Here is a 128,635-nt window from a genome sequence, read left to right on the forward strand (position 1 = left end):
GGGTCACAGTCTCTAATCCAATGCAGAGATATGCCGCCCAGAAGTGAGTGAAGGTTTAAAGGAGAAAACCACAATTACTTCATTTCTGTAGAGTTTCCAGCTCCACAAGAACGGCCTCACTCCCCTGCACACAGTGAAAGTGGATTCACAGAAGGCAGAGCAGGCAGGCAATCATTTCCCAACACTTGCCCAAGTCAGGGATTTAGAATGGGGGCCTAGCACAAAGTGGAGGTTTCCTTAGCCATCACAATATACCTATTCCTTCATTTCCTTCCTTTTTAGCCGAACCATTTTCGCAGGTCTATAGTGATAGCACATTGTGAGGTATATTTATTAATTTATTATCATTATTGGTTTGGTTTGGTTTTTTTGTTTTTGTTTTTGGCGTGCAGTCTAGGCTAGCCTGGAGCTCACCATCCTCCTGCCTCAGCTTCCCAAGCCCTGGGAATACAGGTGTGTGTCAGGCCCTGGCTTGCAATGCTTGGTTGCCTGGCACTGAGCTGTGACTTTTCCAGTTCTCCGCGCACTTTATCCGCAGGTCTTTCCTCAGGTGTCTAAGTCTCCGTCCTCTCCGCTGTGACAGGTCCCCAAGTCTGTCCTACTGAAGGACGTGCACGGAGTGACACTTGCTTTGACTGCCACTTAGCTAGATAAGAAACCCCTAGGGCATCAGAGCTGCAGTCCCTTGGCTGTGTCTGTGTGGGAGCTTCCAGAGAGAACCGAGGGGTGCAGCCTCGGCTCAGCCATGGGGGTGGGGGCCTGGACCAAATGAAAAGGGAGAAAGAAGCCAACTGAGCGCCACCATTGCCCTTTCTCTGCTTTCCGTTCTGTTGAGACAGGAGCCAATGGCCTTCTGCACCCACGCCTTCCCTACCAAGGTGGCTGCATGCCCTGAGCCACAGGCATTGCTTCTTGTGAGGTATTTCACTATAGCATAAGAGAGTAGCTAACACAGAAAACTAGTATGGGAATGGGGTCTCTACTGTGGCTTCCTGACCTCATGGCATTGCTAATCCCACTGGTCGAGGTAAGACCACTACCACAGTTTAAAGCTAAATTTGAAGCAAGCTTTAATAAAACACTGGTCAGGGGGGATGGGCTCTGGTCAGGTCCATACCTGAGTTTCCAGGAAATGGCCCAAGTCACATTTTGCAGGGGTTAAGAAGGCAAAAACATAATTCACCGCATTTCTCATGAGGTTCAATCAGAGGCAAGGACACATCACGACTTATTTCCCCTTCCCCCCATCCCGCCCTCATGTAATCAAGCACATCCGGTGCAGACGGGCCAAACGGACTTTTTAGGGGAGTGAAAAACATGTGACTTGTTATCTCCCATAAACGACGGCCTCCAGCATTTCAGGAATTTTCTGTCCTTGGGCGAGGAGCTGCAGAGAGGAGGCATTTTTGCTTCATGGATCTCTTAGGCATAGTCATTAAAACTTAAAATGTAACTTCGGCTCTCACAGTAGGTAGGTATGCTTGCTCCATGGAGAACTGTTTCGTGGAGGACTGTACAAGAGTTTGGAGCTGTGAGCTCGGAAAGCCCCGGAGTGCTGTAAGCAGGGGTAAATGGGCCCTTCTAGTGGGGTTCAGGTCTAGAGAGAATGCCAGTTGAAATGCAGGCAGTAGAGGCTGTGCTCCTGAGACTTTGGAGGGAACAAAGCCTCTGTAGGAAGTAGGTTAGAGGCCTTTCTTATTTTTCTCTGCCATAGGATCTGGCTGTGTTCCAGCCCACGTCCTAAAAATCTGAGGCTGGATTCAAAAGTAATGGACCAAAATGTTGGATAAAGGAAATTTCAAAACGGCGTACTGTTTGCTACAGTTACTACTCGGAGTTCTCAGCCGTGCTTATGCGTGGGGTGGGGAGAGCAGAGCAGGAAGAAGGGAGAAATGCTCACTTGCGGCTTGGTGAGGAGAGGTGTGGGTCAGTTCCAAGTGCAGACAAAGGTTGTGTGGACAGGCGGACATTTGATAAAGAGATTAGCGTGACGACAGAGAACTTGCCTTCTGCCCCAGGATAATAGCCCCCATGTATTTGAATTCTTGTTCATTAGGGAGTGGGGCTACTTGAAATTAGGAAGTATGTCCTTGTTGGAATAGGTATTGTCTTGCTGACTCTGGTTAAGAGCAGGACCGCTCTTCCAGAGGACCCAGGTTCGATTCCCAGCACCCACATCAGGCAGCTCACAGCCACCAGGATCTCACATTTCTGGCCTCTTTGGCATCTTCATGCCACATGCTCACACATACATAGTTAAAAATAAAAAAATTTAAAACCCAAAACAGCTGAGCTTGCTGATTACTGACATTCCTTCATAGAACAAGAGGGTAAGGAAGGCCATTGGACCCTCACCTGAGTGTTCAACCAGTTGTACACAGTTCTTTCCTAACTGCGTGTAGTCTCGATGTCTTAGGGAGAAGCTTAAATATATAGGCTGGGGAAGAGGAGAGAGAGGGAGTTTCACCTTTGTAGCTGTGGTGAGGTTGTTGTACATAGTGGGTGAAGAGTTGCCAGTATAGCTGCTGTTTGGCCATGCACACTCCTGTCTGTAACCCTCCACCTAAACTGTCATCAATGCAGTAAACTCACTGCTTCCCCAGGGTGAACTCCGGTGAAATCAAGCATTGGTTTGTACTTGGGACCTTATGAGGAGGAGAGATAATACCCACCCTTGCCCCAAGGAGAAAGTTCTCACAACATCAGCAAATTTATTTCGTAATGTTCCTGTGTCTTGTGCTATTAAAAATGAAAGAAAACCACTAAGTAAAAGATGATGTTAAAAGTATGCAAAAGTGAAAATATTCTAGTAAAGAAAAATTTACATAAAGATTGAGATGGGTAGATGTTTTAACGGGATGGTACATAAGGTGTGTAAAAGATAAGGCTTTATGTATATGATATTAAAATTTCTGAGGTCAAAGGTAAAAACACTGAAAGCAAACTGTGTTAAATCAGTAGAGTTGATTTTGTTGTTTGTTTTGTTTTTGAGACAGGGTTTCTCTGTGTAACCCTGGCTGCCCTGGAACTCACTGTAGACCAGGCTGGCCTCAAACTCACAGAGATCCACCTGCCTCTGCCTCCTGGGTTCAAAGGCGTGTGCTGTTATACCCTGCTCTGGAATTGGTCTTCATGGCTGAGAGCTGGGGATGCTCCCTGGTGTATCTCTGTATGATTGTGTTCCATTCTGCTCTGATATAAATATGCTGGTTTTTGAAAGAACAAGAAATCAACAGAGTTCCTGGCTACTCTTTATACAAGGACTGGCTTAAAGAACAAAATTGTATAACTAATCAAGTTTTATTTAAAAGTAAATTAGGCTTTTATTCAAGCTTTATGTAAATAATGCACAGTAATTAAAAATACCAGACTGGTAGAATTGACCTTCTGTGTCTTCAGTAACCATATTGGAGGCCTCTATGGGTATGGCCAGAGGTATTCTTTTAATGTCCACTAAGTTCCAGGGGACTGTGGGGGCATCTCCGGAAGTGTCCTATAACTGTGAGGAGGCACCTGTTCTCTTGTTCTGAGAGGCCATGGAGACTTCCTCCAGTGAACTATAACCTGTGCACGGTATACAAACAGGAGCATCAAGACAGAGGGAAATTTTCCTCAATGCTTCCAAGAAGCACGGGCTTCTCCTCACATAGATGGAAAAACTGGGGAAAGGAAGGTTAGCGCAGCAGAGGGTCCTCTCAAGTCCAAGTGACCCCAGAACAGATTCTCAGAGGACTTGACAGTGTGTATTAGTTACTGTTCTGTTGCTGTGATAAGACACCATAACCAAGGCCACGTACAGATAGGAGAATTTACTTGGGGCTTACGGTTTCAGAGGGAGAGGAGCTGTCACCATCATGGTGGGAAAACATGGCAGCAGGCAGGCCTTGGCCGTGTGTCTCTTGACAGCAATAGAACAATAACCAGGACACTCTTGGTTCATAATGAACACTCGATTAACTTGTCTATCAAGACATACTTTATGTTGATATTCACCTGTGCTAGCAATTAAAGGTTCAATTCACAACAACTCCTGAGTATTCCTCCCTTAGGACCCCCACCTCAGGAGGTTTCACTTTTCTGTGAGAAATCTGTCCAAGCAAAGCAGAATGACGGGTTGATGATGAGGTTGGTTCAGGCAGCTGGGACAGTAAGGGTCTCTCGGGGGAGGAGCTGCTGCAGAGGAAGTGCTGGGTGACAGAGGCAAAGGGGAGTCAGAGCTGCGCTGGAGTGGGTTGTTCAAGGGAAACGTCTAAAGACTTTATAGGGAAAGAAGGCATGATGCGTGAGATTGTTAGTTTCATGGGGAAAACCATGTGTTAGGTGATATAGCACAGCATAGACTGAGGACCATACAAAACAGAACATAGCCCTGGGGAGACGCTTGGAGGGTAAAGTGTTTGCCCTGTGTGAGCTCCCGTGTTCTGGTCTCCAGAACCCATGGGAAAACTGGGGGAGAGGGGGCTGGCCTGCCTGTGAGCCCAGCACGTAGGAAATGGAGACGGAATCCCTGGAGTGGGCTGGTTTGTCATCATCAGTGCAAGAGCAAGCTCCAGCTCCAGCTCCAGCTCCAGCTAGAGATCCTGTCTCCATATATAGGGTGAAGAGTGAACAGGGAAGAGACCCAGGGTCAGTCTGGGCCTTACATGTATGTACACACACGTGCTTAAACACACACACATATACACACCGCACTCATGTGCTTGAACATGCACACTACACACACATATATACACACACATACCACACATATGCTTGATATGCACACATACACACACCACATGTGCACACGTGCCCAAAAAAGTCCAAAACATTGACTGACATACCATCCCTTGGGTTCCCTGTGGTAATCCTTAGGTTTCGATGGTTGTAAGGGGGAAATGTTTGACATCTCGGGATTCATGTTGGGATCACTGGCACAGACTAGTGACTACAACGTCCTGGGGTCTACTTCAGACCTTCTGCATGCAGAAAGTGGCAGTGGCTGAGGACTCGACCCCCTCCTCCACGACAGTGCTCTGAGGACAGGCTCAGCATTTTATTTCTTGGTGCTTCAAGAGCTTGTTTAGGAACAGCACAGTGACAACAAGCAACAGTCGTGAGATGCTACTCAGTAGATCTCACTAGTCTCGGTGTGGCCTTGGAGAGTGGGGGCCAAGCGAGCAGAGTGAGGCCAGGCTCCTCAGGGAGGGCTCAGAACATAGAGGAGGGGCTTTGGGGCGAGCCTTCAGATCCAGATGTCAGAACTGCAGTCACCCCCTGGGTACCGAAGCTCATGAGCCAGTGCTGGACCAAGGGGCTCCTTCCCGAAGTCCACCAGAAAGTTGGGGTTCAACTTGAGCCCTCCATTTACAGTGTCTACATCAATTTGCAGCATCACGGAGCCTTCCCTGGAAGAGGAGGAAAGGGTGAGAGGTGACATCTGACCAGCACCCCCACCCCAAGATTTGGTGAGGATAAATGGGCTCCTGGGATGGGCAGGGCCCACATGGGCCGTCTGTCTGGTAGGGCACAGGTGGAGTTCCTGAGTTGTCTTCAGAGCCCACACGATCCTTCTGGAGGCCTGGTGGAGAGGTGATCCTGGACACTGCTGCTCACCTGATGAGGTCGGGGTAAAACTGCTTGTCCCAGGCGCTGTACAGCGACGAGGTGACGTAAAGACGCTTCCCATCCAAGCTGAGCTGGATCATCTGAGGGCCTCCAGGAATGTGTTTTCCCTTGGGGAAACAAGAGGTCAGGCTCCAAGTGACACACAGATTGACTACGGGGTTGGCACACCGCCTGGGTCCCAAGAGCATCGCCCCAGATTCTCCTTGAGCATGGGTCTGAGGGGCCAGTGAGGCCAGGGCGATGTTCTCACCTTGACCACTAGGGGCTCCGGCTGACACTTTAACTCTTGGTCCTCCAGCACCTCCACAGGGCCTCCTTTAACAATGCTGCCCCCAAGGAAGATCTGGGTTCAGGGGTACAGAGGACAAAGGGGGACAACAGTGAGAGATACAGTGACGATTAATGTCCATTATCAACCTCACTGGGTGTGGGAATCAGCGAGGACACACGCGCCCTGGAGTGTCTGTCTGTGGGGCATTTCAGAGAGTTTTAATCAGGAGGAAAGATGCACCCTGAGCAGCAGGGGGTCGGATTCCAGAGCAAATGGAAAGGGGAAGACAAGCTGAGTCCCAGCATCCAACTCTCTGCCTCCTGTGACCGCACAGGTAATGTGACCAGCTGCCTCCCGCTTTGCCGCCACACCTTCTGACTACGATGGACTCTGTCCCTGCTCAAAGTGTGAGCTGGGATAAACCTTTCCTCCTTTATGTCTGTGGGGTATTTCGTCACAGAAGGGTAACTCATACAGGTGTGGACATTACAGAAGAGCTGTTCTCCTTGATTAGAATCGTGTGTGTGTGTGTGTGTGTGTGTGTGTGATAGCATGTCTCTGTGTGTGTGTGTGTGTGTGTGTGTGTGAGAGAGAGAGAGAGAGAGAGAGAGAGAGAGAGAGAGAGAGAGAGAGAGAGAGAGAGAGAGAGAGAGAGATAGCATCTCACCATGGAACTCTGGCTGGCCTGAAACTCACGATGTAGACCAGGCTGGCCTCGAACTCACATCCACTTCCCTCTGTCTCAAAGGTGTGCTCCTCCACACCCGGCTAGCATCCCTTTACTTTCAGACTCATTCCCTGTGCTCAGCCAGGACTCCACAGTCCTGAGCCTGTACCTTGGCTCACATTTTTGCTTTTCCTGCTCCTCCCTTATCAGCCCGGAGAACCTTCCCCTCCTCTCCACCTTGCCCAGACTCCTCCACCAGTGCCCCTACCTGCCCAGCAAGGCGGGGCTTCTGTGGGTTAGAGATGTCGTACTGTCGAATGTCCCCGTGCAGCCAGTTGCTGAAGTAGAGGAAGCGGTCATCCAGGGACAGCAGGATGTCGGTGATCAAACCTAAGGCGTGGGTTGAGGGCTTTAAGGAGTCTCCCCAGGCAAGGACCCCACCTGCTGACCCCACCCTCTCCCGGAACTCACCTGGCATTTCGGGCAGCAGCCAGCCCTTCACTTTCTTGGAGGGCACCTGGATCACCTTCTCCACGGACCAGGTGCCTCCCTACATTGGGGAAGGGAAGCAGGAAGTGGGCTGAGAACTGGGGACAGGGAGGGAGCAGACACTGGGCCTTGTGGCTAGGGTCTCCTTCCCTGCAAGCCGCTAAGGCAAGGAGCATGACTCCTTCACCATGGCCCCGCCATTGCTTGTCAGAGTGGCTCATAGAGATGCTCACTATATGCATTTTTTTGTTCTGCTTTTTGAGACAGTTCCATGTTCACGCTGGCCTCAACTCCTGTTCCCCCGGCCTCCACTTTCCAAGTGCTGGGGTCACGTGTGTGCCACAGGACCACCTTAGGTTTTGAATGAATGTATCCGTATGGCCACTTGTGCTTTAAGAGTCCCCACCAAAAGTCATGATGAGATGTAGTTACCATTGTGAGGAATTAAGAGGGGGACCTTGACTGGGTTTTTGAGACAGTGGTCTCACTGTGTAGAAGAGGCTGGCCTTGAACCTGCAGTCTTCCTGCCACCACATCCCAAGTGCTGGAGCTACAGGTGTGAGCCATTCTGACTGGCTAGGTGGGACCTTTTAGTATTGTTTGTTTTATACGTCTGAGTGTTTTGCCTACACGTATGTCTGTGTACCACACGTGTTCCTGGTGCCTTCGGAGGCCAGAAAGGAATTCATGTCCCCTGAAACTGGAGTTACAGGGAGTTGTGAGCCGCCACGTGGATGCTGGGAATTTAACCCAGGTCTTCTGGAAGAATGGCGAATGCTCTAAACTGTCGAGCCGTCTCTTTGGCCTCTGATTATTTCATGAGAGGGTTTCATGTGGCCTTGACTGTCCTGGAACTTGTTACGTAGACTAGGCTAGACTAGGCTGGCTGCCGCTTCAGAGATCTGTCTGCCTATGCCTCTGCCTCCCAAGTGCTTTAGATAACGGCCTGTGCCACCACCTGGGGACAAGTGGGACCTTGAAGTGATTAAGTCAGAGCTCTCACCTATGAGAGTATTATGGTTATCTTGAAAATGAGTTCATTTATAAAGCCCATTTGTCTCTTGCACAGGGCTCTCTCATTCCCTGCCACAAGGAAACCTTTCCCAGAAGCCATTCCTCAACCCTGGAAGGCATAACTGCAGTCTTATGGGCTATCTATTTCTTAACACTGTCCTGCCTGGGATCTCAGTTGCTCAGTTATAGCAACAGAAAACAGACTTAGACAAGGTGGAGATTAGTCTGGCCCAGAGAGAAGCAAGGCCAGCCACGTACCAGCGTTTCTTTCTGGGAAGCCTTAGGCTGGTGGGAACAACAAGTGTGGATGCTGAAGCCTGGGAGGAGGTCCTGAGGAGACTCGTGTGTGTGTGTGTGTGTGTGTGTGTGTGTGTGTGTGTGTGTGTGTGTGTGTGTGTGTGTTGGGGGGTGTCTGGGAAGAGGTCCTGAGGAGACTCTTGTGTGTGTGTGTGTGGGGGGGTGTTGTCTGGGAGGAGGTCCTGAGGAGACAGTTGCGGGAGGCGCAGAGTCTCAGTCTTACCTCATTCTTGTAGAAGCGCTGGATGTTGGAGCTGAGGGTGCAACCAACAAAGCCCTGGGCCGCATCTGGGTCATGCAGGAAGCGGACCTCCAGGGGAATGAGCCCATCCTTCATTTTTAGGGTCTGGATAACCTCACGACGCTGCCAGTCCCACACATATAAGTGGCTCCCATACAACCCTGAGATGGGAGGGAACAGGGACCAGAGGCTGGGCTCAGTCAGGATGCAAGGGCACAGGCGGAGGCAGGGCACTGACTAGGATGAGAGCTGGAAACGGGCACCGAGGACGCTTGAGCCAGGTGGGCACTCCGCACCTGGCATGACTTAGCCTGTTAGGAGTTGGTCCTGGTGCAGGGTAGAGACCTGAAATCTGGTGGGGGGTGGATGAGCCAATGCTCCTTGCCAGACGAAAGGTTATTCTCACCAGCCTCCACGTGAGCAGGGTTGAAGCCATCTTTGAAGACGTTGGGAGCTGCCCACTCAGAGCTGATCATGACGTTGTGTCGTGGTTGGTACCAGAAGTCATAACCCATAGGAGCAGCCCCTCCAGGCTTCTCCCACGTGCCTTTCACCTCAAAGGTCTCCCCGTCAAGCAGCATAAAACTCCCTGAGCAGGGAAGAAAGGGAGAAAACGGACTTAGGTAGAAGCGGTGAGCCATTGCTGTCTTTCCCACCCAGCTGGTCAGATCCTTGAGTTCAGATGCCCGCGTGTCTGTTTCAGAGATGGCTGGTGTGATGTAGGGCCCCTTACTCTGTGCCCTCCCTCTTAGCAACGTTTACTTCTCTTAGAACTCCGGGGAAATGTCCTCCCACTGAACAGAGAGCTCTGGGACTTGGCCCCTTAAGCATCATTTGCCCAGGCTGCCACAGCTCCCCTGGTATTCTCCCCACAGGCTAAGCTTCCTTGTGCAGGTAAGAATCCCAGGCAGCCACAGGTGGAGCTCCAGTCACGGAAGCCAGCTGTCCTTATGGGTTCAATGCTTTTTCTCCCTCCCTTCCTCCTCTCCTATTCTCTCTTCTCTCTTTTGTGACACGGGGTTACTCTATGGAGCCATGGTTGTCCTAGAACTCACTCTGTAGACCAGACTGACCTCAAACTCACAGAGATCCTCCTGCCTCTGCATTCCAAGTGCTGGGTTCAAAGGTGTACATCACTGTGTTCAGAAAAATGTTTCTAAAAGTTCACACACACACTCATCAATCAAGGACTGTGAAGTTTGCTCATGAATTCACAAAGGCAGACATTACATGATAGACTTGCTAGGTTTATGTGTGTGTTCATATCTTCAAGGCTGACTCCTGACTATGCCTTCTAGCAAACTTGGCAGTCACAGCTCATCTTGTGTGAGTGTCTGTGTGTTGTGACTGTAAGTGTGTGCATGTGTGATTGTACTGGGGTTTGAACCTGAGACTTCAATGGTAGGCAAGTGCATTATCACTGGGGTGTGTCTCCAGCTTCTTATTTGTATTTTGAGACAAGGTCTTGCTAAGATTCCCAGGCAGACCTTGAACTTGTGATCTTTCTGCCACAGCCTAAAGTACCTGGAATTACCTCCTGCACCAGCAGACCCAGCTGAGCCTCGTCCCTGTAGGAATAGTTGAGACAACTGAAGTCACTTGCTGACGTTTCAGAATCTGGGTGGGACTCAGCCAGCCAGTTCTCCCTAGCCCTTCACTCCATAGCTCCCCGGGCTTTGGACCTGCTCCTACACAGCCCAATATTTCCCACCTCTTATCTGCTGAGTCCTTGCCAAGTCCACAGTGCCAGCAGGTACCTTTAGCATTACCCTGGGGATCCCCCAAGGTGCTGATCATCACCTCTCCGCTGGCCAGGCAGTGGCTGGTGTGCAGATTGCCCACGTTGCACTTGGAGTGGATTTCACTGGGTTCAATGACCTAGAGAAGGTGGGGAGTGGGGTCTGACTTTACAGAGCCAGGAGTCTCCACCCCCTCCTCCCATTCTCCCTGCTTTGTCTGTGGACCCTGTCTTCTTTTCCTCTTCCTGCGGGAGGACAGCAGGGATTCAGTCTGGTAACTCAGAGAGCAGCAACAGAAAGGCAGGGAAACCATCACTAAATCCTCAGTCAGAGCATCAACCTTCCCCATCTCTCTCTTTTTTTTTCCAAAGATTTATTTATTTATTATGTATACAACATTCTGCCTTGATGTATGCCCACACGCCAGAGGAGGGCGCCAGATCTCAGTACAGATGGTTGTGAGCCAGCATGTGGTTGCTGGGAATTGAACTCGGGACCTCTGGAAGAGCAGCCAGTGCTCTTAATCTCTGAGCTATCTCTCCAGCCCCCCCCCCCATCTTTCTTGAAGGCACTCCCAGCACCTGGGGTCCCTCCCATGCCAGGGCTGCCTCTGCATCCTCAGCAGCCAGCTGTGAGCATCTGGTGCAAGGGCGTGTCCAATGTAGTGTTGACAGGAAGGCCTGGAATTCCTGCCTGAGGAAGCCATAATCTCCTAGCTGGGTGGGGGAAGACGAGTCTCTCCTCCCCCTCAAGAAGAAGCCTCGTCTTCTAACACCCAGACCACACTGCTGGACGGTGCCTGCCCAGCAGGCTCAGGTAACTTCTGAGGTCTCCCCTTTCTGCTGCTGAGCCAGACCCTGTATAAGAGCTGGAGGCAGCTGGTCCAGAGACTGTTGGGCCAGCAGGTGCAAGGGTCTCCAGCCACAAGCACGGAGGACTTGCCTTGTGCAACTTAGGGGCGCGAGGGTCAGAGCCCACGTCCACCACGTAGACGCGGGAGGAGATGAGACTTGGTAGCATGAGCTTGGTGCGCGCCTTGGTGCTGTCCCCAAAGCAGCTACTGCAAGTGTTCCATCCCGAGTGGTGCAGCTCATCCTTCAGGTAGGGCATGGGCAGCCTGTGGATGACCTGGGTGAAGAGGGGCAGGAAGGGCTGCTTACCCAGGCCGGGCCTCTCTAGACTCCTTTTGGGCTTGGAGCCCAGCACAGGCCGGGTTCCAGCTCAGCACCCTGGGCAGTGAAGAGCTTCCAATGCCATTCATTCCAGGGGTGACAAAGAAGGGTGGAGTTAGGGAACCAGAGCTGTGCTGGTAGTCTTAGGGGAGCCAGCGACCAAACCTCACCTCACCTGACTATAATGGGGAGACTTTGGGTCAACATCCACAGTGGCCAAATAATCTGGGGCCTCAATGCCTGTGTTTCGGTAAATACAGGGCACATAGATAATCTCCTCCCGGGGTCCTGGGGAGTAGAGAGTGGGTTATGGTAATGAGCTGGGCAGAGGCAGCCCAGGTGAGCTAGAGGGCTAAGGCTAGACCTGAAGTCCTCAACTCTACCATGGGGTCGGCAGAGGATGCTGGCTTGCAGATGTACAGTTACCTTTCATGGCCTCGCCAGGGGTAGGGTAGCCTGGGCCACACTTTCCGCATTTTGTGGCTGTGGAAACAATGGGAGTGTGTTAGCTGGAGCCGCTCTGGAGCGTGCAGTCTCCCTCTCTCCAGCTGTGACGCACACCTGGCAGCCTCACCACGTTGGCCTTTCCATTCCCACCCCCAGCTCTGATGGGTGTGAAGCTGTGGTGGGAGAGTGAAGTCACATAACTGGAACAGACACTCCAGCAGGGGCGGCAAGCGTTTGGACAGAGGCTGTGTGTCTAAGAGTTATGACATGGACTTCTATTCCATCTCAGCCCACCTGGCTGGTCATAGGAACGTGGACAAATTATCTAACTCAGTTTCAACTTCATCTGTGAAAAGCAGGTAATGAGATGCACACTTGGCTGGGCATTGTGACCACATCTATAGGGGCAAAAGCAGGAGGGACAGGAGTTCAAGACTAGCCTTGATATGCAGCTGAAAACTGACTGGGGAGGCAGAGGCAGGCAGATGTCTTTGAGTTCAAGGCCAGCCTGGTCGACCTAGTTTTGGGACAGCCGGGGATACACAGAGAGACCCTTTCTCAAAACAACACACAAGAAAAACTGATTTAGGGCAGCTCTAGAAGAAATGGCTCAACGGTTAAGTTCCCACCAGGCCACTCACAACCCCCGGAAGTTCAGCTCAGGGAGGCCAGAAGCCTCTACACTGTGGGCGACTTTACACAACAGCAGCCCACAACAGAGAACCAGCTGTGTGTCCTTGGGCACTGGCCTAGCCACCACAGCTAGAGGGAGAGGCCCTCCTGACCCTCCAGTCACCACATTCAGGATTCCAGGCTGAGAGCCTGGGCCAGACCTTGGAGGACTGGAATGGGGAAGGGGCTGATGCAGATGGAAAGAAATCCTGGCATGGAGTTCACAAGAACTGGGCTCTCCCTCCTGCCCTGACCCAGGGCCTCAAGCAGAGGCAGGCGAGGGGTTGGAGAGATGGCTTAGCGGTTAAGGCAATGGCTACTCCTAGAGAACCCAGATTTGAGTCCAGCACCCACGTGGTGCCTAAGAACTGTAACTGCAGCTCCAGGACGTCTGCACCCTCTCTGGCCTCCTCGGGCATATGGCATACATGTGTGTACATCGATGCCAGCCACACATCCAGACACACAAAATCAACACTAAGAAAACAGTCAGAAAGCAGTAAGTCCAGAGCAAAACCTGCTGCTGCCTGGGAGCCCCACGTCTGGAGAGCACAGGAGGTAAGGAGGCAGCGACAGCCCTGCAGAATCTAGAAACCGGGCATCATCTGGAAATTCTTGCCATGTAGCTCAGATTGTCCTCCAAATCACCAAGATCCTTCTGCCTCAGCCTCCTTAGTACTGGGAGAAGGGCATGAGCTACCACCCATGTTTGGGGCAGGTGAAGAGAATCAATAAAAAGCACATTTGAAGCCCAGTACTCCTGAGGCAGAGGCAGAAAGATTTCTCTGAGTTCAAGGTCAGCCTGATCTACACTCAAAACCCACAACACAAACAAAACCCCAACAAAACAACAACAACAACAACAATAATAGGGGAGCTCGTTTGGGGACTGGATAGGTGGCTCAGGGGTTAAGAGCATTTGCTGTTCTTGCAGAGGACCAGGATATGGTTCTTAGCATCCACAGGGCACTCACAACTCTCTGCCACCTGGCCTCCATGGGCACGAGACACGCCTGTGCTGTCCATATATACACATAGGCAAACACTCATAAAAAAACATCTTTAAAAGAGGAAAGACATGGAGGAGGGTTGCCCCGCTATCCCAGGGTTTGGCTCCAGGCTGCTAGGTTGTCTTTCTTTGTAGGGATCCTCCAGTCCTAAGCATCTCCAGCAAGGTCTCTGGCATTCTGAGTTTGGGGAACTCAGGGAAGTTTTCTCTGCCATTGGGAATGGCCAGCTGCAGGGGACCTCAAAGTTCCCTCCCAAACCCTAGCCTCAGCCTGACTGCAGGAGCTCACAGGCTAAAGGATGAGAGCTGTGGGACTTGGGAGGGGCTGAAGCAGGTCCTCAGTGGGCTTGTGTGGCCACCCTGACCTCCCCACGCACTGGTGAAATGGAGCAGCTTGAGAGATCTGGGCTGGGAGTCTGTTCTGTGCCTCCCCAGCAAGAGACAGACCCAGTGTCTGTTTACTAGGGTGACAGATATTGTCACGGAGATGTTGGGGCTCTTCCCAAGAATCCCCACTCCCAGTGGAGTTTCTCAGAAAGACGCTCCCGTGCCCCTATCCCTTACTCTCTACCCCTGCTCCTGTCCACTGCCTCTGTCTCCTGCCCCTGCCCCCCACCCCCGTCTCTGCAGAGGCTGGGCAGGACTCCCAGATGACCACTTCTGCAGTTCCTCCCTGCTCCTTCCTCAGAACTTGGACTGGACTGAGAAGCAGGAATGCCTGAGTTTGAGCTGCGTATGCGCATGCCTGCAGGGTAGAGATGAGAGTCCAGTTCTTTCTTCACTGCCCTCTCCAGTTTTGAGTCATTTCCTGAAGGAAGAAGGACCCTCTAATCTTGGGGTGAACTATCCACGGCTTTGAGAAGCCCCTTTTCTTCTTACCCATGCTGTTGGCTGACACTCTGGTCCTGCAGGAATTGCCAGGAAAGGGCAGAGCTTGCCAGAGACCAGTGCTGGTCTTGGAGGCAGACTGCACAGGGAAGGGGCAAAGGGAGGGAATTTATGCAACCAATTGGGGGAGAGGTGGGGCAAGGGGAGGGACCTGGCTGCCATCCAGGGTAAACTACACAGGGCTGCTGGCCAGGATGCTATCAAGTGACCTGACCGTTCAAGTTACAGTGTGTATGTGGTGTATGAGTGTTGAGTGTGTCTCTGTGTATGTGTGTGTGTACACTTAAATACATCCGTGCAGTTAGTGGGTACCTATGTATGCATTAAGTTTGTGTGCCTGTGTAACATTCTCCTGTGGGTGAATGCATGTACCTTTATGTTGGTGTCTGTGTTGGTGTGAGTTGGTATGTGCCTATCTCTGGATGTGTACATGTTTGTGTGTGTCCATGTGAACAGATACCATGTGAGGGATGTGTTTATATGTCTGCAATCACATGTTCCCGTGCTTTCAAATGCCCATCTATGTGTTTGGCCCTGTTCATGGAGGTACCCAGGGCTGTGGACCTGTTTCTTCCTACTTCTATATCCAAGGTCAGCTTTCTCTTAAGATTTTCCTCTTTGTCCAGACGTCCATGCTCCAAAAGGCACATTCTTGCTCACCCAGACCCCTCGCCCATGTCTTTCCGCAGCAGCTGCCCCACAGAGCCCAGGTGGGAGGGAGAGCATAGCTTTCACTTTTCCCAGAACTGCTCCTGAGCCTTGAGCTTAGCAGTGGGAGAAAGCCCAGTGGCTGTTATAACCACCAATTACCCTCGTAACCTCAGGAGGTGAAAGTGGACTTCCTCCCACCAGTCTGAGGATGGGTTCTCTGGGGGCTGGGTGCAGGGTCAGAAAGAAGTTACCAGATGCTGCTGTCCCCAACTGACCTGTGACAGAAAACACTCTGGGGCACTGCCTGTCATGGAGTGGGTGGGTCCTCTAGCTTGAAGTGTAAGCATCTGCTCAGGTAGTTAAGCCTGCAGCTGTGACGTGCAAGGGACAGGCACCCACCACTGCTTGCTGAGAAACTCTTAATGGCTCCTCAAATCAGCCTTGAGGCCTGACCCTGTAACCCCTTCTGGGACTGCCCTCCATCCTGGAAAGCTGGTGTCTGAAGGACTACAGCAGAGAGGTCCAAGTGGTCTCCACCATGGAACCAGGGGCTCAGTCTCTCTCTCCTCAGCATGAGCTGCCGCTCAGCGAAACCCCTGTCCACACACTTCAGGGAATCTGGTATCTGCAGAGGCCACTTTCATCTTAGAGGAAAGCTGTGGGGTGAGGTGACATTTGGACTCGAGGTCACCAGCGGAGCTAGCTGTAGGGACAGTTAGAAGGGAAGACAGCCTCTGTGGGGAGGGCCAGAGGGGGGATGATGGAGGCCTTGTAAGCCGTCTTTCACTTCTGAAGGAAGAAGCTAAAGCCCAACTGAAAGGCCTGAGAGGAATTTCTCTGGACTAATTCACCTTCTATAGGTATGGGATATAAATCCATGGCATGGAAGGAAAGCGGCAGAGGAAGGAAGCGGGTGGGGTGGGGCAAATAGGCTCGGCGCACCAGTGCGCTGCCATCTGCCCTTCGAGCTGAGGAACTGTTTTAGGAGAAGCTGTCCCAGTCCAGTCGAGGGAAAGGCAGTCAAGGGAGAGAAGCCAACTGCTAAGAACTATCCCGGGACCTTGGGCTTCCACTTGCAGGGCCTACTAATTTTGTTTCTCAGGAACTGAAAAGCTCCCTCCCCTGTCTGGTTGTCCTTCAGTAACCAGAACCAGACTGATTGAGTCTTCACAGCGAACGGTGGTGGCTAGGGGGTGCCCAAAGCTGATCTGTATGCGGCCACCACGCCAATGCCCCGTCCCACAGTATTGTGCGCAGAAGGCCAGGGGATGGGCCAGCATTTGTGTCTGTCTATTCAAACCCAGGCCACGGCAGCTTTGGAGGACGCAGAGGGTGTGCTTTGGCCCTGGGTTGGGAGAACAGGAAGTGGAGGCCCTGACTTGGGGGCACTCTGCGGGAGGTCAGGCTGCTCTTGGTGCACCCCTTCCCACCCACCTTCAGCCAGATTCTTTGGGCCCATTAAACAGGTTTCGAGACCTCTGATGGGAAATGTTGAAAAACAAAACCAAGTTAAACTCAGTGAACGGAAGGGAGAGAATGCTGCTCTCGCCTGGGTGCAGACCTGAAGGCTCGCACACAGGAGGCTGAGCGCTGAGAATCATGAGTTCAGGGTCTGGAGAGGATGGTGGCTGTTCTCACTTGTCAACTTGACTACTTCTGCAGTTAACTAAAGCCCAAAAGTGGAGGGGCACACCTGTGAGGGACTTTTGCTAAATTTGAAGCAGGCAGATTCACTTTTAATCCAGATGTTTGTGGTGGGAAGATTCACCTTTAATCTAGATCTTTTGAGGTGGGAAGACCCCCCACTAATCTGGGCCAAGCTCTTTGCTGAAAGCCCATATATGGATAGGGAAGACGGAGCTTTGGATCTTTGCTTATTCGCTCTCTCTTGGGGCCTAGACTGTGTTAAAATGGAGAAAGCCAGAGGCCAGACCTTCATTGCTGGCTTTTTCCTGAACACAGGTGCGATGTGACAAATTATCTCAAACGTCTGTCACCTTGACGTCCCTGCCATATTTCTTTTCTTTTTTTTTTTTTAAATATTTATTTATTATATATACAACATTCTGTCTGTGTGTATGTCTGTAGGCCAGAAGAGGGCACCAGGCCTTATTACAGATGGTTGTGAGCCACCATGTGGTTGCTGGGAATTGAACTCAGGACCTTTGGAAGAGCAGGCAATGCTCTTAACCACTGAGCCATCTCTCCAGCCCCCTGCCATATTTCTTTATCCTTTTTAAAGATTTATTTTATGTGTATGAATATTTATCTGCATATATTATATGTGGTAGTTTGAAAGAAAATGATCCCCCCCCAAAGGGAGTGGCATTGTTAAGAGGTGTGGCTTCGTTGGAGTAGGTATGGCCTTGGAGGAAGTATGTCGCTGTGGAGGTGGGCTTTGAGGTCTCTTTTGCTCAAACTACACCCAGTGAGACAATCCACTTCCTGTTGCTTATGGATCAAAATGTATTTCTGGTTGTCCTGGAACTTGCTTTTGTAGACCATGCTGGCCTTGAATTCAGAGATCCGCCTGTCTCTGCCTCCCAAATATAGGAATTAAAGGCGTGCACGGTTACACCTAGGCCTCTCTTTCCCTTAAAAAAAATTAACTAGTTAATTAATTAATTTCTGAGGCAGAGTTTCTCAGAAATCTCAGAACTCACCATGTAGACCAGGCTGGCTTTGAACTCAGAGATCTGCTTGCCTCTGCCTGCTAAGTACTGGGGTTTAAGACAAGTGCTACCACCACCCAGCTTGATTGATTTATTTCTATTTCGTGTACATTGGTGTTTTGCCTGCATGTATGTCTGTGTGAAAGTCTTAATCCCCTGGCACTGGAACTACAGATAGTTGTGGGCTTCCATGTGGGCGCCGGGAATTCAATCCGGTCCTCTGCAGGGCAGCCAGCGCTCTTCATCACTGAGCCGTCTTTCCAGACCAACCCTTCCATTCTCAAGCTTCCTTTGTTTGTCGTAACAGGAGAGTAAGTAAGACGCCTTGTAAGAGTGAGGGTCTGATTTTGCTCCCCAGCACTAACAAAAAGCCAGTGTCAAGCTGCACCTTCATACAAAGGTGCACACATACACATGTATGCATACAAAGGCACACACATATGACTACATGTACACATGAACACTCACACGGGCAACAGAATACAGGAAGAAGAAGGAATGATTGGCTTGCATCAGCCCATTTAGTCTTTGCTATAGCGCATAGATAATATGTGCGTTGTCTGTGAGGAATCTAAGGCCCCTGAGAGGGTCAAGGTCACGGGCAGATTGCTGAGCAGGACAGCCACCAGCTTCTCTGACCCTGGGACACACAGTTCTTGCAGCCGGACGTGCTGTCTGTGTTTCCTTTGCTTCATTGGTTTGGGGGGAATGGAAGAGTGGGAGGTGGGAGATCCTGAAAGAATACTAAAACCACACAAGTTTGTTTCTTTCTCTGTCCCAGGACAGACAGCCTGATGCACTGAGAGGGGACAGAAGTGAAGAAGCAGTTGTGTACAGGACTTAGAAAAGAGATTCTCCTCATGGGTGGAGCAGTGAGGCCTGGGGACAGACAGACAGACACACACACACACACACACAGAGAGAGAGAGAGAGAGAGAGAGAGAAACTAGAAGGATTCACAGCCCAGGTGCTAGCTGCTGTCACCTGCAGAGAGGTTGATGACGTCGTCCTTTTGTAAGGAAAAGCACAAATAGAAGTATTAAGGGAAACATAAAAAGAAAGGCAGGATAAGGGCCTCTGTGCTGGCTAGTTTTATGTCAACTTGACACAAGCCAAAGTCACTGGAAAGGAGGGACTTGCCTCCTTAAGACTTTGCTGGGGGCAAGCCTGTAGGGCATTTTCTTAATTAGTGATTGTTGGGGAAGGGCCCTGCCATTGTGGGTGGTGCCATCCCTGGGCAGGGGTCCTGGGTGCTATAAGAAAGCAGGTTGGGCAACCCATGGGCAGCAAGCAAGCAAGTAAGCAGAAATCTTCCGTGCCCAGTGCATCAGCTCCTGCCTTCAGGATCCTGTCTTGTTTGAGTTTCTATCTTGGCTTCCCTGGATGGACTGTAATTCAGGATAGTAAACCAAATAAGCCCTTTTCTCTCCAGCTTGCTTTTGGTCACGGTGTTTCATTACAGCAATAGTAACTGTATCTAAGACAGCGTCAGAGTACCAAGTCTGTAGGGTTGTCTGGTATGTAAGGTCAGCAGAATGCACACCAAGTGTGGCAGAATGTCTGGAGAGGCTTGAGGCAGGCCTGGCGGGACAGGTGACCTTCCCCAGCTAAGCAAATCTTGGGACTCTGTCCCCTTCACTTTTCCTCATATTGGCAGACCGAGTATACACCCTCAGAGGAAGGGGGCAGTAGGACTGAACCTGTTCCCTGATGTGCTCAAGCACAGAAACTCAGTGGAAGACAGCATTTTTTAAGTTTTTATTTATTTATTTTTTGGCTTTACATTGACCTTGTTTTACCGGTTCACTCAGCTGCTCACATTCACCTTGTTTTTTTCTGAACAACAATGAGTTCATACCCCGGTGCTCAGAATAACACATAGGCTCAGAGAAAAGGAATAAAATTTCAAATGCTGCCCTCCTCTAGGTTCCCGTGAAGAGCGGGAAGCCAGAAGCACCAGAGGACACTTTCTCATCTCCAAACACTCAGAAATATCATCCCATCTGGCTATTGCTGGTTCTTAAAACTTACCGTGTCCAGCGTCTTTCCTTGGTTTTAGGGCAGCCTCCTCTGCCCTCTGGGCTGAAGGCTTACCTCTGGGGTAGTAAATCTTCCAGTTCCTAGTAGCGCACCGTGGCTTGGTTTATGGAAGTGTGCTGCACCGAGCAGGGGCTGTGGCCTAATGAGTAAGGATGTGTTGTGGAAAACAGTTGTTGGTGTGGGGAGATCGGCCAATCTGGTGAAACCCTTGTCATGCAAGTGAGGACCTGGTTTTGAATCTCTAGAACTTGGGTGAAGCTAGAAGCAATGACTCGCATCTTCAGTTCCAATGCTTCTGAGGGGAGACGGGAGTGGAGTCAGGGTCCTGAGCTGTTCTGAGGGGAGACGAGAGTGGAGCCGGGATCCTGGGCTGTTCTCAGGGGAGACGGGAGTGGAGCCGGGGTCCTGGGCTGTTCTGAGGGGAGACGGGAGTGGAGCCGGGGTCCTGGGCTGTTCTGAGGGGAGACGGGAGTGGAGCCAGGGTTCTGGGCTGTTCTCAGGGGAGACAGGGCCCTAGGCTGTCCTCAGGAGAGACAGAGTCCTGGGCTGTTCTCAGGGGAGACAGGGCCCTAGGCTGTTCCTCAGGCAGCACCTAGGCACAAGAGACCCTTTCATAGGAGGTAGGTGAGCTTGTCCCTAGATTGTCTTCCATCTTCCAAAAAGGTCCAGGACAAACACCCAAGGTTCACACACGTGAATGTGCATGTGGGCACACACACACACACACACACACACACACATACACACACACACACACACACACACATACACACACACACATACACACACAGACACACACACACACACACACACACATACACACACACATACACACACACACACACACACACCTCATACACAAAAAAGTAAGTAGAAGCAATTATTGTCCAGTATAGCCCTGTGGTGGGTACATTATGTCTGAGGCACTGAGTTTAGTCCCCAGCACAGCACAAAACAGGAGCGAGAAAAGTTGTTTATTGTTGACCATTTCACCTCTACCCACAAATAAAGAGTTGTCACAAATAAGTTTATTTTTCATGTGTCAGTCATAATTTATCACATGACAGAAATCGTCATGAAGCTGTCACCCTGCTTATATTCAGATAACCATATGAAGATTAATCTAGAGCCAGGTGTGGTGACTCAGGCCTGTCTAATCGAGGAACTGGAGAAGAGCAGCAGTCCTGGGTTAGCCTCATCTACAAAGGGGTTTCTTGTTTTGTTTTGTTTTTCAAGACAGGGCTTCACTGTGTAGTTCTGGCTGTCCTGGAACTCACTTTGTAGACAGGCTGGCTTTGAACTCCGAGCTCCACCTGCTTCTGCCTCCCGAGTGCTGGGATTAAAGCCCTGTGCTACCAGTGCCCAGTTTACACAGGGATTTTAAGACTAGCCCAGGCTACGTGAGACCCATCTTAAAAACAAACACACAAAACTCCTCAAACAACTAAGATTAATCAGAAGTGTATTTTGATATAGTAAGTGGAAAAATGTTCACTGTCTCTTTAATTATAGTCCTGCCTTCCTGCCTTTCTTTCTTTTTTCTTTTTTTTCTTTCTTTTTGTTGTTGTTGACTGTAACCATAGCTGAAGATGACCTTAAACTTTTGATTCTCCTGCCTCCACTTCCCGAGTGCTGGGATTATGATTGCGCTCAGATTTACTCGCTGTTGGGATGAAAACCAGGGCTTCCTGCATACCAGGCAAGCATTTCACCACCTGCGCTACACCCAGTGCTACAGACCTCGTTTTAGTGACAGTAAAGCATTGAAGAAATGCCACAGAAAGGACTAAAGATTGCGCTAGGGTCTGATGTGCACTGACAAAAGTGATAAATACCTTAAATGTCTTAGGCAGTGCCACAGAACAAATAGAAACCGCGTGAAGTGGGTTCAGTACCGCATAACTCCACCTTTGACACCGGGCGGTCCTGCTCTTCACTGTCTTGCCATTCAGGAGCTTGGGAAGTCAGTTACCAACTAATCTTACCAAGCTGGAGGCTTTGGATGTCAGAACCTTTTATAAGAAGGCTGGCAATTATCTGGCTGTGCTGGAGAGTGACTGAGCACTTGGGAGGCAGAGGCAGGAGGCGTACTTCAAAATCGCTCTCAGGCACACGGTAAGTCCAGTTTGAGCTACAGAAGACCCCATCTAAAAGCATAAAAGAGTTGGGTCTGGTGGCACAGACCTGCAATAATCTTAGTTATTTGGGTGGCTGAGGCCAAGGGTTCTAAATTCAAGACGAGGCTGGGCTACAGAATGAGGCTATCCTGGGCAACTTAGTAAAACCATGTCTTGAAATAGAAGTGAAAAAGAGGACCAGAGATACAGCCCAGTGGAATACAAGGCTCTAGCCTCTCCGGTACCATCGGAAGAAAAGGAAGAAAGGAGAAGGAGTAGAAGAAGGAAGGAAGGAGGAGAAGGAGAAAGAGAGAAGGAAAGGAGAAGAAAAGAAGAGGAGGAGGAGGAAGAAAAGGAGGAGGAGGAAGAGGAGGAGGAGGAGGAGGAGGAGGAGAAGAAGAAGAAGAAGAAGAAGAAGAAGAAGAAGAAGAAGAAGAAGAAGAAGAAGAAGAAGAAGAAGAAGAAAAGCTGGCAAGATGGCTCCTCAAGCAAAGGTGCTTGCCACCCAAGACTTGAGTTCAATCCCAGAAAAGATGGAAGGAGACACCAAGGCCACACAGTCCCCTCCGATTTTCACATCTGCACCCACACACATATTACACACACACACACACACACACAATACTGAATAGAGACATAAGGTTAACAATCAGAATTCTAACACCGACCTTCTATTCTCAGTCTTAGCACTCAGAGTAGTACCAGGAAGGAAAAGTCAAGTTTAGTGTTTGCTTTTAATTTTTTTATTTGAGCACATTATTTCTTGTGTAAATATTTTGGATTATGTCTCTTCAAGATAAAACTCTTACCTGGGGGTGTAGCTCAGTTAAAAGAGTGTCTGTGTACAGTTCCCAGTAACTCCTCTGGTGTAGTGGGTGCTTACCTGAATTCCTTGAGAGTTCAAGGAGAAGGGTCAGGAGTTCAAGTTCATCCTCTGCTTCCTAGTGAGTTTGAGCTAGCCTCAGCTACAGGAGACACTGGAGAGAAGAATTCTTTTTTTGTTGGCGTGGTGTCTCATGCCTGTAATCTCAATGCTCAATGCTCAGCATGCTGAAGCAGGAGGCTTGCCCACGTGTCCAAGGCCAGCCTTGGCTACACAATGAGAACCTGTCTCAAAAATACAACAAAAAAACCCATTCTTTCACAATCACAATACTGGGATTCTCATCTTTCCGAGACTCCACTGCTCTGCAGAGGTCTTTTTCTCTGGGTGCCTGTTGCATGTGTCCAATAAATGCCTTTCTTTAACTGTTAAAAAAATAAGTAATAAAATAAAATCATTCTCATGTAAACAAATACGTTTTCCCTACTGTGAGGTATTCACTCTATCACTTGGTAAGTCTCCTAAGACCCTGCTTGACTGTTTAAGAGGGCGGGACTAACCCAGAAATCAGTTCTGTGGCTCTACTTCTGGGGGGAGAAAGAGGGCAGGCAGCGGTGCAGTCCAGGAGCAGAAGAGGTGCTTCAGACCGCAGGGACATAAGCCTCAGGTAACCTAGGGTACCCTCCCTCCGACTCTCCTCCCGTGCCAAGCCTGGCTCCAGAAGAGTTGAGACAAAGCCATAAAACAGCTTTTATGCAACAGTCTCTGGCTTCAGAGGCGCACTTGGCTAGCGCCCTCCCAGTCAAGAACACTTGGAGTGAAGAAATCTGTCTCCGGTAATGGTTAAATTAAGCCATCAAACTCCCCAATAAAGCTTCCATCTTGAACATGTTTCCAAGCTTAAAATATCCAAAGGAAAATAAAAGCTCTTCTCTTTGGGGTTGGGGAAACCTGTACTCCTGGAGTCACGTGTATGCTGAGTCACTGTTTTTCTGCTAAGCCTCTGGACAGGCAGGAACAAATCCCCTGCCCTCTGAGGATCCCTGGGCACCCTTGCTCACCTTGGCACGTAGGCACTGCCTGAGAAGAGGGCAGGGATCCCTCTCCCAGTGTTGCAGGAAGACAGGCCTCTACGGACTGTTGGAATCAGACAGAACGCGGGAAGCAAGCCTTGTCACCTGGCCTGGGTTTGTTTGTCCCATCTATCTGGCTACATTCCCATCTGCATGCTACAGCAATGCTGAAGGCATTATCTGAAGTTGACAGGGTGAGACATCGGAGTGCTGGAGAATTGTCTGTATTCTGTCAATCATGTTTTAAATAAACACTGATTGGCCAGGCAGGAAGTATAGGTGGGAAAACCAGACAGGAAGTAGAAATGAGGCAAAGAGAACAGGAGAATTCTGGGAAGGAGGAAGTTGATTCCCCCGACTCCTGCCCAGACCACTGAAGCAGCAGGGTGTGATCTGCTCCACTGAAAAAGGTACTGAGCCACATGGCTAACATAGATCAGGAAAATGGGTTAATCAAGATGTGAGAGTTAGCCAGTGAGAGGCTAGAGCTAATGAGCCAATCAGCTTATAATTTATGGAGACCTATGTGTGATTTTCTTTGGGGCTAAACAGTTGTAGGGTACTGGGCAGGACAGAAACCCCAACAACAAGCAGACCCTGTTCATGCTACATGGGAGCCCCAGACTTCCTGCCCAACTGACCAAGGCTGCCCCAGAAACCAAACTTGTGGGGCTTTTTAATATAATTTTTATCCTTTGAGAATTTTATACATGAATACAAAGCAATATGATTGTAATCACACCCACATTTCCCTTCAACCACCTCCGCGCCATCCATTGTCTACCTTTCAACCCTAAGTCATCGCTTGCTCTTCTTCCTCCTCTTCCTTTTCTGCCTCTAGATAACCCAGCGAGTCTAGTTCCTGCATGTGAGCAAGGTGTGGGCACCCACTGGGGCAGGGGAATCCTACCAGTGGCCACATCCTCAAAGAATACTTTAATCCGGGTTTCAAAAGACTTAAAACGGCTGTTCTGAATAGAGTCGCCAACAAACCTGCTGGGAAAACACCCTCCCAGTTGTCCTCTAATCACTGCACAGGTGCTGTGATACCACATCCACCCTACAATAAATAGATAAATAAATAGTAGATCATTTAAAAGTTAATATTCAAGGTTAGGGGTAGGTGGGGATAGGCATTTCCATTTTACTATGGAGAGCATAAAATGGGGTGGTTTAGAATTGCACACATCTAGCAAATGGGAGTCTGTTTCTGGAAATCTGTAGGGGAACAGGCAAGCTGGGACAGTGGGATCCCTGCAGCAGGGCAGCCAGCGCCAAACCGACAGCCGTATTGCCCCATTGTTACAGCGCCTCGGTAAACGTGCGGTGTGAAGCCACCACGAAGCAGTTTGTGTGCGGATGCCAACGCAGAGGGCAGCGAGGTAATGCAGCAAAGGTGCTCACTTCAGCAGCGCCTATAATAGGTGCCATCCCGGGGATCCCGGCGTTAGCGGTTAGGCACGATCCCGGGGGATCCCGGGGTTAGCATGGACCCCTATGGAAGGGGGACACAATCCGTGAAGTGTTCTGCGTTAGGAAAAGAAATGCAGCTCAGGTGGAGAAGGAAAGAACTAGAGTTCAATTAAAACTATATACAGCTGGACAGTGGCGGTACAGCCTTTAATCCCAGCACGCGGGAGGCAGAAGCTAGAAGATTTCTGAGAGTTCGAGGCCAGCCTGGTCTACAAGAGCTAGTTCCAGGACAGGCACCAAAGCTACAGAGAAACCCTGTCCCGAAAAAACAAAAAACAAAAACAAAACAAAAAAAAAAAAAACGAGTTCCATTTTGGACAGTCAGAGCTATTAGACGGAGAAACTCAGTCTCGAAAAACAACAGCAAAAACCTAAAACAAACAACCCCAAAGCAAGTATATATAAAGTATCTAATAAGATAATTAATTAAATAGCATATGCATTTATGTACTTATAGGAAATAACTTGTAAAAATAAACCTTTTTCATAAATGTATAACTAACAGTAGTCACTTTTTTTGAGTGTCTGTGTTGAGGTATTTCATGCAGCCCAGGCTTGCCTCAAGCTTACTATATACTGAAGATAACCTTGAACCTCTAACCTGCTGCTTCCCCTGCTGGGTGCAGGAAGTGCCTGGTTTGTGTGTGCAGGGGATTTGAACCCAGGGCCTAGTGCATACCAAGCCAGCTCTCTACTAACTGAGCAACCGTCCACTCACACTTTTGTGTCTGTTTCTGAGACAGATTCTCTCATAGGTACACCTGGATGGTCTGGAACTTGAGGCAATCCCCCTGCCTACATCTCTCTAGTGCTGGCATCACAGCCCTCTGCACCACGTCTGGTTTCCAGAGGTTAATTTTGAAAACTTGGAATTTTAGAGATTCTTACTTTTCTTTTTTTTTTTTATTTTTTTTTATTTATTATTTATACAATATTCTGTCTGTGTATATGCCTGCAGGCCAGAAGAGGGCACCAGACCTCATTACAGATGGTTGTGAGCCACCATGTGGTTGCTGGGAATTGAACTCAGGACCTTTGGAAGAGCAGGCAATGCTCTTAACCTCTGAGCCATCTCTCCAGCCCCCTTACTTTTCATATTGTTTATCAATTTAACACTTTTTTTTGATGTGGAGAATTGATGATTATATGCTTCTAAGTTATATATTGAGTTTAAAATATATGCATAATTTAAGACCTAAAATAGTAGCCAGACAGTGGTGGCTCATGCCTTTAATTCCAGCACTCGGGAAGCAGAGGCAGGCGGATCTCTGAGTTCGAGGTCAGCCTGGTCTACAGAGCGAGTTCCAGGACAGGATCCAAAGCTACACAGTCTCAAAAAAAGAAAAAGAGGAAAGAAAAAAAAAAGGAACTGAAATAGTGAAAAAAAATATAATGATGATATTGCCCATTAGATGAACAAAAATTTTGAAGATCAAAACCCAGTAGAGCTGGAGGAATGGCTTGGCAGTTATGAGTGCTAATTGCTCTTAGATTCGGTTGCACGTTTGGTTCCCAGGCAGTTTACAACTGCCTGTAATGCTAGCTCCAGGGGATCAGATGCCTCCGGCCTCTGTGGGCATCTACACACATCTACAAAGGGACACATACAAGCACACATAATTAAAAAAGAAATAAATCTTCAAAACAAACTTCAGCATTGGTGAGAATAGGTGGGAAGGGCACACTCTTCAGGACAGGTGAACAGGTTAATGGGAGCCCAATGGAGATGCTTTCGTCAATGCCCTTCAAAAGGAAAAGTGCCCTGCTGAGCAACGTGGGAATTCCAGCCTCACAGACCTACCTGGACAAGCAGGCAAAACTTAGGAAGTAATAACAGTTACCATTTGTTAAGTAAGCCCTCAGGGACAGAAGGATGAACCACACCCACTCACCCACAGGCTGGCTGACTCTAACTTCTCTAAGCTCTTTATGTGGTCCATCTTAATCGCCAACAATTCCATAAAGCCAGTACTCCCATTAGGTCCAATTTACAAATAAGGAAGAGACCGCTGAAAAGGGGCACATAGCAGAGCCCAGGGTTTGATTCCTGGTTTGGCTTCAGATTCTTGTACCTGTTCTCTACACCACTGGCGCTAAGGCACCCAGTCCCGTTGTACCTCTGACCCTGGGGTCTGCGGAGTCAAATCGTTTGGAGGGCAGGCCGGTGCATTGGGCCCTTTTTTTAAATAGTGTTTGGGGAGAAGCGGAGGTCAGCGTCTCCAGTGTCCTTGCAGCAGGAACAAGCACGCGTTTGCTCTGGGTGGAGAAGCCGTTCACACAGTGGGCTGTGGCTGAGCAGGGAAGGCAGATAGGGGTGAGTCTGGGGCCAGACATTGTCCTGCAGAAGCCCCCCGAGGTCCAAAGCTGCCAAGGTTCCACCAAGAACTTGAGGGGCAGAGGCAGTGACCTCTGAGTGGCACGGGAAAGGCTCTCTGGCTGCTTCCAGAAGTTCAGTCCCATCTGCTGCCTGGGCCGTGACTCAGCAGATCCAGTGTTTAGCAAACCCTGGCCCAGGCAGAAAGTCCAGGGCAGTTGCTCTGGCAACCTGGAGGGTCCAGAGTTCTAGCCCTGTTCTGCAAGGACTAGCTCTTCCCTCGAGAAATAGCCAACCACTAGGGGGCTTCTGGTATCAACAAACCCCAATGATTCATACCTCCTCCCAAACCAGGGATTAACCGATTTACCCAGAGTACACGGAGGGCCAAGGCAGGCTGCAGATCCCTGGTTTGCCCCAGCTTGGCAATAACTTCTTCCGCCCACCGCAAGGGATTGAGGAGTACTCAGGCATGGCAGGTACATAGAACAACATTCCAGCCTTGGAGAGCCGGGAGGGGTAGGGTTCCTCACCGCACAGCACCAGCTCAGAGACCTATTATTTAGAGACAAACCACAGAGCTTTTAGAATTATACTACCTGCGCTTGTGCTCAGGCTTCTCCAGTTACTGGAACGAGCTGGAGCACATGGTTCAACCTGCTTCATCTCTGCAAGACCGACAGAATAACTTGTTTGGAAAATTCAGTGAGAAAACATGCAAAAAAGCACCCAGAACCCCCTGTGTGCTAAATATGCCTGCAGCTGTTGCAGGAGGAAAGCCCTCCTCACCCTATGCCTCCCCTCCCCTCCCCCCTCCCTTACCCCCCCCCCCAATACATACACATTTTTATTTCCCAGACAGGGTCTCATTGTGCAGCTCTGGCTAGCCTGGGCTCAATGTGTAGACCAGGCTGGCCCTGAACTCACAGAGATTCTCATCCACCTGAGTGCTGGGATTAAAGACCTGCATCCTCTGAGATTGTTTACTGGAGACCTGTGTGTGGTCACAGCCCTGAGTCTGTGCTTAGCTTCACTGAGCTTGAGATGCCAATGATGGGGCCAGCGAGCTGGCTCAGCAGTTAAGGCACTGGCTGCTTTTCCAGAGGGCCCAGGTTCAGTTCCCAGTACCACCTGTAACTCCAGTCCCAGGGGTCCAAGTGGCACTGCATGCACATGGTCCGCAGACACACACACACACACACTCAAGACACATACACACAACAAAAAGCCCAGAAGGCTGGTGATACACATTTAGCTCCTTAACCATAACAAAAATGTTATAAAACATACAATTTTAAACAGATTTAATTTTTTTAATTTACATTTTTTTAAAAATTATTTTTGTGTGCATGTGGGGGCCATGTGTGTCTCGTGGTGTGCATGAGGAAGTCACAGGACAACTTTTGGGAGGGGGTTCTCTCTTTCTACTGTGTGGGTTCTGGGGACTGAGCTTGATGTTGCCTTTACCTGCAGAATCATTGTGCCAGCCACGTATATAAAATTTATAATTCAGATATTCACTTTCAAGAATTAGTACCCTTGGCCTACACACACACACATACACATGTGTGCACATGTGATTTGCACACGGTCTCATATATACACATACAGGCACACAATAAACAAAATGTAATTTAAGGTAAATTAAAAGGTATTTTCACACCTAGAAAATCAGTGGTCTTTTCATTAAATTGCAAATAATGAGTAAGCGCCCCTTTACTAAAAAAATAAATAAATAGGGGACTAAAGGGACGGCTCCGGGTTAGGAGTACTTGCAGTTCTTTCTCGTAGAAGACCTGGGTTCAGCTCCCAGAATCCTTCCTGAGTGCTTTATAGCTCACCTGTGATCCCGCTCTAGAGAATCTGGTATCCTCCTCTGGCGGGTGCACACACACACACACACACACACACACACACACACACACACAGACACATAAACAAAAATAAAATAGATACGTTCTCTGAGGGATGGTCTGGGAAGTTAGTGGAGAAGGAAAACCCTCAGGAGGATAAACAGAAGTCTGAGTGTCTTCACTGGGGCTGTGGGCCCTAAGGGCGCCACAGGCAGAGCAAATGCTTCGGCCGGGTACAAAGACTGGGTAGGGCAAGATCGGAGGGGCAGGGAAGAGGGTCTGGGAAGGGCCTCTAAATGGACTCCCGGGAAAACCCAGGCTAAGGAGCCTCTTCCCATCAGCCCTTCTCCCAGAAGTGACTGCTGGTGAGCAGGCCAGGCACAGCCTTTCAAGGATGCCATTCATTTCCTTCCCAAACTTCCACGCCGCTGATACCCTTTACGGCACGGACCACCCCGTATCAAGTCAGACCCAGCCGGGGCTGAAGGTCCGCTTGGCACACAGAAACCACCAAACCAGCTCGCCACCTCTGAAGGGCTGCTTACACTGGCCCTCTTCCAGCAGGGAGGGTTCAGAAATGTGTTCTCTCTACAAGGAATTCAAGGGTTTGGTTTCTTTGCTTGTTTGCTCCGTGCACCTGCCACCGCTACCACCTGCGGGCATCTGGAGAGTTTCACATGCAGCTATGGTGCCCACACTCTGGTCTCATTCAGATGCTGGCTTAGTTTGCTTCTATTGGTGTGGTAAAACCGTCTTACCGAAAGCAGCCTGGGGAGGAAAGGGTTTATTGGCTTGCAGGTTCCAGTCCATCTTCAGGGCAAGTGAAGACAGGAAGTGAAGCAGAGGCCATGGAGGAGGGCTGACTGCTGGCTGCTCAGTCTGCTTTCTTACACCACCCAGGACCACTAGGGCTGAAGGGGTGACACCGCCCACAGTGGGTCCCCCACATCAATCATCCGTCAAGAAAGTGCTGCTCTGATCGCCTGTAGAAGCTCTTTCTCACTTGGGGTTCCTCTTCCCAGATAACTCTAGCTGGTGTCAAGTTGACAAACAAACCAGCCAGGACAGACGTCCAGCGCACAGAGCACGCTGCAAGTGTGGTTCTTCTGTGCTCACAGCGACAGTCAGAGCTATACGCTACATTTCAGAGACAGAATTGAGTCTCAGACAGGCTTTCGTAAGGTGTCCAAAGGCAGTGGCAGGTAAGTGAATAGTGATACCCATTTTTCAAACCCAGCCATTTCGGCTCTGGGATACATCGTAACTATTCTATGAAGATCCATAGGGTGAATTCAAGACTCAGAAGAGGCTGGCCTTGTAGAAACCCGGCTATGGCAAACCTTCCGAGGCTGGAGTGCCTGCCACAGAACACAGGGCTGAACCATGATCCTTCTATCCCTCTGATGAGGCCAGGCCCTCAGATGGAGGAGGGGAGGCTGGAGGGGAGCCTTCTATTGTTACATTTATGACAGCCTGGTTCGTGCTCCATGACTCAGGAGCCTACTGGTTGGTAACTGCCATGGGGAGTTTTCTTGGTCAAGTCATCTGGGAAGAGGGAACCTCAGCTGAGAAAATGCCTTCATCACATGGGCCTGTGGGCATTTTCTTGATAATGGTTGACATGGAAAGGCCCAGATCACTGTGGGCAGCTCCACCCCTGGGCAAGCGATCCTGGGAGGAATAAGTTAGCCAAATGTGAGTCTGGAGAGCAGGTCAGGGAGCAGCATCCCCCATGGTCTCTGCTCGAGTTCCTCTCTCCACCCTCTGGCCCTGCTTGAGCTCCGGCCTTGGCTTCCCTCAGTGCTGGACCATGATCTGACTTGATCCTTCCCAAGCTGCTTCTGGCCATGGTGTTTATCACAGCAATAGAAAGCAGACTAGAACAGCCCTCCAAAAAGACTGGCTTTGTATCAATACCTCAGCGGGACAGCTGCCTGGCTTTGTGAGCTCTTTAAGCCATTGGATTGCCAGGTAGAAAGGGGAACAGATGCTAAATGAAGGGACTTAGACTCTGAGGAAATGGTGTTGCCATTATGTAAAGGGGTCAGGGAGGAGGGCGGATACTGTGCCGGGCAACGCTCAGGGCACTTTGGAGCACTGTGTCCAGTAGTTAAAGTTAACAAAAGCCACAGCAGCAGAGACAAACATCTACACGTGTAGATCCTCCAGGATCCTCCATAGCAAAGAGCCTGGGCCGACTGCAGTCTGGCTGTGGAACAGTGAGGTGGTAACCCCGGCTCAAAGCCGACCGCCCATGCGCTCTGACTGTGTGCCTCTCTCATCGTGATTCCCACATCTGCGCTGTGGGGAAGACAGTAACGCATACCTGACATAGTAATTGTGAGAATTAAATGAGGCCTGTAAAGTCCTTAGAACAGGGCCCGACATGTAACAAACACTATAAATGTGAGCGATTAACAAAGTAAAGGAGGAAGACACAAAAAGGCAGCCATAAATACCATCTTAGCCTCGGGACCTCGTTTAAAACTGAGACCAGCGCACACAAAATTCTGTGCAGAGATGCTTATGAGTTTTATTTGGAACAGGAAAAAACAGGAAAGGAAACAAACGTGGATGCCCTTGAAGCTAATGGATGGTTACACAAGCTGTAGCAATCCACATCACCACGTGTTTGCTACTCAGCAGTAAACAGAACTCTCATGCGCATGCGCACGACAACCTCAGGGAGTCTCCAGAAAACCACGCCCAGTGACAAAAGCCAGTTGTAAAAGGTTACACAGGGAGTGACCACGTACAGAATATTCGGTATGTTTACATGTGGTGGCACATGACTGTTATACAGCACTTGGGAGCTTGAGGCAGGAGGATGATGGTGAGTTTGAAGCCAGTATAGGGCAGGGAATGACGAAAAGAAAAATCTTCTTCTTCATATTGGCGGTATCGATGTCTCCACCCTGGCTGTAGTATTGTACTAGAACTCTGCGGTGTTGCTACTGAGGAAGTGTGAAAAGAGGACCCTGCCGCTATCTTGTTTCTCACAACTAAGGTTATAACAATGAGCAAAGTTTAATTAAAATACGGTTCCCAGGTGTGGTGGCACACGCCTATAATCCTGGCGCCTGGCAGGCAGAGGCAAGCAGATCTCTGGGAGTTTGAGGCTGGCCTGCTCTACATAGTGAGTTCCAGGTCGGCCAGGGCTGCATAGTGAGACCTCGTATCGGGGTGCGGGGGATGAGGGGAGAATAGCTGAGTGGAAAAGTCAATTATGTGTGAGCACTTGATTCAATACTCCCCACTCTGACCCCTTCAGAATGGTGGGGTACAAGTTGAGGGTGTCGCTCAGGTGGCAGACTCCTTGGCTGGCAGGTCCAGAGTCCTGGCTTTGACCCTCAGCACTACCCAAACAGTACGGTGCTGCATGCTTGTGACCTCAGAGCTCTGGAGGCAGAGGCAGGGGGATCTGTAGTGTTCTGTCACACTTTGGTTGCACAATAGAGAAACCAAGCCGAAACTGGCCTGGAAATTTCTTTCCTAGTGGCTAGCTTTTGTAGCCAAAAGTTACTATGCAGGTCCCCCCTGGGGAGAAGACTCATGGGTGGACTCGTCCAGTGGTGAATGTCATAGCCGCAGTACCAGCTGCCTGGCCAGATGTGCCCACAGGCACAATGGTGGTGTGGCTGGTCTGGGTTAACCAGCCGCTCTTTGATTGGATTTGAGGCCTATGCCACAGGAGCAAATTCATGCCTGCATGGCTCACAACCATCTGTAATGAGATCTGGGGCCCTCTTGGGGAAGAGACCTGGTCAGTCATCCTCATCAACTTAGACCACGAAAGCCAACATGGAAGAGTTCAACACAACTGCCATATACGGGCTGCCCATGCATGCTTCAGCATTGCAGGGCACACATTTCATTTCATTCGCTTTAAACCTAGTTAAAAACCCATGGCTGGAGAGGTGCGGGGGCGGGGGATACTGTTGTTTTGCTAAATGGGCATGTCAAATGTCTTCTAAATATTGCTGTTTATGTTCATAGATTAATGCTGCTTTCAGCATTGGTCAGAAAAAATATTTTGCAGTGGGCCGTAGTGAATACAGAAACTCATAACTTCCAAAGTTCTCAGAGTAAGCGGCTGCTGCATGCTCAGCTCTGAATGGAGCTTCTGTGTCAGCCTGTAAGGAAGTAGAGAAGATCATGGAGGAGAAGGACGATGGATGAGCCAGAAGACTGGAGCATGCTGGGAAATGCCGCAGACCTGTTCTGGCTGTCAGAGTGCTAAAGTGGCTCTGTGAGTGGCAGCAAAGCCCTGTGGGAAATGGAGTGTTTTAACTATGCCTGTTTCCTGAAGGCCATTGCTCCTATTGAGAAAGCTTGGGGCAGGACTGGAGAGATGGCTCAGTGTTTAAGAGCTCTGGCTGCTCTTCCAGAAGACGAGGGTTTGCTTCCCAGCACACATGTGACAACTAACCACTGTCTGTGACTGCAACCCAGAGAATGCAACACGCTCTTCTGGCTTTTCTGCATGGGCACACACATGGTGACAGACATGCTGTAGGCAAAAGACACAGAATTTAAAAAGAAAGAAAGCTTGGGGCGGGGGAGTGGGCTGCAGAGATGGCCCAGAGGTTAAGAGCACTCCCTGCTCTTCCAGAGAACCAGAGTTTGGTTGTCTGCACTCCTATCAGGCAGCTCACAGTTGCCTGTAACTGCAGTTCCAGGGGATCACATACCCTCTTCTGGCCTCTCTGGGCATCCACACACATGGCATACACACACACACACACACACACACACACACACACACACACACACACGGCATATGCACACACAGATACACATTGACTTAGTTAGGGTGTCCATTGCTGTGAAGAGACACCATGACCATGGCAACTCTTATAAAGGAAAATATTTGAATGGGGGACTTACAGTTCAGAGTTTCAGTCCATGATCATCATGGTGGAACACGACTGTTTGCAGTCAGACATGGTAATGAAGAAGGAGCCAAGTGTCCTACATCTTGAAGCAACAGGAAGTTAACTGAAGTACTTGGTGTGGCTCGGGCATATATGCGACCTCAAAGCCCACCTGGGGTGACAGACTTCCTTCAACAAGACCACACCTACTCCAGCAAAGCCACACCTCATAATAGTAGCACACCCTATGAGCTTATGGGGACCAGTTACACTCAGACCACCACACACACACACACACACACACATATATACACACACACATACACATATATACACACACATACACATACATACAAAGTAAATCTTTCTTTTCTTAAGAAAAGAATTTGGAGAGCCAGCAAGCCAAGAACACAACATCCTGTTGTTTATAAAGACCATTTTAACTCAAATCTCAAGCTCCTTTAACCTCAGGTAAGGTAGAACTATGGGAAGAGCTGGTGGCTGGAGACTGAGGTGGTTCAGACTGGGCATTGTGAGCCCAGCAGCTGGTTCACAAGGTCACCATGCATGGTGGGCTGGGGAGATTACACAAACCCAAGGCAAACCCATGTTGAACCACCATCCAGAAGAACATTCACTAAATGCCAAGTGTCTGCAGGCAGAGCTGAGCAGGATATGACTGTGGGGTCTTGGTTGTCAGTCTCACAGTATCCGGAATTTACTGACCCAAGCTGAGACATCCAGGCTCATGAACTGAACAACTGCTGGATTCTTGGACCTCCTATTGGTAGACAGCCATTGTTGGATTATCTGGACCACAGCCTGAAAAACAATCTAAAAAATACTATATATACATACATATATATGTATGTGTGTATATTCATATACATATATGTGTGTGTGTCTCTCTCTGTGTGTATTCATTCTATAAGTTCTGTTTCCCTAGAGAACCTGACTCACTAATACAAATTTTGGCACCAGAAGTGGTTCTAGACAATAGAAATATAAGAATGAATCTTTTAAATATCTGGAATAGGATGCCCAATTTGTACCGGCAGTTTCTGAAGCCCTCTAGTTACTGAAGCTTCTCCTAGAAGCTCAGAGAGTCCTGAGACCTATGGTGTGAACTGAATGCCTGTGGTGTGGATACTGAGTGCCTATGGTGTGAACACTGAGTGCCTATGATGTGAACATATCTGTCCCTATGGTGTGAACTGAATGCCTGTGGTGTGGACACTGAACACCTGTGGTGTGGACACTGAGTGCCTATGGTGTGAACACTGAGTGCCTATGATGTGAACATATCTGTCCCTATGGTGTGAACTGAATGCCTATGGTGTGAACTGAATGCCTGTGGTGTGGATACTGAGTGCCTATGGTGTGAACACTGTGTGCCTATGATGTGAACATATCTGTCCCTATGGTGTGAACTGAATGCCTGTGGTGTGGACACCGAATGCCTGTGGTGTGAACATCCAATGCCTGTGGTGTGGACACTGAACACCTGTGGTGTGGACACTGAACACCTGTGGTGTGAACATCCAATGCCTGTTCCTGTGGTGTGAACACCGAATGCCTGTGGTGTGAACATCCAATGCCTATGGTGTGAACACCGAATGTCTGTAGTGTGAACATCCAGTGCCTGTGGTGTGAACATCCAATGCCTGTTCCTGTGGTGTGAACACCGAATGCCTGTGGTGTGAACATCCAATGCCTATGGTGCGAACACCGAATGTCTGTAGTGTGAACATCCAGTGCCTGTGGTGTGAACATCCAATGCCTGTGGTATGAACACTGAATGCCTATGGTGTGAACTATTTTACAAAGCAAAGAAGACAAATGCTGGTCAGTGTCAGAGAACAAGAGAATGTAGTGACTGGCCCTAAATGAGACATATCACACCCTTCCCCCACAAAGCTCAGGGATCCTAGAGGAAGAGGAGGATAAAAGATTGTAAGGCCAGAGGTGATTAATAGCATCATAGAATCAGCATTTTTCAGACACCACAGGGCAGTTGTACGTATGAACTCACAGAGAGTGTGACAGCATTCATAAGACCCACAGACGCTCCAGACAGACAAAATCCAGCATAGAGGGGAAAGGTGGTCATGAAATCTCCCCTCAGCTGAGGAGCTATTGACTTTTGATGCCACTGTCAGAGGGAGCGTCAGTCTTCTTAGGGCTGTGGACCCCTGGTTAGTTGACTTTGTACCAGAGCTGGCACCTTTGCAAGGACTGGGTGAATAACCCAAACTGGATTTGATGGGGAAAGAAAAAGAAAAGAACTCTGAAACTTGGGTAGGAAGGGGCAGGAAGGGGAAGAGGGGTTATTGAGAGAGTTTGGGGGTGGTGAATGGGTTCAAAGTACACTTTATGGAATTCTCAGGGAATTGGTAAAATATCATTTTTCAAAGCATTATAAATAAATTCAAGTAGCTTTTCTAGTGTAAAAGAGAGAGGGAGAGAGAGCAAGCTCTGGGTGTGATGGCAAGCATCTTTAACCCCAGCACTCAGGAGGCAGAGGCAGGCAGGTCTCTGAGAATTTGAGGCTAGCCTGGTCTACAAAGAGATTTACGGGGTAGCTAGGGCTACACAGAGAAGCTCTGTCTCAAAAAACCAAAACCGGGAAAAAAGGAAAAAAAGAGAAGGAAAAGAAATTACATATGAGGACTGGTAAGATGTCCCATGGTTAAAAAAGCACTTCAACATCCCCCACAGCCCATCCACTGAGTGCAGTCCCCAAAACCCCTGAGTCTGTCGAGTTTCCATTGCTGTGAAGAAACACCACAACCAAAAGCAAGCTGAGGAGGAAAGGGTTTATTTGGCTTTCACTTCCACATCATAATCCATCACTGAAGGGAGTCGGGATAGGAAGTCAAACAGAGTAGGAACCTGAAGGCAGGAGCTGATGCAGAGGCCAGGGAGGAGTGCTGCCTACCGCCTTGCTCCTCTTGGTTTGCTCAGCCTGCTTTCTTATAGACTGCAGCACCATCAGCCCAGGGATGGCACCACCCACAGTGGGCCCAGCCTTCCCTCATCATTCACTAATTAAAAAAATGCCCCCAAGGCTTCCCTACAGCCCAATTCTATTGAGGTAAGAGTTATCTCTAATGTCTCTAGCTTGTGTCAAGTTGACATAAAACTAGCTAGCTAGCACACCACATAAGGATGGGAGGAGAGAACCAACTCTACAAAGTTGATCTCTGACCTCCCAGGCATGTGTGCATTCATACATGCATGTATGCACGTGCACACACACACACACACACTCACTAATAGTGAATTAAACTTCTTAAAAATAAGTTATTTATGTGGGCCGGGGTATATAGTTCAGTAATAGGGTACTTGCCTAGCATGTCTTGGGCCTGAATCAATCCTCAGCATTGTAACAAATAAATAAAAAATAAACAGAAATGAGCTGGGCATGGTCACATGCATCTTTAACCCCAGCCCTTGAGAGGCAGAAGCAGGCTGATCTATGTGAGTTCAAGACAAACCTGGTCTACACTGTGAGTTCCATGACAGCCAGAGCTACATAGTGAGACCCTGTCTCAAAACTAAAATTGAATGAATAAATCAATAAATCAAACAAGCAACAAAATAAAACAAAACAGAAGTGACTTATATTCGTGGATAGAAAATGTTTAAAGATTTACTCAATTTTATGCATATGGGCATTTTGCATACATGTATGCCTGTGTACCACCCCTGTGCTAGTATCCTTGGAGGCCAGAAAAGGGTGTCGGAGCCCCTGGAACTGGAGTTACAGACAGTTGCGAGCTGCCGTGTAGAAGCTATGACACAAACCCAGGCCCTCTGGAAGAGCAATCAGTGCTTTTAACCACCGAGCGTCTCTGCGGCCCCATGCACAGAAAATTGTAATACAAAATGTCCCTTTCCCCTCAGTCTAGAGAGCCAGCTGCTGCCCCCACCCCCGCCACGCTCCCCTGCCCAGACTCCCCTGCCCCAGCTTCCCTGCCCTGGCAGGTGTTCCTTCCCGAACATCTGGCAAGCAGTTTCTCTATCCGTGGACATCTCCTCTGATCAGCTCCCTGTATCTGCTTCCACATCAAGTCCTACTCCACCCCACACATCCCTGGCAGTGAGACCCTGTCTTTGTGGCCCTGCCTCCCAACAGTGGCCAGCAGCAGTCTGTCCCCTTTGGACCTTCTGCAAACGATGCTACCGTCTTCCCTGAAGTCTAAGGGGCACACATCATCCTCCGTCTCCTTCAAAACCTTTGTCCCTTCTCTGCAGATGGCAAATGGTGCCAAAATTAAGACTCAGCTTCAGATCAAAGACTATTTGCAGGATGGGGCTTGAAATTCTGAGGCAGTGCCCCGGAAAAAATCTTTCAGGCAAAATCAAAGGCTTCTAAAACTCTTAAACCTGCACCTATTAAAACTCCTTTCTGACATGGCTTTGGGGCTGTTAAACATGCTTGTGGCTTTCCCAGAGTCCAGAATCCGAACCCCAGAACTCACGTTGGTCAGCTCACAGACATCTGTAACCTTGGCTCTCTATTACCCTCTTCCATCCTGTGGTTATCTAAATGCACACGTGCAAACATGCAAACACGCATATACACAAATAAAAATAACACACTATTTTGAAGCTAGGTGCAGGTGTTTTACTTTTGTTAGCCCAGCACTGAGGCAGGAGGATCACTATGAGTTCAAGGCCAGCTTGGGCTACACAATGAGACCTAAGGAGAATCTGCCTCAAAATCAGACCCCTCCCCAAACACCAGGGGCTTTGTAGGAGCCTGATGACATTCATGTTGAGGAGGGACATTATAAAACTGTTAAGGTTAAAAAATGGTAAAATCATAAACACTAGGGGTGAAAACCAGGACTGCAGCTGCGTTTGCAATAACCAAGCTGGTTGTGTACGGCCAGCTAAGGGTTTCTGTGTGTCCCTCCCTGAAGAACTTACAGCACCATTGCCCTTCACATGGACTTGCTTCTCGGGCTCTTATTTGGAGCAGTCTGGACCGAGGGTAAGGACAGCTTCTAACAGGCTTTCACCTGTCCCAAGCTAGGGTCCTCTCCAGATAGCTGGCCCAAGTGTTATTTCTGTTGCTGTTTGATAAAACACCTGGACCAAAAGCAACTTAGATGTGGAAGGGTTCATTTTAGTTTGAAGTTCCAGGATCCAGTCCATCGTAGCAAAGATGTCAAGGCAGCTGAACTCTGAAACAGCTAGCCACATCACCCCATTCAAAGCAGAGGGAAAGGAATGGCGCTTGCGTTTGGCTCACCCTCTCTACTCTTACACAGGCCAAGAACCAAGTCAAAGAAACAATGCCTGCCTTGGCGTGAATGGTTTGGGGATTGACTTGGCTGGGGCAAAGGGAATCCAGAAATGGCAGACATGAATGCAGAAAAGCTGGGGTTGGGTAGGCCCTGAGCGCTGACGGAGACACGGCAGCAGCCAAGACACTCAGTGCGCTTATTCTACACAGCTCTTGTCCGCATGAGGGTTTCTATTGCTGTGAGGAAACACATGACCAAAAGCAAGCTGGGGAGGACAGGGTTTATTTGGCTGACACTTCCACACTGTAGTCCATAATGAAGGAGTCAGGACAGGAAGTCAAGGAGGGCAGAGACCTGAGCTGGGAGCTGATGCAGAGGACTTGGGGTACTACCTTGATCCTCATGACTTGCTCAACTTGCTTTCATATTGAATCCAGGACCACCAGCCCAGGGATGGCACCATTCACAATGGGCTGGGCCCTTCGACATCAATCACTAATTAAGAAAATGCCCTACAGCTGAATCTTATGGAAACATTTTCTCAACTGAGGTTTCCTCCTTGCAATTAATGATAGCTTGGGCCAAGTTGACAGAAAACTCGCCAGCACAGCTGCGTGGGGATCCCTGGGTAAATGAAGTCCTGAGCGAACTTGTCTTGCTGACACAGGTGTGACCACGCCAAAGACTCTGAGGCTTTGGCCCCTGGGAGTGGCAACCCTGGTGAGACTCAGGTCGGGCAAAGCCTTTCCCTGGTGAGACTCAGGTCGGGCAAAGCCTTTCCCTGGTGAGACTCAGGTCGATGGCAATTCTTTCCGCGGTGTGTGTGTGGGGGGGGGGGGTGTCCAAATTCCAGGGCTGAGCAGTGTGTGCAAACACTAAAGCTGCAATGTGCTTTCTGGATGGCCAGCCTGGGACTGCCTAGCTGCGGAGCCCTCCTACGGGAACTCACCACTGCCCCCTGCTGTCGTCAACTGGGTGAAGTTCCAGATTGTTGCGGCAGAGAGTGTGCCTGCCCCACCCGACCTTCGCTTTTATGTATGCGTGTCTGCCCTTCTTTATTTCTTCTCCACACCTAGTCAGGGTCCCAGGAGCCAAACTCGGGGCTTAGTACAGTTGAATGAGGTGGGTCTGTCATATACAGCTTACTGAGATGTCATCAGGAGGAGGACCCTGTGGTTGGTACTTTCTGCACTCAGTGGCAACGTTCACACTCAGAGCAAAGAAAGGCCTTGCCATTTCCCCGAGTTTGTCCTGCGTAAATGCAGCCTGGCCATTCATTCCTGTGTGTTTGCAGGACTGGGCTCATTACACGTTCATGTTTGTGTCAACACCACACATCCACTCAGGATTTCACCAGCTCTCCACAGTGCCACCCACATTCTGAGTGGGGTCTTCCCACCTCCTAGGCATGCCCACGGGCCCACACACTCCAGAGAGACCCTCACTGAGACGCTTCCCAAGAGTATGGCAAGTTGACAGTACGGAACTGGTGGACAGGAAGCTAGCTATGGGGGACTCGGGAAAAACTGCAGCTGCCTCCTAGTGGCTGAGACAGAGCTGGCTCTCGCCATGGTGAAACTGTGTTCACGTGTCAATGCGTGAACAAAAAGAACACAGTCTAATTAATAGCCCAGACCCTACCAGGGTCAAAGACTAGTGTGCCAGTCAGGGTTTCAATGGCTGTGATAAAACATCATGACCGAAAGCAGCTTAGGGATGAAAGGGCTGACTTCAGCTTACACTTCACATCACATTCCATTGCTAAGCGAGGTCTAAGAAGGAACTTAAACAGGGCAGGAACCTAGAGGCCGGAGCTGATACAGAGGCCATGGAGGAGTGTGGCTTACTGGCTTGTTCCCAAACTTGATCAGCCTGTTTTCTTATAGCACCCAGGACCCCCAGCTCAGGGGCAGTACCACCCATAGTGAGCTGGGCCCTCCCCCATCAATTCAGGCCAGAAAATACCTCGTAGCCTTGCCCACAGGCCATTCTGGGGTGGGGGACATTTTCTCAGTTGCGATTTCCTTGTCTCACTGACTGCACCTGTCTCAAGCTGATATAAAAAGTAGCTAGCCCAGCCAGCAGCACCCGTGGGGTCAGCAGTTATCCCAGTCAGCTAACGGCCAGGAGGCTGTCAAGAGCTAATAAAGCCCAAGTCAGAGATGGGCCTGGTGAGGGCTGCCACCACCCACCCAGTCCTGTAGCTGAACAAGGAGTGTGTGAACATTGATCGATCCCCTGGTGGGTCAGGGGACAGGCACAGAGCGTGTGGTCTGATGCTTGAGAATTAACCAATGCCAATAGAAATGACCCCAGAAAAGCCAGGAAATTATCCAGTTCCTGCCGTAAGTTCCCCAATACCCCCTTCACGGAAGCTCCATGATGCCCGCCTCTTGCGGCCTCCAGGGCACTGCTTTCTATGGTCCTGCTTCCCACCATCGACCCTTAAGCTTTCTCAATAATAACAACTCTTTACTAAACCCATTCTTCTTATCTATGAAATTTATTCTCAAGCCAGGCGGTGGTGGCGCACGCCTTTAATCCCAGCACTAGGGAGGCAGAGGCAGGTGTATCTCTGTGAGTTTGAGGCCAGCCTGGTCTACAAGAGCTAGTTCCAGGACAGGAACCAAAAGCTATGGAGAAACCCTGTCTCAAAAAAAAAAAATTCATTCTCGGGGTGGTGCAACGAGGTCCCAGGGCTGTGGGAGTTTTGTGTGGCCATGTGAGTCTGGGCAGCAACCTAGCTCCTAACTCCTGAGTTTCACACATCTGAGAGGAAGAGTCCCTCTCGTTCGCTTTCTTTGTCTTTTTTTTTTTTCACAGGGTCTCGAGAACTGGGTATCTCTGGGTGACTGGAAAACTCTACACTGACCAGACATCCGCCTTCCTCTCTCTCTCCAAATGCTGGATTGAAAGTGAGTGTCTCTACACCTGTCCCTGTGCTTTATGATCTCCTTCTCCTCTCCCTCCTTCTTTTCCTCCTCCTCCCCTCCTCCTTCTTTTCTGTTTGTTTGGTTTTGAAGACAGGGTGACCTCAGGTTCACTAGTAACTGAAGCTGGCTTTGAATTTCTGATAGTCCTGCTTCTACCTCCTGGGTACTGGGATCACTGGTGTGCGCCACCTGGTGGAAGAAGTAAGCATAGGAATAACTTGTCCACCTGGAGCTCCACGTGGCTTGGGCCCAAATGCGGGAAACCTAGGAACCTTATCTGTATGTTTTGTGCACACACACCGTCTCCAAACAATGCAGCAAACAGCCTGTCAGCAACCTGGGGCCCTCACCTACACTGAGCGGCGTACATACTAACCCCATCTCAACAAGGGAACAAGTTTTCCTCCGCAGTCTATTGAACCGTACTGTGGTTGTGTGTGAGCGTAAGGGTGGGAATTTGGCCTAGACTGGTTTAGGACATATGTTTGTTACTTTTTGTTGCTGATAAAACACCATGCCCTAAAGCGACTTATGAGAAAAAGTTTATTTTTTGCTTGTGGTTCTAGAGAGAGTCCCTAACAGCAGATGCGGCATAGCGGCAGGCCCTGCATCAAGAAGCTGAGCGCTTGCATCTTTGGCAACCTGCAGAAAGCAGAGGAGGAGGAAGCTGCAGTGGAATGGGGCTAACGCCCTCAGTGCCTTCCCCGAATCATGCGCTTCTCCCGGCAAGGCTGCACCTCCCCAAACAGTGCCTGGAACTCGGACCCAAGGGTTCCAACCTGAGCCTAAGGGTGACATTTCTCAATGGACCCACCACGGAGTACTGAAAGACCCTACAGACCCCCTCCTCAGAACCCGCAGCTAGCATGCTCCTGGGGGAACGTCCTGTTTGCCTAAGAACATCCCATGTGCTTGAGAGAGCAGGATATCTATGAGATAGGAAGACTGCAGGGCAGGATGTCAATAAGATAGGACATCAACAAAGCAGGTTGACTGCAAAACAGGATATCTATAAGATAGGAACAGGATGACTATTGCCAGACATCCATGCTGAGAGAGGAAACCGTTCATGCCCCCCCCCCGCCTCATTCCGATAACCACGCTTTTGCTTCTGTAAACTTGCTTTTTGCTCTTCCCTATAAAAAGCCCGCCCTCTAGTTGGCAGGTGCGCAAGTCTTCCGAGAGATCTTGCCGCCCGCAGGTACCTGTGTCTACTCAATAAACCTCTTGCGATTTGCATCCCTGCGGTCTCGGCCTGTTCCTTGGCGTTGGGGAGGTCTCCTCCCGAAAAAAGGTCCTCGTCGAGGGTCTTTCAGTACACATACAGGAAGGCCACTGTCCTCGGGATGGACTTGCAGGGAAAACCTTCATTTACTCCCTTATCCCTCTGCATAATCGGGTGTGCGTGCTATTAAAACTCAGATGCACCACGCACAGTGAGCACGCCTGCCAATCAGCATCTGTGCCTGCAGCTTGGAAGAGGACCCAGGTTCAGTTCCTAGCACCTACATGGTGACTCGTGACCACCTATGTAACCCCAGTCCCAGGGGATCTGATATCCTCTTCTGACCTCCAAGGGCACCAGGCATGCGTGTGGTGCACAGACATACATGCAGGTAAAATACTCATAAATGAATCTAAGAAGATAAATAACAAATTCCCAGCAGTCGAAGTCTTCCTCCTCTTGAACTCCTCTTTGTCTGTGACATCGGCTTGTTGCCTTCCGGACAGGACTGAGAACATGGGGTGTTTGTCTTTGTGCGTTCACTTAACATAGTTCTCTCTCTAGCATAGTTCTGCAGCATGAACTTTATTTTAAAGTGATTAAGTAATGGTTCATAATATAGTAATAACAACATGATATTTGTCTTTTGTTCATTTTTGCATCAATAGGCAGCTAGATGTATTTCATATCTTGTTATTTAGCTATTTAAAAACACCTTTATTTTCCGACACTGTCTCATGAAGCCCAGGTTGGCCTAAAGCTATGTGACTAAGGCTAGCCTCGAACAGCTGGTACTCCTGCCTCTACCTCCCAAATGCTGGGATTACAGGGGCGCACTGTCATGTTGGCCATAGAAAACAATGTCCACTTTAGCTGTCCTTGCTTCTTCTCCTTGCTTAACTGCTCTGTCTAGGTGAAATAACATTCAAGCTATTCACTTAAAATTACTCAACACATATTAAATCTATGGAATATAATATAATTATTAAAAATAGATGCGGAGAAATTGCTTAAAATGTGTCTACTGAGAAACATGTATAAAGTGCTATCTTTGTAGAAAGAGTAACTTTCCCATGGATAGCACTGCGTGGGAGGGTAGACGGTCCCACATCAAGTTGCTGCCAGTGACACCAGCTGCTACCATCCTATGGCACACCGTAGCCCCGGCCAGTGAGGCTGGTGGTGTGTGGCGCTGCCAGTGGGGCTGGTGGTGTGCGGCACACCCGTAGTCCCGGCTGGTGGTGTACAATACATCACATCGTAGTCCCGGCCACTGCAGGAGGCTGTGCAAGGTTACGTTCAGCCCAGGCTTCGTGTGCGGTCCACGCTTAGTCAGGGATTCAAAGTGAGGACGTGTCGAAAACAAACAGAAAACAATAGCAAACAAACAAAACCACAAAACAAGTTGTCGCTGGATATTGGGCTAGAGGTTATGTTTTGCTTTTAAACATTTTAATTAATTTGGGGGCCAGAGAGATGGCTCATCAGGTAAAGGTGTCTGCTACTGAGCCTGGCCCCCGAGTTTGGCTCCTGGGACCCATGTGGTGGAAGGAGAGAATGGACTCTTGAAGCTTGTCTGCTGCCTCCACAGGGGGTCATGGGTGCAACCCTTGCTCCAGAACACCACAAAAAATAAATCAAATAATAAAAAGTTTAAAAATTAATGCCGGGCGATGGTGGCGCACGCCTTTAATCCCAGCACTCGGGAGGCAGAGGCAGGCGGATCTCTGTGAGTTCGAGGCCAGCCTGGTCTAGAGAGCTAGTTCCAGGACAGGCTCCAAAGCCACAGAGAAACCCTGTCTCGAAAAACCAAAAAAAAAAAAAAGTTTAAAAATTAATTTTGTTCGCTTGAAATTTACCCATAGTAATGTTCACAAATGGGTACATTTATTTTCTTTGGTATATGTAATTATGTATTTGTAAATTGTAAAGATAAATCACAGGTTTCTGGGACAGTTATTTATTTATATTGTGTGTGTGTGTGTGTGTGTGCGTGCATGAATGAGTGCACACACACCTTATCAGAGGACCCACAGGTGGCAACCGAAGTCCAGGTGTCAGCCCAGCAGGAGGAAAACCCCTGATGAATGAATCTCAGATAGGCAAGGCCCCGAGACCACGACTCCAGAGTGTCTTTTGCTTCTGCTGTGACTTTACATGGTTGTCGCTGCCATCTTTCTCTGGTATCCAGCACGGTGTGAATGGGTATGGGGAGATCCTCACTGCCTGTAATGTGTGTGTTTATCTCATGGAAACATCCTGTTCTAGTGTGGATTATTGGGAAGATGATTTCCTCCTAAGCTGTACTGTCTAATTGATAATAATAATAATGTTTACATAGAGTTTTTATGTCTAGGTCCCATGGACTCTTTTTTTTTTATTAACCCCAGGCTAGCCTAGAACTCACCATGTACCCACTGCGGCCCCAAGTCACAGCAATCCTGCTGCCTCAGCCTCCCAAGATCTGAGCTTATAGGCATGAGCCATCATAGCCGGTTAATCCCAGGCACTGTCGTTTGTTGCCTTCTTTGATTCTCCTATCGTCCCCTCTCATCCCATCATAGGCACACTGGAATCATGGACACACCACTGCCTCTGGCTTTTTACCTAAGTTGGGGGATCCATCCCAGATTGGCCCCTTTACTCACTGAGCCATCTCTCCAGCCCTCTGGTCCCAAGAACTCAGGCTGACTCGTGTTCCTGTCTAAGGCAGAGCCCCAGAGCAGTAAGAAAACTAAAACCCAGAACACGGCCATCAGAGCCAAGCGAAGAAGTCTGGGTAAGAGGGAACTGGACAGGGATGAACTGGTGGGGGCTGGGGAACATAGATAGCAGCAGGAGTCGCTGAGACCCTAGGAAATGATCTTGAGCCATCGTCTTCTAAAAGCTTGAGAAAGCAGCTTTCTTTCAAAAGAAAGAAGCAATGGAAGCCTGTCTAGTTTGTTTCCCATGGGGCCCCCAGCCAGCACATATTGACACAGAGATTTATTATTAATTATGAAAGCTTGGCCTCCAGCTTAGGCTTGTTTTCAATGAGTTCTTATAACTTCTAATTAAACTTATAACTTATAATTCTAATTAACCCATAGTTTTTCATCTATGCCTGGCCACAGGGCTTGTTACCTCATCTCCCTACTGCATACCCTGCTCTTCCTCCCTCTCGCCGACACATCCTGCTGCCTAGATTCCACTTCCTTTTCCTCTCTGTCCCCAGAAATCTGGCCTAATCTTTCCAGCCTAGCTATCAGCTATTCAGCTCTTTACTAAACCAGTCAGAGCAATCCATCTCCGTGCAGTGTACAAGTATCCCACAATGGAAGACTATTTAGAGAAACTCCTACACAAGGCTACTGAGGGCTGGAGAAGTGACTCAGTGGACAGTGTGCTGGCCTGGCGTTTGCACAGCAGCGCCACACACCCTCCCCAGCTGTGGAGGTACCCGGCAGCAAGCACAGCGCTTGGGAGGTGAAGCAGCCGGCCTGCTAGGACTGTAAGAGACCCTGTGTCAGAGAAGGCAAAGGACTGGACTGTGGCTCCGTGGTTAAGAGCACTGGCCTTCCACGGTGGCTCACAACCATCTGTAGCACCCGTTTCCTGGAGCTCCGACACGCTTTCTGGCCTCCTTGGGCAGTACACAGACGTGGTGTACAGACATGCATTCAGACAAACACCAAAATATGTAACACGAAAATAAATAAAATTAAAAATATATATATATATATAATATTAAGACAAAAAAGCTGGTATGGTCACACACACCTTAAATTCCAGCAGTTGGGAGGCAGAGGCAGGCAGATCTCTGTGAGGTTGAGGCCAGCCTGGTCTACAGAGTGAGTTCCAGGACAGCCAGGGCTACATAGTGAAATCGTATCTCAAAAAGTTCTTGATGAATCACATTGAAGACTGCTAGTTCTGTTCTCTCTCTCTCTCTCTCTCTCTCTCTCTCTCTCTCTCTCTCTCACACACACACACACACACACACACACACACACACAAACATACACACACATGATCAATTGCCTTAAAATGATCCATTCATTCAGCCAATGATTTGTTTGGTGCAATTTTCTGCATGTTTTTATTTCAAAACTTGTTTTTTGGTTTTGGTTTTGGAATTTTTAATCCAAAGTCCTGAATGTCTGACTCCAGATGTGGCAGCTGCTAGCAGCTTTTCAAGCCTGAACCTAAGAATTTATTTTTTTTTTTGAGATAAGATCTTACTTTATAACCTAAGCTGGCCCGGAACTCAGAGTGTAGCCTAGGTTGGCCTCAAACTCTTGGCAACCCACCAGCCTCCCCAGTGCTGTGATAACAGGAACGAACCGCTATGCCCAGCCAGGAGCTGTGGCTGAATATATTTTACATGAGGATATTGTTCTGATGATTTGGGTGGCTTTAGCTGCAATCAGAAGTTTCCTCATGAAAGAAAGGCATGGGGGCCTGGTCACAGGGAAGACTGGGGGGGGGCATGGTAGCCATAAGCTGAACGAGATAGCACCAGCAGCCACAAGCTGTAGCAAGGCTTTCTCTATCCTGCCAGCTCCCAAATAACCACACAGAGACTTTTTAATTATGAAAGCTCTGCTCACAGCTTAGCCTTGTTCTTAACTAGCTCTTATAACTTAAATCCACCCATATTTTTGTTAATCTACATTCTACCACGTGACTTTTACCTCTGACCCATTTTGTGCATCTGACTTATTCAGTTTGTCTGGCATCTCCACACTCCAGCGTTGTATCTGCTGAGAAAATCCTACCTAACTATTGGACGTTTAACTTTTATTTAAATCAATCACAGTGAGATATCTTCACACAGTGTAAAGGAATAGTCCACAACAATTAGAAGCTTCAATAAGCAAGGTATAGCCTGTGTCCCATGCACATAAGCTGTAGAGGCTTGAGGATCAGAAGTTCAAGGTCATCCTTGGTGATGTACCTAGTTCTAGTCTAAGGCCAGCCTGATCTCCCGGAGACCTTGTCTAAAATATTCTTTTTAAAGGAATGAATTCTCCAGATCTGTAAAAGGGAACTGGCCTTGTCAGTGTAACTCTGAGAATAAATTGCACACCAGTCAGTCAGTTCTCATGTTCTTCTTAAAAAACAGTTGGATAAAGCACAAAAGTTACATTTTAAAGGATAGAGAGGGGCTCAGTAGGTACAAGCACTTGTTGGACAAATCTGAGAATCAGTTTGGATTCCCAGAACACATGTAAATGCCAAGTGGTGTTTTTAAACTAAATCTCAATCCTGCGGTGTTACCAATAAAGACTCAGGACAGGTGCTGGGGTGGAAAACTGCTAGCTCAGAGAGGGAGAGGAACAACCAGGTGACATTCCTCCTTAGCTGATGTCGTCCTAGATGGGAGAGTTTCTCTTATGCGTTCCCAAGCAAGAGAGACCTGCCAGGCTCCAGTCCCTCCCTGCTCTTTCCTGTGTATCTCTCTAGCCCTCTTCCCACCCCCCTCTTACTCTCTATGACCACTTCCTGTCAACTAGTTGCTGGCTGCGCCAACCCAAAGTTGACCCATTATTTAATTAATGGAATCTCAGGGTTCACAGTGTGATCAAATAACATGAAACAATGGGGGTGTGGCAACTTGTCTGTAATCCTAGCACACAGGAAGCTGAGACAGGGATCCCCAGAGCAATGCAAGGTGGCTAGCTAGATTAGTTGAGTTAGCCAACTCTGGGTTCAAGCGAGAGAGTCTGTCTCAATACGTAAGGTGGGGTTTGGTAAGATAGCCAACATCAGCCTATGGCCTCCACACTCCTGTGCGCGCGCGTGCGCGCACACACACACACACACACACACACACACACACACGCCTCGAAACTAAAGGAACCAAAAGGCTGTGGAAGAAATGAGGACTAAAATTCCAGAAGAGTTCATCTATTCTGGGATGTGCTAAGAATAGGCTGCAGATCAGGCTTAACTGAGGCAGAATGTCTCTGGAGAAAGGAAGTCACCGGAGGTTTGCACGGTTATGTGAGGAGTAGACTAACAGGGTTACCTTTGCCCAGAGAACTTTGGTGAACCCTGGGGATGTTCAGGAGACCTCAGAGTGGCATTGAAAGCTCCAATGGGCATATAGAAGCTCCTCCAGGGGCTGGAGAGATGGCTCAGAGGTTAAGAGCACTGGCTGCTCTTCCAGAGGACTTGAGTTCAATTCCCAGCAACCACATGGTGGTTCACAACCATCTGTACTGAGATCTGGCGCCCTCCTCTGGCGTGCAGGCATACATGGAGGCAGAATGCTGTATACATTCTGCTGTATAAATAAATCTTTAAAAAAAAAAAAAGAAGCTCCTCCAGGTTGGAGTTATTGATAAGGAAATTAAGACTCACTGGGGCAGGGTATCAGCTAATCCGATGGTTTGCCCTTAGTGTGTTTGCCAGATCTCGAGTTTGTGTGGAGGAGTTGGGATCTGTTTTTTTTTTTTTTTTTTTTGGTTTTTCGAGACAGGGTTTCTCTGTGGCTTTGGAGCCTGTCCTGGAACTAGCTCTGTAGACCAGGCTGGTCTCGAACTCACAGAGATCCACCTGCCTCTGCCTCCTGAGTGCTGGGATTAAAGGCGTGTGCCACCATCGCCCGGCTTAGGAGTTGGGATCTGAAGAACTAGCCCCATTTGCTTCAGTTCGGGGGGGGGGGGGTGGCTGTTCATTTTTCAATCAAAAGTTGTGTGAAGCTGGATGGTGGTGGTGCACGCCTTTAATCCCAGCACTCAGGAAGCAAAGGTAGGTGGATCTCTGTGAGTTCAAAGTCAGCCTGGTCTATGAGAGCTAGTTCCAGGACAGGCTCCAAAGCTACAGAGAAACCCTGTCTCTAAAAACAAAAAGCAAGCAAGCAAACAAACAAAAAAGAATAAAACAAAACAAAAGTTGTGAGAAATATGCCCGGAGACTAGGGACGAACAAGACTGAAACAGTCGCTCAGTGCGGTCCTCACAGCTCTAATTCCTGTCTCTGGTGGAGAACATAGCCTGCCCTTCCACGCTATTCACACTATATGGCAAACAATAACAAACCATAAGCCCTGCACAGCGAAAGAGAAACATGATCAAAATGAAAAATTAAAACAAGCAAGAGAAGCCTAGCCATGGCTGATACAGACCCAGATGCTCCTTGGTTTATAATGGGCACATTCTAAAACACCCAGCATTTAATACACACAACCTACTGAGCACCACAGTTCGGGGGTTTGATTTGTTGTTGTTTTAACTGCAGGCTATAGGTGAAGATGTTGACTAGGCGTGTGACCGCCCCACTGTGCAGCCTCACAAGAGTATCTTATCCTGGGATAATATTTAAAGTTCAAAGTTAATTTTTGCACCATTCTGAAGCTGAAACATTGCAGGACAGATTATTTTAGGTGCGACCCATTTGTACTGGAGGTGACACTTAAGAATACAGAGCCAGAGAGACGGCTTGGACTTGCCGCCCAAGCTTGACAAGCCGAGTTAGGTTCCAGAGCGCATATGGTGGAGAGAACAGACACGACATCGCTGTCCTCTGACTTCACGTTTGCCATTCCGCAAGTGCCCCTCACATCCCGATAATACGCACATGGCACAAGTGTACATTAAACAAATACCAAAATCTTAAAATGTATAAAATTGGTAAGGATAGAGAGAAGCAGAACAAAGGTGGAAGGGGAAATTCTGGGATGGAAAATTTTAAGGGGTGCAGGGAGATGGGGAGATTCGGGGAGGGTCTGTCTAAACTAAAGATTATGAAAAGTCATAAGGAAAGCCAAGGCACTGAAAATCAAATACAAAGGAGCTCGAGGGGCTGGGACTTAGCTCCGTCGGTAGAGTGCTTGCCTAGCATTCACGAAGCCCCGGGATGGATCCCCAGCACCCATGTGGTGGCTCACAACCATCTGTAACTCCAGCTAGTGCCCGACTACTTTTGTGCCTTTGTGTGTAGCATAATGAATTTAATTAGGGTTTCTTACAGGAGCCTGGAGGTTCCTTGGAGGTTCATGGGCACATTACCATAGTCACAGCACTGGGAGGGAATTTTTTCCTCCCCCAGTGTCTGAGTTACTTTTATTTCTTGTTTTTTATTTCTTTTTTTTCTATTTATTTATTTTTCTGTTTCTTTGTTTTTCTTCTTTTTTTTCCTTTCAAAACAGTGTTTCTCTCGCTTTGCAGACCAGGTTGGCCTTGAACTCACAGAGATCCACTTGCTGAGTTAATATTCTATCGCTGTGAAGAGACACATAGTCAAGGCAACTTATAACAGTATGTTTTTTTTTTTTTTGGTTCTCACGGTTCCAGATTTTTATTATTGCTGTTTCTTTGTTTTTTGAGACAGGGTTTCTCTGTGTAACCACTCTGGCTGTCCTGTAACTTGGTCTGTAGACCTGGCTGGTTTTGAACTCACAGAGATCCACCTGCCTCTGTCTCCTGATTGCTGGGATTAAACGCATGTGACACAACCGCCTGGCAGAGTCTATGATCATCAGGTTGAGGAACATGGCAGCAGGCACTGGAGCAGTAGCTGAGAGTTCACATTTATTTGATCCTAACACCTCCCAACTAAAACTCTTTAAAGAAAAAAAATGAGGTGAGGTAATGTAGTTTTATCCCCCCCCCCCCTTTTAATATAGGGTCTCTCAGTTGCTCGAGTTAGCCTGGATTCAGAATGTAATCCAGAAAGGTCTACTGGAGGCAATCCTTCTGGCCCACCCCTCTGAGTGCTAGGATCATGTGATGAACTGGTTTGCTCACGCAATCTCTCCTTCCCTCTGTCCCTCCCCACTTCACCCCCCTACCCCGCTAAATTATGCCCCACAAAAGTGCCTGGTGCCCTGGAGGCCCGGAGCGAGTTTCAGATCAGTAGAAACTAGAGTTACAGACGGTTTTGCGCCATCACGTGGTGGCTGAGATTGGAATCCAAGAGCCGTATTTCCAGCTTGCTTTGTACCCTTTCTACCTTTACCGACTGTAAGGGCATAAATCACTGTATCTCAAGCACCTGCATCTTATCTATAAAAGGAGTTGAATAATGCCTGTTACACGGGCCTGCTCTGAGAAGTAAAACTGTAAGAGCTTGGGTTCAATGATTCTTCAAGTCAGGTTCTGGATACTGATTCAAACAGGACACGACAACCCGTCCTGGTGCTTGTCCCACACAGCCTGCTCCTCCTAAATTGTCAGAAAGCTCAGCTCTAGGCACCCCTTCTGCAGACACGGATGCGACGTCGTGCATTCCTGTCAGTCTCAGCACTCCTCCGACTCCTCATCAACACGGAACCTGGCAGTCATGGTACCCGGACGTGGCTGGCAGGAAGAAAAGAGGTGTAACAACAAAGGGCCACTTCCGCTTCCGGTGAGGCGAGTGCTTTCACTTCTTTAGCTGCGGTGACTAAGATGGAAGCGTTCTGGGAGTCACGGGCTGGCCACTGGGCCGGGGGTCCGGCCCCGGGGCAGTTTTACCGCGTGCCGTCCACTCCCTGCGCCCTCATGGACCCGGCGTCCGCGCTCTGCGAGGGCCCAATCACCCGGACCCAGTGAGTTGCGCTATGACCGCGCCAGGAATGGGCGGCGGGCTGGGACTTGGACCTGCGGCGCCTGGGTGGCGGCTCCCGGGGACCCCGGACGCCGCGCTCAGGGACCCTTTCCATTCTTCAGGAACCCCATGGTGACTGGGACGTCGGTACTCGGGGTGAAGTTCGACGGCGGAGTGGTTATTGCTGCAGACATGCTGGGCTCCTACGGCTCCCTGGCTCGTTTCCGCAATATCTCCCGTATTATGCGAGTCAACGACAGCACTATGCTGGGTGCTTCGGGAGACTACGCTGATTTCCAGTATTTAAAGCAGGTTCTCGGCCAGATGGTGTAAGTCGCCTCCGAGTGGAGCGAAACTCTCGTTTTCTATTCCCTTAGATGGGATGGGGGGACTTGAGGCTTTGGGAGAGTTGTTGGGTCTAGCATGTGAATGTTTTGAATACTTTTTGGCATTGTATGTGGGTGGGGAACCTGACTTCCGTTATCATTTATTTTTAAGGATTGATGAAGAGCTGTTGGGGGATGGACATAGCTATAGCCCTAGAGCTATTCATTCCTGGTTGACAAGGGCCATGTACAGCCGCCGCTCCAAGATGAATCCTCTGTGGAACACCATGGTCATTGGAGGCTATGCTGATGGAGAAAGGTATTTGATAACTTCCCCGTCCACCCAGCCTAGCGCCTACTGAGTGTCTTTTTAGTTTTTTTGTTTTTCAAGACAGGTGTCTCCATGTAACAGCTCTGGCTGTCCTGGAACTCGCTCTGTAGATCAGGCTGGCCTTGAACTCAAAGATATTTGCCAGCCTCTACCCTCTGAGTACTGGAGTTAAAGGCGTGTGCCACCACTGTCCAGCTTTCTTCAGTCTTTGAAAAGAATGGTTTTTCACACTTGTATTGGTGCTTGTGTGCTAGTGTGTGTGTGTGTGTGTGTGTGTGTGTGTACCATGTGGGTTCTAGGGCTCAAACTTGGGTCATCAGGTGTGGTGGCAGGTGCTTTTACCCACTGATCCATCCTGAGTCTCCCACCCCAGACTGTTTAACCCCAGAGAATTCCCACCTTTTAATTCAGACCTCATGGTCCCATTCTTTGGCCAAGAAATATAAGATTAAATGAGTTCTTTGATCTGTTTGTCCCTGCAGCTTCCTTGGTTATGTGGACATGCTTGGTGTGGCTTATGAAGCCCCTTCTCTAGCCACAGGTTATGGTGCATACTTGGCTCAGGTGAGTCATGGGACTAGCAATGGGGAAAAGAGGAGAGATGTTCACTGTGGAGTTCTGATAGGAGACAGGCTGGGATCCAAATGTTGGGCATCAGGTTTTCTTGGTATAAGGAGGTGTTTACATGACCTTCCAGAGACAAGATGTGGTGAACAGGGATAATAGCCTTGCTGCAGGAGGGAAGCCCTAGGACCTCCCTTTTAAGAGAATCTTAACTAGGTGGTGGCACACATCTGTACTCCTAGTGCGCAGGAGCTGAGGCCAGGAGGGCTGTGCATTCCAGACCAGCTTGGGCTACACAGACTCCATCTCAGAAACAAAACAAAAATGAAATGACTCATGGGTAAAGGCATTTGCTGCCAAGGCTGACAGCCAGCCCAGGACCCCCAGGGTGGGCAGAAACAAGTCCTGCAAAGCAATTTTCTGACTTCCACATATATCTTACATATATATGTAAGATAACTAAATGTCAAATGAAACAAAAAAGCCAGCACTTTTCTGATGAGACAGCGGGTAGAAATCTGTCGTTCACTTTGGTGATTGTTTACATGGGTTGGAATAGGTGTTAAGCTAGTGTCTAATTTCTCCTGTATTTTGCCCACCTTTTAGCCTCTGCTTCGAGAAGTTCTAGAGAAACAACCTGTGCTGAGTCAGACTGAGGCCCGGGAGCTCGTAGAGCGCTGCATGCGAGTGTTGTACTACCGAGACGCCCGCTCGTACAACCGGGTGAGACACGGCAGAAAAGTACAGGCTCTGGGGCCGCCACGCTAGCGCACGCCTTTAGTCCCAGCACTCGGGAGGCAGAGGCAGGCGGATCTGGGGCCACCACGCTAGTGCACGCCTTTAGTCCCAGCACTCGGGAGGCAGAGGCAGGCGGATCTCTGTGAGTCTGAGGCCAGCCTAGTCTACAGAGCGAGTTCCAGGACAGCCAGGGCTGTTACATGGAGAAATTCTGTCTCGAAAAATCTTTAAAATACCACTAAACTGCAAATTGTTACTTCTATTTTGGAATGAGAGAGCGACCCTCTGAATTAACCTCTGTCCAGACTGGGTATTTACATTACATGTTTTGTTTTCTTTTAGTTTCAAATCGCCACCGTAACTGAAAAAGGTGTTGAGATAGAAGGACCGCTATCAGCAGAGACTAACTGGGAAATCGCCCACATGATCAGGTGATTTAAAATGTGGGCGAGTTGGAAGCCTTTGGCTTGCATGACAGCCTCTGGAGGGCTGGCCTCCCAGACAGTGGTTCTGGGTGCAAGGGGCAGAGCTTCTTAAGCTGATGCCTTGGCACTTCATCACTTTCTTCCTAAAATATTCTTTCTTTTTAGTGGCTTTGAATGAACTACAGATGAACGTCGAGTTGAAGCTGTACCCTTCTGTATTTGGATTAGCTGGCTCAAAGTAGACTTTTGTAAAATAAACCAGTCCTTTGAAGTGTTTGCTGAGTTGTTTTGTTTTGAAATGAGATCTCACCATGTAACCCAGGCTAGCCTAAAACTCAGAAATCTTCCTGCCTCTGCCTCCCAAATATTGGAGTTAAAAACTTGTGCCACCACATCTGGTCACGCCAAGAGCTCAGCTGCTGCTGTCCGAACCATTGATGTGCTGTTTCCTTTCCTGGGCAGAGAGCCAATTTAGTTCCTGCGAGCATGCCCAGAGGTTGATGTCAGAAGTCTTCCTTAGTCATCCTCCACCTTAACTTTCTTGGCATAATTCTTATGAACCTGAGCTTCTCTATTCAGCTAGGCTGCCAGCCAACAGGCCCCAGGGGTCCTGTCTCCACCCCCTCCTAGAGCTGGGATGCCCAGGGCTGAACTCAGGTCCTCATGCCTGTGCGGCAGGCACTTGACTGAACCACTCTAGCCCTTCACTGTATTTGAGGTTGACCTCAACTCAGGGCAGTCCCTGCTGCCTCAGCCTCCCAACTGAGGGACTGTAGGTGGTGATGTGGGTCCTTAGGCTCTTCAGCAAGTGTAGGATTCTCTGAACAAAAGACCCCACACAGTATTCATTTGCAATTGTTCTAGAGCTAGCTTCTTGTAGGGTCACATTGATCTTTGGTAACACAGTTGGTTTACATATATACGATATTCTCATTCTATTTTTTTTTGTTGTTGTTTTTGTTTTTTTGAGACAGGGTTTCTCTGTGGTTTTGGAGCCTGTCCTGGAACTAGCGCTTGTAGACCAGGCTGGTCTCGAACTCACAGAGATCCGCCTGCCTCTGCCTCCCGCGTGCTGGGATTAAAGGTGGATATTCTCATTCTGAAAGAGTCTTTGTTGGGAGAAGGTGGTTAATGACGGCTCCAAACCTGATGACAGGTGTGCTGGAGCTGCTGGGGAAGCTAGTCCCCAGTCCTAAGCCCCACATGGAGCCACATTCAGGAGAGCTAAGCACATTTAACTAATGTTTATTGTCTGTAAATCTAGCACCTGGTACTTTGTGTTCATTAAAAAATCCTAAATGGAGGGCTGGAAAGGTGACTCAGCCTAAGAGTGGATACTATTACTCTTGTGGAAGACGGGACCCGAGCTTGATTCCCAGCACCCATGGATGTGGCTCACAACTGCCTCTAACCCTAGCTCCAAGCGATATCTGATAACTGCCCCCCATGAACAGCTACACTTGCGCACATACCCACATAACTAAAATGACTAAACATAATTAAAATCATTTAAGAAATTTCCTAAGTGGGACTGGGTAGGTGGCTCGGTTGCTTAAAGCACTGGCTGTGCTAGTGTGAAGATCTGAACCCATGAAGAGCTGGATAAAGTAGATCTCTGTAATCCCAGGTCCTACAGGGAGATGGGTGTGGGGGAGGTAGAGCAAGAGGGACCTGTAGGCTTGAGAGCCAGGCAGTCTGGCACAGGAAGCAGAAAAACTGTCTCATGTAGGGTGGAGAGTGAGGACGCCTGAAGTCACACAAGTGCACACACACAGTCCTCGGACACAGACCCCAGGATCTGAGTTCACTCCCACTCAGGAGTTGTCCTGACCTCTGTTCATGTTGTAATAGCACGTGTAGCATGTGGTGTCCACATTCAACACACGAATGACTGTTAAGTATAGCTGTTAAGGTTGGGAATTAGCTATGTTCTACCCCTGGGGTGGTTTCAAACCTTTATTTTTACAAATGAAAATACATCTTCTGCATGATGCACAGACCCTTTGAGAGTGGTATAGACAGCAGCAGACAGGCTCACACAAAGAAAATCCTGAACCTTCAATCGGGAACTTTCACATACTTGATCTCAACACAGAAAGTTGTCAATAAATACATGTTTATTGATTGAACTGAATTGTAAAAAAAAACAAAAACAAAAAAACTTCCTTCTACTACTAAGCCATGCAGGCAGAGTCCACAAAGACAACTTGCTTGCCAAAACCCAGCCGATCCACTGTTACCATGACCTTAAAAAAAAAAATTACCCATCCAAAGTCAATGTGCAGAGGCCAGGAACCCAGCTCCACTAAGGCTGTGGGCTGAATGACCACTTACAGTTCAGCTCTCTCAAAGGCAGCTGGCGTTGTGCTACAGTCCATCAATAAAATGGCATTGAGCAAAAAGCTGGGGAAGAGAAGCACAGGTGGATCCTCCGTTCAGATCTCCAACGCCACGGGTTCAGAGCTGGCCAAACTTCTGGGATCAGTCCTGTTCACTATGTTATAAAAACTGCGGGGAGAAGGTGGTAACGAATACCACACCTGTACCACCAGGCCGCCACATCCTGACTATCTCCCAGTCTATGAAAGTCTATTAAACAGGGGCACATAAAAAAGTTTATAAATCCATTTCCTCTCATTTTATTAAATGTTCCACTTATGTACACTGTAAAGGTGAACCACTTACAAGCTTGTGCAGGTTGCCTCCTTGGCTCACAGGAGGAAACATTGCCGAAAGCCTCAGGGTGGACAGGAATGGTGTGGCTGTGGGAAAGGTAGACTTGGTTTTTGTTCTTTTTTTTTCCTCTATGGTACAGTACATTTTGGTTTATCACCATAAGTACATCATTTTTTTTTAAAAAAAATCCTCATGCAAACTGTAGAAAAATTTTCCTTGAAGTTGGCAGTGAAAAATAAAGATTCGTGTCTTTCTCTGTGCACACCTCTATGCTCTTTTCTCACACCAGTTTCTTCTCTAAGCACTGAGAGAAATGGGAAAGCCAGGGGTCAGCAGGAGTTCACGCAGTCTGTCCTTTTCAACACTTAACACATGCCAGTCGGTACCTGTGATGTCTTCGGTAGGTGTGCAGTCAGGACAAAGGTAAACAAAGCAGCAGGGGCTTGCTGATGGAAGACAGACTAGGGATGGCTTCCACCTCAATACTGTTTGATCACCTCACCCAGTACCTCTTGCTTGCTAGGGACACAATGTGCTCCTTTGCCCAGAGTAAAGGACAGCGTGAAAATCAGGAAAGGGGTCAAAGGACACAAAATGCAAAAAAAATATTGTTTCTGTTGTGTTTTGGTGGAGGTGGAGGAGTCAAGGTGGCCTCATGCACTGCAAAGCCACAATCTTACACCCAGAGTTGCTGTAGGAACCAACAGCTCTGGATAGGAGGGGAAACGAGAAGGAAAGAGGTCAATGGGATTCTTTTTTCATTTTCATTTTTATATAAAAGTGTTAAAGACCACAATGAAAAAAAATTATCCACATATATAATAAACCAGTTTGTGAGCTACATATTTTTTCTTTTCCATTTGCAGAAAAGTTCTCACATTAACAATGATTAGATAAGTATCATGCCCAAAGACATTGGCCACACAGTAAAACAAACAAAACCCAGAAATACTATGATACAATTGAGGTAAAAGGGGAAACAAAACAATTTAATATCTGTCCACAAAGGATTGTTTTCCTAGATTTTTGTCAGAAAAATAGCAAACACAGTGATTTAAATTAAAGAAGAGGAAGAAAAAAAAAGTCACAAAAACCTGTTTTTAGAAGTGAGTAACCAATGGGCCAGCTCCTCGGCTCAGAAGTGATCACTACTGGCTTTCTAATAACCCACAAATTCACAGGAAGTATCAATGTCAGGGGAGCGGTGGCATAAAATTAGAAATATAAACCAAGACCCCCCTTTCTCTAAGTCCCTCTACCCACCCTCAGCCTTCCTACCCAACTCCATATGCTCTCCTGAGCCCAGCACCTAAATCTCCATCAGATCTAGGTCAGCTTCCTCAAAGCCATAGAAGGACTCCGTCTCACTTTCCCCCTCAAAGAGCTGGTGAAGGCTTTCAGGATCAACTGTCTCTTCAGGAGACGATCTGGGTTGGGGGGTGGAAGCCGGCGGCTCCTCAGACCGTTCTCCACTCAGCTTCAGCTGCTCTTCTAGGGAGGCAATGAGCTCCTCCTGCATGTCGGCGTTGCGTGTAGGTGAGTTAACATTGCCATCAGGACCTGGCACAACACTAGCCACAAGGAAGGACCGCTGGACTAGCTCTGGGGAGTCCCCAATGACACCCAACACCTCATTCAGCCAGTTCAGCACCAGCTGAAGCAGGACATCAGAATCACAGGCAGAATCTGCCATTTCCCGAGCCTGCTCCTTCCACTTTTTGTGCAGGAAGTTCTTAACAGTTCGTTTGATGCATACGTCCAATGGCTGGATCTTAGAGCTACAGCCTGCAGGGACCACAGCAGGCAGCGTGTTAGAGGCACTGAGCAGGGCCAGTACCTCTTCTGACAAGTGAGTGCGGTGGCAGTCCATCACCAGCATGCCTTTGCCGTGCTGACAAGCTGTGTGCTTCTTCCACACACGGGATGACCAAAGCTCCATGATCTCATCATCACTGTAGCCGCTCTCTTTGGCCTCTAGCAATATAGAGTCTGGCACGTTAGCAGGCCGATTCACTTGTCCTCGAAAGAAAACCAGGGTGGGGAGGACAGTGCCATCTGCCAGGATAGCCAGCACCACATCACACCAAGGCTCCCCTGTGCCCACTGTCTGCAGAGCATTCTCCTTTCGGTCATCACTGCTCAGTACTTCTGTGTCCAGAAACAAGGAGACCTCATCAATAGCCACAATCATAGACAAAGGTAGGTCCTGATTGTGAATCTGCCGCTGTACAAACTCAATAAAGAGTTCTGCATTTTCTGCTACATCCTTCGGTAATGTGTGGGCTACAGCTCGCCGGGCATGGGGGGTGAGGTGGTGCCGTAGCATGAAACGCACAGCCCACTCGTAGGATATCTTAAACCCCCCCTCCAAAGAGCGTCCTATTTTGGTGGCCTTCTGAAACAAGGTTTCCTCATTTACAGGCAGCTGTTGCTCTCTCTGGACCAGCACCCACTCAGCCAGTTTCTCTTCTGCCTCAAAGCTGAGATATTTGCCCTCTAAATTCTCTCCCTGAGAGGCCTGGAAGCGTCGAAGCCAACGACGGATCCGACGCTGGGGGTTTCGGAAGTGCTCAGCTGCCAGTTCTGTGTTGCAGCACAGGGCGAACAGCACCACCCGCAGCTTCTTCACAGACAGCTGCTCTTTCTTGCTAACCCCACTGCCGCCTCCACCACCAGATGCCGGTTCAGGTTCCTGGGTTACGGAGTTTCCTTCATCCTGTTCCTCGACATTCAGACATTCAGCTCCCTCTGTGGCCAAGGGCGGTAGGGACAAGGGCTGTGGGTGAGTAGGGGTTGCTGGTGGGGTTGCAGTTGAGGCTGGTGATGGAAGTGCCTGGGCCAGAGGAGCTGTGAGCTCTTGCGGTTCTGCTGGGGTGGCCCCTACAGGTTTCACAGTGGCTGCTTTGTTAGGGGAGAAGGGAGGTGGAAGATACATATTCTTCAGATTCCGATCATATGCTCGCTCAGGAGTCTGGCCAGGCCTAAATGAGTGAAGATGGGGAGCAGAGAGCGCAAACATCAGTTAAACTTAGGAATTTAAATAATAGTGTTACTAAGAGCAAACATCATGCAAAGTACACATTAAATCATGAAATGAATGTTACCTTGAGTGAGGCATCCAACTGAGCCCTGGGAAAATGAGATTTAAAAAACAGTTAGATCACTGGGGAAAAAAAGCCCAACATTCCATAGATTTCAACAAGCTACCCAGTAGTAGACTCTTCTTAGTCTTATCTAATTGCAGGTTAGAAGGTTCACAGTCTAAGGTAGTGTGTGTCTAAACAGTGAATGGGTGAGACCAGAGAAAGATGCTCCTGGCTCATACAGAATGACATCCTTTCTCCCACTTACCCCGTGGTAAGATGCTGCTGGATCTGTGAGAGGGGTTGAACACTAAATGCTTAGCCATGGCATCTCCCACAGAGGTAGCAAAGGTACACGAAGTGCAAGCCAGCTTGATTCCACTGAGAGGGAGAGAAAAGAGAAAGAGGACCAAGAGTATATTAGATACATATAGCATTGACATTAAAACAGCTAAACTTTGAGGCTTAAATAAGGGAGCGATGCACATAATCACTCCACAAAATAAAGATATGATATTAACAACTTTAAAAATTACAGAGAGCCGGGCGGTGGTGGCGCACGCCTTTAATCCCAGCACTCGGGAGGCAGAGGCAGGCGGATCTCTGTGAGTTCGAGGCCAGCCTGGTCTACAAGAGCTAGTTCCAGGACAGGAACCAAAAGCTACAGAGAAACCCTGTCTCGAAAAATAAAAAAAAAAAAAAAAATTACAGAGAAAGTATTTTATTACCTTACAGAATTTTTAAACAAAGCCAAATACTTGGGGCTCTTCCGTGGAACATGATTGCTGAAAAAGACAAAGAAACAGAGTTACAACAAATGACAATGTCCAACCAAAGAGATGCCTTCTCAAACTTCAATATAAGCACAAAATAACCTGAGGATCAATTACAATTCAGGTCTAGGATAGGGCTAAGAATCAACATTTCTAACAAGCCCCATCCAATGCCTGAACTGTAAGAGACCCTAGGAGATTATTTGGAGTACAGACTAACAAAATCAAATGAATACGGGCTTGCTCTTTTATCTTCCAAGAAGAGACGGGCCAACAGCTTTAAGAGTTGAAAAAAGAGCCGGTCAGTGGTGGTGCACGCCTTTAATCCCAGCACTCGGAAGGCAGAGGCAAGTGGATCTCTGTGAGCTCGAGGCCAGCCTGGTCTACAGAGGGAGTTCCAAGACAGCTAGGGCTATGACACAGAGAAACTGTCTCAAAAACCAAGAACTGAAAAGCAACAAAATAGAAATGGGAGAGGCTGTGCTGAGTTTTGGACCCTAAACTACAAGTGCTGGTTTCTTCCCAACTCACTTGATCATGTGGTTGGCATAAGCTCGAGAGCAGCAGGTGCTGTAGCGGCAGAGAGAACAGTGCACGTAGGTTGGGAAATGATTAGGGAAATCCGGGATCTCAAAGCTGCACTCCAGACATGTCTGCCGGCCCATGACGCTCCTGTCAAAATCAAAAGATCATTAGTTCTGACCACTGATCCTGATTTCCTTGGCTATCAGGAAATGCCCTGCACACACAGTTCCCACCCGCTTAGCATTTAGAAGAAGGCACTGACATTTTCCTCACAGCTCTCTTCTGGATGTTGCGCTGGACAGGGGGATAAAGGAAGACTGGCAAGGGGTCAGTGGAGGAGGTCAGTGGTGCGGCCTCCTGTAAGGCGCTAGAAGATGTATCATTTGACACAGGAACAGTTCGTGGCTGCCCCCGAGAAGCCCGGATTGTCACCTGAAAATCAAGGGAAGAAACCATTAGATGGCTCCCACAGTAAACCTCAGGGTACTGTCTAACTCCACTCTTACCCTCCCCAGATCTATTAAAGTAACTTCTGTCAAACCCTTTACCTTGGTGCCTGGTTTCAAGCCTTCCAGTTGCTTAGGTTTACGGAAGGTTTTATGGTGCTGAAGCTTGTGTTCAATTTTGTCCTTGGCAAAGAGAAACTGTAGCCGGCATTTGTTGCAGTGATAAACATTTCTCTTCTGAAGAGGAGAAAAAACAAAACACAAGAATCCCTTAAAGGTTCACAGTGGATCAGTGTCAGCACTATTCTTTCCTTCCTTCTGTGGGGAAGTCACTCAGTAAGAAAACAACTATTCAAGACCAGAAGCCTATCACTAAGAACACCATCTCATGCCCCCAAAAATGGAGGCCAGGATGAACAGATCCTCAGCCACTTCTTGACTTGGAGCACACAGGCCAGCAACACACACTATCATCTTGGATGTTCTTTTAGAATTTTTAAAAACACAAAATTATACACAGTAAAACTGTCAAGCAAACAACAAAACCACTCAGACTTCTCACTCTGCTCCCTTCACATTCTAGGGTTGTCTTTAACCCAGACTCTTGGTTCACTTCCACAGACTGGTTCACGCACACTTTCATACCAACAGCATATAAGCAACCACAGAGCAAAGTCTCCTTGTTTCTTTCTTTTCTGGTGGTGCTAGGGATACAAGCAAGAAGTCGAAGCCTTCCTTATGCCAAGCAAGCACCCTACCACCAAGACACTTTCCAGCCACAAACAAAAGATAGTACTCCCCCCTACGTATGGGGGGAATCTTAATACATCTATTCAGAGATGTTTCAGAGACCATTTTAGGACTTGGTCTGCCAAAACAGGACTCATATCTGTAACTTTCTTTACTTGGATAGCAAATAAATGTAACATAAGGCTAAGATACAAGTACTGGTTTCCACAGGCCTATACTCTTTCTGAGTGACTGTGTATGTACACGTCAACACGGAGCACACAGCACCCACCTTGTTTTCCATTCTTATTTCTCTTACAAACCTTCATTCTCCTCTAGTAGGTTTTTTTGTAGCACTGTTTACTTTTTTTTTTTTTTTAAGACAGAGACTCACTGTGTATCCGAGGCTAGCCTGCAACTTACTCAGCAGTCTAGGCAGGCCTCAAATTAACGGCAATTCTACCTCAGCCTCTTGAGTGCTGGGATTAGAGTGTGAGCCGCCATACTAGCCTTTCTATACCATTTTTAAACAAGGTTATGTCTATTCCATATTGTAAATAAAATATAGCAACACAACCTCCATCTTCCCCGCAGCCATGCCTCTGTCCTCCTGTGTAAATGCACGTCTTTGGGCTGTCTCCATTTACTTTCTCAAGTCCTTTGTTTCTCCTGCTAGAACCCAACCAATCAAATAGTCTCTTAATGCTGCTTAATAAAGGGTCTGCCTCTGGTTTCTTTTTAGCTTAACATTCCTGTGGCCTGGGCATTTTGATCACACCCTTTTCTTCAGAACACTTTAGTTTCCTTGGCAACAAAACTCCTACTACTGGTAGGGGTTTTATGGATAGAGACTTGAAGGATTCTCATCCCTATCCTTCACACATTTGGAGTACTTAGGACACTTTACAAGGGTCAGATCAGCTGGGGGCTAACAGTGGGTCGGGGATTCAAACTACGACCAGCTGCTCTCAAGAGGAAGCTTGTTCAATTCCCAGCATCCACACAGTGCCTTACATCTATAACTCTTGGCGCTGGGATGCACATGGGGCATAGACACACAAGTAGGCAAAACAATATACATTAAAACAAAAGTAAAATTAAAAAAAAATCAGCCAGGTGTGGTGGTACATACCTTTAATCTAAGCAGCCAGGAAGCAGAGGCAGGTGAATCTCTGTGAATGTGAGGCCAGCTAAGGCTACATAGTAAGACCAAGTCTCAAAAAAGAAAAAAAGTTTAAAACCTAATGAATTTACATAACAATTCTCAAATTATTCTTGTAACAACCCAGACTTCAGATCTATTATCTACCAAATACACTGTAATGTCAACAGACAGCGCTAAGCCAAAATACCCAAATCTCAATATTCTCTCAAAAATTTGCTTTCTCCAGTATGTCTCAGTAAACAGTCCTGCTTGTTCACCCAAATGTCAAATTTAAGACTTTTTGACACAAGATCTTGCTATGTAGCCTAGGCTACAGGGTCTCAAACTCGAGCCCTCTAGAACTCAGCCTGACAGCGGTATGGCTAGAACCCCGAAGACAAAGGCAGTGCTCGGTTTAGGAGCTGTTCTTATTCTCCTGCCATTTCCACTCAACCCATCTCTAAATCCTAAGTACCATGCTGTCTTAGAAGTCCCTCTTGACTGTCCCTTTTCCTCACTGCACAAACCAACACCACTGTCATCTCTACCTAGTGATTAAAGCCCTTGGCTAGTCTTGCCTCTGCTCTCAACTTCCACTCAGGTCACTTAGTGCTGCCAGATTAAATCTTGAATAAAACAAGTAGGAGCTTATCCCCCAGAGGAGGAAAGCACCCATGACCCCCTAGCTTCCAATGCTGCCTTGTATCCTACGATCCACACTGAACGCCTCTTGCTTCCTTACACCGCCACAAGGCTTACCTTGCGCTTCAGAGGAACTACTTCTGTTCCACCTTACTCTTCATCCTTACTCATCCTTCTAACTCTAAATACCAACCACTTCTTCCTGGATATCCACTCAGCTCCCAGAACAGGGAGATGCTTCTCTTGCTCTGTTAACACAGTCCTAAAAATGGCTCAAGTATTGTTTCTTTTAGCACTAAATCTCTACCATCTAACCCAGTGTAGCAAGTGACAAGACCTGAACCATGATTGCTCACAATATATGTTCTCTACCAATATCATTTATCTATCTCAACCCTAACCCTAGAACCCAAAAACTTCAAATGAGAATACAGGATTGCTTGGTGCTGATACCTGGTGCCTCATGTAGTGCTGCTGGAACGCATTGCCATTTTTGAAGACTTTCAGGCAATACGGGCAGAGCAAATGCCGAGTATCCTCATGAATCATCCGAAAATGGGCATCTACCTCAGAGTAGAGGGAGGAGCGATACTGACACACCTGAGGTCACGCAAGAAGGAAAATAAGAGTGAGTAACTGGAGCCATAAAAAGAAGTAACAAGGATACGCAGAGAAAGGATTCTTAAATGCATGGGTATTATTGTACTGGTCCTGTAATGGAGATCTATGTGGGTGATACGTTTAGCTGTGATAAAAACAGTAAAGGACAGACCAGTCTGAGAAGAGCCTATATTTTCTACGGAATAAAATCATCCTATCCTGAGAGGGGAAGCCCGGAGACAGACTCTCCTCTAGAAAGTCCTCACTGCCCATGTCTTCAGAGCACCTACACAGTATGTGGACAGTGGGGAGTTAGGGTATTCATTAGCAAATTTCTTTACAATCAGTTTTAAAACAAAATGCCTAAAAACCGCTCTGGAGAAAAAGGCAATACCTGGCAAACATAAGGCATCTCTCCAGGCTTATGAGTGTCCTTCATGTGCTGGAGGAACAGCGGCTCGCTCTCAAACGCCCACTCACAGATCTTGCACTTGGCTGTAAGAAGAAACACAATCTAGACATGCACCTGGATGGAAGACCTCCGGCCTCACCTCACTCCCAGTCACCAACACACGGACAAGCAGTTCTGCTCACATCTGTGCTGCCTACGGAAAACTCGTGTCCCTATGTCTCTAACTCGGTCTTTTAAAAACAAAGCTCTCTTAGAAGAGAACTATTTTCATCTTAAATTGGACATTCTCCCTTTATTTCTAAAGTCACATTCTCTGTTTATCATTTCCCACCTCCATTGTTGTCATCATTCAGTGACCTAGGAACCGACACCTTCACTGAAGCTAGGCAAGCCCTTGGTAGAAACCCTCATGACTCACTACTGTTCACAGCGTTCATCCATACAGTGTGCATCCTTCACTGCTGAGTGAGTTTTTAAATACTACATGATTTTCTGTCTGTGCCTAAGGACCAGAAAGAATTTGTTCGGAAAAGGCTGACAAACATTAAGAGATGTTTGTTTCTGTGACAGGGTCTAATTACACAGTCCTATATGGCCTGTAGCTTACAGATCATTCTGCCTCTGCTTCCCAAGTCAGAGATTAACAGTGTGTGTCACCACACTTGGGTAGACAGATGCTCTTAGCTTGTCATTAATGTCATTTCTCTTTATATATTAACAGAGTCAAGATAATTATACTCTGAAATTAGTCAATCTGTCAAGCTTGATTATAAGAATATAATTATAAGTGTTTTATAAAATTTTTAATTGTTTCATATTTAAATTACAAATTATGGCTGGAAAAGGGGGCATATTTGTATTTTCTTCTTTGTTCACTGGCCTTTCAAGTTTCTGCATATATGGAAATTATAGACTCTTAAGAGTTTTAAGTATTTTGATAAAGTTTTAAGTACTTATCAATGGTCTACCCACTTGAATCTTCTAAGTCCTTCTAAAAGTTTAACAACTACTTTTTATGAAACCTGACCACAAGATTTTCTCCCTCTCAGAATTATCTTACCCATCATTGCTATTGTATAAGGCATGTTTGTAGTATTATTTTTTTGTTTGGAGATAAGGGCTTATGTAATCCAGGCTTGCCTTGAACTCAGTGGTCTTCCTACCACTGCTTTCTAAGTACTGGTATTCCAGGCATGAGCCTGTAAACCCAACCTATAATACTGTCTTAGTCTCACACTCTATAATTATATAAGTTCCTATATTTAACATAATTTTTACATTTTCAACAAACTGGCAGTCCTCTAAAGGACATCAGAAATAGCCTGAACAGGGCGGGAGAGGTGGCTCAGTGCTTAAAGTGTACACTGCTTTAGCAGAGAACTGGAGCTCGGGTACCAGCACCTACACTCCAGCTCACAATCATCTTGAACTCTAGCTCCAGGAAATCTGATGCCTTTGGCTTCTGTGAGTCCCTGCCTAGGATTTCACATGTGTACACACACACACACACATGCACTCTTAAAATTAAAATCCCAAAGCAGGCACACACCTTAAATTTCGGCACTTGGGAGGCAGAGGCAGGTAGACCTCTGAGTTTAAAGCCAACCTGGTTTCCAGAGTGAATTCCAGGAAGCCAGGGCTATACAGAGAAACCCTGTCTTGAAAAACCATAACCAAACAAACAAAGAAATAAATATAAAATCCTGAATGCTAGGCTCACATCTTAAAATATCAACTCAATAGAGATATATGTGTGTTTTCGAGACAGGGCTTCTCTGTGTGGCCCTGGCTACCCTGGAACTCATTCTGTAAACAAGGTTAGTTTCCAACTCACAGAGATCCCCCTGATTCTGTCTCCCAAATGCTGGGATTAAAGGTGTGTGTCACCACCTCTGGCAAGAAATGTATGTTTTAAGCAAATAACTTTATTACTGTAAGTTAGTGCTCGCTTGGTCTCCTGTTTTGTAAGACATGTAACTGTACAGTCTCGCTCACCGCCTGTCTCACTGAAAGCATTCATTTACTAGTGAAGCACTTTATAATCAGGCTTGAAAGAAAATGGGGAAAGTACTTCGCCTAGCACTATCACCTGCATATAAGGACCTCTTCGCTAGTACCATCCAATAAGGGAAGAAAAGGTAACTCCCACCCCTCTGCTGGAGCTTGAGTTTTCAAACTTACTAGTAGACTCGTAGGGGCTATGGACATTTTCCAAGTGGCACTGGAGCTGGAAGGGGGTGGAGAACTGGCGATAACAGTGTTGGCAGATAGTATGACCATCCACCTCGCCGTTCTGCTGATCAAGTTCCACGTGGTGCTTCATATGGTTCATGAATCTGTATGTAACAGAGCGCAAAGAGAAAGTATAAAGTCAGTAATAAAAGAAATAATGATAGAATTATATATAAGCAAACATTATTTGCTCCCCTCCTCCAACTTCCTCTATTTGGGATAGTCTTTTTCTGAGCCTGGAAAGACAGTTCTTTTCCAATTCTGTGGGTACATGTGCGTCTATGCATGTGGACAAGTACTCACAGGTACAAGGCAGGTATGTGTGTCTAGTATGTGGACATCACAGGTACAAGTGATTAAGGAGGCCAGAGGCATTAGATCCCATGGAACTGGATTAGAGACAATCGTGAGCCACCTGATGTGGGTGCTGGGACTTGAACTCAGGTCCTCTGCGAGAGCAGAACAAACTTTAAATTTCTAAGTCCTCTCTTTAGCTCCATATAATGTGTTTTCTGTTTTCTTCTAATAATTTATTTTTATTTTATGTGCACTGATGTTTTGCCTGCATATGTCTGTGTGAGGGTGTCAGATTTCAAGAGTTTCAGACAGTTGTGAGCTGCCATGTGGGTGATGTGAATTGAACCCGAGTCCTCTGGAAGAGCAGCCAGTGCTCTTAACAGCTGAGCCATCTCTCCAGCCCTCAGATAACAGATTCTTAAAACTAAAAGTAGGTTCCGTGCAAAGAGACTGGGGTCTTTCTTACTCAAATTCAAAGGTATCCTTCATTATCATAATAAAATAATTCAACAGTATTACACACTGTAAATTCTAACAAGACTGCAGCATAGTTAAATGTTTCCAAAAAAGAAAACTTAGCAATGTAAGAAAACTTGTCCACCTTTATGTAGGGAAACCGCCAAGGCTGTTTCATGCTTACCGAATGTTGTTTTTTAGCCTTTTAGTACAATGAGGGCATCGGAAAGACGTGGCAACCTTAGGAAAGTTTGTGAGCTGGGCTACCTTGCCCCCATCCCGTCCATAATAAAAGTCATCCACCAGCATAATAAGCTTGGTCTGGATGCCATCTCCAGCATTCTCATTTGGCTCTGGTACTTTGGTGGATGGTGAGAGAGCAGGAATAGGTGTAGAGGAGGGTGTGGAAGTAACAGGTGCTGTCTTCTCAGGGGATGAGGACTTTGCTGCCAATGGAACATTGGGCTCTGCATCGAGGGACTTGCCTTTCTTCTGGTACTCAACCATTTCAGGGCAGCAGTACTGTAAAAGAGATGACATCATTCTGCTTACCTGAGACTAGGATGAGTTAAATCCATGTCACCATAGTCCCTGGGGATGGCTTGGTAATGTAGGCAGTAAGAGACATGCTGTGGGCACTGGGCTCTCTGCTCAGGACAGCCCACTGGGTCGCTGGGACTGTAGGCTGCATTACGGCAGCTTCCCTCCTGCTGTCATCTTGCTTTCTTCAATAGTCCCGGAGTTCACATTTCTCTCATCTATGTCCACACAGCCTCAAGCACAACACCTTACACTGCTCCCTCACCTGTCTGTCTAGAGCCTTGTCCCTGGCATCATTGGACTCTGAACTCTCCAGAGAAAGGTCCAACCTCTTCATTTGAACTTAGAGAAGAAAGTTACAAGACTATAAATAAAGCAGGAACCAGGTAACAGGCTTTCATTCTCCAGTGACAGAGTTAAAACTGAGCTGGGGTTATGACCACTATCCTGTGAGATCAAATCTACCATTCTAAGACAGTGTGTGTTCCATCACCTATCGGCAGTCTTTAAATGCATTCTATCATATTTTCAGTTTGCACAGCCCTTTTCACGCCCCGCTATCAGAGGACCCCATCACAGGTGGCGTCACTTACACACATGTGACCTCTCAAAGCTTCAGTGACACGGAACTGAGCATTGCACCGTGGACATATTTTCCGTCCACCGTCCTGGAGGTCAAACACTGGGATGGAAGAGGTCACTGCAAGAACGGAGAAGAATTGATAAGATTAATACAGGATACCAGGGCAAGACTACACATTCCCTGAGAAGAAAGCCCAGAGTAAAGAGCAAGCATGAGAGAGGCACATGTTTTAACTGCTCAAACTCTAGGACAGGGCTGGCAAACTGAAGCCCAGGGACTATTCTGGCCAGCAGTCTCTGTTTTGACTCAAGAGCTAGGAATGCCTTTTTACCACCACCTCTAATTAGGCAAAGTTCTTTTTTTCTCTCCCATTTATGTGTTTTTGGTTTGTTTTCAGACAGTATTCTTGTGTAATTCAGGTTAACCTTGAACTCATGATTAGCCTGCCTCTACCCCAAGTGCTGGAATAATAGGATGTGCCAGATGCTGACAGGCAATTTCCTTTTTAAAACTGTGATGGAGCTGAGCATGGTGATGCACACCTAGAATCCCAGTACTGGGGAGGTGGAGGCAAGAGGATCGGAAGTCCCAGGCCAGCTTGGTCTATAGATCTAGTTCCATTTGGCCTAGATAGGGAGACTGTTTTAAAACAAAACAAAACTAATAAATTGTGACACTGTGATACACAGAAAGCAACACTCAGCATTGTTAAGCACATTCATGTTGCGTAATTTCCAGAACCTTCTAAAAAAAACTTACTCAATTTTATGTGCATTGGTGTTTTGTCTGCACTCATGTCTGTGTGAGGGCATTGGATCCCCTGCAACTGGAGTTACAGACAGTTGTGAGCTGCCACATGAGTGCTGAGAATTGAACGCAGGTCCTCTGGAAGAGCAGCCAGTACTCTTAAATCATTGTGCCATCTCTCCAGCCCTTCAGAACCTTTCTTAACTTACAGAAACTATTTTGTGGAGAGTTTTGCCTGAAACAGTGCCTCGTGTAGCCCGTACCAGCCTTAAAGGCGCTATACAGTGGGGGCCGCCTCTGAGCTCCTGATCCTCCTCCCTGCACACCCCAGGGTCTAGGACAGATGTACACTACTACCCATGTACACGTGCTGGCACAGAGCGTGACAGTAGTTCACACAGCCTGACAATGTTTCATGTCAAAATGACTTCTTATACATACAAGTAGCGTTCTATGAACTCAAAGGGTATATTTAGGAATATGTATGTATATGCAAATACATATAATGTATGCAATAAAAACTGATGAAAAAAGAGGCCATAAGTTTGTCGGAAAGTGGGCAAGGCAATATGGGAGGGTTTGGAAGGAGGAAAGGGAAGGAAAAAATATAATTAAAATACAGTCTTAAAAATAAACAAAAAGAACTTTTGGAAAGAAAAAAAATGACTTCATTTTTAAACCTAAATATCACACCATTGTGTAAACAGGACACATTTTGTTCAGACATTCACGATTTGAGGACGATTTAGGCTGTTCTCACCTTCTGCCTAATAGAAATGCTGCTGCTACGAGCAGAGGCACACAGCTTGCTGTGCTGGTCCCCGACGTCAATGCTCTTCAATATGTGCTCAGAAGCAGAGCTCCTGAAGCATGTGTAACTAAGTGGTCTTGGAGAAACATCGTACTATTTTTCACAGTATCTGTAGTGTCATATCCCCGCCAAAAGTGCATGAGGATTCTTTATTTCTCTACATCTTTCTCTATATCCTCACCTAAATGTTCAATCTATTTTGTGTGTGAATGTGTGTATGGTCAGAACAAAAGAAGTCAGTTCTGCTCTTCAGTGTGGGTCCCAGAGATGGAATTCAGGACGCCAGGCTTGGCGGGAAGAATCTTTGCATGCTGAGCCACCATCTTATCTTGCCTGCACCATTTTGTTACTTTCAAAAACAATGGACAGGGGCTCAAGAGATGGCTCAGCTATTAAGAGCACTGGCTGTTCTTCTGGGAAATCATGGTTTCTCCAGCACTCACACTGTGGTTCACACCCATCTCACGGCCTCTTCTGGTTTCTCTGGGCACCAGGCATACATGTGGTACACACACATACAAGAAGGCAACACCCCTCCCCCCCAAAAGAGTAAAAGTAAGAGAAACAAAACAGCAACAACAACAAGAAACAATTACGACTTCCTTTTATTATATTCTGACACTGACTTAGTCAACATGCAGGAAGAAAAGTAAAATAACTTGGCTAGATCAAGGTGATATTTTCTCACAATCTTAAAACCCTCTCTGAAGAGATCTTTTGTAATTAGCATACAGAGTGAGTTCCTTATGGCATTTTCAGTCTTGGCTGAATCTCTGCCCCTATGTGTTCCTCTCATTACCTACCTGTCCCTGCTTGGACCCTTCCAACCCTAGTATTTCCTCTTCTACTTCCTAGCACATGTGCTCTATTAATCTCTATTTACCTCCTTGATCCCTACTCACCTCTCCCCAACCATTTGCCCCTTTCCTAGTTTTCTATCTCTATGTACTTACTCTTACATAAGCACACACATAGTAACATACATGAGAGAACACACAGTACTTGTCTTTCTGAGTTGGTTTAGTTGGGTCATTTATTGCTTTCTGAGTCACTATCCTAACCGGTACAGATAGCATTTCACCATGATTTTTATGTTTCCCTCAACTGATACTGCCAGCTATCTTAAGACTGTCTGCGGAGATGTCTTTCCCCAACCGCTGCAGGGGAATGGAATCCAGAGCCTCTTTGCCTCATTTAAAAAATATATTATTATTATTAGTGTTTTGCTTTTCTGAGACAAGGCTTCTCTATGTAGCCTTGGCTGTTCTAGAACTTACTGTGTATGTAGACCAAGCTGGCTTCCAATTCAGAGAACTGCCTGCCTCTGTCTCTCAAGTGCTGGGATGAAAAGCATGGGCCACACAATAGGCACAACAAAAACGTAACATTTTTTGTTAGATTTATTTTATATATCTGCACACATGCCACAGCAGGTGTGTAGAGGTCACTCCTTCCTTTGGGTAGATTCCAGGGATAGAGCTCAGGTCATCGGCCTTGGTAGCAGGCACCCTTACCCTCTGAGCCATCAGCCCGTCTGCTTTGCCCCCTCTTCAGTTGCTTAGGTTTGTTACTGTGCAGACTGCAGAAATTATTTACGAATTAGTGATCTCTCAGCACAATGTATTTCCTCCCCCTCTACAGATTCCTTTTTCACTGTGCTATCAATATTCTCTGATGCATATAAGTTTAAAATTTCAAATTTAGCAATTTTTATTCTTGCCTGTACTTTTGGCTTCCAAGAAACAGTTGTTAAATCTAATATTGCCAAGGTTTTCCCCCTATGCTTTTTCCTACAGTTTTTAGTTTTTGGTCAGTTGTTTTAGGGCAGAACCTCCCGTGTGCTGTAACAATCTTCATGCATCAACCTCCTGAGTGCTAGATAACAAGCACGAGTCACCAGACTTGGTTACTGATTTCTAAGACAGGATCTTTGGGTACAAGGCAATCCTTTTCGTGGTTTCTAAGTACCTGGATCTATTTATAGGCATGTATAACTGTCCACTTTTTTCTTTTTTCATGGTTTAGACACGTATGCATTATGCATGTGTGCATGTGCTCACTTGTAGAGGTCAGAGGCTGGCTTCCGGCCTCTCCTGCTATCACTCTCCAATTTTTTTTTTTTTTTCCCGAGACAGGGTTTCTCTGTGGCTTTGGAGCTTGTCCTGGAACTAGCTCTCTAGACCAGGCTGGCCTCGAACTCACAGAGTGCTGGGATTAAAGGCGTGCGCCACCACTGCCCAGCTCACTCTCCAAATTTTTAAAGACAGGGTCTTCTAATAAACCAGGCAGTCGCGACACCATTTCAGCTACACTGACTGGTCGTGGAGCACCATGATCCATCGGCATCCACACCCCCCCCCGTGCTGGAGTCATACACATGTGCCACCATGCTGGATTTTACTTGGGTGCTGGGGATCCACAGGTCCTCGAGCTTAGACAGCAAGCACTTTACTGAAATTCCAAATTCAGATCCCATAATAACTTTAGTTATTAATTAGTGACTGATGGGAAAGAGCCCAGTACATTGTGGGTGGGGCCATCCCTAGGCTGGTGGTCCTGGGTTCTATAAGAAAGCAGGCTGAGCAAACCATGAGGAGCAAGTCAGTAAGCAGTACCCTCCATGGGCTCTGCATCAGCTCCTGCCTCCAGGCTCCTGCACTGTTGGATAGTCCCAGTCCTAACTTTCTTTGATGTAAAGTTATAAACTAAATAAACCCTTTTCTCACCAATTCTCTTTTGAGTATGGTGTTCTGAGCTGGACGAGCCCAGCTCTCATCCATTTATCTAGTACTGGCAGCTGCTTTACACAACGGTACCAAGCCGGGCGGTGGTGGCGCACGCCTTTAATCCCAGCACTTGGGAGGCAGAGGCAGGCGGATCTCTGTGAGTTCGAGACCAGCCTGGTCTACAAGAGCTAGTTCCAGGACAGGCTCCAAAACCACAGAGAAACCCTGTCTCGAAAAATCAAAAAAAAAAAAAAAATACACAACGGTACCAGCGTAAGTTAACACGGGACAGAGCACATGCTGTGCACAGAGCCTAGGAGATTCACAGAAAGGTACCAGTCCCTGCTCTGGACCACTGAGCATCCCCAGTCACAGTCTCTCTTTCTAAAAACCTCTCTACACCATCTCAACTTTAAAAATCCACCCCAGGAGTTGATAGATGGCTCAGTGGTTAAGAGGACCAGCTGTTCCTCCACAGATTCTCAGTTCAACTCCCAGCACACACATGGAAACTCCCAACTGTCTATAGCTGTGGTCCTGTGAGATCCAATGTCCTCTTCTAGAGTGCAGACATACATGAAGACAAAATACCCACACATGTAAAATAAATAAATGAGGCTGGAGACATGGCTGCTCTTCCAAAAGACCCGAGTTCAATTCCCAGCAACCACATGGTGGCTCACAACCATCTGTAATGAGATCTGGTGCCTTCTTCTGTCCTGCAGACATACATGCAGACAGAACACTGTATACATAATAAATAAATTTTAAAAATCTTTAAAATAAATAAATAAATAAACGGTAAAAAAAAAATCACCCCAGAAAATTCCCCTCTTCCGCGAAGACATCGCTGATGACCCATCAAGAAGCTGCAGTGAAATGCTCACACCCGGCACCTTCTGGCTACACGGGCATTTCAGAAGCCTAGATCAGAGCACTACATCCCATTTCATACTGTATCACTGTTTTCTCAAGGACTGACTGGAGGCTCAGTCTCTCACATTACCTTTCACTGAAGATTCGGGTCCACTGGTTCTTTGAGCAGAACTGTTGTTGGACACCAGCACTGGCCCAGGACTCTGGCCCAGGGAAGGGACAGTGTTTAGCGTATTCACCAATTTGGCCACTTCGTTGCTATTTTCACCTGTAACCCCAGGTCGCTTCACAGTGACAAAGCTGGCAATGCTCACTGCAGGTGGAGAGGGGAAGGAGGGAGCTACATTGACCAAGTGAAACCATCTGCTTCCCACCCACTCCCCATGCTGTTCTGCATCTCCTCAGCCCAAGTCTCACCTAGTTTGGGATTCGAGGTCTGGCTGGACTGGCCCAGAGGCTGTACAGCTAGCTGCCCCAGTGAGGTTGGCTGTGTGGCAGTGGGAGTAGTGGAAGTGCTGGGAGTGGACTTGGTCTGCTGGGACTGGGACTGTGGGACAGTGCTTCTGATGGTCAGAGTAGCTGGGATGACGGTGGTGAAGGTGTTGGTGGTGGGCCTCACAGGCACTGTGGAGCCTGGCCTCACGGGGGTCATCTGAGAGAACACCTGTGGGACGCCAACTGTCGGCTTAACAAACTGTGTACCTGGGGCTTTTAAAAGAGAGACAAGAAAAGTCCCAAACCTTCATCAGCAAGCTCACCTATAACATATTTTCTTGCCTTTCCTAGAAATACAAGAACAGGAAAAAGTTATTTCCCTAAACTTTCTGAGCAGTCACCAGAGGTTACCAAGAACATCTAAGAAAGCAGTGGCTGTCCTAAGCAGCTAAGGTAGTAATTAGGAGATAGCTCCCATCACCTCCTCTGCAGACACCTTCCGCACTACACTTTTCACCTCAAGAACACAAAGAGTAGCTTGACCTCTGTATTAGGAGGAGGAGAAAGAATGGGTAGATATAGAACAAAGGTCAAATTTGGTCCTTACAATCTTTTTTCAGATTCTGAAAGTATTTTCCATTTTCTTCTATACACTCAAATAGGACAGGCAACTTCTCTACCAGAATGTCCCAAAGGGACAATTGTAGGAAATTCCACTGAAAAATACTTATGGAACACCAGAATGTCTACAGAGAAATCTAATCAGACTTATGACCTAAAAATGTCCGGTGGGCTCTGAGATCAAAAACAAAAAATTCTTTAGAAAGTCAAACTGCAGAGGCCTCCTTAATATTTTTATCCTCACTTGTGAATGTATATCCACGTGTACCACAGTGTGTACCAGTGTGCATACATAGGTCAGAACACACCTTGTGGAAATGCTGTCTCCTTCCAGCTTGTGGCTACTAGGGAGTGAACAGGCTGTCAGGCTGGGAGGTCCTTTTAGCCCTGGGCCACCTACTGGCCCTGTGGTTCCTGTATATACGATTGAATAAAGTGATTCTCCATTTGACCTGAACTGTAGAAAACCTGATACATATGAAATATGACTTAGAGGAAAATTACAAGATTCTTTTTGGTACTAGAAGTTGAATCAAAGCCTCAAGCAATGCTAAGAACACACTCTACCCTGGCTACAACCCCAGCTCCAGGGTTCTTTAATATTCCATTATTAGTAACCTTATCCTCAAAGAATATATCATTTACTTAATTTACATCTAAGGTCCTCCCACCCCCTGCCTTGGTTTGTTTGTTTCTTGAGATAAGACTGGCCTTGAATTCACAGTAATCCTCCTGCTTCAACCTCCTGAAAGCTGGATTCCAGGAGTGTGCCATCATGGCTGGCTGCATATCCAAACCTATGCTTTGAAATTAAAGTAAAATTCAATTTATAATCCTACCACAAAGATGAGTACATATATATGGAATACGAGTTGTGACTTGGCATTAACAATATTCTTTCAGGATATCAAACAATAGCTGACTTAATCAGCATATACTGACAATGACTACATAAGCCTTACTATAACTCATGAAGAGAAGTGAAAAGCTAAATATAAAAATAAAGTTACCACCCTGGCCAAAGCTTAGGAACCTTTTTTTCCCCTTTGGTTTTTTTAAAGACAGGGTTTCTGTGTTAACAGCCTTGGCTGTCCTAGAACTCACACTGGAGACCAAGAATGTTGTTGTTTTAAAAAACAAACAAACAAACAACTGGGCTTAAATTGCATTGTTTTGGTTTGATTTTTTTAAAACAGGGTTTCTCTATGTTAATAGTCCTGACTGCCCTGGAACTCACTTTGTAGACCAGGCTGGCCTCTAACTCATTAAGATCCACCGGCTTCTCTGCCTTCAGATGCTGCAGTTAAAGGTGTGCGCCACCACCACCCGGCGGGCTTAAATTGTTAAAATCGTATTTAAAATTCTTCTTTAAATACATGCCTTCAAATGCTCTAAACTATTTTGAGACAGTTAAAATAAATACCTGGATGCCAGGTTACTCCAAGGATCTCCTTACCTGGGACCAGTGTAATTGGTCTGACTGTTTGTCCTTGCTGTACATTCAGCACAATCCCAACCTGATTCATTGCATTTTGTACGGGCCGAACATTCCTTACAGGAAATCCCTGTATTAAAAAGCAAAATGACCTTTAGCACAGAGAGAAACTAGCCCTGGTTCTGACTGCAGTATGAATGACAGCCCCATATTCTAATCTAAGGGTTCTCTCTCTAGAGGTACAGCTTTCAAATAACTGAAATGGAAAACTTTAGGAAATTCTCCCATGCCATATTTTTGTAAAATGTTGTTTTGTTCTGTTTTTGCTTTTGAACTTGTTTCTTGCTATGTATCCTAGGTTGCCAACAAATTCCTAATTGTGTTTGCAAACAACTTTGTTTTATTTTGAGACAGGGTTTAAGTAGCCAAGGTTGGCCTCAAAATCAGGAATGTAGCTCAGACTAGCCTTGACTTTATGACAGTTCTGCTTCTGTCTTCCAGGAGCTGGTTTTACAGGTATGCACCACCATACCCAGCCTGTCTTTAGCAAACTATTATGTAACAAAAACAACAAAACTATGTATTCACAGACTGGTGCTTTGACAGGAAAGACCAAAATCATTACCAGTACTTTAGTGTTCCAAAATATAAAAACAATCCTTGTTTTATATGCTGCTCCTAAAGCCCACTTTAAAGGTGACAAACCTCTGATAAATTAGTAAGAGAGTATAGAAATCAGGATGCCTCAGGCAAAGGGAAGCACATGCCTTTACATTCCGCTCAGATTTGGGCTTTCAACTCCTAATTACTCCACTGTATGGTGAGCCTTCCTTCTTCAAAGGCCACTCATCTTATACATATATCTTCAAAGTCAATAAACTTACCCTAGGAGTTAAGTAGCCCAAGCAAAAAGGAACGCTTACAAGGCAAATGTTGAGGATTGCAAGGCAAATGTGAGGACTTAAAAAAAAAATTAATATTTATTTTACATGTATGAGTGTTTTATTTTGCCTGCATGTACGTATGTGCACCACAGGAGTGCCTGGTGTCTACAGAGGTCAGAAGAAGGTATCAGGAAAATTCTGTAACAGTTATGAGTTGACATGTGGGTGTTTGGAATTAAACCTGGGTCCTCTGCAAGAGCAACAAATGCTCTTGACCAGCAAGCCATCTCTCCAGTCCTGTGTGAAGGCCTTCTTTTGCCTTTTTTTTTTTTTTTTTGGTGATGGGGTTTCTCTGTGTAACAGCTCTGGCTGTCCTAGAACTCACTTTTGTAGACCAGGCTGGCCTTGAGCTCACAATCTGCCTACCTCTGCCTCCAGGGTGATGGGATTAAAAGTATGCCACCATTGCCCAGAGGTGTCAAGGCTTTCTAATTCTAACTTTCCCCATGATTTCTGCCCAGATTTTAGTCAACTCAACAGACCTCTAAGGTGTATGGCAGAAAATATGCAGGCATGATGCTATACTGGGCATTTCACAAGGAAGAGAAGTAAAGAGAACCTCAATTCAACAGGCAAGACTCAGAAGCATTTCTAATGGTGAAGACACTGCCTAAGGTAGAGCTTTGGGAGGCCCACAGTCCTAGTTCCTCTACAAGTCCCAGAATTCAAAGTCCTACTCACCTGGGTAGTGATGAATATAGGCTGTGAGGCCACAGAGGAGTTAGTCACATGATTGGCATTCTGCATGACCTGGACAGGTCTCAATACTGGTTGAGTAACCATTGTTCCCAGTCCTGGTGCTGGATTCTGGGTCAGAATGAGTGGCTGACCACCTTGTTGAACCAAAGTATTACCAGCTAAAGGGTAACAGACAGGCAAAACAGGGGAGAACAAAAAGAAAGGGATTTTAGAGCATTGCTAAACGTGTTCTGTAAGAAACGGTGTCTCAGATGCCAAAGTTATTTAGCTTCCACTACTCACCTCAGGCTTAATGTCACCAAACTCACTAAAACTTAAGCTTCCACTCAGGAGGCAGAGGCAGGCAGATCTCTGTGAGTTCAAGGCCAACCTGATCTAAAAAGTGAGCTCCAGTAGAGGCTCCAAAAGCTATACAGAGAAACCCTGTCTCGAAAACAACAACAACAAAAACAAAAGCAAAACAAGTAAACCCTAGCCCCAAGCTCCATGCAGCACCATCGCTAACAGAAAACAAAGGGTCAGGGCAGTGCAGCCTGATGAAGGCTGGAAGACACTAGCTCCTCTCTCCACACTAACGCTTTCTCCCCAGTCAGCACAGCAAAGACAAGAATTTCTTATTTTAGAAAAAAAACTCTATTTGTAAGAAGGTAATTTGTTATTAACTAATCCCCTTACATTTTTCACAATTGTTTATTGTAAATGTGTGCTTGAGTTCCGTGTTCCATGTCCCATGTGGGAGGTCAGAGACAATGTGTGTGAGGTAGTTCTCAGGTCCTCAGGCTGAGTGGCAAGTGCCCTTTACTCATCAAGCCATCTTGCTGGCCCTAAATTTATTTTTGTTTGAGAAAGGGTTCAGGTAGTATGAATCAAATAACATCCGACATTCTTCCATAGGAAATACCCTGTGGAGGTTTGGGTAAAAATGGCCCCTTATAAGCTCACATAATTGAATGCTTGGGTCATAGTTATGAAATAGTTGGAGAAGGATTGGGAGGTGTGGCCTTGTCGAAGGAAGTGTTTTCTGAGGTAGCCTTGTTATAGCCTAGACAGGCCTCAAACCACCCAATATTCCTGACTCAACCTCCTAAATGCTGGAATTACAGGTAATAAATGCATAAATCTTATCCAGCACTCACTGTAGCTCTCTGTAAGTGAAATATCAATGTACCTTTTATAATCTACTGTTAACACATTAATCAAACAATGGGAAGTATGATAACCAAAACTGTTAGATAGGAGCTGGGTAAGAAGGGAGGTAGTGGCACATGCCTTTAGTCCCAGTACTTGCGAAGCAGAGGGAGACAGATCTCTGAGTTCAAGACCAGCCTGGTTTACATAGTGAGTTCCAGGACATCCAGGGCTACACAGAGAAACCCTATCTCAAAATAATAAAAACAAAAAACCAAACCAAAACAGAATGTCAGAAAGGGCTGGAGATGTAGCTCAGTTGGCAGAGTGCCTTCTAGCATAGATGAGGCCTTTGGTTTAAACGCCAGCACTACACAAGCCAGGCTTGTGTTACATGCCTGTGATCCTGGCATCAGCAGGAAGTCACAGTCATCTGTTGCTATAGCAAGTTTGAAGCCAACCTGGTAAACAAGTCTAGGCTCAAAAAGAAAAAAAGAAAGAAAGAAAGAAAGAAAACCAAAATGTGTGTGTGTACACACCTGTAAATCCAGCACTTGAGAACGGAAGCACAAACATCAGGAACACAAGGCCAGCCTCAGCCAAATAGAAATTTCAAGGCTAGCCTGGGCTATATGAAATCCTGCCTCAAAATCAAAATAGAGGGCTAGAAGAAAGCTGGCTCAACAGTTAAGAGCTTTTGTTGCTCTTGTAGAGGATGTGGATTTAATTCCCACTGCAACCATCTCCTGCTGGAGGGGATTCAATGCCTTCTTCTGACCTACAATGGCTCCAGGTGCACACATGGTGCACAGACATAATACACATAAACTAAATAAACTAATTAATTTAAAAGACAAACAGGTATGAGGCACACATTTTTAAATCTCAGTACCTGGGAGGCAAAGGCAGAGTCAAAAGGATCTATGAATCCCAGACCAGTCTAGTCTACAGAGTGAGTTTTAGCCAGAGTTGTATGGCAAGACCCACCCCCCATAAGAAACAACAAAACAATTAAAGCTATTAGCATTAAGATAACAAGATAGTCACTACTATGTACAAGAAAAAGTAGGGGAAATGTATGAGTCTATTTTTGTAAAAAGCCATCACTACACAGTATACAAAAGTGTATAAAGGTAACATTCGCATAAATGAAGAACTACAAATAATCACTTCCACATGATAGGACAGCTAATCCCCACCCCTTTTGACTTTGTTTCCTAGATTTTCTCTATTTTCTTCTCTCTCTTACTCCATTTTTCTTTAAAACAAGGTCTTGCTATGTAGCAGGCGGACCTTGAACTCACAATCCCAAGTATCATGATCACAGACAGGTATGCACCAATGTTCCTTCACACCTTGCCCGCCTCTAAGATTTTGTTGTTTTGTTTTCTGAGAGGGTTTCTCTGTAGCTTTGGAGGCTGACCAGGAACTCACTCTGTAGACCAGGCTGGCCTCCCTGACAATCACTTATTTTTATTTTGTGTGTGCATGTGGAGGACAGTGACTAGTCTCAGGTGCTGTCTGTCTTGTTTTGGTTTTGGCTTTGAGACAAGTCTTTCACTGGCCTGGAACTAGATGAGAAGGCTAGGCTAGACAGTGAGCCCCAAGGATCCACCAAAACTTTGCATGGGTCATGGGACTCTAACTCAGGTCCTTGTGCTTGTGTGGAAAGACTTTAATGACTGAGCCATTTCCCAAGCCCCTGCTCTTCTTTATCTGTTAGAGGGTCCTAACTCAGGGCTTTGCCATACTATGCATGTATTCTAACTGAGCTTCATCTCCAGACCCACAGATTATTCTTACAGCAATAAAATGGATCTCTAAAGGAAATAAAATGCCTACTTAGGGGGCTGGAGAGATGGCTCAGAGGTTAAGAGCATTGCCTGCTCTTCCAAAGGTCCTGAGTTCAATTCCCGGCAACCACATGGTGGCTCACAACCATCTGTAAAGAGGTCTGGCGCCCTCTTCTGGCCTTCAGGCATACACACAGACAGACTATTGTGTACATAATAAATAAATATAAAAAAATAAAAAAAATTAAAAAAAATGCCTACTTAGGGGGACAAAGCAGAAGAAACCAAGTTTAGGGCTAGCCTGGGTAGTTTAGGTAAACTCTACTCCAAAACAAATACTTAAAAGGGGGCTGGCTGGAAAATGGGAATATACCTTAGTATGAGTGAGGTCTTATATTCAATTCCCAGTGTGGTGAGGGAACATGTTCAGTTCCTAATAACACACACACACAGGAAAGAAAAAAAAATCAAAGAACATATGTAGCACATGTCTTTATTCCCAGCACTCAGGAGGCAAAAGCAAGTGGATCTCTATAGCTTTGAGACCAATCTGGTCTATATACTGAGTTCTAGGCCACCCAAAGCTACATGGACCCTGCCTTTAGAAATAAACAAGTACAGTTCTTTTAGCAGTACAATGAGCCCATGAAAGCATATACTGCCATGAATCCTATATAGAGAGACTCTGCCAAAAAACAAAAACAAAACAAAACAAACAAAAAACCACACACATACACAGAGAGAGACAGACGGACAGACAGACAAGTTTTTAGCAGTACAACAAGCTCAGGAAAGCACACACCATTATGAATCCTCAAACGGAAACTGTCAGGAATCATCTCTGGTGTGTAAAAAGTTACCAATAATGAAATACAGCTTGGGTACTGGTGGTACAGTTAGAGGCAGGAGAATCAGGAGTTCAAAGGTTAGGGCTGGAGAGATGACTCAGGAGTTAAGAGCAAGCTTTGTTCATATAGAGAGCCCAGGTTCAACTCCTAGAACCCACATGGCAGCTACCACCATCTATTATTCTATCTCCAAGGGTCCAACACACTAAGAAGGCATCAGACATGCAAGTGACACACAGACATACATGCAAGCAAAACACCCATACACATAATATATATATATTGAGTTACTGGCTAGCCTGGGCTAAATGAGACCCTGTTTCAAAAGAACCAAACCAAACTAACTAAACTTAGTTTCCCTAATCAATAAAAGACCCTGAAAATGGTGCTCCTTCACCATTTCATCCTAGCAGAAATCACCTCTTCTCTTTAATACCAAGGTGCCGAAGAATCACAGAAACCTCTCAGAGAAGACAGAACATGAAGCTGCCCTGGGAATACTCTTAACCAAATGAACAGGATTCTTCTGATTTAAAGTGTGTGTGTGTGTGTAAACAAAACCAACCAACAGTCCCAGATCGCTAGAATAGTCAGCCAGCAATGCTCAATTTATCTTTTCTATAGCAGAATTATCAAGCAAGAATCCGCTGACCTGACTCAAGACGCAGCATCAAGCCAGCACTGATGGAAGGAATACAGCAGCCAGTGTTCCTTCCATACCAAAGAACAGTTCCTAAAGACATCTCCAGCTAAAACAGCCACCACAGGACTACCAGGACAGGCAGCTGCGAGGCCATTTTTATTCTCTCAGGCCTCTATCCCCAGAAGACTTCCCCAACAATCCCACTTACCATTGTTGTTGGCAATCAGTGTGACAAGAGTCTTCTTCGCACTGTCGCTGTTCTGCACCCCACTGTTACTAACAGTAGTGGATGTAGAGAGGTGCCCAGCAATGGAAGCATGGGCAGCAATGGGCACTGGAGCTGAGATTGGCTGCTGGCTCACAGAAACTGTGGGGAAGGGAAGGCATAGTCACTTGGAGACAGGGACAGGTGACACTAAAGGATTCCGCTTCTACTCTTCCCTCTTTACCTTGTTTCACTAGTCAAAAAGTTTCCAACTTCACTCAAAATTCCAACTACTGATGTGATTTTTCCTGTCTCTCAGTCTATCATTTATACACAATCTCTTTGGTTTTCTAGTAGTCTAGGACTACTGCTACCATAAAATACCCTGACAAAAGCAATGTAAGGGAGAATGGGCTTTTGTGGTTCACAATTTCAGATTACAGTTCATCACTGTAGGGAACTTAAAGTGGCAAGAGCTGGAAGCTGCTCATCACATCACACTGAGTCTAGAGCAGACTAGAGAGTCTAGAAAGTGCATGTGTGCTAGTGCTCAGCTCGCTCACTCCACTCAACAATTCAGAGTCCTCTTCCTAGGGAATGATGCCACCTCAATTAATGTAACAAAGATAATCATCAACAGATAGCCCACAGACCAACTTAATCTAGTCTGTCGATTCCAGATTGTGTCAATTTGACAAGTAAAACTTAATAATACAAGTAACCATAATACGTTCTTTGTCTTACATTTCCTGGCTAATTAAGTTAGAACACTGTAGGGCTGAAGAGATGGCTCAGAAATTAAGAGGACTCACTGCTCTCCCAGAGGACCCAAGTTCAATTCCCAGCATCCACATGGCAGCTACAACTGTCTGTTAACTTCATTCTAGGAGATTCAACACCATGGGATTCTTCTGGCCTTTGTGTACACCACACATACACATGGTACAGACATACATGCAGGCAAAACACTCATACATATTAAAAAAAAATCTCAGCATAAGTTAGGTCACTGACCTCTGAAGCAGGACCTTCTATTAGCACTACTGTATCTTTAGGTCTCCTAGATGCACCATCACCGCTACTAGAATTTATAATCCTTCATGACAAGCCACCTGTAAAACCTGTACTGTGTTCTTTTTCAGCCTAAATCAATGCTACCTTCAAGTCTCAAGGAAAGGAAAGACAAAAAGCAAAACAGAACTCCAAACTGGTATAATTTAGGAGAAAATGCCTACTTTGTGAATATAGCGTAATCTAGAATTTTATCCGTATATCAATGGTAAAATACAGACACAAAGGATCTTTTCTCGACTCACAAAGGAAACCAAATTCAAGCAAACAACAAGTGCACCGTGACTGGGGACACATCGGCTCTGATGTACACCACTTTACATCCCTGTTCATGGACGCTTGGAAAGAAGATATTGGATAAATATTAGTTAATCCACTCTCTCACTATTTGGAGTGAATTCAATAGATTTTCACAAATTTTATGAAGAAGCAGGCACTCATATGCTACAGCATGGAAAAGGTAAAACCAATGCCATAAAAAGGCGGCCTTGGATATCCATATTCGTGCTTGCGCTCTCTCTCACTCATGCGCGCATGCTCTCTCAGCAGGGTCTCACTCTACAGTCCCTGGTTGGCCTGGAACTTATTATGTACCTCCAGCTTGAGGTCTCAAGCCTCCTAAGAGCTAGAATTATAGGTGTGAGCTACCATGGCTTTCTCTAGTTTCTTTCCCTTTTTAAAAAAACAAAACAAAACAAAACAAAACAAGGTCCCATGTATCTCAGGCTGGTTTCAAACCTTTTGTATAGCAGAAAATGACCTTGTGTTTGTAATCCTCCTGCCTCCACCTCCACTGCTAAGATTATAGGTATGTACCACCACCCCTGGCTTATGTGTTGGTGGAAACAGTCTAGACAAATACTACATAACTGAGTGATACCCCTAGCCTTCTCTCTAGATTCTTAAATTCTTTCTCTAAAATTCAATATAATTAATGCAAACAACAACCTAAGAACATCGAGTTTTAGTTACCTGGAGTAGTTTTATCCACTGAATTGTAATCTTCTACTACAGAGTCCTCAATGACATCGCTGATTTTCTGCCATGGCTCCAGTTCCTCCTCCTCACATTCCATAAACAGGTCGGTGTCCGCCATGCTACCAGAAAGGAAAAAGTAAGACAATGATCTACAATTGTAGAAACAGTTTTACACCAAGTGAAACATCTGTTTGAAAAAGGGCGTACTGTAAATAGGCTAGCCTGGCGCTTACTATGTTGTCCACCCTGGTCCTCAACTCAGGGCAATCATCCTGCCCCAGCATGCCAAGTGCTGAAATAGCATGCACCACTATCTATAGCTGCAATCATGCTCATGACTTCATCAGTAACCTACCCTCTCTACGCTACCAATGGATCAGACTGACAATTTTAATCCTTGACTATTAAAATCCTTTCTGCAGCAAAGTCTGCAATAATTTGACTTATAAAAGTTAAAGGTATGGCACACGCCTTAAACCCAGCACTCAAGAGGCAGAGGCAGGCAGATCTCTGTGAGTTCGAGGCCAGCCTGGTTTACAAGAGCTAGTTCCAGGACAGGCTCCAAAGCCACAGAGAAACAGTGTTGGGGGTGGGGGGAGAGAAAGATAAGAAAGATAAAGGAAGGAAGGAAGGAAGGAAGGAAGGAAGGAAGGAAGGAAGGAAGGAATGAATCAGGGTAAGAGAAATACGTACAATGGCATTACAAATACAAGTAAGTGCAGTGGCTCTGCAAGGACAGAGATGGGACTATTTAGTCCATTATAAACTATTTTCCATCAATACTGACTTTTTCTTATTACATTATTTATTCAGTGTATATATGTATACATGTATACACGCCACAGCATACATATGGAGCTGAGACAACAACTTTTAGGAATTGATTCTCCCCCACCACATGGATTCCAGGAATCAAACTCAGGTTATCAGGCTTGGCAGCAGGTACCTGAGCCATCTGGCAAACCCAACTTTTTTTTTTTTTAAAGATTTATTTATTAATTATGTATACAAGATCTGCCTGCATATATCCCTGCAAGCCAGAAGAGGGCACCAGATCTCATTATAGATGGCTGTGAGCCACCATGTGGTTGCTGGGAATTGAACTCAGGACCTCTGGAAGAACAGTCAATGCTCTTAACCTATGAGCCCAACTTTTTTGAGACAGGATCTCACTATGTACTAATTTGCCTGAAACTTGCTATGGTCTTGAACTCACAGAAAGCTACCTGCCTCAGCCTCCCAAGAGAGGACTTAGAGGTATATGCCCAAAATGGCATGCTATAAATGACAGAAAGCTAAAAAGAGGCTATGAGGAGGAGTTAGAAGGGGACAAGCAGGGAGGAGCTAGGAAGATGGGGAAGGACTTGAGTTCAGCCCCAGAACCCACATGCAACATAAAACAAAACACCAAGTGTAGTGGTGAGATACTCTTAATCAAATCACTGGGGAAGAAAGGAGATGGCAGATCCTGAGGCCTCGCTGGCCAGCCAGCCTAGACTAGCCAAAACAGAAGCTCCAGGTCAGAGAGGACCTTGTCTCAAAAATAAGGTGGTAATCAACTGAGGGAAACACCTATCTATACACACACACACACACACACACACACACACACACAATCTAATCAATCATCTGCTGGCCCCTGCCCATGAATACACGCACACGCACACACACACACAAATTTTGTTAGAAAATGCCACAATGAAGCCCAAGCCTAATACTGTGATTTAAAAATATGTTTAATGATGTGTTATGTACAGTGCTTATAGTGTGTGCAAGGCTCTCCAACATACACACACAAATTAAAGTTGTGTTAAGATACTATTTAGTGATTGTAATGTTTAGGGTCTTTGTTTTGAAGATAGTGTCCTCCTATGTAGCCCTGGAAATCACTATGTAGACCAAGCTCCCCTTGAACTCAGAGAACTACAACTATTTCTGCCTCTGAAGTTCATGTCTGACTCAAGTTAGTTTTTTTTTTCCCCTTTGCTTTGGTTTTGCTAGACAGGGTCGTCTCTCTATTTAGCCCTGGATGTCAGATCAGACTGGCTTAAACTCAAGAAATTCACCTGCCTCTGCCTCCTGAGTACACAGATTAAAGGCACTCCAGCCGGGCGATGGTGGCGCACGCCTTTAATCCCAGCACTCGGGAGGCAGAGGCAGGTGGATCTCTGTGAGTTCGAGACCAGCCTGGTCTACAGAGCTAGTTCCAGGACAGGCTCCAAAGCCACAGAGAAACCCTGTCTCGAAAAAGCAAAAAAAAAAAAAAAAAAAAAAAAAGAGGCACTCCTCTCCATGCCCAACTTTGACTTGACAGTTTTGTTGTTAATACCATCTAGAATCATATGAGAACAAAGTCTCAGTGAGGGACTGCCTATATTGGGTTGGCCTGTGCGCATGTCCTGGGATACTTTTTTATTTCAATTTACATATAAAATGGCTTTGCCTGCATATATGTCTGTGTACTGTTTGTGTGCCTTGTGCCCTTGGAGGCCAGAAGAAGGTGTCAGATCCTCTAGAACTAGAGTTACAGATGGTTGTGAGCCTCCATGTGGGTGCTGGTAACTGAACCCCAGAGCTCTGGAAGAATAGCCAATGCTCGCAACTAGTGAGCCGTCTCTCTATATCTCCTTTAAATTAACTGATGTGGCAAGACCCAGGTCACTGTGGGTACCACCATTTCCTAAACAGGGAGTGCTGACCTGTATAACTAGAAAAGGTGAGCTAACAGTGGTTAAGAGCACTGGCTATTCTTCCAGAGGACCCAGATTCAATTCCCAGCACCCATATGGCAGCTCACAACTGTCTGTAACTCTAGTTCCAGGGGATCTGGCACCTTCAAATAGGCATATATGCAGGAAAAACACAAATGGACATAAAATAAATACATATTGAAAAACAAAGAAAAACTGAGGAGAGTACATGCAAACAGGTAAGGTGAGCATGTATTTATCCACTTCTGTTCTTGACTGTGGACATGATGTGTAAGTTCCTGCCCTAACATCCCTACAATAATGATATGTTAGAACCTGGAATAAAGAAATAGTATGCTGAATAGACCTAAATTGCTTTATTTATTTGTTTGTTTGTTTATTGCTTTTTCAAGACAGGGTTTCTCTGTAGCTTTGGAGCCTGTCCTGGAACTAGCTCTAGTAGATCAGGCTGGCCTTGAACTCATAGAGATCTGCCTGCCTCTGCCTGCCTAGGCCTCCCAAGTGCTAGGATTAAAGTTATGTGCCACCACTGCCCGGCCCAAATTGCTTTTTAAAAGATTTACTTTGGCCGATCAGTGGTGGCACATGCCTTTAATCCTAGCACTCGGGAGGCCGAGGCAGGTGAATCTCTGTGAATCTGGGGCCAGCTTGGTCTACATAGCTAGGTCCAGGACAGCCAGGGCTACAGAGAAACCCTGAGTCAAAAAACAAACAAACAAAAAGATTTACTTTGTTTGTATGAGTGCTTTTTGTCTACATGAGCACCCATGTTTGTCTGGTGCCCACAGAGGTCAGAAGAGAAAGACAGATTCCCTGGACCTGGAGTTATGGATAACTTGAACCACCACCTGAGTGCTGGGAACCAAACCCAAGTTTGCCGCAAGAGCAGCAAGTGCTCTAGCCACTGAACTCCTCTCCAGTCCCTGAAGGGCTTTATGTCCAGGTTTTCTTATCACAACAGCAGAAAGGAGGTTATGACTCTGATTACTGATTCTTCTAACTTTTGCACTGCCGTACTCTAGTCTAGTACGGAAGTACTAGGAACTCTGCAAACTGTTTACAGGACCTCAGAGCCTACTTTTAATTTGCAAACATTGCCTACATTATATGTCGCTTTCAGAACAAAGCTTTTCAACTCTGCACTACAAAGAGCTGCTGCTGTTGTGCCTCCAGTACGAGCTGAGAAGGAGTGAGTTTCTTTGTCTTGAGATGAAACTAATACTATCCTCAACATTCACACAAAGTCTTCATTGGAAAAGGGTATCAGTGTCCTTAGCATCTTCGCACTTTCTGTACCAAATCCAGAAGCCTGAAACAGCAAAACAGAACAGCCAAGGAAACTATTTTGTATCCGTGTGTAAATTTGACAGCTGTACTTTGGGCAATGCCCAATAGATGGCATTGTCTCTTTGAAAATGTACCCACAATGTCTCAATGAGTCAAGGTGAGCCAGGAGCCCAGTCTGGAAACCTGTTTTAACTAGTAATGTTCTTAACTTGATCCTTGGAGGCATCTAATCATCTATTAAATTTTGCATGCATCCTCAAACCAAAACTACAAAGGTAATCAAAAGAGCAAAATATCTAAAGGATTACTTAAATTGTTTAAGATATATTAGACATTGCTAGCCAGAAACTGAATTTCAAAAATCAAAAAAGAAAACCACAGACCTGGCGAGATAGCTGGATGGGTAAAGACACCACAACCTGGCCTGACAACTTCACTTCATTCTCAGCATTCACACAGTGGGGAGAACAGACTCCCACAAGCTGTCCTCTCACCTTCACAAGTATGCTGCTACATGGGTACAACTCCCCAGTACACACACACACACACACACACACACACTCTCTCTCTCTCTCTCTCTCTCTCTCTCTCTCTCTCTCTCTCTCTCTCTCTTACACACACACTCTCACTCTCTCTCACACACACTCTCTCTCTTACACACACGCACACATACACTCTCTCTCTCTTACACACACACACTCTCTTACACACACACACACTCTCTCTTACACAAACACTCTCTCTCTCACACACACACACTCTCTCTCTTACACACACACACACTCTCTCTTACACACACACACACTCTCTCTCTTACACACACACTCTCTCTCTCTCTTACACACACACTCTCTCTCTCTTACACACACACACACACTCTCTTACACACACACACACTCTCTCTCTTACACAAACACTCTCTCTCTCTTACACACACACACACTCTCTCTCTCACACACACACACTCTCTCTCACACACACACACTCTCTCTCTCTCACACACACACACTCTCTCTCTTACACACACACACACACTCTCTCTCTCTCAAACACACACACTCTCTCTCTCTCTCTTACACACACACACACACTCTCTCACACACACACACACACAGAGTAAATAAAGGTAAAAAACAAGAAATATATACATTTGAGCCAAATATTACAAAACACATGACTTTTTATTTGCCAATATAGTCCCAGTTTTTTACTATGTAACTTTATATGGTACAACCTTCTTCCAACCAAGAACCCAGAAAAGTGGCAAGTACAATCTGGACAGAAGCCTCTGCAGATGTTAAAAGGACACTATTTTCAAGTTGGGCAGTGGTGGTGCATGTCTTTAATCCCAGAACTCCAGTGGCAGAGGCAGGAGGATCTCACTCTGTGAGTTCGAGGCCAGCCTGGGCTACAGAACGACTTCTGTCACTTCAGCATGCATAACATTTGGGGGGGGGGGAGAGACTGTAGGAGGTACCAACCTAAAGCAAATACTTGTTAAACTTTAAAATTAGCATCCTTCTTGGAGCATCCCTGTTTATCATCAGGACTGGGTGGTAATTAAAGTGAGGTCAGCAGTGGGTGAGGAAGAAGAGGGTTCCCTGGCGTTCTGTGGCCAGTGAACCTAGCCTTTGAGGTGGGAATCCTAAGCCAGTGAGAGGCTTTGTCTAAAAAAACCAAGGAGGATGGAACTGATGAGGTGGTCAGGTTAAGACCGCAAATGCTCCCACAGAGCACTCCAGTTCAGTTTTCAGTACCACGTCAGACAGCCCAACCAACTGTAACTGCAGGAGACCTCGTGTTTCTGCCTGCTGGGAGCACCTATACTCATGGGCATACACCTGCACACAGACACACACATACACGTAGTTACATCTGTTTTATATATATATATGTGCACCTTTGGAAAGCTAAGATTGTCCTTCACACACATGCATATATATAACCAAGCACATACGTACACACCAAAAAACTTCAGCAATATGACAAAATGTTCTATTTAAGCTAGGCAATGGTGGTGCATGCTTTTAATCCCAGCACTTGAGAGGCAGAGGCATGCAAATCTCTGCGAGTTCGAGGCCGTCTGATTTACAAAGCCAGTTCCAGGACAGCTAGGAGTGTTACACAGAGAAAACCTGTTTTGAAAAAGCAAAAACAAATATATTTAATACAGATATTCAAAAAAAACTAAGCATTCCTTTCAACGATCCATGATATATACTTCCGCATTTTTTTTTAAAGATAGAGTCTCAATATGCAGTCTTGGCTGCTGTCCTTCAACTCACTATATTAGACAACCAAGCTAGCCTTCCTTAAACTCACAGAGCTCCACCTGACTCTACATCAGGAATGCTAGGATTAAAAGCATGTACCACTACACCTGGCACTATCTTTTACTTAAAAAGAAAGTGGTATCAAATATGCAGTATTAAAAATGTATAAATTCTGTCAGGCAGTGTTGGTGTACACCTTTAATCCCAGCACTTGGAAGACAGAAGCACACAGATCTCTGTGAGTTAAAGGTCACCCTGGGTTACACAAGATTGATAAGTCTAAAAAAAAGACACAGAGCCAGGTGGGGATAGCTCACTCCTCTAATCCCAGTTCTTGGAGTCACAAACCTTTAATCCCAGCATTAGGGAGGTGGAGGCAGGAAGGGATATGCTGGGCAGAGAGGAATATAAGGCCGGAGGAAACAGGAGTTTAAGGCATTTGGTCTGAGGACTTGTAGAGACAGGATACCCCATTCGGTCTGAAGACTTCGTAAAGGTAAGAACTAGTTAATGGTTAGCTGTTCTGCTTCTCTGACCTCTCAGCAATATCTGACTCCAGGTTTTTATTATTAAGACCAACTAGAATTCGTGCTACATCTGTTTTCCAACTTTTGGGGCACAAATTCACGAAAAAGTTACCAGCCTGTGACTTTGGAGCCAAAGGCTTAGGCCAGAGCTACACACAAGAGGAGTCACCACCCTGGGGCCACATTTTCCTTTCTTTTCTCGCAGTGGGTTGTGGGCTTTCCCTGGAACCCCTTCTTGGGCTGCTGCCTTGAAACCCACTCAGGCTTCTACTGTTGTATGCAGCAGCACTCAACCTCACATCCTCCTCACCATTGCCAGCAGATTTGGTCAGACAATTGACAATTCTTTTATTTTATTTTATTTATTTATTGTGTATACAATATTCTGTCTACATGTATGCCTGCAGGCCAGAAGAGGGCACCAGACCTCATTTCAGATGGTTGTGAGCCACCATGTGGTTGCTGGGAATTGAACTCAGGACCTTTGGAAGAGCAGGCAATGCTCTTAACCTCTGAGCCATCTCTCCAGCCCCCACAATTGAGATTTTTTTTTTTTGATTTTCGAGACAGGGTTTCTCCGTAGCTTTTGGTTCCTGTCCTGGAACTAGCTCTTGTAGACCAGGCTGGCCTCGAACTCACAGAGATCCGCCTGCCTCTGCCTCCCGAGTGCTGGGATTAAAGGCGCGCCACCACCGCCCGGCTCACAATTGAGAATTCTTAAAGAGGGGAATTAGTTTAAAAAAAGGGGGGGGGGAGAACGCTATTACAATGGGGAGTTAGGTCTCTGATTATGTAATACATGATTTAAAATTGAAACAATCAAATCAATTAAATGAAGGGATAATCAATTTAACCAGCATTGACATAATGTTAATTATCATTTTGATAAACTTTATTGTTGGTTTGATAATTCTTGGTTTATCTTTAAAAAGCTTGTTAATATGAGTGCCAAGATACAGGCATTAGAAAAACTTATTAAAACAGATCATAAAGTTATTCAGATCCAGACAGAAGAATTTAAAGAAGAATCAATTTCAGTGTTGCATTATAAGGTTAGAGAGGAACAGCCTAACGTTTTCAAAAAAACCAACCTTAATATATCCATCACCTCCTTATAGGAATTTCCAAATGACAGATATCCTCAAGGCTATTTAAGCACTCACTAGAATCCTGTGGAAATGTTAGGTTTAAGGAGATTCAGGGAAGTGATAGTCTCATATGGCATGCATTAATCTTTTGTGAAACAGATGTTAAACTCATGGTCAAAGCTGGGTGGTGCATGCCTTTAATCCCAGCATGTAAGAGGCAGAGGCAGGTGGATCACTTTGAGTTTGAGGCCAGCCTAGTAACATAACAAATTCCAGGACAGGCTCTAAAGCTGCACAGAGTAATCCTGTCTTGAGAAACAGACAAAAAAACAAAACAAAAACTTGTGGTCAATTTGTAATAGGATTATTCCTCAAGACTGGAGAGACTTGGTTACAACAGTCTTAGAGCCTGGTCCTCAATTACAATGGAGGTCCCGGTAGAAAGATGAGGCTAAGGCCATTAAACAGCAAAGACCAACTTCCTGGACAGGGAGATGATGCCAATGTACAAAGGCAATCTTATGGTGACCACAAAGTGCCTTTATGCCATGCAGCAGCTTTGAATGCTTGGGACAGAATTGAAGTAGAAAAGAAAATTGAGTCATTTACTAAAGCTATACAGAGCCCAAAGGAAACCTTCATGGATTTCTTACAAAGACTGACTGACTTCAGCAGTAAATAGAATGACACCAAATTCAGAAGCTAGACTAATAATTGAATCTCTGGTCTTTGAAAATGCTAATTCACAATGCAAAAGGGTAATTAGGCCATTAAAGGCAAGATCAGCACCCTTGGAGGAATGGATCCGAGATACAATCAATACTGAATCTCATGACCATGATGACAGGAGAGGTGATTTCCAGAGATTTGAAGAAAAATTGCAACATCAAGTGTTTCAATTGCAATAACCAAGTTCACCTAAAAAGGGATTGTGAACAGTGTTTGTAGAAACAATGTTTTTTCTAAGCATAAATCAAACAGAGCACCCCCCCCTTTCTGGATTATGCAGAAGGTGTGGCAAGGGCAGGCACTGGACTAATGAATGTAGGCCAACAAGGGGCAGTCAAGGTAATCTGCCCTTGGGAAATGCCTTGAGGAGCATCTTGCAGGCCCCCATGTCAAATTTAGATCAGTCATTTCCTATCGTTATGGAGGAAACACCTTCCTAGTTTACGATCTTTGTGGCAAAACCCTTATCCTGACTGCTGACGGTATGCTCTCCAAATTGGACAAGCAAGACCCAAAAGAGTGACTGCCAAACCTTGCCTGGACAAAACAGGACAGTCCTTCAAAAACCCTGCTTCACAGAAAAGTCTAACAAATATGCTTGGCCTGTAGGCTGAAGATGGATGCCCCAACACTGCAAAGGAACTTGGGTGATTGTCCAGGAAACTATTTCTGTCATATCTCACATTTTTTGAAAGTTGTTTGCTTGCACTTCCTCCTTACACAATTAATCTTATTTCCTTCTCAGGTCTCTGAGGGAGTTGAAGACTAGATAGTTATTCGTTTTCCTTGTTTATCAGACGCAGAAAAGAAACTCACTAAAGAGGTATAAAGTGTACAATGTTGAGAAACATCAAAAGATAGTTTGATTGGTAATGCAAGTTAGGATAGAAAGTGAATTAGGTACAACACTGTGGACTCACCAAGATAGAACAGATAATGCAATATTAAGGTCAGCCTGGTCTACAGAGCTGATTTAGAACAGCTAGGGCTGTCACACTGAGAAACCCTGCCTTGAAATATAAAATAATAAAATAAAACAAAAAAGACATTGATGGTTAGCTCTAAAATGTAATTTAATGGTTTTTAGCAAGGCAGAGGAAACAGGGAAGAAGCACAAGGCTTGCCAGAGCCACATGCTCAATTGGGCTAGTGTCCCTTTAACTACCATTATCTTTTTGACTAGTTAACAATTTAGATTGAATTTCTTAAGTTTCCCTAATGCTAGAAGCAATTATCATGAGATACGTATGTATCTCATGATAATTGATACATACATACACAACATGTATGTATGATACACACACACACACACACACAAACACATACATACACACACATTTTTCAGACACTAAAAAATAATCAGAAGAAAAGAAATGGAGGGGTTGTTTAAGAAATGAATCCTAGGGGACTGGAGAGATGGCTCAGAGGTTAAGAGCATTGCCTGCTCTTCCAAAGATCCCAAGTTCAATTCCCAGCAACCACATGGTGTCTCACAGCCATCTGTAATGAGGTCTGGTGCCCTCTTCTGGCCTGCAGGCATACATCCAGACAGGATATTGTATACATAATAAATAAATATTTAAAAAAAGAAATGAATCCTCGGTAGATTCTATAGGTAGCCAGATATACTGTGAGACAAAGTCTTTAATCCATTATTAACATCTTGACAAACTAGCTGGTTTCTGTATTTTGCAGTAATTATACTGGTAACATGATCTTTATGCACTCAATAGGCTTTATTTATTTATTTATTTATTTATTTATTTTTGGTTTTTTGAGACAGGGTTTCCCTGTAGCTTTGGAGCCTGTCCTGGCACTCGCTCTGTAGACCAGGCTGGCCTCGAACTCACAGAGATCCGCCTGCCCCTGCCTCCCAAGTGCTGGGATTAAAGGCGTGTGCCACCACCACCCGGCTCAATAGGCTTTAACAACATAACTCACACAGTCCTATCAGTAATACCAGTCTTATCTTTGGCATTCATCCTAGCATCCACGATAGAGCATTTGCCTAGCATGTGCTCGGTCCTCATTTCAATGCTCCACATGCTGTAGCTTGTGTTTAGGTAGGTTCTTTTTACTTCGACATTAAAAAAAATTTTTGATTGTACATCTGTGAGAGCAGATAGATGCATGTGTTCTGTATGTGTGCAAAGGCCAGAACCAAGTGCCGGAGGTCCTCTCCTATCACTCTCCCCAACCTTGGAGCTTGCATCTTCTTGGCTAGGCTGGAAAGCCACCTAGCCCCACAGATACTTCTGTCTCCATTGCCAGCAAAGCTGGAGCTACAAGCATGTACAGGTTGCCCAGCTTGTCACAATGAGTGCTAGGATTTTAACTGCTGAGCCATCTCTCCAACCTCCACCCTTGTACTATTTCACACTGTACATTGATTATGTGGAAAGCACCAATTTACTGAGTTATGCCTACCTTCCAAATGGCATTTTCATCATGCCATTTTAAAGATTTCACACACCATGTAATCTCCCAATCTCTCCCCCACACACACCTCTTCTCTAGTTTTGAGGCTTTCTTCAGGACACCTTGAACTCAAGTTAATCCTTCTGTCTCAGCCTTTCATTGGGATTATCAGCATGGTACCATCACACCCAACTACCTATTTTTATAAATTATTTTTATTTTCTGTGCATTGGTGTTTTGCCTACATGTTTGTCTGTGTGAGGGTGTCAGATCTTGGAGTTACAGACAGTTGTGAGCTGCCATGTGGGTGCTGGAGATTGAACCCAGGACTTCTGGAAGAGCAGTCAGTGCTCTTAACCACGGAGCCATTTTTCCAATCCCTCAAACTACATTTTTAAAGTCACAGTTATTAACTATGGCTATTATTTTTTTAAAGTTTGCCAAGTCCTGGGACAATGTTAAAATTCAAACTGTTTAGTTTTTCAGAATTCTAATTTTCCTTTAATTTTATCAATGGAAACAAATTCAATTGTTTTCCTAGTACTGACAAAACTCACTCCATTCATCCAGAATGAACACTGACGTGTCAAGTCTAGTCTGTCAGTCATCCTTACAGGGGAAAATGCAATTCAACGAAACAAGCGGCTTACAGCAACTCAATCCCACAGAAGCGTTTCCTCATGACAACAGTCCCACCTCCAAAGAGGTGGGCAAGACCTTCATACAATAGTGTTGTGACTGCTACCACAATTCAATTTTCTGATTGAATCTGAGCCCCCTCCCGCCTTCCAGGAGGGAACTTATATGTAGTGCTTTAAGTTTCATCAAAAGCTTGTAGCTGAGAAGGTAGTAAGTCCTAATGGGGAAGCTACACTTGTTATTTTGCTACATGGCTATTACATACCCACCAAATGACCTTCTAAACATGTATGTTTATGCACACAGTGCTGCTGTCGGCTCTGGCCAGAGAAGCATCTTTCTGCAATGTTTTGATATGCATTTCATTATGCAAAGACTCATCACTGGCCAAAGTGCTAATAAGAGGCTGTAGAAGGTAGCTCAATTCTACACGGACCATCTCTACAGCCCACTCCGAGATCAGGGAGCATCACAGAGGAAGCGGAAACAATGTTCAGAGGGCTGCGGCTCACTGACATGCGCTCTTGAACTCACGGCAATTGTGATGACCTGCACAAACTGCACAGGGTTATGCCAACACGCCATCGTGAAAGGGAAAGGGGATCAAAACCCACCCCCGTCTCTAGTCACTTAATGCACTGGGGTAAAAAGGGGTTTTCATCATGGTAAGTTGCTCATTTCCTGTAATCAAGACTAAACTCACCAGGTCACCCACCCCCATGGCCAAAAAGATATGAAGGTAGGAGGGGGCTGGAGGGAGGGGATAAGGAGGAGTGGAAGGGGGAAGAGAGGGTAATGGGGTGTGAATACAATCAAAATACATTACACACATGCACAAAAATGTCATAATAAAATATATACTCATGTATAATTAATACATGCTAATGAAATACTTTAAAAATACTTCCACAGACAATATAAATGCTTCATGTGGGCTTTTCATTTTTATTAGATTCTTAAAAATTAAAGATATACTCCAAAGCTGAAATTGAATTAATGTCAACAGTCTCATAATAAGCTGCCCAATCTCCATCAAGAGCATTCTCAAGTCAACACACCAGCCTATGGTGCCACTGCCTTGCTTTTATCTAAATTACTTTTGAATCACCAGTGCAAAAGTCATGGGAGAAAAACAAAAAAGCCTTAGTAATAATTCAGAATAGTTATGGCCTCAAAACTCCCCTGACAAGGTCTGAGGGCTATCTCCTGGGCTCAGTTAACCACAAAGCAAAAGTTCCTAGATTATATCCCCCATTCAAGATGGAGTGGCAACTCTTATGCCCCTGTCTGCTCTCAAAGTCCACTCTGTTTTATTTCGGTTTGACATATCCCACAATATAGTAAGGGGACAGAATCTAATTATTTTAACATATTTTGATCGTCTTTCTACAGAACCTATAATTGTTAACGTCTGGATTATCTCAGTTATGAGTGCCAATTGTAAAAACAGCATTGGCCCTCCACCCTGCCCAAAACCAAAAAAGTTATGGGGTGCCCATTGTAAAGATGGCGTTGGCCCTCCACCTTACCCAAAAGCAAAAAAAAAAAAAAAAAAAGAAAAGAAAACTTTGGGGCACAAAGCCCTTAAACTGCACGTTTTACAATCTTCAAAACATTTTTATGCACTCTAAAGTTAAGAAGACTGGGATCAATAAGTCATCGTCCAAGCTCCTAGATCCAGAACAAGGTCTGGGAAGCCACTGTTCAAGCTGCAGCACCCTCGTCTTCCCCTTCACCTGGGGAAATTCCTTTTAAACCATTTTTTTGGAGGCGTTTTGTGCTACAAAGGGAGGTAAACAGAAGTGTGGGGAAAGGGGGCTACCCTCTGCACTGTTCTGTAATATACTACACTTCGATCTCCATTTCCTCCTCGAGAACGAAAAGGCCAAAGACTCTCAGCTTTTTCTGAAGGCTTAAAATAAGTGAGAGGAGAAACGTGAAGTGTTAGTGACAGTTTGAAAGAATTCCGCAACCCGGGAGAGGAAACCAGGGAAAGCAGGTGGCTCGATGACATTATTCTTTTTCAGTAGGTGTTGGGAATCTAAAGAAAATAGTCCTTGGGCTAAACATGGCGCCTACAGCGGCAGGACATAATCACCAGAAAATAGATTCTGCCCCATACCATTCTGTAAATCACGGCGCCATCCTTGCATAAATTTGGGGGCCGAGGGAGGAGACTTCGTCAACTAGCTGCAGAGGCTTGGGATGTCCTCGCAACCGGAGCGGGATTACATAACACAGGGGGACCAGCAGAGCAGTCGCTCGCTTCCCTCCTCCCGCTCAAAACCAGCGCTCACGCCTCCACGCGTGGGGGCGGCGGGAACCCCGGGCTCCGCCGCTCCCTCCGCAGCTGCGGCCCCGCGTACCAGCCCCCCATCCCCAGCGACCGCCGCCCGCGCCCGCGTCGCCCACTCCTCCGAGACGCTCGCGCCCGGCGCGCTTGCGGACGTCGGCGGTGCGCGGCCCGTGGGGCGCGAGCGCGCGCGGCCCCGCCAGGGGGAAGGGGGCGGCGGGGCATCCCCGGGCCTCGGCCGACGGTGGCCGGGGCGCGCACGCGCGCGCGCACACACACACCCACCCCCGCGCCGCGCCCCGCGGCCGCCGCTGCCCTGGGCCGCGCCGCCACTCGGGGGCCGCGGACGCGCGCCCGGCCCCTCCCCCACCCCCCCGCGCGCCCCATCCCCCCACTCATTGTCTCGCTTCGGAACGCCTCGCCCAGCGAAAAGATAACGGAACCCCCGGGAGAAGGGGGTGGGGAGCGCCGGGGCTCGCTCGCTCACTCACCTCCCGTGGTCGTCGCCGCCGGTAGTCTGACCCGAGGAAGGCGCCGTCGCCTTAAAGGGACCTTGCACCCGGCGCCGGGAGTAGGGGGTGGGAGCAGGGGAGGGGACGGGGGCTCGGGGGGGAGACGCTGAAGAGGGAACCGTTGAAAGCTCCTCTCCCCGAGGGTGAAAGGAAGCCTCCCTCGGGTTCGAGTGATTGGGGTGGATTTTTTTTCCCGAGGGGGGCGGGGGGGGCCCCGAGGGAGGGGGTGGGGGGGCCAAGGAATGCGGCTCCGTGTACGGGAGCTGGCGCGGGGGAGAGAGACGCCGACTCCCCCCACCGACCCTCTCGCCCCGCGGAGGGATATCTTTCGTCACTTCCGCCCTCCGCTTCTCATGCTCTTTCAATTGGCTGGAAAGTGTGCTACGTCATCGCTCATCCTAACCCTGGTCCGGGCTTCTTTTCTAGTCAAGTTTGTCTGGTCCTGCAAATAAATAAAGAAAAAGATTTCATGGAGAAAAAGAGTAATTAGCTTCACAAGCAGTGTCCAAATTTTGCTGAGAAAAATGGGACTCCCAAAGAAAATATTTCCCAATTTACTTTCTTAGACTTTCCAGAGGAATTTGGACTCTCCCTTACTTTCTACTCAAGGTTTATTCCCAATCCAAGGGAACTTCATGCCACAGCAAGATGGTGAGTCCCAATGGCACCAACCACTGTTATTGCAACAAAGAACAAGATAACACTCTTCTTTAAGAGACACTTGTCCCATAGCCTTCTGTGACAAAGGCCTTGTCTAAATGAGCTACTTTTTTGGTTTGTTTTTTTGTTTTTTTGTTTGTTTTTTGGTTTTTTTTTGTTTGTTTGTTTTTTGGTGTTTTTTTTTTTTGTTTGTTTGTTTTTTGTTTTGAGGCAGGGCCTTTCTTAAGAGCCTTGGCTGTCCTGAAACACACTATGTAGAACAGGCCGGTCTCGAACTCACAAAAATATGTCAGCCTCTGCTTCCCTAGCGTTGGGACTACTGGTATGCACCATCATACCTAGCTAAATGAATACCCTGAAAACCAATTTACCAGGGCTGGAGAGATGGCTCAGAGGTTAAGAGCACTGATTGCTCTTCTGGAGGTCCTAAGTTCAATTCCCAGCAACCACATGGTGGCTCACAACCGTTTGTAATGAGATATGGTGCCCTCTTCTGGCCTGCAGGCATACATGGAGGCTGAACACTGTATACATAATAAATAAATAAATCTTTAAAAAAAAAAAAAAGAAAAATAAAACCAATTTACCATAAAGCTTTTCTGGATTCTGGAGAGAAAACTCTTGGGATTGATTATCAAGGTTATTCTTCTGGTGGGAACTGCTTCAAAACCATTGTGAGCAGGCTTGGGAACCATAGATTGCATGGCCTATTGAATTGGTTCAAACAAATTGATTAGTCCGTTCAAGATAAGATTATCACTTTTTCACATGAATATAAACTAACTTCTGGTAGCTAAAAATGTTTGTCTTTGTGTCCTGAGATGATAAAATTTTAGGATTTTCCTTGGAAATTTGAGAACGATCTTTAAGCCATACATTGACACTTGCTCCAAATCAACTTCTAAACAAAGGTTCTTGGTGCAGGGACGGGTAGATCCAGAGCCATAGCTCCTCCTTTGTATATATTCTCCGAACTACCAGTCACTTGCAGCCAGTGAAAGATAGCTCAGCAAATTGATCCATGTTTTATTGACCACAAAAAGCCATTGTTCCATCATTCTGAAGATGTGTCCTGTACCACTGATGTACCACTAATTCAGTCTTCATTCCCTGTGTTTCCTGTGCCAGGCACTATTCTCGGTGCTAGGAATACAGTCATCAGCAAAGTTCCCGAGGCTGGAGAGATGCCTCACTGGACAACAGTTGCTGCTGCCCTTCAAGAAGACCAGAAGTCAGTTCCCAGCACTGCATCCTGCACACAACTGCCTATTCCCCCAGCTCCCAGGATCCAGTGCCCTCTTCTGGTCTGACTGGCATCTACACTCATGTACATACCCTCCCACCCCACCCTCATATATAATCAAAAACAAAACCATAAAAATAATCATGAATTTATTTGTTTAATTAAAGCATAATAATACAGAAAACACAGGATGGTGGTAGTGTACCCCTTTAATCCCAGTCCTGGGGAGGTAGAAGCAGGCAAATCTCTGTGAGTTTTAGGTCAACCTGGTCTAGAAAGTGAGTTCAAGGACAGCCAGAACTACATAGGGACTAGGGAGACCTTGTCTTGAAAAATTATATATATATATATATATATATATATATATATATATATATATGAGAGAGAGAGAGAGAAATCCACAAATCCTTGTATATGTGACACAGATATGAGATAGTAAACATGCACATAATAAACTCCTCCACCAGTTATTATTAAATATCAAATAGCCCCGAAATTTACTGGTTCAAAATTATGATTTTCTTATCTCACATGATTCAGGAAGGTGATTGGCTAAGCAGATGATTCTCATTTGTCTCTTATATGGTGGTAGGGCTGCAGTCATCTCAAAAGCTTCCGTACATGTCCGGAAGTTGGCACTATTGGGCTGGACCGCAGCTGTGGCTGTTGGCCAGAATACTTAGAAACGGCCTCTCCATGTGACCTTGGCTTCCCATATCAGAATGACTGCAGGCCTCAAGATGACCAGGCAGAGACTGATGGCTTTTGTGACCAGGATGCTTTTCTGCTTCCTAGGAAGGCAACCTGCCAAGTGCCACCTGAGTGAACAGTATGTGATTTGGTAAATGCTATGGCAAGGGGTGGATTCCGGGCTGGACAGCTAGTGCAGGGGATGGTAGAGAAGTGACTGGCTTGCTGTTGTTGTTATTTGCTTGCTAGTTTTGTTTTTTAATTAACTTATTTGTTGTTGTTTTTGCTTCCCCTCCCCTCTGCCCAGTTCCTCCCTCCTCCACGCCCCCGCCCCACTGCCCCCTCCCCATGCACTGTTTCTGAGAAGTGACTGTTTAGGCGGAGCTGTTGGAGAAAGCCTTGTTAAAGCAGCATATGGACAAAAATCTGAAAAGAATGAAGCAGAGTTCAGGATTTCGTCCTGATGAAAGCAGAACCAACGGCAATTTCAGCTCCTCCACAAGTGAAGTGATCTGCTGCTTTTAAAGATCCCTTGACTGTTTGTGGGAGGGGCTGACAGGGAAACCAAAGAGGATATTACTGTATTCACCCTGGCGGACCAGGATGGCAGTGGTGAAACCACCTCTTTAGCTGAGGGAGTTCTGTAGTTTTTTCTTGTTTTGTTTTGTTTTTTACTTTCCCATACCTATTTTTTTTGTCATTCGGTCTGTGCTCCGGGAGACACCTTTGGCCCACAACAGCTAACAGAACTGTGTGAATGACGGTGCTATGACTTCCATAATGGAAAAAAAAGAAGAAAACATGCCGATCATAAAAACGGAGATCTTTGGAGGACTGGATGAGCAAACAGAGGGTAAACATCAGCAAGCAATTACGGAACGGATAGGACACCACAGTGCTTAGGATTAATGAACAGTTCAGTAATGGATAGCTGAGAGACAAAGGCATTTTGTAGCCAGAGGAAGCTGCAAAGTAGGTACCACTTCGGGGCACTAGAGCGCCATTTCAGAAGCGGCTGGACAAGCTGGGCATGGTGGCGCGGACTTGCAATCCTGGGACTCAGAAGTGAAGGTCAAGAGTTCATCCACAGCATACAGTGACTATGGGCTGGGTACAAAAAGAAAAGAAAACTCTCCAGCCCATGTCGTCGTGTGATAAGAGGGGCTGTCTGGGTTCATTGGGACAGTGCTGGGGCATTTGGGTGTCATCACGAAACACATGGGTTTCTGGGATGGAAAGACAGATGGCTGTGGCCTTTCTGTCTTCTGAACCATCTTGATTATGATGAGAAATGGGAGCAAGAGAACAAATGAAGCAAACCCTTAGAAATCAAGTCACACGCACCTCTGAAGCCCTGGAAAGGGGGCTGGACCACACTGTAGTTCGAGTTACTGAAGAAATGAGACCCTCATAATAACACCCCTTTAAAAACACACACACACACACACACACACACACCAGACACACACACCAGTCTTCAGTAGCCAGGTTAGAGACAGCGAATCCTTTCCGGCTGGGTTTCTAGGAAAGGAAAATGGAGGCTAATGGCAGCCCCCAGTGGAGCCTTTCACAATTAGATAGCAAGGGAGAGGTTCTTGTCCACTTATTTGCTTCCTTCAGTTACGGTTTCCGCCACAGGTTGAAAATTAAGGCCACCTGTCGCTTGGAAAGTGTCAAATGCCCCCAGCAAAGGCACAAAGGCAGAGGCATCCTCTGTGGGGTCCTTCTGCCAATACCCAGTCACTGAGGTTCAGTGTGAGGTGGACCGGGAGGAGTTGCAGTGGGCAATGTGGTTGGGAGTGGAAAGAATACCAATACCCTCAGGATGGGAGAAGCTGAAAAGTAAAGCGACTTCATTTTGGGAAATGTAGTAGGAAGAACAAAAACGACAAAAATTTTCATCATCTGAGCAGCTCCTAAACTGGATTAACATCTACTGCACTGAGCCTGGGAGGAAGTCAGCACCTCCGAGCCGCAAGGAGGATGGGGGATGCCCAACCCCACAGGGAAATCACCAGGAAGTAAGTGGCTACTGGAGCTCCTTTGAGCAGCCCCAGATAATGAGCTTAGAAGCGGTGGCCAGCTTTCATTTGCAGATACCACCTTAAATGCAAGGGGCTCCGGAGCTGAGGAAAAGAAACTTAAAGATTGGGTTTGAGAGAAAGGGAGATTACTCATTAGATTTTAGCAAGGAGCAATTAAAGGTCTCTAGCTTCAAAATGTATGTTGCAAAAATTCACGAGAGCAACTTCATCAGCCAGCAAGATTTTACTGTGAATTCCTGCCTGATTTCATAGGTGATAATGACTTAGTGTAGCTTCATCTTAATATTATTTAAGAGACACCCACAAGCAAAACTGTGCTGTTGCTATGGAGTTGGCCAGGTGTGATTACCTAGTAACTTAATTAATGTTATAAAGCTTCATGGGAATATAAATTGTATTATTTGAGAGATACTTGATGTCTGACTGGCTCATGTTATAATGGACTGCTGAGAAAAAAATTAATAATGATTTTCCTCTTTTTCAAGTTAACAATATTTGCATTTTAATATAGCCATGAATAATTTCCAGAAAGCAACCAAGAAAAGTAAATAATTTACCAGCTCATTCTTTCAAAGGATTTGAAGATTAATCATTGTAGATGAGATGCAATTCTTGAAAATCAAGGTTCAGAGGTTTGTGTGTGCACAGAGGTCAACCTTCTTTAGGAGGGGTTTGTCTCTCTCCTCTGTGTGTGTCTGCGTGTATCTCTGTCTCTCTTCCAGTTAAAGTCACACTATGTAGTCCTGGCTCTCTTCAGACTAGCTATGAAGACCAAACTGGTCTAGAATTTGGAGTGATCTTTCTGCCTCAGCCTCGGGAGTCACAGGATAGCATGCTCCACTGGTCCCTTGTTATTGAGGATGTACAGCAAAAGCAGAAAGAGAAAGGAAGCTATTGCCCATGGCAGCGAAAGAATCCATTTGGAATGCCTTCTTTTACTTCCCTGAAACAAAAGGTAATAAAATCTGAAAACATCTGCCAGATAAGATTTTTAAATATTAAAAAAAAAAAAGAAAGAGAAACTGTAGAGATGGTCAGAGGTTAAGAGCACTGACTGCTCTTCCAGAGGTCCTGAGTTCAATTCCCAGGAACCACATGGTGGCTTACAGCCATCTATAATGAGATCTTGTGCCCTCTTCTGGCATGCAAGTATATATGGAAGGAATGTTGTATACATAATAAATAAATAAATCTTTAAAAAGAAAGAAAGAGAGACACAGTATCTCAATGCTCTTGGTGATCCTCCTGCCTTGGTGTCTCAAGTGCTTGGAATGCACCAGCACACATGGCTTGAAATAATTTTATAGAAGAAAAACAACTTCACTTTCTTCTGTCCAGGAAGTAATTCTTGTTACTGAGTCTGGGTTAGTGCAGTTGTGTTATAACAAATGCCACCAATCTCTTTCCTCCCCAGCTGCCTGGCAGGCGTCTATCTCTTCTTCCAGTATGCCAAGACCCTATTTCTAGCCGAGAAGAATGGCTTCCATATTCTCTTCCAGTATGCCGAGACCCTATTTCTAGCCGAGAAGAATGATTTTTCTAAACGTTTTCTGCATTGTAAACCCCTACAGTGTTTTGCCTGCATGGTCACCTTCACGCCAGAAGAGGGCGCCAGATCTCACTACGTAGGTGGTTGTAAGCCACCATGTAGTTGCTGGGAATTGAACTCAGCACCTCTAGAAGAGCAGCCAGTGCTCTTAACCACTGCGCCATCTCTCCAGCCCCCCCCCCCCCTCAATCATCTTAACGAAGAGGATAGACTATCTCAGAAAAAATGCACACTTCTTGAACAGACATTTGCAGAACCTTCAGACCTGAGGCCCATTTGTGGGTATGCTGACCCTGAGGAAAGATCCCGCCAACCCAGGTTCTTAGATAAGAACCTCCCAGAGAAACGCTGCTTTTCCTGATTATCTAGGGCTTGTGTAATCAGAGAACTGAAGACCGTTCTGCTAACAGGTGGTTTCTCACTGTTATTACTATCGTTCACATAGAATGTTATTTCATATCTGGAATGTCAAGGAGCCTCTAGAGAACACAGATGACCAGGTGGCCCGGCTGCTTCAGTGAGTGGAATTGACTGATTGTCTTTGACATTGAGGAAGGTCGCTCAGATTCTACATCCCTGCAAATATGGTGGCTCTTTTGGAAAGCCTGGCCCCACTCCCATGACTAATGCCTTAACTCTGGGTCAAGAAATATTCGTGCAGACCACTCTGCATTTTCAAGAACCTGCTCTGGCTGGGCAGTGATGGCACACGCCTTTAATCTCAGCTCTAGGAGGCAGAGGCAGGTGGATCTCTGTGAGTCTGAGGTCAGCCTGGGCTACAGAGTAAGCTCCAGGCCAGGCTCCAAAGCTACACAGAAAAATCCTGTCTTTTAAAACAAAACAAATAAACAATCAAAAACGAACCTGCTCTGACTCATTTCTATGGTCAACCTGATACAACCAAGCATTTCCTAGCAGAGGGAGTCTCAACCTAGGGAGTGCCCAGATCAGACTGGCCTGTGGCCATGTCTGTGGGAAATTGTCCTGACTGTTGAATGATATGGGGGCTCAGCCTACTGCCGGCAATGCTACCCCTGAGCAGATGGTTCTAGGATGTATAAGAAGCTGAGAACAGAGGACCAAGGGAGCGAGCCAGTAGGCAGTGTTCCTCCAAGGTCTCTGCTTCAGTTCCTGCCTCTAGATTCCAGCCACGAGTTCCTGTCCTGACTTCCCTCGATGGTTGATTGTTATATTGAAGTATAATCTGAAACAAACCTCTTCCTTTCAAGTTACTTTTGGTCATGACATTTATCACAGCAACAGCAAATGTGGACACCTTTCTTGCAGCTGAAGTTAGACTTCAAGAATGAATTTGGCTCAGAGCATTTAAAAGTTAATCCAAGTCAGGCAATGGTGGCGCACACCTTTAATCCCAGCACTCAGGAGGCAGAGGAAGTCGATCTTTGTGAGTTCGAAAACTGGTCTGGTCTACAGAATGAGTTCCAGGACAGCCAGGGCTAACAGAGAAACCCTGTCTCAAAAAACAAGACAAAAGTTAATTAATTAATTACAAGGTTAATTCAAAAACTACTGTCTGGTGGTACACACCCGTAACCCCAATATTCAGGAAGGCTGAGGCAGTAAGATCACAGTGTCACAGTCAGCCTGAGCTACATAGAGAGTTCTAGGCCAATCTGGGACAGAGCAAGAGCCTAAATCAGCTGAGTCTGATCCCCAAAGAGAGAGTTGGGACTCCCACTTAAACTCAGAGCTTGCTAAGTCTGCCTCTCCGGCTTGCTCTGAGGATCCCATGTCTCCCCATGTAACTGTGGAAAACAAAAGACATCACCTTTGGCCTCCACAGTATGCACACACTCCCTCACCCACACGCACGCATGCACATACATGCATGCACGCTCGCGCACACACACGCATGCATGCACATACATGCATGCACACTCTCGCGCACACATGCATGCACTCACACATGCACACATGCACATACATGCATGTATGCTCGTGCACACACACACGCACACATGCACATACATGCATGCACACTCTCGCGCGCACACACACGCATGCACTCACACATGCACGTACATGCATGCACACTCGCGCACACACACGCATGCATGCACATACATGCATGCACGCTCGCGCGCACACATGCATGCACTCACACGTGCACACATGCACATGCATGCATGCACGCTCGCACACACACATGCATGCACTCACACATGCACACATGCACATACATGCATGCATGCTCGTGCACACACACACGCACACATGCACATACATGCATGCACACTCGCGCGCGCACACACGCATGCACTCACACATGCACATACATGCATGCACACTCACGCACACACATGCACGCACTCACACATGCACATACATGTATGCACGCTCGCGCGCACACACACATGCACACATGCATGCACGCTCGTGCACACACGCACGCACGCATGCACGCACTCACACATGCACACATGCACTCCCCCTAGTAAGACGTTTTAAAAGTAGCTCTCTTCTGTTCCTCCTCGTTTACTTTTTCCTGCTTATGATCCCCAGGCAAGAAAACACTGTTTCCTCCTTCCTCCTCCCCTTTATGCTCTTTCAGTAGTAGGCAGTGGACTTTATGGCCTGGCAAACATTCAAAGAATCCCTAACTTCTCCACTCTGCAGGACGATTCTCTGAGTTAAGTCCTCAGAGTTTAAAGTCCCCACAACTGGAGAGAGGTTTTACTTTAAAACTAAAAAAGAAAAAGAAAAAAATGTGGGCAGTCTTTCAAGCAACTAAGCTCACTTACCAAGGTTCTTGTCTTGCTCTACACCCTTCTCTGAGAGTCACAAACATTGTCACCATAGTTTCACATTGTCATTTCCCCAGGCAGATGGAAGCCATGAGCTTCCTTCAGAAGGAAACGGTGAAGCTCAAGTTTTTAAATTACATTTCTAATTGTTCTCGAATTCTCCTCCTCCCATTTTCCCCTTTATACACCAGTCACTGTCCCGTGACCCCCATATTTCAACTCCAAGATCTACTGTTCAGGTCGATTCCCAGGTAACTGAATAGCAGCCTTGGCCTATGGCAAAGCAGAATGGTAGCCAAGCGGAAGTCATCAGTTACATCAGGTCACCAGTTTGCTTTCTCTCTCTCCCAAGGCACTTTATTTATTTATTTATCTATCTATTTATTTATTTTTGAGATAGGATCTTGCTATACAGCAGTGGCTGACCTTGAACTTGGGACCCTCCAGTTTGGGCCTCCTAACGTGTTGGCACCGCCAGTGAGTACCCCTACACCTGGCTAAGGCACCTATCTGCCCAGCACTCTGAACCCTTACCCACAGTGTTCTGAGAGCACTTTCCCTCCCTGTCGAGGTCTGCATGCAATTATCCCCTTCCACCTGGTGGGCCAGGAGCTCTGGGCGGTCCGCTTGGTAGGCCTCAAACACCAGTTAACCAAGTAAGACTTTGAGGTCCCCGATGCCAAATTGTCTTTTAGGGAGGGGATATTTGGGTGCAAAACTCGGGCTTATTATTCAATGAGTGAGTGAGAGGAAAGTGAACCGGGAACCAGGTATCTGATGAAGGCTCCTGCCCTCATCTGTCTGTCTAACCCAAGGCAGGAAAGTCAGACTTCTGAAGTTGTACCCTACCTGAACTACTGTTTAACACTTCCACCTATCCAGGCCGATTTCCCGCGGAGACAGTTATTAGGAAAATCCATCGACTTAAATCATGTACAATCTGAGGATTAAGTATTGAGTAAATTTTAGCTTTCAAAATGACTATGAGTATTCTGTTGCTGTCATTACCACTTAATATTATCAGCAGGCCACTGACCAACTCTTGGCAACTGTGGTAGGCGACTGACTGCCTACCAACCTACGTGTGCACACAGCCTTCTGATCCAAATGCAAACTAGTAAGAGTGGCAGGAGCCAAGGGAGTGTGTCTAAGTGTGGGAGGGACGGTTGCAAAGAGAGAGTTCCATCCCAAACCACAGGCTGGCTCAGCACAACCCCAAGTCCCCTGGCTAATGGGGACAGAGTCAAGCATGGCAGCCTCCAAATTCCTCATTCAGGAGGAGGAAGCTCTAGAAGGTGCAGTAAGAAGGAGAGGTGTATCGCCACGATACTTCCTGCAGAAAACCGAGAAGTTCATTTCCAGGACCTCTCTACTCGGGTGAAACCAGGACTGCACGACAGAAAAGAACTTGAGGGTGAGCCAACACAAAATGAGTTTAAGAGATTTCATTTTTTTAAAAAAAATTCTTATTCTGAGTGTGTGTGCACACGTGGAGATCAGAGGACACCACCATGGAACGGGCTCCACAGATCCAATTCAGGTCACTGGGTCTGCATGGAGAGTACACTGGTCGCCACCTCAGAGATGGGATTTATTAAAAGATCTTAACAGAGATGTGAGTAGAGGGGCTAATAGATAGAAAGGTGTCAGAGAAAGGCTAGTGCTCACTCAGCCATGGGGGGGGCATTGGAAGGAATGATGTTTAGGTGTCTCAGCAGAAGCCATACATATGATTCTGGTGGCTTCTCAATAGGTTGCTAAGAAACTTTTATTATTTATTATTTTTATAATGAGGTCTATAGTGTGGTCCTGAAGTGAGTTAAATAGGATTGCAGTCTGACAAGTTAAAACCATAGGTCATGGGCTGGAAAGATGGCTCAGCAGTTAAGAGCACATATTGCTCTTGCAGAAGGCCAGGGTTCAGTTCCCAGAACCCATGTAGGATACCTCACAACCACCTGTGACTCCAGTTCCAGGGGATCCAATGTTTCTGGCCTCTAAGGTCAAGGGTGCTCATGTACACACACACCCACATATATAGAGAGAGAGTTAAAAATAATTTTTAAACAAATCAGTTAAAAGCTCTCAAAGGTCACAAAGACTGCACAAGGAGGTCAAGATTTTAATTTCACTGCACCTGGAGTTGCTCATGAGCCTCCTAGAAAACCGCAGGTTTGCAAGCTGCAGCTGGGGGAGGAGAAAACCCACGTCTGTTGCAGATGTTTGGCTATAGTTTGTTACTATTTAAACACTCCTTTTTAAGATGTATTTTTATCTGGGTGGTGGTAGTGCATACCTTTAACTCCAGCACTTGGGAGGTAGAGGCAGGTGGATCTCTGTGAGTTCGAGGCCAGCCTGGTCTACAGAGTGAGTTCCAGGACAGCCAGGACCTGTCCTGGAACCTCATCTCGGCAAACAAACAAGATTTCATTCTTATTATTTTTTTACTTGTGTGTATCTGTTTGTGTGAGGCCCTGTGTGAGTGTGTGGCCCGCATGTGCCGCTGTCTGCTGAGACCAGGAGACAACAGTTCCCTTGGAACTAGAGTTATAGGAGGCTGTGAGCTGTCTGATACGGTGCTGGGAACTGAACTCAGGTCCTCTGGAAAAGCGTAAATGTTCTTACTGATTGAGCCATCTCTCCAACCCCTATTTTATTTAAGTTTATTTCAAATATCTCCCTATAAAAGGAGAATCATCTCTATGTAGGTCATTCTCACAGCAAATCGTGTTCATTGTGCTGGGGTTCTTGATTCTCAGTCAGCCAGAGACTTCAACTAGGCCCAGGGTGAGGGGCTCTTTTCCCTTTCGTCCCCTTAACTTCTCCTTTCTATCCTGCCTCGAAGGGGATTGATCTGCAGCAATGTTAACATTTAAAAACAGGAGTAGAGGTGTTGGAAGGATGGCTTAGTGGTTAAAAGAACTGATAGTTCTTTCAGAGGACTGAGGGTCAATTCCACATGATAGCTAACAACTGTCTGTAACCTGAGTTCCAGTAGATTCAGTCCCCTCTTCTGACCTTCCTGGGCAGCAGGCGTGCGTGTGTGCATGTGTGTGTGTGTGTGCATGCGTGTGTGTGTGTGTATGCATGCAGTCAAAACACATGTATAAAAATACATCTAAAAGGCCGGGCGATGGTGGCGCACGCCTTTAATCCCAGCACTCGGGAGGCAGAGGCAGGCGGATCTCTGGGAGTTCGAGGCCAGCCTGGTCTATAAGAGCTAGTTCCGGGACAGAAGCCAAATCTACAGAGAAACCCTGTTTCGAAAAACAAAACAAAACAAAAATCTAAAAATAGGGATAGAGTAATAGCTTAGTTAATAGAGTACTTACTTAGTGTACAGAAAACTCTGGGTTCAATTCCCAGCATCCCTAAACAAGGCATGGTGGTACTCAGAAGAAAGCACAAGACTTAGGAGTTCAAGGGCATCCTTGGTTACATAGCAAGTCTGAGACTAACCTGAGCTACTTGAGACCTTATCTCAAAAAAAAGAAAAAAGAAAAAAGAAAAAAAACTAAATATAGTGATGGTGATGATGATGATGATGATGACGATGATGATAGATTCATAGCAGCCCAGGCTTCTCTGGGACTAGTTGGGTGGAGGGAGAGCACATGATTTGGGATGTGTCCCTTGTCCAACTGACAGAGAAGAGATATAGAAAAGTGGGGAGCGCGAAAGAAACGCCTTTCTATTTCTATTTATAACCTCCCTAACTGAAATAATAGCTTTAGAGAAGAAAATTAGAGCAAATGTTGAAATGAAAAGATGATAAGAAAGATAATTAAGTCTGTACTATTCTTAAAATGAAACACTGTCTAAGCAGAGAAATAAACTAGATGTCTTTTTAAACCTTTCAAATCTAAGCATCCAAAAATATTAAGTGCACTGTGTAGCATGGTGTTTTTCAGGCTCCCCCCCCCCCAGTAGCAATGCACCATCAGACATACATCCTAGGGCTAGAGAGAGAGTTCAGTCGTGGGACACTTGCCTAGAACGTGCAAGGACCTTGGTTCAAGGTCAGCACTGCAAAGAAAATTATTATTGTTATTATTGTATTCTCCATCTTGATTCCAAACACACAGCACTCACTCCACATTTTCATGATTTCGCAATTCAGGTTTCATGAAAAAGCACTGATCTAAATATGTAATCTTTCTTTCCTCTCTCTCTTCCTAACACCCCTTAAATTGATCTTTCATCCATTTTGACAAACGCCAGTCCAATGGAGTTTCTTAATCATTAAATATTTCTGCAGGTGTACCCACCCACAATATGGAGACAATTTAGCAATGCCTGAAAGGGCAGCGTGCAGATATGACATTTGTCTTAAGGATTCAAGAATCCATTCTTTGGAGACCTGGCTTACCCTATCGGTGAAAACTAAGGACTTGGAAGCAGGACTTGACAACCTAAGACCTGCAAGTCTGCAGAAAACCATTTATCTAACGGAATCTACCCTCCGTCAATTTCCTTTAACATATCTTAAGTATTCAGCATCAGCGTGAACATTTAACAATTAACACAATAATCATAATCATAACTGGCTCTTCACGAAGAGAGAGAGAGAGAGAGAGAGAGAGAGAGAGAGAGAGAGAGAGAGAGAGAGAGAGAGAGAGAGAGAGAGAGAGAGAGATTTTTCAAACCCTGGTTCTCGCGGGTCCCCGTCCCCCCAATCCCCCCGCCCCCCGGACCCCAGACCCGCTCCAGCCTCGGGTAACTTTTCCCTCCAGTTTGGTGGAAGGTTACATTGGAAGAAAATAGTCCCTACCGTCTAGAAAGTTTTCAGGGAAAAAGAGGGCGTCTGACGTGCCGGCGGTGCGGGGCGCTGCCCGAGGCAGGCGGTGTGGGGCGGTAACCCTGGCGTCCGCCCAGCGCTGCTCCACGGCTCCGGCACCCGGGAGGCCCCCGCCCGGGGGCAGGGAGGGAGGCGGGCGGGAATCTCCACCAGCCTGGAGTCCTCTGGGCTTTGCCAGGACAATCTTTTTTTTACTGATTATTTCTACTTAATGCTCTCTAGGCCTTACTTAGACTGTGTGGACGAAACCACCGTAAGTGCAGAAAATAAGGTGACTTGGAGAAAAACAGTACTTGGAATAAAGATTTTCCTCTTTCTCGCTCAAACTAATTGGCATGCAAATTACGTCGTGACAGGCCCTGAGACCTGGCAAGCTGGCCCTGTCGTCTGCACTCCCTCGAACACCAGAATAAGATTTTGGGTGGTGGTAATTTTCCCAAACGGAGCCGCACTCCCTAAAACAACCTGGGAGGAGATGAGCGTGGGCGATGGCTTTGGGATTTGCTTCACTTCTTTCTAACATACATAGGCTGTTGTTTCGAGCTGTAGGATTCTATACCTAGCTGAGCCCAGTGTAGCACAGATCAGTTTTTAAAATTTCACTGATAAATAATTTACATACTTCCTATTCAGATTTAGGATCGTTTGCTTTCTTGCAAGAAAAACCAAGTAGTGTGGTTCTTGCTGTCTTAGTGGAACACACAACAGCCTCGTTCTGCTGGTTGGCGATGTCAGCAGACATTTGTGTGCTTAGTTCGGGATGCTGTTGGGTACTCCGGATTAAACAATCTGACGTGCTTGTTCATTGCATTAGAAACAGCGTTAAGATTTCATCTTCTTCTAGTCTGTGCCGTGCTATAGGCCGGACCTTTGGAAATTAGAAAGCTCTTGTTTTATTCTTTAGTGAAATGGAGATCATCTCGTCGCGGCGCTATGCATTTTTAAAAGCCCAGGAAATGGTACATATTAATTTAATGACAGCAGCTAGTATTGTTTATGTTATGTCTTCCAGAATGCTTTTCGTATGTCAGATAACAAGCCCTGGTTTGGATAAGGGACGCTGCCACACTGGGGACCCCACACATAGAGGAGAGTTAGGATGGGCACAGGCTAGCACAGTACCCATTTCATTGACGCGGCCTAGTGTGGTGACCACCGCCCTGCAGTCCTTTACCAAATGTGGACCCTCTTGACCTGGGAGTGTGGTTCTCTTAAACGTCTTGGGGGGCGGAGAGTGTGTTTAATCTGCCAGTGGGACCTCCCTTCCCTCTTGTCAGTGTGCAACCTGAGAAGTTTGTCTAAATACAGAAAGGCTAAGCTCACTTGATGAAGATCAAGGGGGAAAGAATTTCTACAAGTTATTCAAGCTATTGATGTCAAAAGCGATTAGGGCCTCAGCTTCCATTCCATCATGCGATGGAAAGTATGTGCCAGGAGGCTTGCAGGTCACGCGATTTGCTGGAGGCTCTAAGTCTGGGCTTTCCTTCTGTCTTTGCCCTGAGTTGTATAGAGTTTCTAGGGTGTGCGGGAAAGACTGAAGCACTTCTTGGAGCTGTTTATTGTCTGCTGTCAACTAAACCGTGGATACCTGTTGAAGAGATTTACTGAGCTGTTTACTTAGATTAAGACTTTAGTGAATTAATTAAAAAAAGGTTCTGAAAGATAGAATATGCCAGACCCCTACTGGCTCATAAGATCGTACTTCTTTCTGATATGACGTGACAGCCGAGCTCAGCGCGTGTGAGCTGCAGGGGAGGGATTCAAGAGCAGTGCTGATGTGTTCAAAGACGTGCAGGTGTTCAGAATCAGACTGGCCCTGACAGCCAAGTCCAGGGGCACGAGACTCGTTTCCTCCTGCTCCAGTGCCCTGCGCTCAGCAGGCGCTCAGACTGACAAGGTCCTGCGCCATCCGCCAACAGTGAAATCACAACTTCCGAAGCGCTTCAGTGCCCCTTTTAATTGAGCGTGGAACGGAGGGCCTTGGGTCTAGGCAAGTGCTCTGTCATCCAGCTGTGTCCCTAATCCCTTGTAGGGTCTAGCTATGAAGCCCACGCTCTCCTTGAACTCCCAATTCTCCTGCTTCGGCCTCCTGAGTAGTGGGATTACAGTGTGAGTATATGTCTCTGTGTGTGGGTATGAGCACATGGAAACAGGTGCCCACAAAAGATGACGGAGCCCCTGGAGTTGGAGTTGCAGGTGATTGTGAGCCATTGGATATGAGTGCCGAGAACCGAAATCGCATCCTCTGAAAGAGAGCGAGGAGCTCTTAATCACCTACTCATCTTGCCGGTCCAGTTTCGCAGACTTTGGTGTGTTCGCGCTAATGTGTCTAAATAGTTGGGTTTAGAATATACCTGAGACAATGCTCAGTTACCGAGCTGCTCAGTTTCCAGGGCAGCTAATTGAGCTGAAAGTGAACTAAACTCCTAGCCCAGTAACTCTAGATAATAAGCAGAACTGGAGACGTGCTGTTAACCTCATCAAATGACGGGCAGTGTGCAGGTCTGGCTAGTTTTGAAACCACATTCCTTTTCATGAAAACGCCCACCACTGAAACTGAAGGCTGTCATCATTGATAAATGTTTGGTTTGGTGTGGTTTGGGTTTGAGACAGGGTCTCACTATATTTCACACTGCCTGTCCTGGAGCTTGTTACATAGACCAGGCTGGCCTTGAGTACATAGAGATCCACCTGCCCCTGCCTCCCAAGTGCTGCATTGCCAAGCCCAGCCTATCCCTGATGTACTGATCAGCGAGTATATGTTGATGTGTTGAATGCTGGCCCTTGGAGATGCTTCAAGATACGTCAGTTCTAACAAAAGCCTAGATCCAGAGTCTTGCACATGCTAGATAATATCCCTGAGTTATAGCCCTGATTGTTTCGCACTTTATGTTTTGAAGGCTTATCTATTTTAATTTTATGTATATGGGTTGGTTTTTGTTTTGTTTTGAGTTTTTTTTTTTTTTTTTTGGAGAGGTTGTTGTTTGCTAGTTTGTTTCAAGACAGGGTTTCTCTTTAACAATCCTGGCTGTCTTGGAACTAGCTCTGTAGACCAGGCTGGCCTCGAACTCACAGAGATCCCCTTGCCTCTGCCTCCCAAGTGCTGGGATTAAAGGCATGCACCACCACCACCTGGCTCTGTGGCAACTCTTTTTTTTTTGTTTTGTTTTTGTTTTTCGAGACATGGTTTCTCCGTGGTTTTGGAGCCTGTCCTGGAACTAGCTCTTGTAGACCAGGCTGGTATCGAACTCACAGAGATCCGCCTGCCTCTGCCTCCCGAGTGCTGGGATTAAAGGCGTGCGCCACCACTGCCCGGCTCCATGGCAACTCTTCTTAAGGAAGCATACATTTGGGGCTTGGTTACAGGCTCAGAGGTTTGGTCCAGTATCATCATGACGACAGGAAGCATGGTGGCATGTAGGCACACAGGGTGCTGGAGAGATAGGAGTCAGAGTGGGAAACACTGGGCTTGGCCCATGCCCAGTGGCTGTGGAATAATCCTTCTGTACACTGTGTGAATATATATCGCTGCGATTGGTTTAGTAAAACAAGCTGTGTGGCCAATAGCTGAACGAAGTTAGGTGGGAAAGCCAAATTGGGAATGATGGGATGAAGAAGGGTGGAGTCAGGAGAGACACCGGCCAGCTGCTGAGGAAGTAGGATGTGCAGAAAATGAGGTAACAAGCCACATGGAAAAGCATAGGTAATTTAAATCTGAGTTAGGTAGGAGTAAGCCTGAGCTATTGGCCAAGCATTTATAATTTATATTAAGTCTCAAAGTCAGTTTTTTGGAAAGTAACTGCTGGTTATTTGAGAGCAAGTGGTTGGGACAAGGAAACTTCTGCCTATACCCAGTGACACATTTCCTCCAACAAGGCCACACTTCTTTTTTTTTAAATATTTATTTATTTATTATGTATACAATATTCTGTGTGTCTGCCTGCAGGCCAGAAGAGGACATCAAATCTCATTTCAGATGGTTGTGAGCTACCATGTGGTTGCTGGGAATTGAACTCAGGACCTTTGGAAGAGCAGGCAATGCTCTTAACCGCTGAGCCATCTCTCCAGCCCAAGGCCACACTTCTTATTCCTTTCATATAATGTCACTCCTTGGTGACTAAGCATTCATATTTGAACATATTTATGAGCCTACAGAGGAGGGAGGGCATTCTTATCCAAACCACTACCAGTATCTAGCTTTTTGAGACAAGGTCTTTCACTGACCTGCATCTCATCGGTAGCTAGTCTGGTTTGCCAAGAAAACCAGGAATCTCCCTATCCCTGTGTCCTCAACCATGGGATTGCAATCATAACCTCCATGTCCAGCTTTTGTTTTTATTGTGGTTTGTGGTGGTTTGAATGAAAATGGCAGGCTCATGGGAAATGCCACTATTGGGAGGGGCGGCCTTGTTGGAATGGGTATGAACTTGGAGGAAATATGTCATTGTGGGGTAGGTTTTAAATTTCAGAAGCTCAAGCCAGGGCAGTGGCTCACTGTCTCTTCCTGCTGCCTGCAGATCAACTTGTAGAACTGTCAGCTCCTTCTCCAGCATCATGTCTGCCTGCATGCTGCCCTGCTTCCCACCATTATTTAGCCAATAATGGGCTAAACCTCTGAACCTGTAAATCAGCCCCAATTAAATGTTTTCCTTTATAAGAGTTGCCATGGGAGCTGGAGAAATGGCTTAGCAGTTAAGAGCACTGGCTGCTCTTCCAAAGGTCCTGAGGTCAATTCCCGGCAACCACATGGTGGCTCCCAACCATCTGTAATGAGGTCTGGTGTCCTCTTCTGGCCTGCAGACATACACGCAGACAGAATATTGTATACATAATAAATAAATATATTTTAAAAAAAGACTACAGGAAGAAGAATGGAAGTTCTAACTAAGATGGACTTCCTGGCCTGGCATAGGAGTACACTTACCATCCTAGCACTTAGGAAATGGAGGCAGAGGGATCAGAAATTTAAGGCCAGCCTCAGGTACATATCAAGTTGGAGGCTTTTCTAAGTTCCATGAGATTTTGTCTCAAAAAAAAAAAGCTGGTTGGTGGAGGCACATGCCTTTAATCCCAGCACTTGGTAGGCAGAGGCAGGTGGTTCTCTTTGAGTTCTAGGCCAGTCTGGTCTACAGAGCCAGTTCCAGGAGAGGCACCAAAGCTACAAAAAAATCCTGTCTTGAATTTTTAACAAAAAACCCAACAACAATAACAAAGAAAACAGCAAAGAAGGGACTTTTTTGTCAAGGCACAATTAACATTTGGTTTGTAGACTTTAAAGCCATTTCTGACAACTCTGATGCCTCTCGGCAGTAATGCTCCCCCACTCCCCTGGGAACCAAAGACCTAACAATTGCCCACACATGTACTGAAATGTTGGGAACGTTCCATCATCTCCCTGAGTCCTTGTGAATGTTCTCCAAATAGAACTCAGTTCTTGAATAGATGTTGACTCAGTGACTGATGTTTTTAACTCAGGCCCTGGGAAAGGGGCAAAGTGACCATCAGATGTTTTCCCTTTACCTCATCTGATCTGGCACCCACTCTCCAGCCAATTACTGGTAATAGCCCTTTTGAATAAGCCAATCATAATAGTTAAAGAACAACCCCACAGACACCCCTTCCTTCTGTGGCTTTTTCCTTTAAAAATAGCCTGTACCAGCCACTTGGGGCCTTTTTGAATGCTGAAAGACCCTGTCATGACAGAATTAATAAAATCCTCATGCTTTTACATCAGCTGTGGTGTGAGAAATGGTCTCTTGGGGCGACTCCTCCTGGGTGATTGGACTCTAGGGTCCAACAAGTTAAAAGGGGAAAAAGGATCAGGCATGGTGATGCATGCCTACAATCCTAGTACTCCAAAGAACCGAGGCTGAAGGACTGTCAGCCTTGGACTACTACATGAGTTCCAGGCCAGTCTGAGCTACTGTGTAAAGGTGTGGGAGGTCCTTCTGTATATGTGTTGCTTTTATTGGTTAATGAATAAAGAAACTGCCTTGGCCTGTGATAGGGCAGTGTAGGGCTGGGCGGGGTCTATGGGGCATGACTAAACTGAATGCTGGAAGGAAGAAGGTGGCTACATCTAATCAAATCACCATCTCCATGGCTCAAGGAAATTCATGGAAGAGAGGGGGCAGAAAGATCGTAAGATCCAGAACACCAGGAAGTCCACTGTGAAGCAGTCTCCTAGAGATGGCTGCATAAGCAAGGCTAGGACAGTGGCCACCCATGGACATGTTAACATGGAAGGGGGACATTTTCATGGTGTCCCTCTCCTAGACAAAGAACTACAGCCAGCTATGACTGCTGGGAGAATGAGAATTCGCCTCTCCCAGGGATGAGCCCCCTTATTGACTGTTCAATGCAGAGTGGTCAGCCTTGAAACTGTATACATGCCAAAAACAAAAATAGATTCAGCAGGTTGTAGCTATATATATTTGTGGACACACACACACACATGTGTGTGTGTGTGTATGTGTGTAATTATAAAAGAGGCTATCAACTTAAAAGTGATGGGGACATGGGAGGGGCTTAAGGGAGGGTGGCTTGGAGGTACTGGAGGGAGGAAAGGGAAGGAGAATGTTACATAATTCTGTTTCAATTAAGCACATACTTAAAAAATAACAAAAAGCTGTAACATACTTAAAAGTGGCATATATTGCTTCTAAAATAATATCTTGATATTTGAAATCTACTCTCCTATAGGGATTCTAGCAACTGATTATTTTGACTATTTAGAATATATAATATATATATATTTTAATAATATACATTATTATTAAACTGGTTATACCTTAACTGAAAGATTCTGTCTAGAATGAAAAGTATGTAAATTTCTAGATGGCATTTTTAAATTAATTAATTTATTAATTTATTTATTTATTTTGGTTTTTCAAGACAGGGTTTCTCTGTAGCTTTGGAGCCTGTCCTGGAACTAGCTCTTGGAGACCAGACTGGTCTCAAACTCACAGAGATCTGCCTGCCTCTGCCTCCTGAATGCTGGGATTAAAGGCGTGCGCCACCACCACCCAGTGTGTAGATGTCATTTATGATAAAAATTATTGTCAAAATAATTTGTTAGAGACAACTCATTTTTTATTTATCAAAATGTATCAAAGATCATTAGTAAGTATATATATCAAATATCATTACTTAGTGTATTTATCAAAAATCATTAGTAAAGGGCTGGTGAGATGGCTCAGAGGTTAAGAGCACTGACTGCTCTTCCAGAGGTCCTGAGTTCAATTCCCAGCTACCACATGGTGGCTCACAACCATCTGTAATGAGATCTGGTGCCCTCTTCTGGCCCACAGGGATACATGCAGGCCGAATATTGTATCTATAATAAATAAATTAATTAATTAAAAAATTATTAGTAAATATATCTCAAGTGGTATATTAAAGATCATCGTATTAGTTGTCAATTTAAGAGACTCTAGGATCACCTGGGAGAGAGGCCTCTGGGCAAACCTGTGGGATTTTCTTGATTACCTTAACTTACATGGGAAGTCACATCTTAATGTGTGGGCCCTGCCCTGGACGGGTCGTGGGCTGCATAGAATGGAGAAAGTGAGCTGAGCTTTGCATGTGCTCGTGGTAGCTCCTGACAATGTGAGAGGTGGCGGCTCCCTCAGGCTGTCGCCTCTGTGACTTCCTTGCTATGACGGAGTGTGACCTGGGACTGTGAGCCCAAATGTTTTCATCTCAGCAGCTCCGTTTCCTGCTGCTGAGACAATCATCTAAACTAATATGATTTTCCATAGAAAGAAGCTGATTCTTTATATCACAAAATCACATTTTAATTATTTTAATGAAAGCAAACCCTGTAAGTGCATATATGAAATATATTGAAATTTGTCTGAGAGAGAGGGTGGGGAAGAGAGAAGGAAATCAGAAGTTCCTTGACTCAAGGTTGACCTAGGGAAGTTTTGGCTCTAGTAAGGCTGGGGAGTTCAGCTTCAGAATCCACAGCATGCTGGGAGTAGAGAGTGGCTACATGTGGGCTTAAGACCCCAACCCTCAGGAGACAGAAGCAAGGAGATCTGCAGTTGAAGGCTACAAAGGAGACCCTGTCCTAAAAAACTAGCTAACACACCTACTATATTATTTTAATAACTTTGAACCTAAGCCAGGTTTGATGGTGCACACCTTTGATCCCAGGAGGCAGACACAGGTGGAGCTCTGTGAGATGAGTTTGAAGTCAGCCTGGTCTACAGAGTGAGTTCCAGGCAAGACAAGGCTATATAGTGAGGCCCTGTCCCAAAAAAAATTATTAAATTAAAAAGTCTCAGGAACTCGGTGGAAGAGGAACAGATTCTAAGAGTCATTGGGGATGGAAGATTTGTAATTTAAACAGCAGCGCGTGCGAGAGAGATGCCACAGGACAGAACTCACATGGAGGGGTTTTTATTAGGGGAAAGGTAATGTAAAAAAGGGGAAGGGGAGAGGGGAGACTAGCCTCTGGGGAGAGGAGCAGCAGAAGAAAAGAGAGAGGCAGAGAGAGAGAGAAGAGGAGGAGGAATAGGAGGAGGAGGAGGGGAGGAGAGGGAGAAAGAAAGAGAAAGAGAGATGGGAGGCAGCAGGGCCAACCATTTAAAAGGGAGCATAGTGAATGTGCACAGGAGGTGTTCTAAGTGGCTGCAGCTGAGGATGTATTGATGTGGGAGTCCCCTCAGTATGCTGTGAATACCACTGGTTAATAAAGAAGCTACTTTGGGCCTATTGCAGTGCAGAACAGAGCATGGTGGGAATTCCAAGCAGATAGAAGAGGAAAGAAAAGAAGGCAGAGTCAGAGAGACACCCTGTAGCCACCAAAGGAGACAGAAACCTTACCAGTAAACCACGAACCTTGTGATAAAATATAAATAATAGGAATGAGTTAATTTAAGATGTAAGAGTTAGTTAATAAGAAGCCTGAGCGAATAGGCCAAGCAGTATTTTAATTAATATAGTTTCTGTGTGATTATTTTTGGTCTGGGAAGCTGCGAAACAAACAAGCTGCCTCCGTCTACAGTGCATCCTGTCAGAACCCCAAGGGCAGGCCAGTACAGATGCCTGAACACTAACAGAGGACACCCAGGAAGCAAGGCTTTCTAGACACAACAGCACCGACACCCGTGAACACAGACTGAGGCAGCATGCCTGCAGACTGCACAGGTCTAAGATAGATGGAGTCCCCATGCAGCGAGGAAACATGGACACACCCCCCATCCCTAACCCAGAAACTACGCCAACTGATAACTGCTTGCAAAGAAAAAAACTACTTTTCTGCAGCACTCTAACTGGGTGCATAGAGCAAACTTAAGGGCAGGTCCCACGCCCAGCAGTAGTTGGCCGACATAAAATGACTCAATGGTATTTCTGGAGGAGTTTTGTGGTTGTTCTTTCATAATGCTTCGCCTGAACAATTTTTTAAACAAAATCTTTTGCTTATACATTATTGTTTCTGATTTTATTTTTATAGGTTTTCTGTATGTGCGTCTCAGTGTCTATATGTGTTTCTTATGGGTTTTTTTCTTGGCACTTTCTTTTCTGTTGTTTGTTTGTTTTGCCCTATTCCGGATTGTTTGTTTTTATTTCCTATTTTTATTATAGTTGGTTTTTGTTTTCTAATGAGAAATAGGGAGAAAGAAAGGGTGTAGATTTTCAGGGAGTGGGGAGGGATCTAAGAGGAGTTGGGGGAGGGGAAACGGTAATCAGAACATATAGCATGAAAGAAAATATATTTTCTTTTTGTTTTTGTTTTTTTTCAATTTTTTTAATATTTATTTATTTCTTATGTATATAATATTTTGTGTGTGTGTCTGCAGGCCAGAAGAGGGCACCAGACCTCATTACAGATGGTTGTGAGCCACCATGTGGTTGCTGGGAATTAAACTCATGACCTTTGGAAGAGCAGGCAATGCTCTTAACCACTGAGCCATCTCTCCAGCCCCCTTGTTTTTGTTTTTTCAAGACAGGGTTTCTCTGTGTAGGCCTGGCTGTCCTAGAACTCACTTTGTAGAGCAGGCTGGCCTTGAACTCACAGAGATTGGCCTGCCTCTGCTTCCCCAGTGCTGCCCGGCCAGAAAAAACTGCTTTCAATAAATAAATAAATAGACAATAGAAAAGCTTTTACCCTAACAAGACCTTCCAACATTTTCCTGAGTGGAATATTATGGAGAAAAGAGACTCTGTAGAGTGCAGAGCCGCTAAGGAAATGCCTTCATGTTAAGGCACCAACACACACTGAAACATTCCCCTTCCTTTGACCCATAGACAGTGAACATCCTGTTTGCCACATACTATTCCAATACCTTGCTTTACCCTTAATCTCGCCTCAAAGATTTGCTGAGAAATTTCTTATTTATTTATCTTTTAAAAATATTTATTATGTATACAATCTTCTGTCTGTGTGTATGCTTGAAGGCCAGAAGAGGGCACCAGATCTCATTACAGATGGTTGTGAGCCACCATGTGGTTGCTGGGAATTGAACTCAGGACCTTTGGAAGAGCAGGTAATGCTCTTAACCACTGAGCCATCTCTTCAGCCCCCAAGAAAATTTTTAAAGATGTGTTTATTTTCTATGTATGAGTGTTTTGCCCGCATGTGTGCGGTACCTGTGAAGTCAGGAGAGAACATCATAGAAGTACAGTTCTCTAAGGTGTGAGTTACCATGCGGGTGCTGGGGATGGAATCCAGCTCCTCTGCGGGAGCCGCAGCTGCTCTTAATCTCCCACTCAGAAGTTTGTTTCTGAGCGGGTTTACTCCATGTAGAACAGCAGCGGTATGCTGTATGGGTTAGCGCAGATGAACTGTAACAAGTAGACCCGAATGAGAACAGCTCAAATACAATAGGCTTCACTTTTGCTCCTCAGGTGGTGAGAACGCTCTCCTTTCTTAAGGTCAATCAGAAACCCAGATTAATAAGGGCTGTTAGGCAAAAGGCAGGAAAGAGCACAGGCTGGGATCACAGGCCTGCAAGAAGTAAGCATGGCCCCAGAATGGGCTCCGCAAGCCAGTGCTAGTTTGTAGTTTGTTACTTGTGATTGACAAGGCAAGAGCAGGGATAGAGGCAAGCCTTCGGGGAGCCACATAGCAGTCACTGGAGAGAGCTGGCCAAGATTAAGATCAACTGCTGTTCCTGCAGAGGACTGAACAGTTTCTAACACCCAGGTAGGGCAGCTCACAACCACTGTAATTCCAGCTCTGAGATGACCCAACACCATGGGCACCAGCACTTACATGCATGTGCATGCTCATGCACGCAGACACACACACACACACACACACACACACAAATAACATTTTTAGAAAAATTAAAATTTGTAGCAATGTTAGTAGAGCATCCCCTTAATGTCTAATGAATCCAAACTTTTAAATTTTAGCATTTTAAAACAATTAAACTAATTTGAAATTCTGAAATAATTAAGCTGAAATTTAAATTAATTTGAAAAATTAGGGCTGGAGAGATGGGCTCAGTGGTTAAGAGCATTGCCTGCCCTTCCAAAGGTCCTGAGTTCAATACCCAGCAACCACATAGTGGCTCACAACCATCTGTAATGAGGTCTGGTGCCCTCTTCTGGCCTGCAGACGTACACACAGACAGAATATTGTATACATAATAAATAAATAAATATTTAAAAAGAAAAATTAATTTGGTAAAGGGTCATCAAGTGTTTCAGGGATTCCCTTTTGATTCCCTTGCCTCCACTGCCCAACTTTGAGGATTACAGGCCTCATACCTCCACATTCAGCTAAATATTTCACTTGACTGTTTTCTGCAGGAGGCTGTTGAGACAGAAGATGGGAAATGAACCTAAGATACAAGCTGGTGGACCTATCCTAATATCTAACAAAATTGACTTCAAACTAAAAGGAATCAAAGAGTCAAAGAAGGACATTTCATATTAGTCACAGGAATAATCCATCAATAGGAAATCTCAATCATCTATGCCCCCAAATACAAGGTCCCCACATTTGTAAAAGAAACATTACTAAAGCTTAAATGACACATTAAATCCTCACACTAATACTGGGAGACTGTAATACCACACTCTCACCACTGAACTGGGCTGCCAGGACAGGACAGAAACTTGACAGAGAAATAAGGGAACTAACAGATGTTATGACTCAAATGGACTTAAAAGACATCTATAGAACATTTCACCCAAACACAAAAGAATATACCTTCTTCTCAGAACCTCATGGGGCCTTCTCAAAAATTGACCACATATTAGGTAAAAAAAAGCAAACCTCAACAGACATAAAAAGTTGAAACAACCCATGCATCTTATTAGATCATCACGGCTTAAAGTTATAGAATTCAATAACAACACTAGTTTCAGAAATCCCACAAACACACGGAAATTGAACAATACTCAACTGAATCACCACTGGGTTAAGGAAGAATTAAGAAAGAAATTAAAGACTCCCTGAAATTCAATGAAAATGACCACACAACATACCCAAACTTATGGGACACGATGAAAGCAGTGTTAAGAGGAAAGTTCGTAGTACTAAATGCCTACATAAAGAGGAAAAATCCCATACTAGTGAATTAACAGAAAACCTGAAAACTCTAGAACAAAAAAAGAAGCAAACTCATCCAGAAGGAGTAGACAGCAGGAAATCATCAAATTGAGGGCTAAAATCAATAAAAAAGAAACAAAGAAAATAATTCAAAGAATCAATGAGGCAAAGGGTTGGTTATTTGAGAAAATTAATAAAATAGACAAACCTTTATCCAAAGTAACCAAAAGGCAGAGAGAGAATATCCAAATTAACAAAAGCAGAAATGAAAAGGGGGACATAACCACAGACATGGAGGAAATCCATAGAATTATTAGGTCATACTTCAAAAACTTGTACTCCACAAAATTGGAAATTTTAAAGGGAATAGACAATTTTCTGGGTAAGTACCACATACCAAAATTAAATCAAGACCAGATAAACAAATTAAATAGATCTATAACCCATAAGGAAATAAAAACTGTCATCAAAAGCCTTCCAACCAGAAAAAAAAAGTTCAGGGCCAGATGGTTTCAGTGCAAAATTCTACCAGAATTTCAAAGAACTAAAATCAATACAACTCAAATTGTTCCACACAATAGAAACAGAAGGAACATTGCCGAACTCTTTTTACGAGGCTACAGTTATCCTGATACCCAAACCATATGAAGATACAACTAAGAAAGAGAATTACAGATCAATAATGCATCATGAAAATTGATGCAAAAATACTCAATTAAAAAATGGCAAACAGAATCCAAGAACACATCAGAAACATCATCCACCATGACCAAGTAGTCTTCATCCCAAAATACAGGATGCTTCAACATACGAAAATTCATCAACATAATCCATCATATAAACAAACGGAAAGGGAAAAAAACACATAATCATCTCATTAGATGATGAAAAAGTCTTCGACAAAATCCAACACCCCTTCATGATAAAGATCTCGGAGATTTTAAGGATACAAGGAACATTCCTAAACATAATAAAGGCAATATGTAGCAAGCCAACAGCCAATATCAAACTAAATAGAGAGAAACTCAAAGCAATTCCACTAAAACCAGGAATAAGACAAGGCTGTCCACTCTCTCCACATTTATTCAA

At 46.1% G+C, this 128,635-nt stretch overlaps 3 protein-coding genes across 4 annotated transcripts; 1 reads left to right on the plus strand and 2 right to left on the minus strand.

Annotated features, from left to right (window-relative positions):
* Nucleotides 1-5,022: 5,022 nt before the first annotated feature.
* Nucleotides 5,023-14,594, minus strand: Selenbp1 (selenium binding protein 1). The gene is made up of 12 exons (XM_075978235.1): nucleotides 14,505-14,594; nucleotides 11,924-11,980; nucleotides 11,673-11,785; nucleotides 11,268-11,453; nucleotides 10,344-10,464; nucleotides 8,993-9,175; nucleotides 8,569-8,747; nucleotides 7,017-7,095; nucleotides 6,814-6,935; nucleotides 5,858-5,950; nucleotides 5,596-5,714; nucleotides 5,023-5,387 (listed from the first exon to the last, which is right to left on the minus strand). Exons 1-12 carry the CDS (start codon nucleotides 14,506-14,508, stop codon nucleotides 5,225-5,227), a joined length of 1,419 nt encoding a protein of 472 aa, XP_075834350.1. The 5' UTR covers nucleotides 14,509-14,594; the 3' UTR covers nucleotides 5,023-5,224.
* Nucleotides 14,595-53,141: 38,547 nt separating this feature from the next.
* Psmb4 (proteasome 20S subunit beta 4) lies at nucleotides 53,142-55,987 on the plus strand. The gene is made up of 7 exons (XM_075978236.1): nucleotides 53,142-53,330; nucleotides 53,452-53,658; nucleotides 53,828-53,974; nucleotides 54,469-54,550; nucleotides 55,157-55,273; nucleotides 55,631-55,719; nucleotides 55,879-55,987. The coding sequence occupies exons 1-7, from the start codon at nucleotides 53,191-53,193 to the stop codon at nucleotides 55,889-55,891; spliced, it is 795 nt and encodes a 264-aa protein (XP_075834351.1). The 5' UTR covers nucleotides 53,142-53,190; the 3' UTR covers nucleotides 55,892-55,987.
* A 1,825-nt stretch (nucleotides 55,988-57,812) lies between these two features.
* Pogz (pogo transposable element derived with ZNF domain) lies at nucleotides 57,813-115,116 on the minus strand. 2 transcript variants are annotated; one of them, XM_075978237.1, is made up of 20 exons: nucleotides 115,012-115,116; nucleotides 101,268-101,730; nucleotides 86,806-86,930; nucleotides 84,766-84,924; nucleotides 80,128-80,303; nucleotides 78,524-78,632; nucleotides 76,429-76,719; nucleotides 76,142-76,351; nucleotides 70,862-70,968; nucleotides 69,913-70,250; nucleotides 68,925-69,079; nucleotides 66,726-66,826; nucleotides 66,185-66,331; nucleotides 63,319-63,453; nucleotides 63,033-63,202; nucleotides 62,777-62,917; nucleotides 62,201-62,257; nucleotides 61,741-61,853; nucleotides 61,494-61,518; nucleotides 57,813-61,370 (listed from the first exon to the last, which is right to left on the minus strand). In XM_075978237.1, exons 3-20 carry the CDS (start codon nucleotides 86,927-86,929, stop codon nucleotides 59,699-59,701), a joined length of 4,230 nt encoding a protein of 1,409 aa, XP_075834352.1. In that variant the 5' UTR covers nucleotide 86,930; nucleotides 101,268-101,730; nucleotides 115,012-115,116; the 3' UTR covers nucleotides 57,813-59,698. The 2 variants fall into 2 exon arrangements, with proteins under 2 accessions (XP_075834352.1, XP_075834353.1); XM_075978238.1 differs by lacking the exons at nucleotides 76,142-76,351; nucleotides 76,429-76,719; nucleotides 78,524-78,632; nucleotides 80,128-80,303; nucleotides 115,012-115,116 and having other exon boundaries at nucleotides 101,268-101,597.
* Between the last annotated feature and the right edge of the window lie 13,519 nt (nucleotides 115,117-128,635).

Source organism: Microtus pennsylvanicus, chromosome 7 (genome assembly GCF_037038515.1).
Source record: "Microtus pennsylvanicus isolate mMicPen1 chromosome 7, mMicPen1.hap1, whole genome shotgun sequence".
NCBI classification, from domain to species: domain Eukaryota; kingdom Metazoa; phylum Chordata; class Mammalia; order Rodentia; family Cricetidae; genus Microtus; species Microtus pennsylvanicus.

Excerpts from the sequence above, each read along its gene's own strand:
- Selenbp1 (XM_075978235.1), bottom strand. Across the intron at positions 11,454-11,672 it reads AGTCTCCCCATTATAGTCAG|GTCATCCACAGGCTGCCCAT; the intron begins GTGAGGTGAGGT and ends CTCTTCACCCAG. Across the intron at positions 10,465-11,267 it reads GCGCCCCTAAGTTGCACAAG|GTCATTGAACCCAGTGAAAT; the intron begins GCAAGTCCTCCG and ends CACCTTCTCTAG.
- Psmb4 (XM_075978236.1), top strand. The coding sequence starts at position 53,191 with ATGGAAGCGTTCTGGGAGTCACGGGCTGGCCACTGGGCCGGGGGTCCG. Across the intron at positions 53,331-53,451 it reads GGCCCAATCACCCGGACCCA|GAACCCCATGGTGACTGGGA; the intron begins GTGAGTTGCGCT and ends TCCATTCTTCAG. Across the intron at positions 54,551-55,156 it reads ATGGTGCATACTTGGCTCAG|CCTCTGCTTCGAGAAGTTCT; the intron begins GTGAGTCATGGG and ends CCCACCTTTTAG.
- Pogz (XM_075978237.1), bottom strand. The coding sequence starts at position 86,929 with ATGGCGGACACCGACCTGTTTATGGAATGTGAGGAGGAGGAACTGGAG. Across the intron at positions 70,251-70,861 it reads CTTTGAGAGGTCACATGTGT|TACTGCTGCCCTGAAATGGT; the intron begins GTAAGTGACGCC and ends TCTCTTTTACAG. Across the intron at positions 62,918-63,032 it reads AAGAGAGCTGTGAGGAAAAT|GAGCGTCATGGGCCGGCAGA; the intron begins GTCAGTGCCTTC and ends TGATTTTGACAG.